The following is a 144,179-nucleotide window of genomic DNA, read 5'->3' as shown; positions in this document are numbered from 1 at the left end:
AATTATACAAAGAAGCATTCTTTCTATATCAAACATCTTGTGTCTCAAAGAAAATTTTCTACTATACAAGCTCCATACTTATGATTTTGTGAGAAATGGCTCAAGGGCCAAGTGCAAACATACCTCATACACTCGAGGACTGCCGTCGACGATCGACATATTTGAGTAATCTAAACTCAAATTCATAAGACCTCAAAGAGGCACCCCTCGATCTATAGGCCAAGGCCATCATTCTCGGGTAATAACACTTCGAACAAGTTCGAAGTGTTAAAGGGAAATAAGCCCAAGAGGCATACCCGAAGGCTACGGCCAAATTACAGCAAATCGAAGACGTCTGAATCCCGCAATAAAAATAGGCCTTCGAATTCTTTGAAAAATCGGTTAAAAGGGGCTACACTCGGCAAGTAATCAAAAGGACTTCGATAAAATCAGCCCTCAAAAAACCTTAAGAGGTATCAAATTATCTTAACACAAACGTACTAAGGCACAAAGAACAAAGAGATTTCAATCGACATCGAACCCTCAAAAACCCCAATGGGTAAAGAATACGTGTTAAGGCATAAAGAATTTTTTTACTAAGTCTTCTAAGCAAAAAAAGGGAAAAAATATCCATCTTTTAGAGGCCATATCGGCCCAATCTAAAGAGCCTAAGGGCCAATACACTTAGAGTTTGAGATTTTGTTCTTACTCAATTCGGACCTAAGGGTCCCAATATTCCGAGCTCAAATAAAACTGACTTAAATATAGCTCGAGGATTCACCATTATTTGATATAAAACCTTAAGGGGTATGTTACTGTGAGTTCGACAATTATGGCTTCGATCAAGCCATCCAAAATCAAAATCCTGAACATATTGTTGTGCTCGGGGACTCGTCCTCGTTTAACTAAAGTATTGTTGTACTTTGAGTTCGAGCTATTGCTAACTCGATTATAGAGGCTACAATAACCCGATTGCAATAAAGTTTTCACAAGGAAAAGGCAAAACATAATTTATCATAAATCAGAAATCGGAGACGAAATGGAAAGAAAAGGAATCTTTCATATATGCAAAATATTTACAAAGACCACACATGGTCTTATACAAAAAACAAAAGGAGAAAAAAATCCTAAGTGCCTAGTCCGCCTTGGGAGCCGCATCTTCGGGAGCTTTATCTTCATCTCCTCCGATTTCGGATCCACTCGCAGAGTCTTCATCATCAGAAAGCAAAGCTCTGACCTCATCCTCCAAAAACTTCGCACTCTCGATATCAGTCGTGAGGTCGAAGCCACGAACATGTACCTCATCAAGAGTCTCTCTTCGAGACCGGCGCCTAGTATGCTCAGCAACAGAGACAATCTAACCTCAGCAACGTCAGAAATTTCCTTTCCCGAGTGTTAGCGGCTTCAACGTCGGCTCGGTAAGAGGCCACAAGCGCCTCTGCCTCGGATGTGGCCCTTGCAAGCTCAGCGGCCAATCGAGTCTCAAGCTCTTCAACCTTCTAGGCTCGGGCCAAGTTCTCCAGAAAGCAAAGCTCTGACCTCATCCTCCAAAAACTTCGCACTCTCGATATTAGTCGTGAGGTCGAAGCCACGAACATGTACCTCATCAAGAGTCTCTCTTCGAGACCGGCGCCTAGTATGCTCAGCAACAGAGACAATCTAACCTCAGCAACGTCAGAAATTTCCTTTCCCGAGTGTTAGCGGCTTCAACGTCGGCTCGGTAAGAGGCCACAAGCGCCTCTGCCTCGGATGTGGCCCTTGCAAGCTCAGCGGCCAATCGAGTCTCAAGCTCTTCAACCTTCTAGGCTCGGGCCAAGTTCTCCAGCCCCCCCTTCATACTTTGGAGTTGACGCCCAACTGAAGACAGTTGGGCCCGAACCGCATCTTTCTCCGAGGCGAGACGGTTCATGCTATGCTTCCACCCCAAAGTTTCTGCCTCTTTCATCTCGGCCTCCTCACGAAGCTGCTCAACTAATTCAGCCTTCTGCTGAACCTGCAGGATCAAAGTGTTAGTCGCCAATATCAAGTTAATACATAATAACCTCCCAAAAATTTACATTACTCTTTCAATGAGCTCGGTCTGATCTTGATGAGCTCTTGTCAACTTGGCTCGAATGCTCATGATTTCCTCTTCTTTTTTCACATAGAGGAGTTTGAAGGCATCTCTCTCCACTGTAAGCTTTTTGAGATCAGCCTCACATTGGGCAAGCTCAGCTCGGTATTTGGAGGACGCTTCTCAATGGAGCGTCGTAGCCTGTACAGAAAGGAAGGAAATCAGACATAGAGAAATAAGAACAAATGCAAGCATGGTAACATGGGCAAAAACTCACTTGGTTCAGAAGCCGCTGAGCCTCATAAAAAATGAGTGATGTGTCCAGGTCGGGAACATTATCGATCCCCGTGAAGCAGCCGCAAAATATATCATCCCCTCCGGGGGTCATCCCCACATCGGGGGTCCCTATAGACCAGGCATCCCGAAACTGCCTCTCAGAGAACGTGGGGCCGGGCGGTGAATCATCAATGTTAATTGCCCCGAGCAAGTCACTCGGGACATTCTCTTCTCTTTGAAGGGCCTCAGAACTAGACCCTTCGGGCACACCTGTCGATTGCTCATCACGGCAGGAGGCATCATCAACACCCGATGACTCGGGTACTTTGCTCGGACCTTCCTCCGAGATCACCTCGGTCTGCGACTGAACCTCCTCGACCGTCACTGGCTCAGCAGTTCACGAAGCGTCGATGCCTCCCCTCTTCCAAGCCACCAGCAGGCAGTCGGCATCTTCTCTCTCCTCGTCTTCATCTCGTAGCGTTTGGACTACATCGGCAGACAGAAAGGCGGGATCAGTCTTCGACTTTCGAGCCCTACTTTTCCTGGGCTTTGAGGTATCTGGAGGCGAGGCCCTTCTCCTTTTCTTGTCTTTGGTAGGCTTCGGGACCTCCTCTTCCCCGAGGGGAAGCGGCCTCATGACGACGTTATCTCCAAGGCTTGTATGAGAAGAAATCAAGTTAAAAAGAAGTATTTCACAGGAAAGCATCAAACACAGACAAGGGAACTTACCATGATTTTTGGCCTCCCATCGACCCTTGGCCAAATCGCGCCACGAGCGCTCAGCATACGAAGAGGTTGAAACCAGTTGTCGAACCCAACCTGCAAGGTCCGAGACTACACCAGGAAACCAGGAGGAAGCTGCACCATAAAGAAGAATATAGATGAGAAAGGGTAAAGGAAACATAATAAGTAATCAAACGATATTAGGGAGGTTCTACTTATGCTTCATGTTCCATTCTTCGGGGAATGGCATCTTCTCGGTGGGGATTAAGTCGGAGGTCCTAACTCGGACAAACCGGCCCATCCATCCTCGGTCCTTGTCCTCGTCTATGCTCGAGAACAGCACCTTCGTGGCCCGACACTAAAGCCTTATCAGTCCACCCTGATAAAGACGGGGGTTGTATAGCCTAATGAGATGATCGAGGATGAAAGACATCCCCTCGACCTTGCTCGAGAAGAATCTGAGCAAAATGACAATGCGCCAAAAAGAGGGGTAGATCTGGCCTAGGATTACCCGGTATTGGCGGCAGAAGACGATTATGACAGAATCGACAGAACCCAGTGTGAAAGGGTAAGTATACACACATACGAACCCTTTCACATGAGTGGTGATGTCCTCCTCGGGGGTAGGAATCACCACCTCTTTATTCTCCCAGTGGCAGTCTTTTTTCACATGCTCGAGATCGCTTTCAGATATCGAACACATATATCTATACATGGGCTCGCATCGGCCAGGAACCGAAGAGGGTTTTTCGACTTTAAAGTCGGAAGTAAGTTCACATGGCCCGGGGATGCACTCTTCGATACGTGGCTCCACCGGTGTTTTGTCACCTGCCGGCCATGATGAGGAGACATTTTCTTCTTGAGGAACGGTCTTTGATATTTTTGCCATTGCTATATAAGGTTTAAGGAAGAAGAAGGCGAAATTTGTGTTTTAATAAGAGCTTGGCAAATGGAAACCAGCAAAGTTGATGAACTTGAAAAGAATAGAAGAGCTTTTGAAGATTAGAAGAAGTTTGAAAGTAAAGTTTGAGAAGATTATGAAGGTGGTCTATTTATAATATCCACTTTGATGATTTGAAAGCTCTGGTGGCCGACCATCAACTGGCGTTAATTAATGACCTTGGGAACTGTGCAGAAGCGACGCTTTAATCGCTTCTGTCGCTTACGTCATGATGTTGACGTCATAATTGATCGAGGTATTAAATCAAAGTCTCAAATTCGTTTTTTCTCGTTACACTCCAAAAAATGAGGGGACTATCTGTATACGGTCGAAATCGGGCATACCCGATTTCGTTGGCAGGGGAGTTGCCTCGAGGGTAACCTCATAATAGATCGGGCTCGAGTTCGAAGAAAGAACATCATGCCTGGAGATCGAAGTGTTCACTGAGATCGAGGCCAGCAACAATCGAGATCAAACATGACTGACTTTGAGTAAGGCGTAATAACGGAATGGCGAGATATCAGTAACCGGTCGAAGATCACTGCAAAAATTCCGGAACAGATCAAATCAAAGCGGTTATTAGTGTCAATCATGGGATCTACTTCCGTTATTATAGTTGTACCTTATTTAGGATTCTTCTATTATATAAAGAGGGATCTCATTCACTTGTAAAAAAATAATAATTATCCATTGATAAGAATACACACACGCTGCCTTCTTAGTTTTACTTACTGTTCATCGTTGTCTGTTCCATCCTCTACTATTCTTATTAACTAACCTCGAGACTATCTCGAATCAAGGTCGAGGCATTGTTTGAAGACCAGTTTGATTTATTTTATTGTTCAATTTATCTATTTAATTCATTGTTTATCAATTGGTACTAGTTTAAATCACATATTCTTAAAACCACAATATAAGTTTAATTGTTACTCAATTTTTAGGGTAAACACACATGGCATATATTTTTATGACAAATATAGTTATTATTAAACTAGTCTTTGGGTACGCGTGTTGCGCGTGTACCCCATTTATGTATATTTGTGAATTTGTATTTAAACTATTTTGACTCTTAATATCCTACTATAAGCGACTTTTTCCTATTATTTTTTTTCACCGCTAGTGCTATTCTTTTGGGGACATATTTATATATCTTGAGAGTTGTGTTAACTTAAAAATAAATTTACTTATATGATAAATTTCAAAAATAATTAAATTGGATTCTTTTGCCTATTGCGTAATTAAAATGCTTAATTATTTATTTTCAAAATTAAAGGAAATTGTTGATTTTGAATATATATATATATATATATATATATATATATATATATATATATATATATATATGTCTATTCAAAATTTTAAATATTTAGCTGCAATTATAATTATAATTTTAAAAGGTAAAATATTGATGAGTGTTTTAGTTTTGAATCTTTGTGTCTACTGGACTATTAGTATATTTAACTTTTGCCAACTACTTCTCTATTTTATATTGTTATATATTTTTGTTGTTTGTTCTAAATGTTTGATGTAATTTTCAAATATTAAGCAAAACTTGATGAAGACAAAAAATATTATTTTAGTAGGTTATGTTCAAAAATAACAGGAATGGAATTATAAAAAGTTAATTGCCAGCTTAAAATTCAATCATCCTAGCAAAGGTAATGCCAATTAGTGAACGTAGAACATAAAACAAAATTACGCAATAAATATTATTAGATTATAAATAAATAAAATCATTCAAAATTCTGCTTGATTATTGTATATGGTCGAAATAGATTTCGGCATTTGTACGATTAATCGAGTTCGAAACATAATCGATCGAAATAAGACTTCGAGGTGGGTTCCGAAGATGGTACAAACAAGCTTCGAGTCCGAGGGCCCGATCAATGTCGAGCTCGATATTATTATCAAGCTCGAATCCAAATCGAACTATGATGCAAAGTAAAGTTGTCGAGCTTATGATCCAGAGACCGACCAACATTGACCCCGAATCAATTCAAGGGTCCGAGTCAGAATCGAGCTCAAGCCAAGATCGAGAGCTCGAATCAAGACGGAAAACTCGAGTCGATATAGAGCTTATAGACAAGAGCCGTTGGAATCCCACTAGAGTAGAGAAACTTGGCAGGAATTGTGAAAAAGCTGATTTATCATGGGTCTCCCACTACGTATTTTTAATTATATCTAAAGTAAGATCCCTCTACTATAAAGGGGATGGTTAACATTTCTCTAGAGGGCAAGTTTTTGCTAACATTGTAATTCAAGTACCATATTCTCCTGTAGTGAAGAGTTGTTCTTTCAAGCTTCTTAATTTGATTTCACTTGTTTAGTCCTAAAATTCATCTTCTTTACAACCTTGTCTATTTTGCATTCTTTACAATTCATACTTGATATTTCTATTTACCCTTACGATTTGTATTAAGCTACACCACATATCCTTAGAACTACGTACAAATTCAATTTTATCCGTTTTTCAGGTAAACAGTTTGGCGCCCACCGTGGGGCTAAGGATAACAGTGGTTATTTGATACGAATCTGTAAAAATACACCGTTTTGTATTTTTTCCGAAAGTATCTTGAATTTCGGACTAGCAACGACTAACTACCAATCAAATGGCCTCACCTATCGACAACGAATCTGGTCTTCAAGATGAGAACAACAACTTGACACCCAGTACCGAAAGACCACTTGTCAAAATCGTTGGAGCTCGAATCGAAGTGCCGATAGATATCAATTCGCATGTGGCCATTGAGGCGAACCTACATTCTGAACCTGAAAATAGCATTCACGGTGTCACTCGGTCTGCAGCTCGAGATACCCATCACGTTGAGAAAAACGGCATCAGCTTGCGTATGATTTTCGAAATGTTGCAAGCTCAACAGGCAGCAATATCTCAGTTGCAGAGCCAAACCCAGCTACCGAGCATGCTGAAACCCAGTCCACCTCGAGAAATTTCACACATAACGGAGCCAGCCATAGTGAGGTCAAATGAGCAAGAGTCGGGGACTACTCCCAAAATTGCTAAAATACTCGAGGAGCTCACAAAGTGAGTCGTAGCCAACAATAAAAAAGTAGAAATACTCCAGGGTTGATCAGATCCCGGGGGTACCACCGATACTGAAGGACTTAGCTCCCAAAAAATTTACACAAAAGCCTTTCCCCCCAAGCGTGGCTCCTAAATCGATCCCAAAGAAGTTTTGCATGCCCGATATTCCTAAATATAATGGAAAGACCGATCCCAACGAACATGTCACCTCTTACATATGTGCCATCAAAGGGAACGATCTAGAGGACGATGAAATCGAATCTGTATTATTGAAAAAATTCGGTGAAACCCTGACAAAGGGAGCAATGATATGGTATCATAATTTACCGTCTAACTCTATCGATTCTTTTGCTTTGCTTGCAGATTCTTTCGTAAAAGCACATGTTGGGGCCATCAAGGTCGAGACCAGGAAGTCGGACCTATTCAAGGTAAGACAAAAGGATAACGAGACACTAAGAGAATTCGTATCTCGTTTCCAAATGGAACGAATGGATCTACCACCAGTCACAGACGATTGGGTTGTTCAAGCTTTCACTCAAGGTCTAAACGAACGAAGCTCGATGGCTTCACAGCGGCTGAAGCATAACCTAATCGAGTACCCAGCTATTACTTGGGTCGATGCGCATAGTCGGTATCAATCTAAAATAAGAATCAAAGACGACTAGTTGGGTTCTGGGTCCGTTATTAAAAGGGCTGCCAACTGAGAACAGAGATCGATCAAAGATCGATACCGGCCCTATAATGGAAATCCTATGAGCTTGGTGTGATAAACGGCTAAAACGATACTACTGCTAACGATACTACTGCTAAGGTACGACACCCCCTCCCCCGTTCAATTATATTTCAAAACTAACCCTTGCAGGTGTTCGACCAAAGACGAGGATTAATAAATTCGATCAGGAACAAAGATGGATTATTCAACACGAAACCTTAGGTCTGAAAGCACGCGTTGCACTCTTTTTTCCTTAGACCGGTTTTGTCCCAAATGGGTTTTTCGGCAAGATATTTTAATGAGGCAACCATTGATCGTGCTAACTCGGAACAATTCAACAGTATTCGAAGCCTCCTTACAATCAACCTCGAATACTGGGGGGCATACCATCTTCATCGAACATATCAACGATGATTATCAAGTACGATGCAAAGGAAGTTACTTCGTTATTTCATAACAACAGGGTTCCAATAGGAAAAGTTGTATAAGCCAAATGGTCAAAACGAACCATGCTCATGTAGTTGGCCCGAGCCCTGACACAAAACATGAACACGTATAATGACTTACAGAGAAATATTTCTTCTTTACCGATATATTATATCCAAGAAAAATTCCTCTATTTCATGATCTATTATGCAAAAAAGCTTAAGGGCCGACCATTACCCCATAAATCGGGGATTGCCAACCAAAAAATCAACGAGTTCGAGCAACACTACACTGACTCGAGTTCAAGCAACCATTTTCACTCGGGGACTATCTACGAAACCCACGGGCTAACTTATTTCGAGTTCGAAATCACTCACTCGACTATTAAGCCTACGGGCTACACCACTTCGAGTTCGAAATCATTCACTCGACTACTAAGCCTACGGGTTACTTCTATTTCGAGTAGCACTCACTTGACTACTACGCCCACCGGCTACATTACTTCGAGTTCGAAATCACTCACTCGACTATTAAGCCTATGGGCTACATTATTTCGAGTTCAAAATTATTCACTCGACCATTAAGCCTATGGGCTACATTACTTCGAGTTCGAAATCATTCACTCGACCATTAAGCCTATGGGCTACATTACTTCGAGTTCAAAATCACTCACTCGACAATTAAGCCTACGGGCTACTTTACTTCGAGTTCGGAATCACTCACTCGACTATTAAGCCTACGGGCTACATCACTTCGAGTTCGAAATCATTCACTCGACTACTAATCCTACGAGCTACTTCTATTTTGAGTTTGAGCAAGCACTCACTCGACTACTACGCCCACGGGCTACATTACTTCGAGTTCGAAATCATTCACTCGACTATTAAGCCTACTGGCTACATTACTTCATGTTCGAAATCATTCACTCGACTACTAAGCCTACGAGCTACTTCTATTTCGAGTTCGAGCAAGCACTCATTCGACTACCACGCCTATGAGCTACTTCTATTTCGAGTTCGAGCAAGCACTCACTCGACTACCACGCCTACGGGCAATATTACTTCAAATTTGAATCACTCACTCAGCTAATAAGCCTAAGGGCTACTCACTCGGTTATAAAGACTACGAAGTCCAAATTCGATCAAATTGCCTAAATCCTTATGAAAACATTCATAAGTCATGAATAAAATCTTCACAAGGCAGGAAACAAAATAGAAGCAATTCGGTAAAATAAAAATATATTTATATATACAAGATTGTTTACATGATTGATTGCAACATAGAAACTAGGGGCTAAGTTTCTTGGCTATCTTCGGGAGCGGTCTCTTCTCCACCGGAATCCCCTCCCCCCATTCTTGGACCCGCTCTTACTCTCATCATCATTATCATTATCATCATCGTCGTCATCGGAAGCCAAGGCTTCAGCATCGGTTCCGAGTTCTTTGGCCCTTTAAACTCTTCAGCGAGGTCGAAACCTCGAGCATGGATCTACTCGAGGGTCTCCCTCCAAGATCGACACTTAGCAAGTTCAGCGACCCAATGTGCTCGAGTATCGGCGGTCTCGACTGCCTCGCTTTCTTGGACCTGGACAGCTTCAGCATCGGCCCGATAGATGCCCACGAGTGCATCTGTATCGGCCTTTGCCTTTTCGGCGTCAGATTCGGCCTTGGCAAGTTCAGAGGCCGACCGAGCCTCGAGCTCCTCTATTCTTCTTGCTTGGACCGAGCCTTTATCATTCATTTTTTGGAGTTGGTTTTTGGCCGATGATAATTGGGCTCGAGCAGCTGCTTTCTCTGCAGCAAAGCAGTCCATTCCTTCTTTCTACTTCAAAGACTCCGCTTTTATCACATCGACTTCTTCATGGAGTTTTCCTATCATCTCAATTTTCTGGTGCAGCTATGAGACCGAAAAATTAGCCATCATTCTGGTATCGAGCCCATAGGCTTTTAAAAGTATTATTACCTGCTCGGACAGATCGATCTGATCTTGGTGAGCCTTGGTCAACTCAGCTCGGAGGTCTTTTATTTCCTCTCCCCTTTAGACGCAGCGCGGACCCATCATTTTCTTCTTCGTCATCGTCTTCATCCCTTAGACGCAAAACTGATTCTACGGTCAAAGGAATGGTATTCTTGTTCGGCTTACGAGCCGTCCTCTTCTTCGATTTTGGATCTTCGGGAACGGAGGCTCTTTTCCTCTTATTATCTTTCACCGGCTTTGGGATAGAGGCCGAAGCCTCTTCCTCGATGGACGAGGGCCTCAAAACCACATCTTTGCCTACACCTACATATGGGAAATTTTATTAAAGTATATGAAAAGCATCTCGTTCGAACTACCAAAAAGTACGAGAAAGGGGCTTACCATGATTTTTGGCCTCCCACCGGCCCTTTGACAAATCACGCCATGAGCGCTGGCGTATGTGGAGGTCGAAGCCAGAGCTCGTACCCAATTCTTGAGATCGGAAACTGCTCCGGGTATCCAGGGAACCGCTGCATCACAAAAAGAGGAATAAGGTGAGAAAAGAAGTGAAAGGGAAAAATAGAAGGAAGTAACAACATAATTACACTTACGTTTCATATTCTACTCCTCGGAAAAAAGCATCTTTTCAGTCGGAATTAGGTCCGAAGTCCTTACTCGAACGAACCTTCCCATCCAACCTCGATCCATGTCCTCGTCAATGCTCGAGAACAAAACCTTGGTAGCCCGGCGCTGAAGTTTTATTAATACTCCTCGAAAAAGGCGAGGACGGTACAATCGGATGAGATGATCAATTGTGAAAGGCATCCCCTCGATTTTGTTCACGAAGTGTCGGATCAAAATAACGATCCGCCAAGAAGAAGGGTGAATCTGGCCTAGGGTTATTAAGTATTTACGACAAAAATCTATGATAACAATGTCGAGGGGACCTAACGTGAAAGGGTAAGTGTACCCACTTAAAAACCCTTTCACGTGGGTAGTAATATCCTCTTCGGGAGACGGTACTACCACTTCTTTGTTCCCCCAGTTACAATCTTTTTTTATCTGCTCGATATACCCCCCTCCCCGGTTATCGAACAAATATATCTCGATACGGGCTCACATCAGCCGGAAATCGTCGAACCTTTATCGAGTTTGAAATCGGAGGTAAGAACATACGCCGTCGGAACGCACTCCTCAGGTTGTGGATCCACCGGTGCTTTATCGGCGGCGGATTGGGAAGAAGAAGCTTTTTCTTTTTTGGGGACGTTTTTAGATGTCTTCACCATTTGGGATTTAAAGAAGGTGACAAAGATTTGGTAATTTGGAAGAAGAATTTTGCAAAGAGGAATCACAGATTTGCGAATAAACTCAGAGAATACGAAAAAGAAATTGGGAAATTTGGAATATTGAAGATGTAAAAGTGATAAATGATAAAAGGAAGGGTTATTTATAGGTTTAAGCAATGGCGGTTCAGTATCAGCGGTGGCCGACCACCGTATGACATGCATTAAATACTTTGAAAGACTAAATCGACGGGACAACTATCACGTGTGTCATGGTCGAGCCCAATGTAAACGTCAGCTTATAATCCGATCGATCCGTTGAAAAATCATATCGTTTCTCACCACATTCTTACTGAGAAACGAGGGGACTATCTGTATACGGTCGAAATAGATTTCGGCCTTCGTACGGTTGATCGAGTTTGAGACATAATCGATCGAAGTGGGTTCCGAAGATGGTACAAACAAGCTTCGAGTCCGAGGGGCCGATCAATGTCGAGCTCGATATTATTATCAAGCTCGAATCCAAATCGAACTATGATGCAAAGTAAAGTTGTCGAGCTTATGATCCAGAGACCGACCAACATTGACCCCGAATCAATTCAAGGGTCCGAGTCAGAATCGAGCTCAAGCCAAGATCGAGAGCTCGAGTCAAGACGGAAAACTCGAGTCGATATCGAGCTTATAGACAAGAGCCGTTGCAATCCCACTAGAGGAGAGAATCTTGGCAGGAATTGTGAAAAAGCTGATTTGTCGTGGGTCTCCCACTACGTGTTTTTAATTATATCTAAAGTAAGACCCCTCTACTATAAAGGGGATGGTTAACATTTCTGTAGAGGGCAAGTTTTTGCTAACATTGTAATTCAAGTACCATATTCTCCTGTAGTGAAAAGTTATTCTTTCAAGCTTCTTAATTTGATTCCACTTGTTTAGTCCTAAAATTCATCTTCTTTACAACCATGTCTATTTTGCATTCTTTGCAATTCATACTTGATATTTCTAATTATCCTTACGATTTGTATTAAGCTACACCACATCTCTTTAGAACTACGAACAAATTCAACTTTATCCGGTTTTCGGGTAAACAATTATATCAAATCCTATTTGTATAACATCAAAAGATGCAGGAAGTAAATTATTCTGTATCAAGGCTATTTAAATTGTAGCTTAAAGTGAGTGCCATTTAAAAAGAGAAAAAAAAAATTGAAAAAAGAGAGATGACCTTCTTTGACTCCAATTCATACTCCTTAAATCTCTGGATTTTATTACCATGAACCTTTTAAGGGAAACGTCCAAATTTGAATATGAACCGATGATATTATAGTTATGTAACATAGTTTAAATAAAGAATCACTTGTAAAATTTTAATCAGTAATAAGTCCTAAATATTAGGATTTTCTATATAATTCAAATAAGAAAAAGATTTACTGACAAAAATTTAAATTTTTTATAGAGCCCTAAATATTAGAAAAATAATTTAAATTATAATTTTGTCCAATGTAAAATAAAAAAATTTAAAGTGTAAAAAAGACGAACGACATTTCGCTAAGGGTTTCGTGCTTTTAATATAGTATAGATATAGATATAGATATAGATATAGATAGATAGATAGATAGATAGATATAGATTATAGTTAATTAATATACTTTAATATATCACTTAATCGTGATAATTTAGTATAATTTAATGTAAATAATTATGCAGATAAATTTTTACTGAACGGCTGAAAGGAGAGAGAGAAGAGAGTGAAAGGCCATTTTTAAAGTCGCTTCACTATTTTGAGCAGTAATCAGACCAACACTTTAGCTTCATAAATAATATTGCGCCAATGTTGTAGATATAGAATCTATTTTTCCATATTTAATACGAATATTAAATTGATCTAATCATTTTATGTAAATTCAAATATTGGTTTCTTGCTTTATCGCATCAGAATGTGCATTTTTAGAAACTACAAAGAAATAAACGTCCGGCAAACCATAGAATAAGTGAAACATGACAATTTCTTTGAACTCTTTTTTTATATATTCGGTTTCTGATATCCATATTAAACTTTGGCTAATTAGGATTCACATTCCGTAAAACTCATAAATAGAGAAAACACTTTTTTATCGAAAAAGTTCTCTACTCAAAGGTTGAACAAGAAACCCTTAATTTAATATGAATAAATTGTATCTATCCTGCCACAATTCTTGACAATTTATTTGGACTCTTGCTAGTTAAATCATAAGAACCAATCAAATGTTGGAAGCAATTATGCCAAAGTCCAAAGGAGGAAAGAGAAATAAGAGAAGAAAATCATGGAAAAATTAAATAATACTATAAAAAAAGTTATGATATCTTATGCCATATATGATTAGTTGTTTGGTTCAGTTTCCGTTTAACCTTTTTGCTTTTGTTTAAAATCAGACTAAATTAATTCTTAACAATTTCTAAATTTAATACCAAATGATCTATAGGAAATAACTTTTTCACCTCTTCCAGGATAGGAGTAAGGAACTAATGATGCGGATATCTTACTCTGTCCAAACCGTATTTATAGGAATTTACACGTCGATTTTAGTTACTTTATTTGGTTTGGTATTTTGATTTTTTTAAACCTCTTTATTTATCGGGCCAAAGATTTAAAACAAGAGAAGAATGACAAATAAACGAAGGGCACAAAAAAAAAATCCTATTTTGGCCTACTGAATCAAATATTTATATTTCTGGTATTCACTTAGCTGGAATCAGCATTAAGAAATTTCTATCTTAGAAGATTTACCATAATTAAAATATTAAAGATGAACAAAATTCATAAATTATTTAGAGGAGACAAAAATATTAGCCGATTTCATTAATTTCAATCATTTATATTTTGATAGACAGAATTATCCGATATTTATACTAGTATAAAATAACAAATATTTTGTAAAATTAGTCGAAATGAGTATAAATTGAGTCGAATGCTAGGATTATAATAAGAAGTTCATACACTACATATCGTTCACTAAACAACAGAAAAAGGTGAACCTCAAAAGGATATGAGTGCGCCTCTTATAAATAAATATAGACTGAGTTCGTTTTTACCGCGCGTGAGTCTTAGCCGGTCAGTGCCATGTTGGCCCCTAAGGCACTATTCGTACACCCCAAAAGTTGACTAGTGCTAATCGAGAAGAATTTATAAAATTAATTAATTCTTACTGTATTATTCGTGCACTTCAAAAGTTGACTAGTGCTGAGCGAGGAGAATTTATAAAATTAATTAAATTTCATAATGAAAGTTTTTTTTCCACACGTGCACACATAAAGCTGTCCACTCATTATCCAATTTGCATGCCTTTTATAAAGTGGGATCCCTCACTGTCATTTTCCCACTTTGCTTTTTATTTACCCCCAACCTCACCGAATAATTTATTACTCATCAATTATGTTGAGTAAGGGAAGATAAATATATTAGATAATTTAAGAAATTAATTAATTAAATATCTTTTCTATTTTTAAAAAAAAAAATTAATACCGAAACAAACCAAGTAAGGATAATTTATTACTTTGCTTTTTATTTACCCCCAACCTCACCGAATAATTTATTACTCATCAATTATGTTGAGTAAGGGAAGATAAATATATTAGATAATTTAAGAAGTTAAGAATTCACATATCCAAAAGATGATAGTAGCAGAAATGAGGATGTTGAAGTGGATGTGTGGACACACTAGGATGGATAAGATTAGGAATGAAAATATTCGGGAGAGGTGGTCGTAACTGCCATTGATGACAAAATGCGGGAAACGATGCTCAAATGGTTCGGGCACGTACAAAGGAGAAGCTTGGATGCCTCGGTAAGGAGGTGCGAGCGGTTGGCGTTGGTGGGTACGAGTAGAGGTAGAGGGCGGCCGAAGAAGTATTGGAGAGAGGTGATCAAGCGGGATATGGCGATGCTTCAGATTTTCGAGGACATGGCACTTGATAGGAAGTGGTGGATGTCGATCATTAGGGGTGTAGGTTAGGAGGTAGTTGAGCATATTTAGTCTACCGGTGTGAAGCTAGGCTAATAGGGTTTAGTCTTAGACTACTAGCAGTCAATGTTGTGTTTATACTACTCTTCTATTTTCATAGTGTCAGACCTTATTTACTAGTTATTATTTCTGCTTTCCATCTATTTACTGGTTCTTGTGATGTTGTTATTACTTCAATGGTTTTTTGTTGATAGTACTGATATATTGTCTCTTTTCGTTCTCTTAAGCCGAGAGTCTATCGAAAACATCTCTAGCCCCCGGGATAGAGGTAAGGTATGCGTACACACTACTCTCCCCAGATACCACTTGTGAGATTTTACTGGGTTGTCGTTGTTGTTAATTTAAGAAGTTAATTAATTAAATATCTTTTCTGGTTTTAAAAAAAAAATTAATACCCAAACAAACCAAGTGAAAGAAGATGTCTTCATTCTTTTCCTAACTTGGTTTCAATTTTAATTTGTTTTTGTTTTTGTTTTTGTTTTTTTTTGTTAGAATAGGACTCTTATTATGTTATGCCATTTACATACAGATTTATACGATCAGTATTTTGTTGTAGTTTTGTAGTAAAAGTACAAAATTAGCAGCCAAAGAAAAACCCAAATAAAATAAAGCCATCAAAAAACTTGCAGTCGTCGCCGTTCATTTTCCTTTCAAACTCGCCAGCGACCGGAACCCTCGAATTTTTAGGTATTAATTTCCTATACCCTTTTCTTCATCTTCATTAAATTTCGTTGAAATAATCCGAAATTTTTAGGTATCTAATTTGTTATTCAACAAAATATATTTGATGCGAGCTAGGAATTATGATGTTTCCATGCATTACTGTAGCTTTATTCTTTTAAAAAAAAAAAAATTAATTTTGAGTTGTTAGTCTTATTTAATTTGAGCAGCTAAATTGGTTTCCGATTATCTGATTATCTCTTTATGCTGTTGGATTGAAATTTGAAAGTTTTAATCTTGACTTTATAGTCTAAAATTCTGCGAACTTTTTTATTCAGTTTATTTGGTTGTGGCATTGAAGTAAAGGCAGAAGCTTTAGGTTGTTGTAATTTCTCTTCTGCTAAATGAACTTTGATATCAACTTCATACCAAACAAAAAGCAACAGATGAAGAAAGGTGGCTGGCAGGGGCGGAGCTATCTTGTGCTGAGGGGTTTCAGTTGAATCCCCTTTGCTAAGAAATTATATAGCGTAAATAGGGAAAAACAAATTTCTTGATTATATATAAACTGTTGAATCCCCTTTGACATAAGGTAAGATTCTATCTTAGTGGTAAAGGGGGTTCAAAAATATCTTTAGGTCACTGGTCTGAACCTTAGGTGTGACAGTTTAGTATTTTTCTTGAATCCCCTTGTAGGAATTTATGGCTCTGCCACTGGTTCCCCGTCCTGAATAGACATGTTTTATGAAGGAACTGGGGCTTTTTCCTTGTACTGTGTGATTTAGTCAATCTCTTATCAAGTTGTAGGAGGACTAGATGAATGTTTGCATAAGTCTTTTTTCTACCAAACCACAAGCTCTACGAATGCTTCGAGTTGAATCGGTCTTCTTTTTCTAACCTTCCTATGAATGGCTATGCACCTGCATGGTTCAAAACAGTCCTATATTATAGAAGGATTAGTGTCAACATACAATTCATAATTCATAGTACTTCTTTTCTGTTGGCATTCCTGTGGCAGATCATTGTATCAGCGATGATGCTGCAGTTCATTGTTATTTTTCGAGACACGCTATGTCTTAAAAATTATGACAGTAATGGGTTTCTCTTGGGTGGTTAGAAACCTAAAATGAAAACAAGCATCAAGTTTCATAAAGAGTATCATACTCACAGAATGACTATAGCTATATAAGATATTCTACATGTTGGTGCCAGCTGTTTAGCAATATATTATGCTCGATTTCGCTTGTTAAATGTTTGAAAACTGTAACTATCTTTTTGGTTTTAGCCTGTAGCTATCATGCAACCATTTGCTCAATGTTTCCTACTGATGAACTACTTTTCACCGTCAAATTTGATTCTAGTGGGGGAACACTGATCTTCTCCTGTACCATTTTTTTTCAGTTTTAGTAATTTGTTTTCATGCATTTTAATTCAGATCTATCATCTGTTCGGTTTTTCCAATCTTTAGAATAATAACAATACCTTTTACCTTATGGATTTAGTCTAGTTCTAACTTCTAAGTACCATGGTCAACAATCTTTGAGGAAACTTGTTAGCATGCTGCTTCGTTTTGTGCTTATTAGCTCTCTAAGTTTTCCATTTCCTTTCTTTTGATGCAGGGATCAGCCTTTTCCGTAAGTGACAGAGATGCTAGAAGATTCTCTTTAAGGTGAATTTAGTTGTGTTTGGTATTCTTTAAAAAGGTTATGGAGGCACGTCCTACTTTATCCGTCCAGAGGGCGGGTGCACATCAACTCAGTAATTTTGGAGCATCAGGACCTCATTCTTCATTACCTATGCTTCCAGCAAACTTGGAGGACAAATATCCTATGTTGCCGAGGGCTGTCCTTTCTTCATTGCCTTCAAACAGTGGGCTGGTCGGTCATTTGTTGTCCTCATCTTCAGGATTCTCCACCAATCTTCACTTTTCATCTGTTCTGCCTCATGAAGAGCATTCTGCACCTATACCTTTTATTTCTCAGTCAACAAATAATGAGGCATTAATCCCATTAGCTAATTCCGGAGTTCTTCAATCTGCAGCATCAAGCCAGTATCTTAATGAAAATAATGAACCCTGGTGTACAGCGCCATTGCCTGATTACCTCAATTACTCGATAAACACCCCCGTCCACAACACTCAACTAGATTGTAGCAATACAGGTGATTGTCGCATCCCATCTGAGGATCTTAGTAAACAAAGTGATTGGCCGGAATGGGCTGACCTTGTAATGAATGATGATGATGCTCTGACTTCTAACTGGAACGACATCATGGTAGATGCTAGCATTGCTGATGCCGAGCCAAAGGTCAGTTTTGTTCTATACCAACTGCTGGATTTTTATTCATCTTAATTTGCTTTTTGTTTTCTTACTCTCCTTTCAATAATTAAAAGGAGACGGCTCTTACATTTCTTTGTTGTGTGATTAAAGATGCAATATCAGGAACAAAAACAACCTTCAAATTTCCCAGTACACCAAGGCCAACCATTGCAACAAATTCCTACTGCATCTGTAGAAACATCTGCCATTGTTCCTGCATCATCCACTGCAAGTGGTGCTTCATCGAAGCAACGAATGCGTTGGACACCAGAACTTCATGAAGCATTTGTGGAAGCAGTCAACAAACTTGGTGGAAGTGAAAGTACTTTGCTCTCCTTACTTTGCATCTTAAATAAGTATTGGAGTGTTGTCTAGCTCGATAATTCTACTTTGAAATACAGGAGCTACTCCCAAGGGTGTGCTGAAGTTAATGAAAGTTGAAGGTTTGACCATCTATCACATAAAAAGCCATTTGCAGGTTAGTTCTGCTCTTTGCATTTTCAAAGTTGGCAAAATGGCTTCGTAGCCACTTAAACTTGCACCGATTTGCCATCCCAGTATATAAACTTAGGATTGTCCCATTTTAACACCTTAACTCTATAAAATGAATACTAATAAACACCTCTAACTATTGACCAAGCTTATGTGGCAATGACATAACTGACGTGGCAAAAGTGCGTGCCTAACACCGTAAATAAGCGCGTGAATGTGATGGTTTTGATTTAAAAAATAATAATTAAAGCAAAAATAATTTAATAATAAGTTATTAATGAAAAAGGAAAAAGTTAAAAAGAAAAAACCATCCCCAATTCCCCTCCACTCCACTCTTTCTTCTTCCTAACACCCCCTCCCCCGACGCCCCAACCCCACCCCTTTTCTTTCACAATATTCCCAGCACAAATTTGTCATCACCCCCTCTTCCCAATCTTCTACTTCAAACCTCGCCGGCTGGGAAAGTGGAGTAGTTGGAGGTTTGAGTCTTTGAGATTGATGGATTTTATTTTCCTTATTTAATTTGGGATCTTTCAGAGAAGGCATGGGTATAAAATAATGGATACTTATAGTCACACCCTCTAGCTATTTATGGCGTTTTTCTTTCTGGCTGCAATTTCAGATTTACGATTTATAGCCATGGCGATATCCCTTTTTTATTTGATTTGTGCAAATCATGCCCACAACTTTTATGAGACTATTAATTTTTTGAAAGAGAATCTTGATATTGTTTAAGCAAAAGAAAAATGGTTGTAGATGTGTTATGGTGAGCCTCTCAATTCTGCCTAGCGCAGTTTATGGCGGGGAAAGTGAAAGAAATCGGAATATTAGAGAGGACGAAGAAGGGGGTGACAGAAGCCGAGGAGGAAGGGGGTTGATTTTGGAGTTCTTTTAAATAAAAATTAAGAATAAATGACATTTATGTGATGTGTATGACACATCAGCGCAATTGAGCAACACGCATCAATAGAATGTTTATTACTACTCACTTTATTGAGTTAAAGTGTTAAAATGGAAAACTCCTAAGTTCATATACCGGGATGGCAAATCGGTACTAGTTTAAGTGGTTACGAGGCCATTTTGCCTTCAAAGTTAGATACTTTCACATATAGACATGCTGATTATTGAACTGATGGAGTTTTGATACAATTTCTTATAATGCAGAAATATCGAACAGCTAGATATAAACCAGAAGCATCAGAGGGTATGCAGCTATTTCTTTTTCCCTTGTGTTTTTTTTTTACATGTGTCTTAATTTTGTCTCTGTTATCAATAGTCGTTAAAAAAATTGAGTTTTAGGGCCTGCGTATTTGTTACTCGAGCCAGTAGATGTCTAATTTTTGTTTTGTTTTTGTAATTAAAAAATTTAGTTTCTTTTCTTATAAGTGAAAAAAGTTGTGTTTTTTTCGTGTGTGTGTATGTGTGCATTATTTTTTATGTTATGTGGAGTTATTGGTTTTTTTTTGTGCTATTTCATATATCATCACTGAATCACAAGAGGTTAATAAAAGTATATGTTGAATACACCGAGACTCCTCAATCTTGTTTTTTTGCATAGTAGCAGATGATGAAGATAAGATTTTAGATAGTAAAGATCAACAATTTATCATTTGTATGGTGATTGCCTTTTGTGTAAATAGGAGTCATTTTTGTTTTGTTTTTAGTTCATGCTAAATATGCAAGCTATGGTTCACAGAATCTCACCGTATGAAACCTATGTTAGGTTTATGTTACTTGAACAAGAAAGCCACACTGACAATATTGACCTTCTTGCTCTCTCCCCCCGTCCCTCCGTCCCCCCTCCTGAAATGGAGCTGAGATTTCGGGATTTATATTTAGTGCTTTCTTTGTATAATATGCTTATAGCTTTGACTAAATGTTTCTTAATTTGTGCCTTTCTCCTATAAACAAATAAAGGAAAAAGAAACATGAAATTTTGCTCTGTAACTTTAATATGACACGGCATTTTCCCATATCTTAGGAAATTATTTTTTTGAGACGTGTCAAGGACGTGAAATAATACGTGTGAAAGGTGTAACATAGCAAACTGGTAAAAATTTGGCACTTTAACTGGTATTATTAACTTCATATATGATTGCCAAGATAATAAGAAACTAGTCAAAGTTTGCACTATTTAACTGGAACAAGTAAACTTCAAACACAACTGCCGAAATCTCCCAAGTTTTTGTTTGTCTTCTTCTAAAAAGCCAAATGGATTTGTCCCTAACATATTAACGTTCTCTTTTGGTGATCAGAGATTATTGATGCTTGGAGAATGCTAATAATCCTCTATATTTGTCAGGCTTTTATATTTCCTTTCACTCAAATTATTGTTTGCTGAAGCCCCTTTATTTTTCCCCTTCTCATAACAGGGTCCTCTGAGAAGAAAGAGTCATCCATTGGCGATTTGTCAGCTCTGGACTTAAAAACGTTAGTAGTTGGGTCCATTGCCTCCGTTTTCTGGCTTAATGATATGCATCATTTGGAATTTGGATAAGATTTGATATTCTCTTGTGCACAAGCTAATGAGTGTATTACCTACTTCCAATGGCATATATTTGGGGCATAATATGCTTAATTGATGTTGCTTATAATGGACTTTGTTGATAGTTTGGTGCTTTTGCCATATGGCTGTAGACGGAAAACATAAACCACATATTGAGATATAGTGGCTTCAATATTTTTATTATCTAGATTGGTACAACCTTGCATGAACCTATTCGGAGAAATAGATATTCCATTTGGTCTGGTATATGTATAAGGTAATTCCAAAAAGAAAAAGGGTGAAAATGATGGTGATATGAAATTTTATTGAAGGATCTACTTGTTAAAAGTAGGATTTTATTCAAGTTGTCAACAAAATTGGAAGATAAGGGAAAGGAGAATATTGGAATAGTTAAGTTAGGGCTCTGATAAATGGAGGTAAGACAGCTGGAATAGTTCTATGTGCACATGTAATGTAGAACAGGTCCTTTAAGTAGAATGGCATGGTGGCTTAAAGGGCTCTATTTGAATCGCTATGAAGTTTTCCCCTCATAAGTAACCGTAATCTGTACTCTTGTGTTGTCTTTGTTATATGATGTGTTTGGGTATCGATGCAGGGGTATTGAGATCACTGAAGCATTGCGGTTACAGATGGAAGTTCAGAAACAGCTGCATGAACAACTTGAGGTATAAATTCTTGCCTTAGCAACATGATCTTGTGCAGGGGTGTTTCTAGGTGATGAGGTATGGTTTCACGTGAACCCATGCTCCTCTCCATTGACCATATATAGCAAATTCTATGTCTCTTCAAAACTACTTGAATATACATGTGTACACCCAAGCTCTAAGTGTCCTATGGTGCAATGAATAGTGCACCTCTACAAGTGAAATCGGTGGTTCAAATCTCACTCCAATCGCCCTTGTTTCGACACGGAGTATAAATACCTATATGTGAAACTCATCAAAATTGCAAAAAGAATATAATGTTGAACCTATAATTTCAAATGTGTAATGGGCTTCATGGTAAGGGCCTAACATCAAATCCGTCAAATAGAAATTCTAGATCTAGTTCTTCATAATAGTGTGCCCGTCCTCTTGAGTTCCTGAATCCGCCTCTTGTGGTTCTAGTTTCAGTTTGATCGGTCATCACCGTTTGCATCATCCGCAAGAAATTGCGTCCATAATATGAGCATATAGACTCCTTGTCATGCATTATTTTGTTGGAGATTGCTTCTAACTGTTGTCTTTTTGGTATAAAATAGTTGCATGGCTTTTCTTTTGCCCTTTCTGAAGTTAAAGGTGAAGCTTTTGGAATATCTCTATATGATTCCTGTATAATTCACAACAGACGTAGTTCCATAACAACAACAACAAATCCAGTGCAATCCCACAAGTGGGGTCTGGGGAAGCTAGTGTGTACGCAGCCTTACCCCTACCTTGTGAAGGTAGAGAGATTGTTTCCGATAGAGAAGTAGTTCCTTAAAAAATAAAAAATAAAAAGAACAACAACAAACCCAGTATAATCCCACAAGTGGGGTCTGGGGAGAGTAGTGTGTACGCAGACCTTACCCCTACCTTGAGGGTAGAGACGATGTTTCCGATAGATGATCCCCTAAAATAAATAAAAAATAAAAAAATTAACAACAGAAGTAGTTGATCTGTGCTTCTCTTCTTTGATTATTGTTGAAATAATTGATCTTGACTGTTTAATTTTAGCTCGGAATCAACTCTTTCATGGTCAAGAACGCTATACCTCTATGATGCTGATAGATGATTCTATGTGTCTCTTAAGATAGAACTCGTTATCTCTGTCATGGGCGGCTTTCCAGCCATGCCCCATGACCCCTTGGACGTGCCCCGTGGCGTCCTGGCCAGCAACGCCCGTCGCCACGGTCGGCCCCGTGGTCTCGGCAGATCCAAGTGACAAGCGCGCAGGTGCCTCTGTCGCCCCACCGATAGCCATCGCCAGCGCCCAGCCACAGGCAAAAGCCAACAGCGCCGCGCGCGCAGACAATGCCGCGCGCGCAGACCCTGATGCTAAAGACAAAGTTGCTGCCAACGGACTTGCTGCTGCTTTGTAGAAGACTAAGTCCTTTTCAATGTAAATATAGAGTAGTTTTGCTGCATTTTCTTTAAGTGTGATTTTACAGCTTTCATAGGTCTAGTCATGTAACTTTGGTTTATTTTTTTTAAGCATTATTAAGGGGGACCAAGCAATCAAAACTTTCAAGCAAGCAAACAATTCTCTGTACTGGTGTCTCTTCCCCCCCGACACCGTCTTGTTTTTCTGTAATAGCTTTCATTCAATGCAATCAAGCTTTCTTTCATTCTCAATTCTCTTTTCTGCTCTCTTTCAATTGCTCATGACATTGGTTTTCCCGTACGACACTGACAATCTAGTCTAGCTTACGGAGGGGACCTCAGTTGGAGGACAGCAACCGTACTGACATCGGTTGCTTAGCCTTACGTCGCCCTTCCAAGGAACTTCAGGAAGGCGCCGCGTAACAGTTGGTATCAGAGCCTAGGCTCGACATCGGACGAGGGATTACATTGCAATTACCACCATTTCTGACCATGGTGAATTATGGGGATCGCATCGCGACCCTTGAGGGAACGGTTGACGCATTACGGCCCATCGTGGAAATGGTGCCCGATCTAAAGACCAGCCTAGTGCAAAGGTTGGACGACCTGGACCGCAGACTCATCCAGGCCGAAGTTGACATAGAAAACATCAGCCGCGACTCTGAAGGAGACCGGCAAACAGCAGCCACAGAGGCAGCTGAAATTTTTGGTAAATTTGAGGTCCTCCAGCAGGAGCGTGCCGAGGATTTAGCCAACAGGGAACAAGAGGCAGACAGGGTGACTGCCATGCAACAAACCATAGACAACTTGACAGGTCAGCTCAATGTTGTCAATGCTGCTTTACAAGGCCTACTTCGAGGAGGCGGAAACCAATTTGGGGGTGGTGTGAACCTCGCCCCCATGGCACAAAAGCTGAAAATTCCTGAGCCAAAGCCATACAGTGGAGCTCGGAATGCCAAAGAAGTGGAAAATTTCATTTTCGACATCGAGCAGTACTTCGATGCCGTGGGAAACCTAGAAGAAGCTAAGAAGGTAGCAACTGCTGCCATGTATCTTCAGGGTGATGCCAAACTCTGGTGGCGGGTGAAGTACGAAGCCATCAAGGCCGGTGAAGATGCCCTCGAGACATGGGCGGAACTGAAGGCAGCCATACGCCTACAGTTCTTCCCCGAAAATGTTGAGTAAATGCCAGGAGAAAGTTGCGGGAGCTCCGCCAGACCAAATCAGTGCGAGATTACGTGCGGGAATTCTCCGCGCTCATGCTTAACATCCGTGACATGGGGGACAAAGACAAACTCTTCACCTTCCTGGAAGGGTTGAAACCTTATGCCCGGATGGAGTTGTAGAGACAAAGGGTAGACACGTTGCCTAAGGCAATCCAAGCAGCAGAGTGCCTTGGGGATTACCAAGTGGAAGCCCGGAAGGATAGGCCTCAACAGCCTGTCCGAGGAGGATACAAAGGGGGCCAACCAAACACTAGTGGCCCTAGCAGAAGTGGAGGAGACCGGAGTGCACCCAAATCCAAGGCTCCCTCTTCCGGCAGTACTAGTGCTGCATCTAACAACAATGATCGGGGGAGGAAGCCCCCCTCAGGATGTCGCCATTGCGGCGGACCACATTGGAATAATGAATGTCCACATGCACAGATGAACGCCCATCAAGCTTTTGAGGATGGGACGGATGACGACGCCGATGATGCGGACCAGACCGAGCCAGTAGGTGCATTCAATGCAATTGTTGGCTCCATTTCTGAGCCCTTAGCGGGAACCAGTGCCGGTATCCGCAAGAAGAAGGACCCCTGTCAAATTGCCAGGAAAGGAAATAAGAAGGCGAATTTGAGGACTCCTCCTCATCAAGAGAGGACCCTAATGTTCGTTGACATGAAGGTAAATGGCAAGCCCATTCGGGCAATGATAGACACGGGTGCCACCCACAACTACTTAGCCTCGACTCAGGTGGAGCGTCTTGGACTAGTTGTAGGAAAGGGCAAAGGTCGTGTGAAGGCTATCAACTCACCACCTCAACCAGTGGGTGGAATAGCCAAAGAAGTACCAGTGAAGCTTGGCCCTTATGAAGGAAAGTTCAACCTGCGCGTAGTGATCATAGATGACTTTGAGTTAATCGTGGGGTTGGAATTCCTGAGACAGACCAATACCATGCCCGCACCGTATGCAGACATGCTACTGATGATGGGGGCAAATGGGGCCAAGCCCTGCATTATTCCGTGCATTTCCATGAAGATGGCAGCCAAGAACATCTCGGCCTTGCAGTTGAAGAAGGGGGTAAAAAGACATGAACCCACGTTCCTGGCTACCCTCTGCATGGAAGATATAGAACGTTCCTCGGGTCCCATTCCTGCACCCGTGAAGGAGTTACTTCTGGAATTTGAAGACATCATGCCACAAGACATGCCAAAGCGTCTTCCGCCTAGGCAAACTGTGGACCATGAGATTGAGTTGGTGCCGTGTGCGAAGCCACCTGCCCGGGCGCCATACAGAATGTCACAACCCGAACTCGCCGAGCTTCGGAGACAATTGACGGAAATGCTAGACACAGGGATCATTGTGCCCTCCAAGTCCCCATACGGGTCCCCTGTGCTGTTCCAAAAGAAACATGATGGTAGTTTACGACTCTGCGTGGATTACCGGGCTCTAAACAAAATCACCGTGAAAAACAAGTACCCTATTCCGCTAATGGCAGACTTGTTTGATAGACTGGGTGGTGCGACGGTATTCACCAAAATAGACCTGAGGACAGGTTATTGGCAAGTTCGGATTGCAGATGGTGATGAGCACAAGACGACCTGTGTGACAAGATATGGGTCGTACGACTTCCTGGTTATGCCCTTTGGCTTGACTAACGCGCCAGCCACATTTTGCACCTTGATGAACCAAGTCTTCCGAGAATACATTGATGAATTCGTCGTGGTTTATTTGGATGACATTGTGGTATATAGCCAGACGCTAGAAGAACACCTGGAGCATTTGCGGAAGTTCCTAGCCCGATTGCGGGAGCACGAATTATATGCGAAGCTATCCAAGTGCTTCTTTGCTCAGAAACAAATTGACTTCCTCGGACATGTCATCGAGGAAGGGAGGATCAAGATGGACCAGCAGAAGATTCAGGCCATTACAGAATGGCCGCCTCCTAAGGATATACATGCCTTGAGGTCGTTCCTTGGCCTATGCAACTTCTATCGGCGGTTTGTGAAAAGTTACTCCCTCATTGCAGTGCCGCTGACAGAACTTCTCAAGAAGGCCACCCCGTGGGATTGGGGCCCCAAGCGGGCAGAGGCCTTTGACGCATTGAAGATGGCTATGTCTAGTAGCCCAGTCTTGGCCCTCCCTGACTTGGCCAAGCCATTCGAAGTGCAAACGGATGCCTCCGACTATGCACTTGGTGGAGTATTGCTACAAGAAGGGCATCCCGTAGCGTACGAGAGCCGGAAACTGAAGGATGCAGAGCGGCGCTATGCCGCCTATGAGAAAGAATTATTGGCTGTCGTTCATTGCTTACGCCTTTGGAGGCATTATCTACTGGGAGCCCCGTTCGTGGTCAAGACAGACAATACAGCCGTTAGCCATTTCATGACCCAGCCAAAGCTGAATGGACGACAGGCTAGGTGGCAGGAACTCCTAGCGGAATTTCAGTTCAACCTGGAGTACCGAAGTGGAAAGACCAATCATGTTGCTGATGCACTCAGTCGAAGAGCTGATCTAGCATCGATGTGTGTACTCGCCGCCCTAAAGGGGAGCGAAGTAACCACCACCATAAAAGACCAGATACAGGATCTACTCATCAAGGATCCTGCAGCACAATATTTGGTTGATTTGGTAGGACAGGGCAAGACTCGCCAGTTCTACACCGAAGATGGGTTCCTGAAGGTGAAAGGGAACCGACTTTATGTTCCTAAAGGAGGAGATCTGCGACGGACTCTTCTTGCAGAATGCCACGATACTTTGTGGGCCGGTCATCCCGGCGAAGAACGCACCATGGCATTACTTCGCCGTGCATATTATTGGCCTCAAATGGTCGATGACGTCGCTCAGTATGTGAAGACTTGTCTAGTATGCCAGAAAGATAAGTCAGACCGCTTGACGCAGGCAGGGCTCTTGGAACCACTAGCTGTACCAAAAAGACCTTGGGAAAGTGTTTCCCTGGACTTCATCACCGGATTGCCCAAGGTCGGAGATCTCACAACTATCTTGGTTGTGGTGGATCGGTTTTCCAAGTATGTTACCTTTATAGCAGCCCCACAATATATATCAGCAGAAGATACAGCTCGTCTATTCTTCTCTCATGTCGTCAAATATTGGGGCTTACCTAAAGACATTGTTAGTGATCGCGACTCACGCTTCACTAGCAATTTTTGGACCCAACTCTTTAAGTGCCTCGGGTCAAAATTGAGTCATAGCTCAAGTTTTCATCCGCAATCTGATGGCCAGACGGAGCGATTCAATGGCATGCCAGAGGAATATCTCCGGCACTTTGTGACCGGATCGCAGAAGAATTGGGTGAAGCTTCTGGATGCTGCTCAACTGTGTTTCAATTCACAAAAGAGCTCAAGTACCAACAAAAGCGCTTTTGAAATTGTTACCGGACAGCAACCGCTACTCCCACACACAGTGAACGCACCAAACATGTCAAAAATCTCCTCGGGCTGCTAGCTTCTCAAAAGAATGGAAGCAAAATTTGGAGATAGTGCGGAGCTATCTTGTCAAAGCCCAAAAGCGGATGAAGAGGCATGCTGATCAGAATCGCCGCTTTGTGGAATACCAGGTGGGAGACAAAGTGATGGTCAAAATCCCAAAGCGGTACTTGTTTGCAGGGGTCCATGACCCTCGCCTATTGCAAAAATATATTGGACCCTTGTCCATTGAAAGGCGCATTGGGAAAGTTGCATACCGGGTGGATACCCCAGCTTGGTGGAAAATCCATCCTGTTTTCCATGTCAGTCTCCTGAAACCTTTTCGGGAAGATATGGAGGATCCTTCACGAAGCCAACTCACAATACCAAGTATTCGAGGCCCCAATTCAACCGGGAAAAGGCGTGGTGAAGCTATTCTTGATGATCGAGTGATTCACGCCTCAAGAAAAGATCACCAGGAGTTCTTGGTGAAATGGCAGGGATGTGATGCAGAGGAGAATACTTGGGAGAGGGGAACAAACCTCAAAGCCTACAAGAGCCTGATTGATGATTACCTGGCAAGGAAGGCGCCGAGGACGTCGCCAACTCAGGTGGGGGAGAATGTCATGGGCGGCTTTCCAGCCATGCCCCATGACCCCTTGGATGTGCCCCGTGGCGTCTTGGCCAGCCTCCCAACGCCCGTCGCCACAGTCGGCCCCGTGGTCTCGGCAGATCCAAGTGACAAGCGCGCAGGTGCCTCTGTCGCCCCACCGATAGCCATCGCCAGCGCCCAGCCACATGCAAAAGCCAACAGCGTCGCGCGCGCAGACCCTGATGCTAAAGACAAAGTTGCTGCCAACGGACTTGCTGTTGCTTTGTAGAAGACTAAGTCCTTTTCAATGTAAATATAGAGTAGTTTTGCTGCATTTTCTTTAAGTGTGATTTTACAGCTTTCATAGGTCTAGTCATGTAACTTTGGTTTATTTTTTTTAAGCATTATTAAAGGGGACCAAGCAATCAAAACTTTCAAGCAAGCAAACAATTCTCTGTACTGGTGTCTCTCCCCCCCGACACCGTCTTGTTTTTCTGTAATAGCTTTCATTCAATGCAATCAAGCTTTCTTTCATTCTCAATTCTCTTTTCTGCTCTCTTTCAATTGCTCATGACATTGGTTTTCCCGTACGGCACTGACAATCTAGTCTAGCATACGGAGGGGACCTCAGTTGGCGGACAGCAACCGTACTGACATCGGTTGCTTAGCCTTTCGCCCTTGTGAAGGTAGAGAGATTGTTTCCGATAGAGAAGTAGTTCCTTAAAAAATAAAAAATAAAAAGAACAACAACAAACCCAGTATAATCACACAAGTGGGGTCTGGGGAGAGTAGTGTGTACGCAGACCTTACCCCTACCTTGAGGGTAGAGACGATGTTTCCGATAGATGATCCCCTAAAATAAATAAAAAATAAAAAAATTAACAACAGAAGTAGTTGATCTGTGCTTCTCTTCTTTGATTATTGTTGAAATAATTGATCTTGACTGTTTAATTTTAGCTCGGAATCAACTCTTTCATGGTCAAGAACTCTATACCTCTATGATGCTGATAGATGAATGAATTGCCCGGTCATTGAATCTAAGGAAACTTACGTGGTATCATATGTGATGCGTGTTTTTATTGTCACAAACTTTTACAGATTCAAAGAAATCTGCAGCTGCGTATAGAAGAACAAGGGCGATATCTCCAGGAGATGTTTGAAAAGCAATGCAAGTCGATTCCGAGTATTGACTTGGTAAAGGCCTCATCATCCATAGCTGAGGATGCCTCTGCACAGTCGACAGATGCAGTTCAACGCTCCTCAAACAAAAATGATCCAGGAGTGCCACCAAGCAATCCTCAAGAAGCAGGAGATTATATAGCTCAAAAGGTGGGGGAGAAGCAGAAAGAGCAAGAAAGAGAAGATCTTGAAAATCCTGAGACAAATATTTCAAGCTCATCAAATACACCACCAACGAAGCGTGCTAAACTGGATGAATAATCTTATGCAGTTCACAAACCTTTTGGTAGGATATTAAGCTCTCTATTTGATGTTTGGAACATCAAATTCTTGAGTAAACCAGCTTTAACATTTTCGGTATCCCTCCCATAGATTATTCAGATGGGCCTGGTTTGTCCTCTGCTTCAACATCCATGATAAAGAAATATCAGGATTTTCCTTTTGTATTGTTAATATATGGTGTTTTTAAGAGTTATTCTTGGAAGAAATGAGGACCTATAGATGGACTTTAAAGCTGCCTTTGTAGCACTCCTGATGTCTAAACCTCTGTTAATTAGCATTTGAGCTACTAACATTATGCGCCCGCATCTAATGTATATATTGTTGGGTAATGCTAACATCCTGCCTATGGCAAGTCCAAGGTGAAGGGATTGCCGAGGTCAAGGTCATGGTTGAATATGGTGCCTGCTGTGCTTGGTAGGCTTTGTTAAAAAATAAAGGTGTCCCTTTGTATGATGGTAAGCATTTGATCATAACTTTAAGAAAAAAGTAAGGAAGACTTTCGAATCTTGTGGTATTAAATTAAAGATGTATGTAATGTATCAAAATGTTTTCAAATTGTGTTATTATATATGTTATGGGTTGGTGGAATTAAAGAGTTAGGCCATATTGAATTTGACGTTCTTTTTAAATGGACTAACAAGAATCTTCCATTCCAAATTTGGAATGATGTGATTCGAAGTACGAGAATCAATTATAACAATTAAAATAATATAAAAACTACCACCATCTATGAACAATAAGAGTCGTTCTTTTGAGATGGTGAACAATATCTTTCTTTTTCTTTTTTCCAAAAGATATAAAGAAAAAGAAAACATTGTATGCGCGAGGGATTGACATGATACATAAGCGATCTCTAACTTGGAGCCTTTCAGTGATCACATGAAAAGCCTTGGGACTACCAAACTGCATACAATCCTACAACAAAAGCTTGGAAGTTGGCAACTTACTTGGCATTTATCAACAGTGGTTGGCATATCCAAGAAACAAGAATTGTATATGGATCATGTCGATCTCTCTCATTTATACTATTATCATGCCTTTTATGTAGTCTTGAGCTTATTTTTCTTTTGTTCCTCTAGCAACATTCTATTTATAACAAAGTTACCTAGTACCTATGTTGGCAAAAGGTAGCAAGTATCCTCAAGAATTAGCGGAGGTACTAACAAGCTAGAAAGAACACCACAATTACAAATAAAGAGTTGCAGAAGACGTTGGAATCTGCTTAGCTGACCAAGTCTACAACCAAAGAAGAAAAGGCATTAGTTGGCTAAGGAAACTTATAACTCTCCTAGTACTCCATTTCATCTCTTGGAAGTAAAACCTTTCCCTTTAAGATTCAGTATATTGCTCAGTTGTAGAAAAATGTATAACAGCCCCATACAAACAACAAGACAGTTTACTCTCATCTGTCAAATGAATAAAGTTACTTTGCGGGATCTTCCTAAACATAAACTAGTGCTCACTGTTATATTGAAACTTGCAATGCTATATCAGCAGAAAGGTTCTAATTTACATGCAGCAATAGACTGCAGGATCCATGTATGCTGAATGACCTGACAACCAATTTGCTTGGCCAAATCTTCAGCCTCAGCTTGTCTGTGCAGCAAAACATTGCTATCTTCGCCAGACATGCAACCGCGTGGAGGATCAAGATTATAAACAACTAGACAAGATGAGTTAGTTGCTTTCATAGAACCTATCTGGTAAATCAGCTGTTCCTTACTGTGAATGATGGAACCTCCACCCTTTTCGACTAGATCTAATAGGTCCTTTTTGTAAGCTGCTACATAATCTCCGCTCAGATAAAACTTGAAACCATCAAAAAGTTTAGGTGCCTGCATAAGAAACAAGGAATCTTTTTACTGTGCCATAATTTTATTATGAGCCTTGTTACTAAGAAAATCAGCAGAGATGTTTCGAGGAAATGACAAAAATGATTCCTTATGTTTGGGGGTACATTCAAAGTAGTCCCTTAAGTATGCACCGAACATTTTTGGTCCTTTAAGTTTGTCAAAAATTAACATGTTTGGTCTCCTTCAAATATTTAACAATTTATATTTGTCAGATTTGATGGAACTGTAGAGAAAAAAATTACATCAAGAAAATCCCATCAAATCCTAAAAAAATACAGCACAAATTGCACTAGCCACCAGAAATTTTCAAAAGTAGCAAAAATTATACCTAAAAAAATGCACTATACTCTAGAAATAGATATTTAAAAAAAGAAGCAAAAACTACAAAAATTATAACTATAAATGTGAGTTCCCGCTAATTTTCTTTTTTCACAATTTCCATCAGATCTAACAATCAAAGCTCATTAAATATTTAATGCATACTTAAGGGACTACTATAAACCTACCTTCAAGCATAAGGGACCATTTTAGCCATAAAGCATATTCACAAGCAGCATTGTAAATGCATTTCTTATTACAGCAGAAATATAAATGCTTACATCATTTTTTATCCCTATAGGAGAAAAATGAATACTTACATTGGATGAAGCCTTAAGTCTACCAGCTTTAGGGCCACCAAAACAGCCATGATTGTCCAGGCTAACTTCATAAGGTTCTTCAATCACAGGACAATTTGCTCCGATGCAGGCTTTTATCCCTGGAAATAAGCAAAGTTGTATTAGCATCATTTAAACTGAGCTAATAGGTCAATTGTTTGAAGTATATTGTCCTAGTCTTGTCTCTATTCATGGGGGATGATTCATTTATAAAGGCATGTTCTTCACAGTAAGAGAAAATTATAGAACTACTTAAGCTTATTATTTATCTTGCTAAATATGATAGGACACAGAATCTACAGAAAAAATAATCACTTCACTTTTGCGAGTTATAGTATTGCTCCAAACCAAGCAGCATAGTTCCAATAAAGTGCCATGCTCATACTATAGACTATAGAGCACCATTTAGATATCTTAATTCTCTTACGAGTCTTTGGAATGTGCATAACTCCAACATATACCATACAGAGGCGAAGTTTTGGATTTCAAACGACAATTTTCAGTACCAATAATTGGGTTCTAAATTTAATATTTATACATATTTAATGAATTTCTCAACACAAATACATTGTTTGAGCAAAAGCTACTAGATTCAAACGAACATGTACCCAAGCTCCTAGCTCCAATCTTGATACCATAGCATTCCTCTCTCCTCCTCTCTAATCCTCCAAGTACCAGATACTCTTGTTCTTATGTTGTCGTGCGAAATTTATTTATTTACATGCCTATAAAAATATACTAGCTTAGTTTACTTAATTGCAAACTTAATTTACTTAATTGCATAGCCTACTTCTTAGGCAATTTTACATGCCTCTCCCATAATGGAGAACCAAATGAACAAATAGGCTAACTTAACCATGTAAGACAAAAAGAAGAAAGAGCTTACAATCAATTGTTAGGATCCATTTTCCACCCAAAATTGCCATGAGAACTTTCAGTGTTCTGGTGCATGCACCCTTTTCATCTGTTGCTGCAATGACATGGGTGACATTTGGGTTCCAAGTCTTGCACACAGTTGCGCCGCAAATGTTAGCAAACTTGACCATCATATACTGAAATAAGATCAGAAGAACCAATTACGATTAACCGATATTGATGGAAGTACAACAATTCAACCAACAAATTCACAAACTAAAAGAGCTACACTTATTGGATTAATTTACTCCACCAAAATGCAACAAGTAGACAAAATAAATAGCTAATTCAGCTGTGGAGGTGTGAAAGTTAACAGACAACAGAAGAATAAACTAACACTGACAGAAATAAAGTCAAACTATTTGGGGAATAAACAAACTAAGTTGTCTGCTTATATGTACAAATGACAAAGAGCTAAATAGATAAGTTGGTTTTGCTTGGTAACTTGCTACTGGCGACAATGGCCTATAAAATGACATTGTGCTGGTGATTTGATCCATGATATTTAAAAACTGATCAAGCAGTCATAAAATATATGCATTGTACTGTGCATGCATATGAAAGAAACTAGCAGAATACATTCTTACTATAGGAAGGAGACCAACCTTCTCTTCTGAGGATAGAGCAGATCCACATAGAACCCATTCTTTGGGTCCATCTGATGATGTTGCCCAAAAATTCAATTGCTCAGATGTTCTGCATACAAATTTAACATTCCAAATGAGGAAAAATCATGTGTTTATCTTACAAGCTTTAAACCATGGGGCCTGGGACAGGGAGGGAATTGTGTATTCTATGTCATTTGAAATAGAGATTTTAATATGATTCAAGAGGATCTTTTATCATTGTTTAAAGTGCCTTCATTTAAGCTAAGTGATAATAGGCTATAATTACATATTTTAGTCACTTATTACACTCTAATTTACTGCACCTTAATTGAGTTTGAGCTTTAATCGATAGTGTTTTACACTAATTGTGTGTTTTGTGCCTTGTAGGAGTGATTCCGAGCTATGTAGATGTTATGGAATGAATTCAAGTGATTTGGAGCTTTGAAGTCTGAGTAAAAGCCCAAGGAATTAAGCCGGGATCGTGTTCGGCGATCAACGGATGATAGTTAAGAACGAGCGAAGAATCGAGTAGGCATATTACGCACTGTCTAGTAAAATGTACATAACTTTTCGCTCAGAACTCCATTTGAGCTCCACAATATATGGTTGGAAAGCTAATTCAAAGGGCTACAACTTTCATGTTTTACGTTTTTCCAATTCTAAACGAAACAGAGTGAAAAATGCGCAACAAGCGCACTGGCCGCGGATGTGAGTCAGAAACTAGCCAAAATCCGCAGCCAAATCCGCAGTTGAATCCGCAGCCGCGGACGTCCTGACTTGAAAAAGTGTCCTTTTTTGTGTAGGAGAAGGTATAATTATTTGGGCCCGACCCTACTTGGTATATATACATGGAAAAACGGTATTTTGAGTACTTTTGACATACTTTTGACACACTTTAGACCTAAGGAGGCAAGAACACACTAGGAGCAAGACGGAGAATTCTTCTACGAGTTTTTCACTTCCTTCTTCCTATTTCCATTATTGCTTATGAATTCTAGTATTGTAGTTATGCATACTATTATGAATAGCTAATTTGTTATCTAGAGTTTTGATGGAACCTCTTGGAGGATGAATTCTTGTTATGTTTTAATATAATTTAACCTTTGAATTTGTCTATTTGTTCTACTACGTGCTTATTTCAGTTGATTGAATGGCCATCGATTGACTGTGCCTATTTATTATATGTTGCTTGAGAAAGAATACATATTTAGGTGATTGTTGAACAATGTCATTCCTAACGTATGTGAGAAATCAATACAACGGGTTTAAAGGTAGGTTTAAAAATAACAAAGACTTAACATGGTCATAATGAGCGGTTAGATAAAGCCAACTAGCGTAGTTCGAGAGAATATGTCTAGTAAATTATTGTAGTTGCTCGAGAGAGAATTACGGCACCTAAAATGCTCACGATCAGTAAAGAATACATAGGCAAAATTGTAGGGAACATAGCGGGAAGGATTCCAACATTTGGGAAAATCATAACTCTAGACTTCCTATATTTAATCTCCAACCCTTAGTATCTATAGTTAATTTGCTACTTTAGTTTCATAGTTAATTATTTAAATATAAGAATCTTAATCTTTATAACTTAGAAATTTATTCAAGCTTGTCTTCTTAGACATATTGAACAATTATGGCAAAACATTAGTTCTATGTGGGATTCGACTCTAAACTCTTAGACCGGATTATATTTGCAGCGACCACTTATCCTTTTTAGGACTAGAGTTGGACGTGATCACTAAGTGATAAAAAATACTTACTTAGTTTCAATTTGTGTCTTAGTTTGACTGGACATGAAATTAAGAAAAGGAAGACTTTTAAATCATGTGATCTTTAAGTAAAGATGTGTATAATGTACCTAGGGGTGGCAAACAGAATGGTCGGGTCGGATATGAGTGGGTCAAATGGGTATTTCAAAAAACGGACCCGTATTTGAGACAGATAAATACAAGTTATCCGGCGGATAATATGAATATCTATATTATCCATAGCTTTTTGAATATAATCACTTTTTGAAGAATTACTAATCTTCCAAACTTGAGGAACCCCTAATTTGAGGCTTTACAAATGTAAAAGTTAAACACGTTAATTATCCATTAGTTATCCATTTGATTAATAATTTTCTAAATAGATAATATGATTCTTATCCATATTCGACCCATTTTTAAAAAAATCATTATCCAACCCAATTTTTAATGGATAATATGAGTGGATAATTATTTTCTTTTAACCATTTTGCCACCTCTAAATGTACCTAAATGTCCTTGAATCTTGTAGTCTTAAATATGCCGTGTGGAATGTTGGAGTTAAAGAGTTACTAAATATAAAAAGAGTCATTTTTTTAAAGACTAAAAATGGAAAGAAAGACACAAATTGAAATGCAGGGAGTAATATGGGACTTCCATAACATATAGTTCTTACATGGGAGCAGATTCTTGACATGCTTCCATACTGGCGCGCTTCCTAGACTTTGACTTCTCACTTGGAAATTTAACAGATTTATGACTCGGGCAGAGCATTACAAAGTTGTCCTGCAATTAAAGATGCAGACATTGTGGGAGAGAAGGAAAAGAACAATCTTTATAGATCTCAGATTGGTAAAATCATTGACTGGGAGCATTATATTGCTCTACTTACACAATCCCATCGGCAGTCTTGGATTTCAAATGCACAAGGCATATGATAACTCCTGCGGCATGACTTCATGAGGCAGCCAAGTGCTGCACCCTTTAGGCCGCAGCCACTACACTTGAGTTTTGCAGCTCTTGCCAACTCAGCCTCCAAATTTCTCAAGGTATCTCCATCATAATATACTTGAGGTGCCCTACAAAATGGAATTAAATAGTAAATGGACTAGTTAAATACTGCAGAACCCCAAATAATAATAAATAAAAATGTTGCTAGCTGTAAAAGAAGGCAATACAATTAGGGCAGAACTACGTAAATGTGGAAGAGCTCAGGTGAACACTAACAATAAATCTAGTATAATGTCAAATATACAGATGTTGCCTACTTGGTTCCAAATAAGCATGAACCCAAACCTTTGGATTATTTGAGTTCTACTTTCACTTAAAAGACAAGAGTGGGTTGCTCTAGCGGTGAGCACCCTCCACTTCCAACCAAGAGGTTGTGAGTTCGAGTCACCCCAAGAGCAAGGTGGGGAGTTCTTGGAGGGAAGGAGCCGAGGATCTATCGAAAACAGCCTCTACCCTAGGGTAGGGGTAAGATCTGTGTACACACTACCCTTCCCAGACCCCACTAGTGAGATTATACTGGGTTATTATTGTTGTTGTTGTTGTACTTTCACTTAAAAGAACTAGCCCCATAAGCAAAAGAGAGATTCAGTCATTACAAATAGAGGGCAATATATTTCCAAGTTCTAACTCAACAGTTTCAAGCTGGCAAGTATAAAACTTCCCCAGCTCAATGTAAATAACCATCAATAAGGCTAGAAAAAAACAAGAATGGTTCTGAAGTCGTTTACCATTAGTATGTCATCCAACACAAATGATAAAACAAAACATAATCTAACACATTAGAGCTTTCTTTATGAGCTTGTTATTAAAAGTTACTGATATCGGAATATCCAAGCTAAATTGTGGAATTGCATACCAGTCAATACATTTCATGTGCACAGGTATGGCTTTTGAAAGTGAAGTAACATCTCCCACCACCTCCCTTCCATTTGCATAGTGCAGCATTGGTCCAGTTCCCTGCAAGTATTAATCACAGCCAAATATGAAATGATTATATTAATAGAATAAACATGTCTAACTATGTTCAAATTTGTCCTTTAAAATAGTATGAAGCAGATAACTGACCTCTGTTATCTTAGATGTGTGGCAGAAAGCACAAACACTTCCTTTCGGAAGATGTTGATCTGAAACTGCTTTTGGCTGAGCAACCAAAGAAGATTCACTCAATTTGCATGCCAAAGAGCAGTCAGAGTTGGTAATAGCATGACTTTGCAAGACCGTCTCTGACAATTCATAGCTTAATTTCTTTTGTCTCTTCAAGTCTCTTTCCTCAAACACATGTTCATGCTTAATTGTGTGGTGCACTAGACCTTCAACCACGTGTGAGCTATCTTCTACAGACATCTTCGCAGTATGGCTTTTTATATCCTGAAAACAAGCAAATATATTCAAAAAAATTATTTCTTTTGTTGCGTATAATCATGGAAACAGTACACATCCATCTCGATAGTCTGCCACCATGATATCATAGATAACTAGCTACTATACTTCCTGGACTTATTCAAGCATAAATATTGCTATATAGCTGGAGAAATTGTTCATATGATTAGGTACTTTAATTGGAAGGATGTGCTTCTTTTATACAGGAAATTATTTCTAATTTAAGGCTAATCTCTGGCAAGTAATGGGCAACCCCAAAAATAGTAAAAAAATTAGTTAGCACTTAGCAGGCACTTACTGTTCCATTTGCAAAGAATGATGCCAATGACATGACAAGGTGAAAACAACTCGATATTACTATACTTTTCGAGAAATATAATACTATATTATAGTAGCAAATTATGAAACTTACATTATTTCTTACTCTCAGTTCACTTGTCTCTTTAACTATATCTTTGTTATTATCGGATGAATGAGAGCTGTCTGGCGATTGTTGTTGCACTTGATTCAAATCTATTTCCTCTGCATCATTCCTTTCATTTTTTAAGTCTGCCTTTCTGTCAGAAGAAGGCAAGAGACTCAAATTATTCACGCCATTCCAAGGAATTCCATGTCCATTCCGCCTATTAATTTCCTTGTTTGGATCATTGCTGCTTACTATGGCCTTGACAGATTGCTCATTTCTTGATTTATCATCAAGACTAACAGAAATAGGATATTGTTCCGATGACCATCCAGCATCTGGTGCATTAAACCAATTTTTTGGTGTGAGTAGTACTGTACTTTACTAGCAAGAAAAAAGAACAGAAAATTTGATATACAGGTTAAGATATATTTACCAGGAGATTTGAATTGAAAGACTTTAGCATTGAAAGTAGCATCTAAGCTTCTAAATATGGCTATCATACTCTCCATATGAGGCACTGCCCTTATTTCTGCACCATTCCAGTAAAGGCAAAACATCAATTATTTCCCTCACAAAATCTAAGACACATTATAAACAGAAAAGATCTTATCTTTTCATATTGTAAAATCATGATTCATTCAACAAATATTGCACCTCAGTCCCAAATAAGTGAGGTAGATAATATGAATACTCACTTCTTTCATTAAGCTCAACTCATAATATATATATATATATATATGAATAACCTCATCTAAAGCTTAAGGAACTAATGTGTATCTCCCTACATATATTTACTTATGGACTGCTACCATTTAAGCAGTAACATTTGAGGGAATTAATGTTCTTTCTAATGTGTATCTCCCTACAAACAAATTAGTTTTGCGGCCAACTTCAGAATTTGTTTATTAAACAGCAAAAACAATGTATTAAAACCATGTAATAGTACCTTGATTAACATATTGATGTTTGCATACAGGGCATTCACATTGAACTTGGGTAGACCTTGGAACACAAAGGCTGCACAAAAAGATTAAATTTTTAAAAAGAATCTTTGGATAACAATATTCAAAGCCTAAAGTAAGCATACAAGCAAATATCACAGAGAAACCAATTTCAAAGATACCCAAAATGATAACTTACTTGCAGAAAATATGATCGCATGGAAGCAACATAGGTTTATTCAGCAAGTTTAAGCTGCAAAATCATAAGAAACTATGTGTAAATATTCTACATAAATATTTACAAGTATTAAATTCGAACTTAATAACACAAATGGTCCAATCCCTTAAAGTATATCCAAGATTTAAACTCTATGGATTCAACATTTAAGGCTTTTAATATTGAAATCATTGTATAATTTAAAAGTATAAGTTCGTACCTACTTATTTGTTATCATTTTAATGAACTTTTATACATAAATATATATTCCACAACTAAAGTACTAAGTTAAGTTGAACCTAGTACCAAAGGGTCGGATCCGCCCCATGCTTAAAATTCAAATCCTATATCCAACTCTATGAATCTTTTGCGCCCATTTCCTCCATTGAGTCCATTTTATTCGATAAAATATTTGATATTTTACAGTTGGGGTAATTTTATTCCATAAAAAATTATCTTTTGAGTAAACTAAGATTTTTTTCTAATCTTACAAATACCATACAATGCAATATGAATCTCTAACCAGGAAACGCCCTAATGCAAACTAGTTGAGACCAACTATCTGAATCTTCTAATTCCATTTCCTCTATAGGGTATATTTTATTCAGTAAAAAATTTAGTCCTTTAAAGTTGGGTCCTTCTAATTCGATAAAAATTATCTTTTAAACAAATTAGAGGTTCACTAAAACTAAAATTCTCTCTTATATTGCTTCTCATACAATGACATGTGAATCTCTAACCAAAAAGAAATCCTCTATTGAGTCCATTTTATTTCCATAATTTTTTTTAATCTTTTTAGATAAACTAATTCTTTAAAACTAAAGGATCTACAAGTCTCTAACAAAACAAAAAAAAAACCAAATCAAATTAAAGAATATTGAGTTAAGGAGAAAAAGAAAAATTACCAAAGAGGGCATTTGAGTTCAAGACCCAATTTCTGAATATGAAATGCCAATGGGTTTAGTAACCGAGAAATGCTTTGAGTCTCCGCTGCCATTCTTGAAATTCACTCAAAGCTTCAGTCTGCAAATCTTTTTCTGCTGAGTAAAGAACTGAAAATGAGAATTTCGCGGGAAATAAATAACCTAGCTTTTTTTTGTGTGTGTGTGTGTGTGTGTTACTATATATACAGACGGTGCTGAGTAAAGAATTTGGCGGTATAAAGTTCGAATTTTGGCGCTCAGTGATATTGAGGAAATTGTCTCCCGCTTTTTTAACAAACCCGTTGCTGATATGGGCTGTTTTAGGCTGGCCCAATTAATACAACTTCTGATCGAGAAATTTGCACAGATAGCCACTTTGAGGGGCTGATTTGGACAAATAGTCTGTTTTCGTGCCGGTACTTAAAAATTGTCCTCATTTTTTTACAATTGTTCGTAAATGGTCACCTCTAATGATATTGTCCGTTTAATGAATTGTTTGTTAACAAAAATACCCTTCAACCTAAAGTACCAGCTCTAAATACACGATTGCATTTTTCTTGAATAAAAACGAAGAATTGCAAATACGAACACGAATGGAAAGCAATCGAACATAAAACTTAAATTTAATTATGAAATCTGGATTTAGTATGTTGATAGAAAAAGATTACGAATAGGACTACTTCAGAAAATTATAACGGTGCAATAAGTAAATAGTCTTTAATCATCCAAAAAATGAAGAAGTTGGAATTTGAGAATTCTAAAGCTATCAATATTATATTATAGGCTTATATTATATATTCAACGGATGTATACAACTTGCATAAACCCAATAATTTTCAACTTTAAGAACTGTGCTTAATAATATTAATATACTTAAGAAAAATATGTTGTCACGTGACCAGGCGGTCACGGGTTCAAGTCGTGAAAACAGATTATTGCAAAAATGTAGAGTAAGCTGTGAACAATAGACCCTTGTGGTCTGACCCTTCCCCGAACCTCGCGCATAGCGGGAGCTTAGTGAATCGGGTTGTCCTTTTATACTTAAGAAAAAAATGTATTTTAGACGTTAAAAAAAATAGCCGATAATATATATATTTTGTATATATATGTATTAAACACATATTATATATATTATATATGGCAGAATAGCCTAATAAACACTTCTACTTGACCCATTTTATTATTCTGGTCCTGATACTCTACTTAGTTTCATCCAAACACTCCTAGTTGTTAAAACACACTACTTTAAATCTCTTTGACCGTTGACCAAACATTAGTGGCAACTTAATGACAAGTTGGACTTCACGCGTACAACAACAAGTGTAAACATTAAAACTTAGACTAAAAATAATTAAAATAAGTAGAAAAAATAAAAAGGAAAAGTAAAAGACAAAAAATAATTTTAAAAAAATAAAATGGGTCTCCACTTTCTTCTTTTGCCCACCCCTCCTCCATTTCTTTTCTCTTTCTCCCTTATGCCTTCCTCGTTCACCCCACCCCCCACAAACTTTTCAATCAATTTTTGAGAAAAAATATTAAGAACCCTTTTCTGAAGAGCAACCATCATTGGTGTTTCTCAGATGATTTAGATCTATGGCCATTGCAATGTTGAATCTGTTTTGGGCAACAATCGTTTCAGGGCTAATACATTTTTAAGTGGTGGACCATATATAATGGTGAATTTTTATTTGATGGAGAGAAGCTGAAGAACAATTTTTTGGGGCAGTTTACCGTGGAGATGCGGTGATTTTGGAGGGTGAAAAGTAGTTGATGAAGGTCTTTTGGGGTTAGGTAGGTGTACAGTGTAAAAATGTGTGGACATACGAGGATATTGAAGAATTTCAGTGGTGGTGCATTGGCATATATCAATGGAGGAAAGGAGTTCAAGGTGGTTCATATGATAAATTTGAAGTAGTGGGTGGCGGCGTTGGACAAAAATCTTTGAAAGCGAGATGTGGGCGATGAAAAGTTGGAGAACGGTGATTTTTAGTTGTCCATGGCGATTATATCATTGGTAAAGGCAAAAAAATCATGTTGTTTCTACTGAAAAAATGAAGGTAAGTGGTCAGGATGGGGAAGAATATTGAAAAAAGAGAACGAAAATTTAAATTGTTGAAATTAAAGTGAAAATAATAATAATTGTCATAAAAAAATATGATGTGGATGATGATGTGTCATCCACTTCGTGCGTTTGAAGTACACGCGAGGCTAGAGGGGTTTAAAGTAGTGTGTTTGTAACAACAAATTTTTGCGTCGAGACAAATAAATAATGAAGACTGAAAAAATTGTGTAACAAATATAGTATTTGATTTCAATAAATAATGAGTGTCACAACCTCTATAGTACTCCTCTGATTTTTCAAGAATATAAACTATCTTGATGAGCTTGATTTTGATTTTGATTCAAAGGTTTGTAAAGCTTGGTCTCGAATCTCCTTCTTGAACTTGAATTTGGATTTGATCACGAACAAGTAATTTGATCTTGAACGCCTTGGTATTTAATTTGTCTTCGTTCTCAATCTTGAACTTGAACTTGTAGCTTTAGTGTTTGAGTGCTTGAACTTGTAGCTTGTAGAGAAATCTGCGATGTTTGATCCACGAGCTCTCTGCTTGCTTCTTGTTATCACTTATGGTGTCTTCTAGCTTTATGAAGACCTCTATTTATAGTTGTAGGGAGTGGTGTGGCTCCGCGATTCGATTGGTTCATTTGAACTGACCAATACCATCTAGACAATTTTGCATAACACTACTGGTTGTTGATTTGACTTGGTATGCCACCCTTTCCTGACACATGGCATGAATTCATTGGCTCATTTATTTGGCTTGGATTGCCATACTGTTTAACACGTGGCATGATTTTATTGGCTCGTTCTTTTGACTTGGATGGCCACATCACTTGACACGTAGCATGAGATTGGGTTTTAAGAGAGGCTAATAGCCATTTGGACCTTGGGTTAATGAAGTGGGCTTATCATTTAATTTGTAGTGTAATTAAATAGACTAGCTCAATACATATATAATTAACCCAATTTACTAGTCATAATATTTGTTCGGACTAATGTCTTGAATTTAATATAGTCCAAACTATTTTATGTATTTAAATTCGATAAAATTTAAATGCTTACAATGCCCAATCTTCAAGACTTGTTGGATGTAGATTTCTTGAACCCTCGAAACAAGGCTTGAAGTATGCATTTTAATAGGATTTTATCTCGGTCCAACAAGCAAATTAATATAATTTTTCTTGAACACCTCCAATAGTTAAAGATTAATTTTTCACCTAGTAGGAAGACTAGTACGATTCCAAATAAAAATTAGAACTCACATTTGGAATTCTTTTAGTCTAGGTTATGGATACTCGCGTCCTTAATACAGACTTAAGTTGGACCTTCATTTTTTTTTGTTTGAGTTATCCCCTTTGAATATTCCATAAAGAAGCTGAAACCTGCTTAGTAATTCAAAATATTTCTTGTGCAAATCTACTCCCTCATTCCAAGGAAGTTAATTTATTTGGGAGAGTTATTTTATCCAATTTCCTTGAGTTCAACTAGAACGAGAAGACTTGCTTCCTTATGCCTGTAAAAGAAGTACTGCAGATGCATTGAGTTACTGTACATCTAATACTTTGGAGAAATCAGCATATTGGGCATACTACGAGTATTTATTTTCAGTAACTACATTGTAAAATTTATTTTCGTTGTACCATAACATAAAGTATTTACTTTGACGATATCACGCTAAAGAATTCTTGTGTTTTTCATCACATGCTTTATCACCAACTTTAGCTTTGACATGGCAAGAGTTGAGTCACAAATTGTGACTTCATAAAGTTTCTCTCGAGAGAGAGACAGAGAGATCTCCTTTAGATATCATCAGAAAGTTTCATGTCCCAGTCCCTTTAGATATTATACCTTTAAAATTTGATCTAATGGATAAGGCAATTCTCTGGGACGCATATTGCAAACACTTTTAATGTAGTATTTCATCTTTATTTACGTCAAATAGTGGAGCTTCATGATTTTTTTTTTCTGATTATATGCTTGGCTTTGATACTCTAGTAATATTTTAAAAGTCAACTCAATGTATTTTGAAAATTCCCTCAAGTTCCTGCATGAGTAGCTTTAGGAATTGGAGCATAATACTTGTATTTAGTTTCTTCTGAACCTTTCAAGTATTTTCACTTTAAATAAGCTTTAAGAAAAAGGAATTCATGAAAATATTGGTGCTTACCATCATAATTCTATAGGGATACATGTAAGCATTCATTGCCATGAAATTTTATAAGCTCCGATCTTAAAGTGTTGACATATGAAGTACTACAATCTTCAAATATTACAGTAATCATGCCAATCAAATTATATGATCATATTTATGACTAATAAATCCAATGTACACTTTAGTCTTGATATACTCTGGACAGTTAGTCACATCATTTTTGATTGCGTATCAACACGTCAATTTTTCGAAAGTTTGTACTATCCTCCAAGCAAGATATTTTTGAGAATCTTGGTTATCTAATGTTCTTGATTCTTTGTAGGTAATAAGAATCGAGAAAAAGATACCCAGGGGCAATGTTAGTCTTCTCTCTCTGAAATTTGACACGTAATTTATCTTCTTCCATGGTCTTTGATGATTTTTTCATGCTCGTAAAGTTCGAGAGAATAGAAAATCTAAAACGATTAAAATTTATCCACTAAAATTTTACTCATGCTAGTTGTTTATCCGAAAAATTAGATAACGTTAAATTTGTGTATGGTTCTAAGGATATGCGATACAATTTGATACAAATCGTATAGAGAAATAGAAATATGAGTGTTTTTGGCTATGAGAATAGGAATAGTGAGCAAAAGAATGAATAAGGTAAAAATAAACAAGCATGAGGAGATATCTTTCAATATGAGAAGTGATCTTTTGTTACGATGTATTCTCTCTTGTCTGCTGCTTACAAGGATCCCCATTTATAATAGAGGGATCCTACTTCATTTATAATAAAATAAAGCATATAGTGGAGGACCCATGATGAATTGTCTCTTCATCGATTCCTGCCAAGATTCTCTCTCTTAGTGTGGTTGTAACGGCTCTTGTCGTGAGCCCGACACTGGTTCGGACTTGTTATTGGGTCGAACCCTCGATTTTGGCTTGAGTTCGACCTCCGGGGTGGGCGTAGCACATTTCTGACCTCGAAGCAATGCCTTGCGGATCGATTTGGTCACGGGCTCGATAAAAGTATCGAATCGACTCCTCGACCAGCCTTCGGACTCGAGGCTCGTTTGTACTGCCTTCGGAACTCATCCCAAAATCTCACTCCGGTTGTTTACCATTCGAACTCGATCGAGCGTAGGAAGGCCGAAATCTATTTCGACCGTATACAGATAGTCCCCTCGTTTCTCAGGAAGGATGTGTTTAGAATCGATATGATCTTTGACGGTTCGATCGGGTTATAAGCTGACGTTTTCACATAGCTCGATCATGGCGTATGTGATAGCTGCCCCATCGATTTAGTCTTTTCAAGGTATTTAATGCATGTCAGACGATGGTCGGCCACCTCTGATATTGAACTGTCACGATGCAAGCCTATAGATAACCCATCCATCTAACATTTGCCACTTTTACATCTTTCACTCTTCCAAATTTTCTTACCCTTTCTCTCTATTCCGCCGTTTGCAGAGCCATCAACATCATTTTTTCATCTTCCTTTGCCTTTCTTTCTCTTATATCAATGGCCAAAACTTCGAAAACTGACCTCAGAAGGAGAAAGCTTCTTCTTCACGGTCGTCCGGCGACATGGCGCCGGTGGAGCCGCCTACCTATGAGTATGTTCCCGGCCCATGTACTCTGAATATCAATTTTAAGGTTGAGAATCCTTCATCTGTTCCGAGTCGATGTGAGCATGTGTCGATGTACATGTGCTCGATAATGGAGGTTCATCTCGAGGGTGTGAGGAAAGACTACAACTGGGGTTCCGAGGTTGTGTTGCAAATTCCCTCCCTCGAAGAGAGTGTCATCACCCATGTGGAAGATTTTTTAAGTGTTTACACTTACCCCTTCACGTTGGGTCCTGTCGACCCAGTGATCATCGATTTTGCAAAAGATATTAGGTCACCCTTGATCAAATTCATCCATCTCTATGGCATATAGTAACCTTACTTCGCTTCTTCTCCAACAAGGTCAGGGGGCTGGAATTTTCCTTGAATTACCTCATACGACTGTATCGGCCTCAAATCTTCCGAGGACTAATCAGGCTTCATCGTCGGGCATCTAAGGCTTTGATGTCGAGCATCGACGAAGACATGGATTGGGGTTGGATTGTGTTATATCCGAGTGAGGACCCGTGACCTCATTCCGGAAGAGAAGATGTCGTTCCCCGAGGAATGAAATTTCGACCGTAAGTGGTTTTCATAAGATGTTGCTTTTCGTATCTTTTTCCGATTTTATCTGATGTCTTTCTCCGATATACAGCTGCCTCTTGGATTCCACAAGCAGTACCCAACCTCGAGGATTGGGTTCGGAAGTTAGCCTCGACTTCCTCTTATGTCGATCGCGCTTGGCGTGATTTGGCAAAAGGTAGATGGGAGGCCAAGAATCATGGTAAGGGTTACTTCTCGTGTTCTTTGAAATATTTTTTATGCTCCATTCGTCACCGATTTCCTTTCATGCAGGTGTAACCAAGGATGTCGTTTTGAGGCCTTCGAGTGGTGAAGAAGGAACCAAGTCCCCGGTCCCGGAACCAGGGAAAGATAAGAAGCGAAAAGCTGTCTCTCGACCAGAGGACCCCAAGCCCAAAACTCTAAGGGTGAGGAGGAAGGCAATCGCTCTTTCGATGAACTCGGTCCAATGACTGAGAGAAGAAGAAGAAGAAGAAGAAGAAGAAGAAGAAGAAGAAAAAGATGATGCCTCGACTTTGGTGATCCAATCTGCGAAAGTTATCGAGGTCGCCAGAGCTTCTGAGCCGATGGAGGCTGTACCGGTCGGGGTTGATTCTAGTACCCCAAGTCTCGATCAGAGCATACCGAGCGATTCGCTTGGGACCATGACAGTGGGTCATTTGCCTTCTCTTCCAACCTTTTCTGATGAGGCGTTAAAGGAGGCTCGAGAATTGAAGACCCCCGATATGGGCGGAGGTTCTAGTGTAGGGGACTCTTTTTGGGATTGCTTTACTGGATTCGATGATGCCTCCGACATTGGTGATGTTTCTCTTCTCCTAGAGGAGGCCCAACGTTTCATTTCTCGGGTAATGATTTTACTGTACTTGGTTTCTTCGTTATTTTCCAAACTTGACTTGTGTTCTTTCCCTACTGTGCGGGCCATTAGTAGGTTTCGAGTTGACCTCAGCCAGTGCGATGTCGATCTTCAGAAGGTCTCGGAGGAGAAAGATGCCTTGCGGCTTCTTTGCAGCCAAAAGGATGAGGCTATAAAGGACCTCCAAGCAGATTTGGCTAAGGCTCGTGAAGAAGAGGCCGAACTAGATAAGCAGGTGAGCCTCGTTCTGATAGAGTATGGGTTTGACTCAACTGTGGAAGTTAACCCTTCGTTATCTCAGCTGCAGCAAAAGGTTGAAAAGATCGGGTTACTTCGGGAAGAAGTCGATCAAATCAAGGCTGAATGTAATCGGTGGAAGGAGACTATCGACCGTCTGGCTGCGGAAAAAGAAACTATCTTGGCCAAATTATTATCGGCCTATGTTCAGCTTCGAAGCGTCAAGCAAAAGGGTTCGGCTCAGGCTAAGAGGATCGATGAGCTTGAAACACGGCTTGTTAAGGCCAAGGCAGAGGTTGAGTCGTTGAAAGTCATGACGGACAAGTCCATTACCGTGTACCGGGTTGATGTCGAGGCTGCTCGGATGGAGGCATAAGAGGCATCGGATACTACTGACACTCTAGCACATTGGATTGCCAAACTTGCTAAGTGTCGGTCTCGGAGGGAGACCCTTGAGGAGATACACACTCGAGGTTTAGACCTTGCCGAAGAGATAAAAAAGGCTAAAGAGCTCGAAGCTGAAGTCGAAGCCTTGGATTCTGATGGCGATAATGATGATGATGACGGGAGCAAGAGCAGATCCGAGAACGGGGGGGAGCCCGATAAAGAAGAGACCGCTCCTGAGGATGACCAAGAAGTTTAGTCCTTAGTTTTTACGTTGTAATCAACCATGTAGATAATTTTGTATATTGATAATTTTGCCGACTTACTTCTGTTTCGTGAAGATTTTATTCACGCCTTTATGAATGTTTTTACAAGGATCTAAACAACTTAATCGAATTTGGACTTCGTAATCTCTATGATTGATCGAGTGGTTTTTTCAGACTTGAAGTGATGTAGCCCTTAGGCTTATTAGTTGAGTCAATGATTCGAACTCGAAGAAATATAGCCCGTATGCGTAATGGTCGAGTGAGTGCTTGCTCGAACTCGAAATGAAAGTAACCCGTAGACTTATTAGTCGAGTGAACGATTCGAACTTGAATTAATGTAGCCCGTAAGCATAATGATCGGGTGAGTTCTTGCTCGAACTCGAAATAAAAGTAGCATGTAGGCTTGGTCGTCGAGTGAATGATTCGAACTTGAAGTAATGTAGCTTGTAGGCATAATGGTCAAGTGAATGCTTGCTCGAACTCGAAATAAAAGTAGTATGTAGGCTTAGTCGTCGAGTGAATGATTCGAACTCAAAGTAATGTAGCCAGTAGGCATAATGGTCGAGTGCTTGCTTGCTCGAACTCGAAATAAAAGTAGCCCGTAGGCTTAATCGCCAAGTGAATGATTCGAACTCGAAGTAATGTAGCCCATAGGTGTAATGGTCGAGTGAGTGCTTGCTCGAACTCGAAATAAAAGTAGCCCGTATGCTTAATGGTCGAGTGAGTGCTTGCTCGAACTCGAAATAAAAGTAGCCCGTAGGCTTATAAGTCGAGTGAATGATTCGAACTCGAATTAATGTAGCTCGTAGGTTTAATGGTCGAATTTATCTTAATTCTGTTTTCGTAATAAATCTCCAAATAGAGGAATTTTTCTTAGGTATAAGATGTCGGTAAAGAGTAGAACTTTCTTTACAAGTGTTCATGTTTCGCGCCTGGGTTCGGGCCAACTACATGAGCATGGTTCGTTTTGACCATTTGGCTCTTACAACTTTTCCTAATGGAACCCTGTTGTTGCGAAATAACTTTCTTGCATCTGAACTTGATACATTTGAGGGCCTAATGCCCCCCCAGTATTCGAGGTCGATTGTAAAGAGTCCTCGGATACTGTTGTAAGTGCAGCACGATCATTGGTTGCCTCGTTAAAAACCTTGCCGAAAAACCCATTTGGGATAAAACTGGTCTAAGGGGAAAAGAGTGCAACGCATGCTTTCAGATATATGGTTTCGTATCGAAGGATCCATCTTAGCTCCTGATCGGACTTCTGCAGAGGTCAGTTTTGAAATGTTGATGAATATGGAAGGGTCGTACCTTAGCAGTAGTATCATTTTAGACGTGACACATTCCAATTACTTCATAGTTGTTTGCCGTTTATAATACCGAGCTTGTATGATCCCTTTCCGACGTTCTCGAGAACCTGATATAGTCCTTCCCAGTTCGGTCCTAGTTATTGAGGGTGACTTTCCTTAGCACTAAGTCCCAGGGCTTGAAATGGTGGAGATTGTGTCACGCCCCAAATTTGGGGAGCACGACCGGCGCTCAACCGATTGAACCCGGCCGATCAAGCCTATTAGACTTTCTTCTACCCAAACTCATCCATTAATCAATCACTGAAAATATTTTATTAACCACTTCCTTTTCATTCCCATTAGCAGCTTCATTCATAATTTTCAAAACATTACTAGTTTATAGAATTAATGAAAAACATAATTTCCAAGTACCAATATTTCTAGTTCAATTCCCAACATCAACCATAACCCACAACCTGTCTACGGAGCCTCTAAGTACAATAGAAGAGTAATATAGAAATGCCGGCAACAAGGCCCCGGCTATACCTCAAAACACAGTACATGAGAAACAAAAGATACATGACCCCGAAATGAAGTGGGGCTCACCAAATCAGCTGAAAAGAGTGTACTGCTATCACTGATTAATGTCGCCTGCTGAAGAACCACCTGCATATATTAAAGATGCAGCACCCCCGGCAAAAGGAACGTTAGTATGGTCGAATAACACTAGTATATATAGCTAAAATTCCTCTTTCAAAATATAATTCCCATATAAAAAAAGGAAACACATAGAAACAACAAGTCACAATCAACAATATCCAAACGTCCAATTAAAACATAATAATTTTCAAAATGCGAACTTCATATATAATTTTGGTTGGGAGATCATTAGCACCGATATACCACCGTATTTGTTAGCACGGAGTCCGATCACGCCGGTTAGGCCATCTCCCCACGAACAATGTGGTTTGACATGTGATGCGAAAGAAAGTTGTTATCAAGAGTAGTACCACCATATGCGCAATATGGCATCTGATCTCCACCCGATCAGCTAGGTCGCCTTCCCACATATGCCATGTGGGTTGACTTTTCTAATCCACAAAGGTTCCAGTTTCATCCCAATTAAGGGGAATAATATCACAATTTCTAAAGGTTCCAATTTCATCCCAAAATAAGGGGAATAATCCCAATTTACCCCTACACCGGCACATGTAGTTTCAGGTGTGGGCCTTATGACCCATCCTTCCTCGGTATTGCTAATGATGCTCCCAAAATATTTTTGATTTGATTTGCAAATAGAAATATCATAAATATAGTTGTACTCACCTCAACATCTTTCACATTGTATAAATTCTCATCAGTATTTCCAGTCATTCACAACGACAATATTTCCTTGGCTCATTAGGCCATTCACAAGATTCTTTATTCCTGGCACGATGACCATATTTCATATTCCACACTTTCACCTCTTTCAATTTCAAAGATCACCATCAAGTATCAACATATAGGATATTTCAGAAATCATATACTTCAAATCCATTTGAAATGGAAACTTCAAACACAAATGGTTTCTTCCCAAAGAATGAGGCATACCAACCAACAATAGAAACACACATGAAAAATTATAAACAGTCAATACACCATTTACTCTTGCAATACTCTTCCCCAAAAATGACAATGTACAATTTCAACACATGAGTATATAGAACTCGAATCACACTGGATATATTTATAAATCAAAGCATTAGTTAAAGCAGCCACTAATGAGAATGAATTTAGTACAAAAGCTTTTAGACAATTCTATCTTCGAAGTCATTTTTAAACAATTGAGTCGAGGCTCATTTCACATTCTTTATCGCATCTTCTCAAATTATTTGCACTACTAGACACAATCATAACTTAAATTCTTGGCACATTGGCCACACTTTATATCCCCAGTTAACTTATTTCACTTCCAACCATCTTTATAGATTATCAACAATAAGACATTTCCAACCCATATGAGCAATTAAGAGTCTTAAGAATATTGAGATTTTCTCACACAATTTGGCATACTATCTTTCATTGAAACATGACTCAAAGACATAACCTTTTAATATGCAACCCATACTTTGAAACTTACGGAAACATTATGAAATTCAATTCCAAGAGAGAAAGTTTAGCCAACATACCTAAATCGAGCTTCCTTAACTCTAGAAGGATCCGGAATTCTTAGCAATCCCGATCTATTTTGAGACATAACAAAATTGAACCATAATTAGGAAGATATTCAATTGAACCAAAATTGAACAAAGTTATGATACTAATATTGTCTCCCTTTTTGTCCCTTGTGTCTTTTTGCTTTTTGAGCCGAGGGTCTTTCGGACACAGCCTCTCTACTCCTTCGGGATAGGGGTAAGGTCTGCGTACACACTACCCTCCCCATACCCCATTAGTGGGATTTTACTGGGTTGTTGTTGTTGTATTCGTGGTCTCATCGCATTTGAGCATTTTATTAGACACTATGTGTGCAAATTTAACCACAAGGTTCTTCTACAAGATTTTTTTCACTCCACAACCCAATCCTTACTTATTTTAGCTCAACAATCTTCCCACAAATTCTTATTGGTACATGCATGTATGAATAATCATCTCATACCCATGAATCATACTCATAATCAACCATCTTCTACCCAAATTCGAAATTGAAAACTAGGGTATGGAACCTTACCTCTTAGATGAAGAACTTGTGGGTTTTCTTTATTAATCTTCCAAGATTTGAGCAAGACTTGATGAATAATTAGCCTAGGGTTTTCTTCTCTCTCTAAAACACTCTCCCTTCTCTCTAAAACATCAGATTTTTTGCTCAAAAATGACCCAAATCGTGTATTTAACGAAGTAGGGTCGGGTTTTAAAAATCCCAAAAATAGAGCTCCGAAACAGGTTCTGCGGTTGTATATGCGACCGCATAATAGATATGCGGATCGCATATCGGTTGCATAATTACAGACCAAAATGATCAAAAATTTATCCGTGTATGCGGTCACTATGCGGTCCGCATAACTGTTATGCGATCGCATAATGCACCGCATAACTGTTATGCGGTCGCATAGCCGACCACATAATTTCCCCCAGACTGACCCTTCTCATGCTCACTTCTGCGGCCATTATGCGGTCCGCAGAGTGATTATGAGGTCACATAATGGACCGCATAAATGCGCTTTTCCGCCAAATATTTTCCTATACTTTCCGGTGCATTGTTCAAACACGTAAGCCTACTCCGGCACCATGAAACCTTGAATTCACTTGCGAAATTTACGAGGCTTTACATTGAAATACTTTAAAAAATTTCGGGGTGTTACAGCTTGGTTCTTCAATTATAATATCTTTCGATTCGTTGCTTTTGGGCGGCCAATTGAAAGAGAGAAGCTTCTCGTCTTTTTTTCAATAATTCGAGGCTAGTGTTCATAGCCTCGTTATTTGATTCTTCTGTTGTGTATCAAAATCTGGCACTGGGTTCGCCGACTTCGACTGGTATCAATGCTTTAAACCCTCGTTACTGGATTTTGACATCGTTCGATATGCCCAAATGACTTCTAGTAGGATTTCTCTCCACATTCCTTTAGCGTCGTTCAACTTCTTCTTTAGGTTCTGAATGATGGTTTTATTCGTTGACTCGGCATGTCCGTTCCCACTAGGGTGATACAGTGTTGATAATATCCTTCTTATTTTGTGATCCTCAAAGAATTTCGTCACTTTGCTGCCCACAAATTATTTCCCATTGTCACTTACTATTTCGGCGGGTATCCCGAATCGACATACGATATGAACCCAGATGAAGTCTATAACTTCTCTTTCTCTTAATTTCTTGAACGCCTGTGCTTTGACTCATTTAGAGAAATAGTCAGTCATAAATAAAATGAATTTAGCTTTACCTGGTGTCGATGGAAGAGGGCCGATGATATCCATTCCCATTTCATGAATGGCCATGGGGATATGACTAAGTGAAGTTTCTCTCCGGGTTGATGGATCATTGGTGCAAACCTTTGACATTTGTCACATTTTCGAACAAATTCCTTCGCATCTTTGCCTATATCGATCCAATAATACCCTACTCTGATTATTTTTTGGACTAATGGATCAGCACCGGAGTGATTCCCACAAGTGCCCTCGTGCACCTCACGTAAGATGTAATCGGTATCTCCTGGACCCAAGCATACTGCTAATGGTCCATCGAATGACCTTCGATATAGCATTCCATCTGAAGCCAGCGTGAATCGAGCAGCTTTAGTCCGTAGGGCCCTTGACTCTTTATGGTCCGATGGGAGCTTTCCGCTTTTTAAGTATTCAATATACTTTCTCCAATCCCAAGTTAAGCTCGTAGAATTTATCTCGGTGTGACCTTCTTCGGTCACGGATCTCGAGAGTTGAACGACAATCTACGAGCTCAAGTCACCTTCCTCGACCGATGATCCCAAATTTGCAAGTGCATCAGCCTCACTGTTTTGCTCTCGTGGAACGTGCTGTAAAGTCCATTGTTTGAAATGGTGCAAAGTGACATGTAGTTTGTCCAAATACCTTTGCATTCTATCTTCTCTAACTTCGAAGGTTTTGTTTACTTGACTTACCACCAATAGAGAGTCACATTTGGCTTCGATGACTTCTGCTCCCAAGTTTTTGGCTAGCTCGAGGCATGCAATCATGGCCTCATACTCGACCTCGTTGTTAGTCAACCTGGTAGTTTTAATAGATTGCCTAATAGTGTTACATGTGGGTGGCTTTAAAACTATGCCCAAACCGGACCCTTTTACGTTCGAGGCCCCATCCGTAAAAAGGGTCCATACCCTCGAGGACGTACCCGACTTCAACAGGAGTTCTTTTTCGACTTCGGGTACGAGGGTTGGCGTGAAATCGACCACGAAGTCTGCTAAAATTTGAGACTTGATGGTCGTACGGGGTTGATATTCGATATCATACCCACTGAGTTCGACGGTCTATTTAGCCAATCGGCCCGATAGTTCGGGCTTGTGCAAAATATTACGAAATGGGCAAGTTGTTAATACACATATGGGGTGACATTGAAAGTATGGTCGTAAGTTTCTAGAGGCGCTTATCAGTGCAAGTGCCAATATTTCTAAGTGTGGATATCTAGCTTCTGCTTCTCCTAAGGTTCGACTTATATAATAAATGGGAAATTGCATACCTTGCTCTTCCCGAACTAGGACACTGTTTACTGTGATTTCTGATACTGCCAGGTATAAGAAAAGTTTTTCGTCTGCTTTCAGAGTGTGAAGTAGTGGTGGGCTCGACATATATTATTTCAATTCCTTCAGTGCCTGTTGGCATTCCGGGGACCAAGCGAAATCGCTCTTCTTTTTGAATAGGGAGAAAAATTTGTGACTTCGATCTGATGATCTCGAAATGAATCGGCCTAGGGCCGCAATTCGTCATGTTAGCCTTTGTAAAGCTTTTACAGTGTTCACGATGGTGATGTCTTCGATTGCCTTGATTTTATCGGGGTTAATCTCGATTCCCTGATTTGACACCATGAAACCGAGGAACTTGCCCGAACCGACCCCAAAAGCACATTTTTAGGGGTTGAGCTTCATGTTGTACTTCCTCAAAATCTCGAACGTTTCCTGCAAATAGGTCAGATGGTCCTCTGCGCGCAGGGACTTAACTAGCATAGCATCAATATAAACTTCTATTGATTTACCTATTTATTCTTCGAACATTTTATTTACTAAGCGTTGGTAGGTAGCCCCCGTATTTTTAACCCGAAGGACATCACATTATAACAATATGTTCCATATTTGGTGACAAATTAAGTCTTTTCCTAGTCCTCTAGGTTCATCCAGATTTGATTATACCTGGAATAGGCATCGAAAAAAGTGAGGATCTCGTGCCCGGTCGTGGCATCGATCATGCGATCGATGTTGGGTAGTGGAAAAGAATCTTTGGGGCATGTTTTGGTTAAATCCTTATAGTCTACGCACATTCTAAGTTTGTTTCCTTTTTTAGGCACTACAACTATATTGGCTAACCATTCGGGATATTTCACCTCCCGAATGGACCCTATCTTGAGAAGTTTGGTTACCTCGTCTTTTACGCGTGTTTTACCTCAGACTGGGGTCTTCTCTTTTTCTTTACCGGTATGAACTTAGGGTCCAAGCTTAGCCGATGCGTCGTTATGTATGGTGGAATCCCTGTTATATCTAAATGGGACCAGGCAAAATAACCAATGTTGTTGATAAGAAATTGAACAAGTTTCTTCCTGAGTTCGGGGCTCAGCCCCGATCATAGGTATACCTTTCGTTCGGGCCAGTGCTCGATTAGTGTGACTTGCTCCAATTCCTCAATTGTTGATTTGGTGGCGTCGGAGTCATCGGGAATCACGAAGGATCGAGGGACCCTCTGATCATTATGTTCTTCGATCATCTGGTTATCTGGTTAGGTTGAAGCTGATATCTGTGATTGCTATTTGGTGTCTCGTTCTCCTACGAGGCCGATCCCTTTACTGACGAAGGCGAGGATATTGGTTTGGCTTCCTCGACGACGAACATTTCTTTTGCGGCTGGTTGTTCTTTGTACACTGTTTTGACTCCTCTCGATGTTGGGAATTTGAGGACCTAGTGTAGGGTCGAAGGTACAACTCTCATATTGTGGATCCATGGCCTTCTGAAAAGGTCGTTGTACCTCATGTCGCCTTCGATCACATGAAACTTCATTTCCAGGATGGTTCCAGTCAAGTTTATTGGTAGAATTATATTGCCTTTGGTGGTTTCACATGCCATATTGAATCCGTTTAGAACCAAGGTTGCGGGTACGATCTGGCCCCGAAGGCCAAGCTGCTCTACGACCTTCAATCTGATGATGTTGGCCGAGCTACCTGGATCAATCAACACACGCTTAATTTTAGTTTTATTCATGAGCACGGATATTACCAGTGCATCGTTATGAAGTTTTACGACCCCTTCTGCATCTTCATTATTGAAGGACAAGGTTCATATGGGTGTGTAATCCTGAGTTGGAGATCGTTTTTCTTTCACAATCGATGTTTTAGTGCGTTTAAGAACTGGTCCCTGAGGGGTATCGGCACCGCCGATGATCGTGTGAATGACGTGTTGCAGCTCTTCCTGCTCATTTTGCTTGTCGAAATCCCTGTTTTTAAAATGGTTCCTCGCTCTATCGCTCAAAAATTCCCGAAGGTGGCCTTTGTTGAATAACCGGGCTACTTCCTCTCTTAGTTGCCTGTAATCTTCCGTTATGTGGCCATGGGTACCATGATATTCACACATTTGATTGGGATTCCTTTGGGCAAGATCAGTCTGCATTGTTCGAGGCCATCTAGTGTCTTTGATGCGTTCGATAGTAGACACGATGGCGGATGCATCAACGCTAAAGTTATATTCCGATAACTGAGGTGCTTCTATAGGATCGACGTATTTATCAAAGCCGCTCTTGCTCATAAGTCCTCGAGAATTTTTCCCTCGATCAATCCTTCAATTGTTCCGGGCGGTGTTGCGTGTCAAATCGTTGTTCATCCGATCTGCGACGTACGGTTGATATCGGTTTCTATTCGACCGATGTTCTCTATCGATCTCCCTTTGGTTTTTAGCAGTTGTCATGTTCTGATGCATGGATCCAGACGGAGCTCCCAACTGGTCATCTTCGACCCTAATTTTTGACTAATATCAGTTGTGTATATCTGCCCAAGTTATTGCAGGATACTCGATCAAATTTTGCTTCAGTCGACGCGATGCTATCGAACTTTGCTCGTTCAACCCTTGGGTGAAAGCTTGGACGGCCTAATCGTCTGTGACCGGTGGCAATTCCATGCGTTCCATTTGAAATCGGGATACGAATTCCCTTAGTATTTCATTACCCCTTTGCTTTACTTTGAAGTGGTCTGATTTCTTTGTTGCAAACTTTATGGCTCTAGCATGTGCCTTTATGAACGAATCTGCTAACATGGCCGAAGAATCGAAGGAATTTGGCGACAGATTGTGATACCAAATCATTGCTCCCTTCGAGAATGTCTCCCCGAACTTTTTCAACAACACAGATTCGATCTCATCGTCCTCCAAATCATTACCCTTGATGGCACATGTGTAAGAGGTGACGTGTTCGTTAGGATCGATCGTACCGTTATATTTGGGAATTTCGGGCATACGAAATTTTTTGGGGATAGGTTTTGGGGCCGCACTCGAGGGAAAAGGCTTTTGTATGAATTTTTTGAAGCCAACCCTTTTATCATTGGCGGAGCTCCTGGGATCTGATCGACCCTGGCATTGTATTTTTCCACTCTCTTGCCTTTGGCTTCGACTCATTTTGTGAGTTCCTCGAGCAATTTAGTAATTCTGGGAGTGGTCCCCGATTCTTGCTCGTTTGATTTTACTATGGCGAGCTCTGTTCTGGGGGTGATTTCTCGAAGCGGATTGGGATCCGGTCTGCCTTCTATATGAGTTTGGCTCTGCAACTGAGCTATCACTACTTGTTGGGCTTGTAAGATCTCGAAGATCATGCGCAAGCTGACTCTGATTTCCCCCACGTTATGGGTGTCTCGAGCTACAGATCGAGTACCACCTTGAATGTTTTTTTACGGTTCGGAACGTTGGTTTGCCTCAAGAGCCACTTGCGAATTGACATCTAACGGTGTTTCAGTTCAAATTTCTGGTACTTCGATTCGAGCCTCAGTGCCATCGTCAAGTGGCCTTCCGGCCCTGGGTACCAAGTTGTTGGTTTCATCTCGAAGGCCGACTTCGCGGTCGATAGGTAAAGCTATCGCTGATTCGAAGTTGTAAACTGGTGTGTACTGTAGATTTATATCAAACAACTACTGTTATCCTTATCCCCACGGTGGGCGCCAAACTGTTTGCTCGAAAAATCATATAACATTAAATTTTTGTATGGTCTAAGGATATGCGATACAATTTGATACAAATCGTATAGATAATTAGAAATATGAGTGTTCTTGACTATGAGAATGGGAATAGTGAGAGAAAATGAATAAGGTAAAAATAAACAAGCACCCGGAGATATCTTTCAATATGAGAAGTGATCTTTTGTTACAGTATATTCTCTCTCGTCTGCTGCATACAAGGATCCCCCCTCCCCCTTTATAATAGATGGATCCTACTTCATTTATAATAAAATAAAGCATATAGTGGAGGACCCATGATAAATTGTCTGTTATCGATTCCCACCAGGATTCTCTCTCTTAGTGCGGTTGTAACGACTCTCGTCTGTGAGCCCGACACTGGCTCAGACTCGTTATTGGGTCGAACCCTCGATTTTGGCTTGAGTTCGACCTCCGGGGTGGGCGTAGCACATTTCTAACCTCAAAGCAATGCCTTGCGGATCGATTTGGTCACGGGCTCGATAAAAGTATCGAACTGATTCCTCGATCAGCCTTCGAACTCGAGGCACGTTTGTACTGCCTTCGGAACTCATCCCAAAATCTCACTCCGGTTGCTTACAATTCGAACTCGATCAAACGTAGAAAGGACAAAATCTATTTCGACCGTATACACTAGCAAAAAATTACTTTATACAAAACCATGGAATTATTTTGAACAAGGCGAAGACTTTACATCATCTCAAGTATAAGTTTATTTTTTAGGAGAAGACGATTACACCGTCTAAGCAAAAGATTTTACTTAATCTGAGGCAAAGACCATTACACCATCTGAACAAAAGATTTATTTTATCTAAAGCGAAGACCATTACACCATCTTAGCCAAAGACTTTACTTTATGTGAGGCAAAAAATATTACACTGTCTAAACCAAAGATCTTTTTTTTAGGCGAAGACAATTACACTATCTAAGCCGAAATTTTACTTTATCTGAGGCGAAGATTATTACACTGTCTAAGACAAAGATCTTTATTTTTGTTTGAAGATTTGACTTTACTTTATCTAAGGCGAAGACCACTACACCATCTGAGCCAAAGATTTTACTTTGTCTAAAGCAAAGACCATTACACGATCTAAGCCGAAGACTTCATTTTGTTAGAAGATTTGACTTCACTTTATCTGAGGCATAGACCATTATACCGTTTAATCCAAAGATTCTTTTTTTTTAGGTGAAGACCATTACACCGCCTGAGCCACAGTTTTTACGTTGTTTGAAGCAAAAGCCATTACACCGTCTAAGCCAAAGACTTTATTTTTCTTGAAGATTTGACTTCATTTTATCTAAGGCATAGACTACTACATCGTCTAAGCCAAATATGTTTTGCTTTATTTGAGGCGAAAATCATTACACTGTCTAAGCCAAGAATTTTATTTTTTCTGAGACAAAGATTACTACACCGTCTAAGCCAAAGATTTTACTTTGTGTGAGGTAAAGACCATCAAAGACAATAAGTCTAACTTGTAGATTTTACTTTACTGCCAAAATATTTGACCTTATGGTGCAAAGGAACGGAAACTTGTTCTCATTTCGAGTTACGCATATAAGAGATTGTATAAAGCATAATTCTTTTTCAACAAGCTGACCACCAAGAATATCTCTTAAATTATAATCTTCACAAGTAATTTTACTATCTCATTTATATAGTTATTCTTTCTCCCTTCTCTTTTGCAAGTAGAAGAAGAAATCAATTCAAACCACACCGCTTTAGCAAAGAAAACCTCACAATCGAAGAATCTTTTTTCTCTGACATAAATCAAGTCATGCAAGCCAACGCTTTAAATACTTTCACTTGAAGATTTGAAGATCTATTAAAACTTTCCTTCAAAGAATTCAAGATATAAATATTTAAAGATGGTGTAGACTATATCAAAGGTTTCTACGATACACTTAGAGATATGCTGAAGCTTCCAACTAAAGAATTGAAGGCTATATCAATTTAAAGACTTCAAGACTATTATGTGGCGGCTTCTGAGTGGCTTTCAATTGAAATTTTGGTGCTTAAAAGAATTTAACTTGCAGATTTCAACTTGAAGACATGACAGACTTGAAGGCTTCTACTTAAAGACTTGACCAATTTGAAGACTTCGACTTGAACACTTAGTGGATTTGAAGAGTTTAACTTGATGATTCAACTTGAAAATTTTCCACAATTGAAGACTTCAACTTTTGGTGAATTCGAAGGCCTTAACTTGACTTGGCGATTTTGAAGACTTTAAGTTAATGATTCAATTTGAAGACTTCCCAGAATTGAAAACTTCAACTTGAAGATTTGGCAAATTCTATGGTCTCAACTTCACTTAGTAGATTTGAAGAATTCAACTTGAAGACTTCAGCTTCAAGGCCTAGCGGCTTGAATATTTCAAATTGATGATGTAAAAGACTTGGCAAAATGAACTTGACTTAGAATTGGAAACTTCAACTTGAATATTTAGCCTCTTATTAAAGAAACTACAATCATTCCATCAAAAACCTCAATTTGACATGGAGGGCTTGCCCCCATCGACCCATCAAGACAAGACAGAGAGTTAAGCGAAAGAATACACGTACACCTAATTTTCAAGTGTCAATCAAATGAATTATATTCCATCATACTTCATTCGAATAATGCCTTGGGTAATACGTATTTTTGAACTCATATGACCGAACTTAGAATGAAACTCTAAGTTGCCTGCGTACCTAGATGAAGAGGATCAAGTCATACCGTAGTTCTAAATGGGTGAGTGTTTTTTTTTTAAATGTCCTAACTTTTGCCTAGGCTGCCTCTTTCGAGGTTTTGGGGCCGTGCACAGTTTATACTCTTGCGGGCCACGAGTAACATGCAGTTTACACTCGTGTGTTGAGGAGCGTATTTGTTTTCTTCAAGGATAGTATCTCTTCATGAATTTTTCATTGATAGGGACAATCCGCAAACCTTCTGAGTCAACTATCTTGTAAGTGTCACTTGAGTATACCCCTTGTACACCATATGGCCCATCCCACTTAGCAAAGAATTTACCTCTAGATCGACGAGGGGTGATAATAGGCCTTTTTACCTCAAGAACTTGGTCACCCACTTGGAAAGATCCAAGGCGCACACTTTTGTTAAAAGATCGAGACAAACGAGCTTGATAACATTCAAGGCTTTGTTGAGATTCTAGACTATTTTCATCAAGAGCTTCCAATTTTTCAAGGAATAAGCGAGCATTTTCTTCATCAGTGAATGGCAAGCCACAGCGATAGGATTTGACGCTAAAGTGGGAGGACTACTTCAACTCCATAAACAAGTGAATATGGAGTCGGTTTCGTTGGTGTGTGATATGTGGTCCTGTATTCCCAAAGAGCTCCTTCCATTGTCTCATGCCAATCTCTCTTATACTTAGAGACAACCTTTTTTAACAAGTTGAAGAGCATCTTGTTAAACGCTTTAGCAAGTCCATTGGCAGCAGCATAATACATAGAGGAATTGCGTTGCTTGAAACCAAAAAGATCACATATTTTATTCATCAGCTTGTTATCAAATGACTTACCATTGTCCGTCAATATATATCGAGGAATGCCGAAACGATAGATAATATTGACTCGGATGAAGTTGGCCACATTTTCCTTCTTTACTTTCTTAAGAGAAACAACTTCATCCCACTTCGAGAAGTAATCAGTTGTGGCCAAAATGTATAGATGTACACCAGAAGACTTTAGCAATGGACCAACAATATCCAAACCTCAAGCATCAAATGTCCAAGAAGCAACAATTGGGTGTAATACTTCAGGTGGCTAATGTATGAAGTTAGCATGGAATTGGCAAGCTTTACACCTTCGAGCGTAATCTAAATAATCTTTAACCATGGTTGGCCAATAATACCCCAATCTTTTGATGTGGAAATGAAGTTTTGGCCCAAATTGATGCACTCCACATACTCCAGAATGTGCTTCTTGCAGGGCTTGAAGGGAACAATCAACCCCCAAACAACGTAAGAGCACTCCATTAAATGATCGTCTATAGAGTGAATTTTTATGATAAAGAAAGCGAGGGGCTCTCCTTCGTATTTCTGTCTTCCTTTGGGGATTTCTAGCAATATCCCATAACAAAGATAATCGATTAATGGTTGTCGCTAATCTTTAATTTCAACCTCAAAAATGACAGTACGATGCTCGACTTCGCTTTAGATAGGATTTAAGGCTTTCAAAAGCATTCCTACAAGCTTGGTCCCATTCAAAAGGAACTCCTTTCTTCATGAGGCGACTAAACGGTTGGCATCTTCCAACCAGATTCAAAATAAATCTTCTAAGATACGCCCACTTACCTTGTAAGCTTTTGAATTCATGAATATCCTTAGGCTCGGGCATTTTCAAGATAACATCCACCTTAGCTTGATCAATTTCGATACCTCGATGTCGAATAATAAAACTGAGGAACTTTCCAGAAGTAACCCTAAAGGCGCACTTCAACGGATTCATTATGAGTTGGTATCTCTGAAGTCGTTAGAATACCACCCTCAAATCTGGTAAGTGATCATCTCACTTTCTTGACTTTACCACCAAGTCATCAACATAACACTCCACGTTTTTGTAAAGCATGTCATCAAAAATGTTTTGCATGGCACATTGATATGTAGCAACAATATTTTTCAAACCAAAAGGCATTACCTTGTTGCAGTATATACCTTTAGGGGTTCGAAAGGCGGTAAATTATTCATATTTTGGTGCCATGCGAATTTGATTATATCCAGATGATCCATCCATGAAAGACATCGCCTCATATCCAGTCCTGGCTTCGGGATAGGAAGAGGAAATTCATCCTTATGACAAGCATTATTTAGGTCCCTAAAGTCAACACAAACCCGGATTTGGTCATTCTTCTTTCTTACATGGACGATGCTTGAAATCCATGTAGGATATTTAACTTCACGAACAAAACCATCCTTAATAAGCTTGTTAACTTCGGTTTCAATCAAGGGAACTAGTTCAGGTCTGAAGCGACATTGTGATTGCTTCACGGGACGAGTACATCGTTTAACAACAAGATGATGAACAACCACCTTGGGGTCTAAACCTGGCATTTCTTTGTAGATACAAGAAAATACATCTTGAACTCCTTAAGTAGCTCAATATATTTGCTCTCTTCATCACCAATTAGAGAGGCACTTACATTTGTGGGCTTTGGATCTTCAATAGCTCCGAGATTGACTTATTTTAGTGCATCAACCGTTCTCTTCACCCCTTCTTCAAGCTCAGGTGGTGCATTTTTAACGTCTTCTTCCTCTTGAGGATCACCATCGTGGAAAGATATGTGATGACATACATGAATATGAAGGCACTTTTCCTCGACATCCATATAAGATGAGGCATTTTGTTCGTCATGAATGGTGATATGATATGATATGATGACCCCACACTTTCTTCATCTTCCTCTCGTTCTTTAGTGTGGACTATAGTATGAGCCTTTGCTTTGAGGACCTCTCCGCACAAAACTAAAAGTTTGGTCTCTCGACGCATTCTAGAAGAAATCATACTTGGGCAGTATGTGGTCAAAATCTCCTTTTTTAGCGAAGATAGGTGCTCCAATCCTTCTATTAATTACATGACGCTTGTGTTTCTTCTTCAATGGTACCAACCTATCAAAGACTGAGGTCCTTGGTTACGTAAGTCGATCAAATACAGAAAGCTTCTCATTAAATGTCGTAGACTCCTCGTTAGTAGTAATGTAGTTACAACTTGCCCTTTTTTTGGAGATACGGATTGGCGCGGATTGTTTATAGCCCAAACATTCATGTGATTGCTTCAGGTGGTACTCTTTATTCATCATCATCTTTTGAGTAGGGTTTGAAGCTTCATGTGAGAGCTTTCCCAACTTGGATGATTCATTGGGATCATATTCAGCTTTTGTTAACAACTTGTAGGCATTTGGGTCAAAGCCCTCATCCGTACGCTCTGCAAGAAGTGCTAGATTTAGAAGCGAATTGGGGTTTGATGATTTGGCAAACCCTTTAAGCAACTTTATGGACGACTTAATTGCATCAATTCACTTGACATGAAGGGTCAAGCCTCCTAACACATTACCTTGCAGTTCAGAAGATGGATCTTCAACCTTCGTTGCCTTTGGGACATAGCGAAGAACGTGAGTCACTTTCTTACTTGAAGATGCCCTATTTATCTTGTTTCTATCATAAAGCACTTGATCCTTTTCAACTGTAACCTTTGCCTTGCCAGTTGCGACATCAACCTTCTTTGCAACATTTTTGGTCGGCGTCATGTCATCAACCTTAACCTCCTTTGAGACATAATTCTTTAAGTAGAATTTTGCATCGACAAAGTATGATTCAGCCTCGGTAAAGGGCTTATCATCAACAACTATCTTTTTTCGACCCCATCTTCACAATACTTCAAGCATTGATGGTAGATGGATAAAGCCATTTTGTTCTTGTATATCCATGGTCTTCCTAATAAGATATTATATGAGGTATTTGCATCGATCACGTGCATCCATTCACTCGAATGCAAATCTCCAATATTTATTTCTAATTTGATAGCATCTATAGATCTTTGCCCCCCTTGATTGAACCCTTGAATCATCAATTAGAATGTTGACAGTACGAATTGAGAGAATGTTGACGCTTGATCCATCATCAATTAGAATTCTACTTATCCTCCACTCATGCACAAATCCAAACATAAACATGGGATGATTGTGGCGTGTTTCACCAAGCAAGAGATCATCATTAGTAAATGTTATTTTTGCATCACAAGTGTCCACTTCTTCGGGGAGATGCTCATTGAGTTTTTCAGACAAGGGAGGTGACATCAATGATGTATCTTCCTTCTTTGTTTCTTCATCTACCTTACAGCATGAGGTCTTGATATATAAAGGAAGCTTGCGGGCATAACCAGCTTGGAAAGAATTCATCCAATGTCACTCGACGACGTAGCCTTTGATAGTAATTCTTCTCCATTTTTGCTTTATTCTAATTATTCTTTATCATTATCTTCTCGGGTCTTTTCACCATTTCCCCCTAGTCAATTGCTTATTTGACTCCCTTTGTGAATTAGTCTTGCAACGTCTCTGCCGGGTCATAAGAATTCAACCTTCATCATCAGTTTGACCATCACGTGATTCACTTTCCTATTGAGATCTTTCCTCCACTGTTACTTCATTCACTATACATAGAAGCAATGGTTTGCTCACATTAATAGGTTCAAAGTCACCAAATTTAATCATATTCGGTGATGATGCAGTTTGGATGCCACCACATTCGTGTACTTCTACAAAATTGTAAAGGACAATGGGATCAAGTGAACCAAACACGACAGAGACTTGATTCGAACTTTTCTTCTCATCCTCAAGCAAGATTTTTCCTTCAGCGGCCAAATCCATGACTTTCTCCTTGAAGATAAAGCACTTTTCAATAGGGTGGCCAGTCAACTGATGGTACTTGCAATAATTTGGATCATTAGTCCTTCCAGCTTAGTCTGGCCGCTTCATTTTAGGTAACTCAATGAGTTTCAACTCAAGGAGTTCTTCAAAAATTGCTAGAACATCATAGTCCAAGAATGGATATTCTTTCGCTTGCATTTCCTTCAAAGTTAATTTTCGGCCAACTTTGTCGTGTAAGGACGTTGTCTTCACACTTTGCTTCTTACTCACTTTTGTAGTTACCTTTAATGGCAAGACATTAACATTCATTGATTCTTTTCTCTCATACTTTGAAAAAAACTTGCCTCCTTTCTTTATTTCTTGTTTATCCTTCACTTTGCGAGGTTCATAAACAGGTGGCCCTTAATTTCCACTTGAAGACATGCTTAACAGTTAACTCCATATCATGAGCACATGTAGACAATTCTTCAAAGGACAAGGCTTGATACCCTGTAGGATGTAGCAAAGTCCCCCATGCATTCCTTGGATACACATTTCTATCCCAGAACCTTCAATAAGTCTGTCTTTGCAGTTGAGGCTTGCATTCCTCCATCCATTTATGAAATCAACGACTGGTTCATCCTTCTATTGACACGTGTTTGTGAGTTCAACCATACTTACAGTACGCCTTGTGCTATAGAAGCGATTGAGAAATTCATGTTCAACTTACTCACAATTGTCGATGAAATCGTCCTAGAGGTCAGTGTACCAATCAAAAGCATTTCCTTTTAAGGAATGAACAAACTGCTTGGTAAGATAATCTCCATAGGTTCCAGCATTATTACAAGTTTCGACGAAGTGTGCAATGCATTGTTTTGGATTTCCTTTACCATCACATTGTTGAAATTTTGGGGGTTGATAACCTGCATGCATCTTCAAACTATCAATTCTCGCAGTGTATGGCTTTACATATGAGAGAGAAGACCTGACAACAACATCGTACTTATCTTTAATGGTTACCATGATGGAGTATGTCAATTGGTCAATGGGAATAATCCCGTCAGATGAAATCTAAAGTTCTTTAGGAGTCGTTGTCTGCCTTGCAGATGAGTCTCTTTTATCTTGCATCATAGGGAGCTTTCCAGGGGCATGAATTGAATCTCCCTCCATCATGCTTTCAACTCTATCTGTCAACTTCACAATTTGATTATCTTGATCTTGCATATTCTTCGTTAACCCCTCAATTGCCTTTGTTAAATTTGCAAGTTGTTCTTCAACAATTGAAATGTTAGTCACCATTTCTTAGATAACCGTCGTGGATGGCAGAGCAAAGCATGAATTTTCTCTTACACCATACTTTGAGTGGAACAACTCTCATGGAGTGATTGCAGCAGATACAGTGATCAAGACATCATCATCATCATCATCTTGTGTGATGAGTTTCTTAGATCTAGACGGGCTAAGTAGAACCAATGTCTTTTCAACAATTTCAGCAATGTTCGCTCCTTCTTCCAATTCAGTTGAAAATGATCTTGCCCTCTTTGATGATCAAAAATCAAAGATAGGAACTAATGCAGATGGCATTTGAAATTCTTGTCATCCCTGCAAGTTTACTTTGTTCCTCGTGACGGGTCCTACGCTTTTCATAGTAGCATCCAACAAGTTTTCAACATCAGAGAAAAACTTAGAATCCGTAGTAGTAATGAGTTTGAAGTTGATCTTCGTAGGATCCATTTCTATATTCTTGAAATTTGGTAATTGAAGAGATGAGAGGTAGAGATGGTCCACTGGGCGTGCCAGAAATTTGTAACAACAAATTTTCGCGTCTTGATAAATAAATAATCAAGGCTGAAAAATTGTGTAACAAATATAGTATTTGATTTCAATAATAATGAGTGTTACAATCTTTATGGTATTCATATGATCCTTCGAGAATATAAACTATCTTGATGAGCTTGATTTTGATTTTGATTAAAGGGTTTATAAAGCTTGGTCTTGAATCTTCTTCTTGAACTTGAATTTGGATTTGATCACAAACAAGTAATTTGATCTTGAACGCCTTGGTATTTGATTTGGCTTCGTTCTTGATCTTGAACTTGTAGCTTGTAGAGAAATCTGCGGTATTTGATCCACGAGTTCTCTGCTAGCTTCTTGTTATCACTTCTGGTATCTTCTAACTTTATGAAGACCTCTATTTATAGTTGTAGGGAGTGGTGTGGCTCCGCGATTCGATTGGTCCATTTGCAATGACCAATACCATCTAGACACTTGGCATGACTCTACTGGTTGTTGTTTTGACTTAGTATGCCACCCTTTCTTGACACATGGCATGAATTCATTGGCTCATATATTTGGCTTGGATTGCCGCATCATTTGACACGTGGCATGATTTTATTGGCTTGTTCTTTTGACTTGGATAGCCACATCACTTGATACGTGGCATGAGCATGGGCTTTAAGATAGGCTAATAGCCATTTGGACCTCGGGTTTATCATTTAATTTGTAGTCTAATTAAATGAACTAGCCCAACACATATATAATTAACCCAACTTACTAGTCGCAATATTTGTTCGGACTAATGTCTTGAATTTAATATGGTCCAAATTATTTTATGTATTTAAATCCGATAAAATTTAAATGCTTACAGTGCTTTAACAACTATAAGTGTTTGAATGAAACTCCATAGAATATCGGGATCGGGATGACAAAACGGGGCAAGTAAAAGTATTTATTAGGCTATACTGCCTATATTATATTTAAGAAAACCAATATTTATTAACATACACATTTTGGTTCTTTTCTTTCTTTTCTTTCCTTTCCTCATTTGGGTGAGTTGATATTTTGTTGATTACAAATGAATCTGCAATTAAATCATGTTACCTCACCACTTGGAAAGTAATTTTATATGACAATGAAAAAACAATTGATTTCCTTTTCTCACACCATCTCGAATAACTCACTTGCCAATATTCTCATTCATTTCAAATTGCATTAATCTTAACTTAAAAATCAAGAATGATTTTTGAAACTATATATAACTCAACAAATTGGGATATGTATTTTTACAAAGAGATACAACTTGTTAAGATTTGTTTGCAAACTTAGCAACTTTATAAAGCACACTTTTCAGCCATGGCAACGAGGAAGGCTTCTTTCACTTTCTTGGTTTGTCTGGTTCTCATCACAATTGGTTTCTCTCTTCTCACTACAAAATTCTTAATTTTTTTTCTTCTATTATATTTTAATATTTTACACTTATCTTATAGCAAATGTAAAACTTAATGTATATTCGGGGGCATATGTAGTTTAATATTATATGATCATCTAAACTCAGTAGTTTTGGTTTAATTGTTTTTGCAAGTATTAAAAGTTCAATCAATAAAAGTTGAACCCAATAAATCAATGGATTGTGATATTTTGTTGAACTTGAATCCATAATTAATTACATCCATTTGTCAAATATACAAGAAACATACACTGATTATATATAAAATATATGTATTATATATTAATAAATAAAAAAATATTTTTTGTCAGCTAGTATTATTTTTTTGGAACGGCTATACAATATATAGCATACTGTTTGTGGCGACATTGCACATGCGTTAGCGGCTTCCCACCGCGTGGCCGAAAGGCTATTATAAATCCTCCAGCAAAAGCATAAGATTATATGTTCTATCCATGTTTCCTTTGATTTTCATATGAAATAAAATGCATTTCAGCTAGTCATTTGACCTTTTATTCAGCATTATAATAATGACATTAATGCAAGTCACTTTTCTTTTTCCGATTCTATCTTTAGACGGTACGAATTAACTTTTTAAATTATATAAATTAAATGACAGTTCGGTATAAGGAGTATTCTAGTAAGGAGTATTCTATATTCATGCAGGATCCGGGAAAAAGACATATCCTAAAAGAGTATGATATAGACCGCCTACCTTAATTCAAGAATCAATGGCTAATTTCATGGATCGAACTCGTAACCTATATCATAATTTAAGTCGTCTTATCACAACCATTTTTTACTCTATCATACGTTAATAACATGAATATACGGACCACCAAATTCAAAGAAGTATCTTGGCAAACACGTATGACGTATTGAATATACAGACCACCAACTGGTTTGATTTTCATATGAAATAATGATTTCGACTAGTGATTTGACCCTTTATCAGCATTATAATAATGGCATTAATATAAGTCGCTTTTTCCCCATCCTTTTCGGTTCTATTTTTAGACGGTTAAACTTGTTAAATTATATAAATTAAAGGGCAGCTTGACCCACAAATCATTCTGCATTCACCCAGGATTCAGGGAGGATCGCATCTCAAGAGGATATTATGTAGGCAATCTACACTGATACAAACATTAGTGACTGATTTATAGAAGAGTGGTGAGCTAGTGCAAGCTGTGGCGGTAGAATACTATTATATTAAGCGGTATTATTTGTATAGTTAGTTAATTAGTTAGGATGTTAATACTGTAGAAATGCGGTTAACTCTACTGTAGGTGTTACTGTATAAATAGCTCTTGTACAGATACGTTTCATTTTTTAGAAGAAGATAATGGAAGTTCTTCACTTCTAATCATAATTTCTCTCTCTAAACTCATCTCGTCTTCTTTCCCATTCATTCTCACAATTGAAACTTCCATATTTGGATGTTATCATGGTATCGGAGCCTGCGTCGTGAGTCTCCGGCCACTGAATACTTTCATATCCTCTCAACTTTGGAATTAAATCATCTCCACTTGCGTTGGGTTTAAAACTAGGGTTTTGTAATTTGAACTAATTCTCTATAAAACAGAGTAATTGTGCAATATCTCTGAGCTTATCTACAATTTCCATGGCAATTGGCGAGGAAACCAATACCACACCAATCAGACCTACCACAAGAACCTCTCACGATACAGTTGTTCCCATTCGTGGCAATGTCTTCCCTACAATTGATCATAACCATCCTATATACCTACAACCAATTGACACTCCAGGTAGCTCCTTAATCTCTCTTCAGTTAACTGGATCTGAGAACTATGACATTTGGAGTAGATCTATCAAAATTGGATTGTTAGATAAGAGCAAACTAGGTTTTGTTGATGGTAGATTCCCTAAGTTTATGGTTGAGCCGGAATTACATGATCAATGGGGAAAGGTAAATGTTGTAGTGTTGTCCTGGATCGTGAATGCCGTAAGACCAAGATTGTTAAGCAGTGTAGTGTATGATTCAAATGCATACAAAGTATGGGAGGACTTGAAAGAAAGATTTGATAAAGTGAATGGTGCTAGGGTGAAATACCTGCATAAAGAGATTCACTCTCCTACTCAAGGCACAATGACTGTTACAGACTACTTCTCTAAACTCAGAGACCTTTAGGATGAGTTTGATGCTATAATGCCACGTCCCAACTGTCCATGTCCTGAGTCAAGGAAGTATCTTGAGCACTTTGAGTACCAAAGATTTTTACAGTTCCTAACAGGTTTAAATGAGTCTTACAGCCATACAAGGAGTCATATCACAATGATGTATCCCACTCTATCTGTAAACAAGGCATACTCCATGATCATAGATCAAGAGAGCCAAAGAAACCTTGCTAATTTCACACAAGTCTCACAAGTCACCAAGTTAATAGAAAGCACTGCCTTGTTCAGCAATATGGGAGGAAACTATGTTGTCACCAATTTCAAACCTGGACCAAAAAGAAACATACTTGTGTGTGAGTAATGTCATTTGAGGAGCCATACTAAGGAAAATTGCTATAGGCTAGTTGGATATCCACCATATTTCAAGTCCAAAATGAGAGGAGGAGCAACTGGAACTGGCAACTCCTATGAAAACCAAGTTGGCTAGATGACACCTCTTACAGGAGATGCAGCATGTGGAGTAAATGGTGCAGCCAACAATGTTGGAAAACTTGGGCAACAACCACATGTCAAGGGAGGTTTCACATCTATGGCATCACCAGCAGCTCAATAACAAGATCCTGCAGCCTTCTTCACACCAGAGCAGTATCAGCAGATCATTCAAATGCTCAATAAGGGATCAGATGAAGGATCCTCAACCAATTCAGCAGCTGCAAGTACAGAAACAGATCTTATGTCTATCTATAGTGATAGAGAATGGATTGTGGATACAAGTGCATCCAACCACATGGCCTCAAATGCTAAAGGCATACAGATTAGTACCAAAACCAGACAGGAGCAATGTGCATCTACCTACAGGAGGTGTAGTATCAGTTACACACACATGATCTGCCTCTGTGTTTAAGAACCAAGACATAACTAATGTGTTGTACATACCTGAGTTTAAGTTCAATCTTCTCTCAGTATCCAAACTCACTAAAGAACTGAAATGCTTGGTAATGTTCTTCCCTGACTTCTGCATCTTCCAGGACATCTTCAATGGACAGGTGAAGAGGATTGGTAGGGAGAAACATGTACTATACGTGTTGAAGGAGAAGCAAGTGAAGACCTCATGCCAGGATTCTAGACAACAAGTGAAAAATAACACCATCACATGTTCTATGAATAAGGTTAGTCATGCTTACATGTCTGCAATATCAGATTCTAGTAGCCTATGACATAAGAGGCTAGGTCATGCACCATTAGAAGTAATAAATAAGCATGGGTTGCTTAGACATTTGAAATCTGATACTCATCAACATTGTACTGTCTGTCCCCTTGCAAAAAAAACAAAGTTTCCTTTTCAGCTGAGTAATACTGTGTTTGCCATTGATTTTGATTTACTGCATTGTGATATTTAGGGACCTGTAGAGTTCCTACCTATGATGGCAAAAGATTTTTTTTCACTATAGTATATGACTATACTAGGTTCACTTGGATATTTCTCCTTCACTCAAAGTCTAATACTATAGTAGTTCTTAGGGATTTTTTTGCTAAGATTAAAAACATTTTCAGTGTTTCTGTTAAGATACTCAGAACAGACAATGGCAGTGAGTTCTTTAGCACTGACTTCAAGAAATTCCTATTTATTCATGGGATTGAACATCAAAGTACATGCGAGTACACTCCCTAGTAGAATGGAGTAGCAGAAAGGAAACACAGAACTGTCCTTGAAATAGCCAGAGCATTGAGGTTCCAGGCAGACATCCCTCTTAGATTTTGGGGTGAATGTGTCAACACTGCTGTCTATCTACTGAACAGGCTGCCATCAAGAGTCATCAACTTCAAATCCCCATTTGAGATGATATATTTGCATGCTCCCTCTTTGAGTCATCTCAAAGTATTTGGTTATCTGTGCTATGCTGTTGTCCCTAAGTACATGGATAAATTTGTTTCTAAAGCCATCCCATAAGTACTTTTGGGATATTCTTGTACACAAAATGGATACAGACCATATGATCTATAGAACAAGACTCTCTTAGTAAGCATAAATATGGTGTTCAAAAAAGGATGTCTTTCCCTTCAAACATTTGAAGTCTGCAGGTACTCATATATTTCCAATTTTGGACCTGCTACCATTAGCTGAATCTACTGTAGAGATGTCTCAAACTCTCACAAATCAGCCCAGTCATATAAATAATTCAACTGAGGGGGAGGTTTCATCATATCCTCATGTTCCTGAATAAGCTCATGCAGAAATCATATCACATTCATATGCAGATGTCAGTCCTTTACTTGAACCATCCAAATCTATGGAGCTCAAAAGATCTAGCAGACCAAGCAAGCAAACCACGAGTGTGGTTGCAGGATTATGTCACTAAACCAATGGGCAACTCTTGTGCATATCCTATTCCTTCCTATGTTACTTACTCACACCTGAAGCCATCTTATCAGCATATATTGGCTCTTCACTCAGTTGTATTTGAACCTAAGACCTTCAAAGATGTTGTTTTTTATCCTCAATGGGTGCAGGCAATGAAGCAGGAAGTTGCAGCACTTGAAGATAATAAAACTTGGTCTATTGTAGACTTGCCACCTGGCAAGACTCCCAATGGATGCAAGTGGATATTCAAATTTAAATATAGAGCTTTATGAGAGATTAAAAGATACAAAGCCAGGCTAGTGGCCAAAGGATACATCCAGAGAGAGGGTCTATATTACACTGAGACCTTCTCCCGTGTGGCTAAGATGGTGATTATTAGGTCCATCATTGCTTTGGCTGCCTCTAAACACAGGTTGATCTACCAAATGGATGTCCACAATGCATTCCTAAATGGTGATCTCCCTAAAGAGGTGTGCATGCATATTCCTAAAGGTTTTTACATGCAGGGGGAGACAAAGAAGGTCTGCAAATTGTACAAATCATTATATGACCTTAAGCAGACTCCAAGACAGTGGAACATGAAACTAACTGAAGCCCTGGTGAAGATGAGATTCAAGCAGATCACTTTGACTATTCTCTATTCACTAAAAGAACAAATGATAACATTGTGGTTGTCCTAGTGTATGTAGATGATTTACTCATCACTGGTACCAATCCCAATCAACTAAATGAGACAATAAATGATCTGCAGACCAGGTTCAAGATGAAAGATCTTGGTGAGTTGAAGTTCTTCATGGGGATTGAATTTTCCAAGTCTAAGGAAGGCATAGTGATGAATCAGATGAAGTACGCCATGGAATTAATCTCTGAATCTGGCCTAGGTGGAGCAAAACCTACTGGAAGCCCACTTGAAATGAATAAGAAACTAACTTCTGCAGAGTATGACAGCTGGATGGAAACCAATGCTGAGGATGAGATGTTAAGGGGTCCTAGTAGCTTCCAGAGGTTAGTTGGAAGACTATTATATCTCACCATGACCAGACCTGACTTATCTTTTGTAGTGCAAGTTTTCAGTCAATTAATGCATTGTCCAAAGGTGTCACACGTGGAAGTTGCTCTTAAAGTGGTAAGGTACATCAAAGTTGAACCTGGACTTGGCCTGTTTATGCATGCTGACAACACAAATAAACTTACAGCCTATTGTGACTCGGACTGGGGAGCGTGCCTACAAACAGGAAGATCAGCTGGCTACTTAGTCAAGTTTGGGAATACCCTTGTATCATGGAAGTCTAAGAAACAAGACATTGTCTCTAGGAGCTCAGCAAAAGCTGAATTCAGAAGCATGGCTACATATGCAGCTGAAGTGACCTGGTTGATAGGGCTGTTTGAAGAACTTGGTGTAAAGTTAGAACTACTCGTTGTTATCTTATGTGACATCAAGACAGCTATTCAGATTGCTACCAATCCAATCTTTCACGAGAGGAATAAACACATGGACATAGACTGTCATTTTGTGAGGGAAAATATCTTACAAGAAGTGATGAAAACTGAGCATCTACCTACCAAAGAGAAACTAGCTGATCTAAGTTTGGGTAAGGTGCAACATGATTATCTACGAGGGAATCTTAGGCTGAAGAACTTGTCCAAGCTATCAGCTCGAGCGGGAGTGTAGAAGAGTGGTGAGCTAGTACAAGTTGTGGCTGTAGAATATTGTTATATTAAGATGTATTATTTGTATAGTTAGTTAATTAGTTAGGATGTTAACACTGTAGAAAGGCGGTTAACTTTACTGTAGGTGTTAGTGAATAAATAGCTCTTGTACATATATATTTCATTTTTTAGAAGAAGATAATGGAAGCTCTTCACTTTTCTCATAATTTCTCTCTCTAAACTCCTCTCGTGTTCGTCCCCATTTATTCTCATAGCTGAAGCTTCCAGCTATGGATGTTATCATGATTCCACGGCTAAAACTCGTGACATATATCATAATTTATGTCGTCTATCATAATCATTTTTTCAAACTCACAATTAAGTTAATGACTTGAATATATGGACGACCACAAAAAAAAAATCTTTTTTGGTTATTTGAACATTTATGTTAATAATCTTTCTTAAACTTTTATCGCGTCAAATTCTATCACATAAAGTGGAATAAAATATATAATTTGTACACGACGGAGCAACATTTTTTTAACGTAATAATATTACATATTAGATAACATTATAACAAAAGTAAGAAAAATAATTAAAATTCAACTAAAAGGAAAAGACATTTTTTTTGCCTAATGGCTAATATATAAATAAAATTCCAAAAATGGGTCCAATGCTTACAAGATGTCCAAACCAAAATAGAAGTTGCATGAAGCTACTAGCTATTAAAAAGATAGAAAAGCTAAAATCTAATGAACTAACTATTACAACATGATAAGTTGAATGCTTCCTTCTCCTATTAGTGTACGTGAATCCAATTGTCATTGTAAAATACCAAGCAACACCTATCAAGCTCTCACCAGGCGCCAGGGTATATTGTCCATAGGCTAAAATGAATTCCAAACATCTCCACCGCAGAGTTGAAGTCCGCATCGTCCTCCAAGTGTCGCTACTATATGATCTCCATATGCAGTGGACTGATTTTGTTCAAGTATTAATCATGTGCTCACTCACCAAGATTAATGTGTAGAAGAGGAGCCTGGCTTTAGGCAGGCTTTGCAAGGCAAAAGCCAGACTTGAGCTGGCTTTAGGAAGGCTTTACAAGGCAAAGGCCAGGCATACGTTGGCTTTAGGCAGGCTTTGCAAGGCAAAAGCCAAGCATGAGCTGGCTTTAGGCAGGCTTTGCAGGACAAAGGCCAGGCGTGAGCTGGCTTTACGCAGGCTTTACAAGGTAAAAGCCAGGCATGAGCTGGCTTTAGCCAGGCTTTACAAGGCAAAAGCCAGGCATGAGCTGGCTTTAAGAAGAATTTGCAAGGCAAAGACCAGCCTGTGCCTTTTTGTGATCTTGTAAGCTCAGATCCTTCCCTACTAGAACCTTTAATGTAGACATCATTCAAAACATTGCTAAACCATCCTCAGGCTGAGCTTGAAATCATGCTAATACCACTGAGAAATGATTCAACAATATTCAAAAATACCATATGATGGGTTCAACATCTTCCTTAGCATTTGGACATATTAGTTTGTTCAGAATCCAATCTTGTGAAGCCATCAGTCTGGGGTTCTTCTATTTGCTATCCTAATCCTAAGGTTAGGTGATTGAGATTTGTCTAGATTGATCAACCTCATCCCTGCACTAGGCAGTTTAGAGAATGAATGAAACTCAGATGTACCTGCAAAAGAGAACACAATGTTAGTTATATAATCCGCCACTGAGTTGCCTTCTCTGAACACATGTTGAAAGATCACATTGAAGTTGTCCTTCATCTCTATAATTTTCTTCACATACTGTGCAATTACCCAAGGAGGATCCCATTCCATTTCTATCGCCTTCTTCATCACCAATGAATCAGTCTCCAGTATGAGAGGGTGAAAATTACGCTCCACACAATATTCCAACCCTTGACGAATAGCCTTAGCTTCAGCCACCACATTAGTTGTAACTCCCAGGTCTACTGCTCCAGCATACACCACATCACCTTCATCATCCCTCACACAAAAGCCTAAGGAGCTAGGTCCAGGATTGCCCCTTTGAAGCTCCATCAGCATTACATTTGTACCAACCATGGCCAGGAAGCTGCCATGTTACTCTTGTAGTGATCAATATAGGTTTATATCCTTCAAAGTATTGAATCATGTCTGGCCATAACAATGGAATATTAGGTATCCAAGCATACCTCACCCTTGCCAGTTGATGCAATGTCCTATTTATCTCATGAATCACCCTATTTGTGGACATTGAACCACCATGTTTACCTGCATTTCTTCTCTTCCACAACTCCTAAGTGATGATAGTTGGTACTTCTTGAAATAGTGGCTTTAATTTCGGACAACACTGAGCATACCACCAATGCCTTGTAATCTTCTTCAATTGAATCAATTGCACAGAAATTCCAGCAGCCCCCATGAACAAGTTCCATACCTTACAGGCAGTAGGACTTGTGACAAATATATGCTCAATGGATTCCTCTTGGGGCTGCTGACAACACCAATACCTAGACATCACCATTTTTCCTTGCCTCCTCCACATGTCATCGGTGGCTATTTTCGGCCTCCACAATCTCCACAAGAAGAAAGATATCTTGAATGGCAAACCTTTAATCCACATTAACTTGAATTCCTGATTAGGATCTGCCCTATGCCTTAATATTTGCCAAGCACTGCTAACACTGAACTTTCCTGAAGGAGTTGGCATCCAGTGTGGCTTATCCCAATATCCCTCACTGCCTTCATAGTGTACATTTAGCTTTATATGTTCTGCAATTTCCTCATTGAAAGTTTGATCTAGCAGTTGGTCATCCCATGTTTCCCCTTGTCGCAGTTCTGCCACCTCCTGAAGACCTTCATTGATTGGAAAGTCTTCAGGCAATACATGATAAAGTGCACCCAATCTAGTCCAATTTTCATGTCAAATATTAGTTGTTCCACTCTTCAATTCCCATACGATCTCATGTTCTACTTCTTCCCTAGCATTCAACATTTGTCTCCAAACATGAGACCCTCCCCTGAAATGCACCACTGTTGGTGGCTCCTTCTTGCAATACTTATTCCACATGAAATTAGACCACAAAGATTTTGTGGTCCTAAACCTCCACCATACTTTAGAAAACAGTGCCCTTGAGACATCATTTAAGGACCTAAAACCTACCCCCCCCTTCCTCTTTAGGAAGGCAAAGATTTTGCCATGAAGCCCAGTGTCTGCTTCTACCTTCTTCCTTTGTGCTCCAAAAGAACCTAGCAAAGGTCTTATGTAGATGCCCCAGGATGCTGTTTGGTGGATCAAGGACTGAGAACATGTGAACTGGCATACTTTGCAACACATTAGAGATGAGTGTTGCCTTTCCTCCAAATGACAGCGGTTTTCCTTTCCATGAATGCAATTTAGCCTTCACCTTCTTGATAAGCTCTTCATAATAGTCCTTCCTCCTTCTAGTGTAAAAAATAGGACACCCTAGATATGTGAAGGGGAATTTACCTCTTGCAAATCCTGTAATAGCTCCAACTGCCTGAAACAATCCATTAGCAACCTTTGAATACATGTAGTATGAACTCTTATCTTTGTTGATCATCTGACCTGATATCTTCTCATAGTTCCCCAACACTGCCATAATCTTGCTCAAAGAGGGAGGATGAGCAGATGCAAAGATTATTGTATCATCAGCATACGCCAAGTGGTTTAAAAATCAGACCACTTAGGCATTCCAAATCCCACAAATGACTTGTCTTCAAAAAGCTTATTCAAAGACCTGGAAAGTACCTCAACTGACAGAATGAACAATGCTGGAGATAGGGGATCACCTTGTTTCACACCCCTTGTCGACTTAAAGAACCCTGAGTACTGCCCATTCACCAATACTGAATATCAGTTATTTGACATCAAGTTCCATACCATGTTGATGAAGTGTTCAGAAAATCCCATCTTCTTTAGCACATGCAATAAGTACTTCCATGAGACCCTATCATAGGCCTTAGCCATATCAAGCTTGATCACCACATTAGTTGGCTTTCCCCTTAACCTTATGTCAGTGACAATTTCTTGAGTCAATAAGATGTTCTCAAATATACTCCTACCCTTTACAAATCCGGATTGATTAGTAGCTATTAGAGATGGCAAAAAAATCTACAATCTGTCATGTAACACCCTAGACAAAACCTTGTTAATGAAGTTGCTCAAACTAGTAGGTCTTAAGTCAGAGAAGGTCTCGACTCTAGGTTTCTTGGGCAGCAACACTAGATTGGTGTGAGTGATGGATTTAGGCAATGTAGATCCTCCATAGAAGTGTAGTACCATGTTGTGGATATCAACACCAATAACATACCAACATGTTTGATAAAACAAGCCAGTGAATCCATCAGGGCCACTAGCACTCTCCCCACTAAGCTCAAAAATGTTGCCCTTACTTCTTCAATTATTGGCAATCTGCTAAGTTCCAAATTTTGATCCATAGTGACCATTGAAGGTACATTATTGAGCAAGGGAAATTCAGAAGCATCACCTTCATTTGTGAACTATTTTTGATAAAAGTTCACTGCAGCTGTAGCCAATTGCTCCTGGCCTTCAATCCATACCCCACTGTCACTTTTGATCCTCTTCAGTTGCAATTTCTTTCTTTTGCCATTGACATGGTTGTGAAAGAAACTTGTATTCCTATCTCCTTCAGCAAACCAATTCATCCCAGCTTTTTGCTTCCAATATTGCTCCTCAATATTCAAGTATTTCTTCAATTCAGATTGAGCCTTTTGAAGCACAATCCTATTCTCAGTTGTAGGTTCTTCTTCAAACAACATCTCTTTCACCCTAATAATGTCCTCCAAAATAGCCAATTGCTTGAAGATATCACCAAATGTTTCCCTATTCCATTTTGAGAGTGCTGCCTTCACCCTTTTGATATTCTGCTTGAACATCAAAAATTGATCCCCTATGAAATTAGTTTCCCAATTCTGCCTCACCACATCCATAAATGTAGCATGCTTTGTCCAAAAGTTCAAGAATATGAAAGGCTTGACAAACTTGGTTGTCTGCACCCCACATGTCATTAGCAATGTTGCATGATCTGATCCAGTTCTGATTAGATGCTCAACTTCAATAGTTGGCAACATGTTCTAAAATGGAAAATTCACAAAAATCCTATCCAATCTCTTGAATATACACTCAGCATTGGATCTCCCATTCCACCATGTGAATGGACTTCCTTTGTACCCTTGCTCAAACAAACCACAAGAGTTTACACAAAATGCAAAATCCTCATATTCAGGAGGGTGTACTGGAAGTCCCCCTATTTTCTCATCTTCATGCAATAACACATTGAAATCCCCTCCTACCAACCATGGTAATTCCATATCACTTGCTAAATAATACAAGTGATCCCACAAATCCAACCTCTCCATTGCTGAACATTTTGCATAAACAAATGTCATCATCATGTGCTGCCCCAGGTCATGGTGAAACACTCTCACCATCAAAATTACATCTTCTTTGTGACCAGAACTCCAACACTGCATCGAAGAACAACCATATTTGCCCATTAATATTTTGATCATCATCTAGATAGAGAAGCTGCCCTCTTGGGCATTATTCTTGAAAGTTGTGGTGGATCTTTACTCTGATTCTTCTTAGTTTTTTTTACCTCCTTTAGCACTAGTTGTGGGTGATAAATCCCCTTCCCTAGCCACTTGTTTGAAGTTTTCGGCAGTTGATTCATCATCTCCTTCATCCTCCATTGGATTTTGTCTCAATAAGTCTTCATCAATTGGTGTCACATTGTGTGTAACTAAATCATGTAAATGTTGTAGAGGAGTCTTAGTTAGAACATTAAGATGTAGTTGCATGGTTTGATCAGTGCCAGATTCCATAGGCACTTCCTCTATTTCCTCGGATGCTCTTGGAACAATTGCCCGCTCATCAACCTGTTCATACTCCTTGAATTATAGCTCATGGACATACGCCGGAACACCATCTACATAGGCCAAAATCTCTCCAGTGGCTCTAAGGTTGGGGCTTACTGTAGCTGTCTCATCAGGTGAACCTGGTTTTAGGCCTGGCATCGCCAGCCTATCGCCAGGTGAGCCTGGCTTTAGGCCTGGCGTCGCCAGCCTATCGCCCGGTGAGCCTGGCTTTAGGTCTGGAGTTGCCAGCCTATCGCAAGGTGAACTTGGATTGTTGTCCTTCTTCACCTTGTCTTCTATTGTCTTTGTTTTCCCCAGATGATCATTCTTAACCTCAACTGCATCTCTCCATAAGACCTTTGTAGAGTTTACCTCATCAAGATCCTCCATCCGCCCAGAATCTTTAAAAGTTTGAGATGGAATCGCATGACAAGATTGGTTTGTGGTCACATTGAGTTGTTTTAGTTCCTCTCTGCTAGTCCCAAACCTTCTATGAACCCAGTCGATTGTGGACTGAATCCTAGAAGAAGTAGGACCATCTTTAGAACTGAAGACTGGTTTCCCCCCACCAAAACCACTTGGTTGTTCTCGTTTATATCACTTTGTTACTCCTCTAATACTACAAATTTATTCCTTGTTTGAACCTTGTTTGTGTGATCTTCTTCGACCTCCATCATTGCAAAGTTATTGTGCACCTGCTGTACACCAACATTCACTGGCATGATTGCATTGCCAGTTTGCCCTTGTACCTGGGTTTTGTTATTTTTGTTGGTTCTCCGATTATCCCGAACTTCCTTCCACTGTGCACCTACGTTCCCGACTACTTTTCCACTTGTGAGAATCATTAAAGGGGTAATGTGATTTTTGATTTTTCCTTGTTCATCAGCAGCATAATTCCAGTTGTTCAACTCAGCAAGATCATTCCTTTTCTTGCTGCTTCGATTCTCAATAAGCTCGGGGTGCAAATGCCAACATTCAATTTCATCATGTCCTTGTAGTTTACACTCCTTACAATATTTTGGTAGCATGTCATACTGAATTCTCACCCATTCTGTTCGAACACCACCAGAAGCTTCATCATCAATATCCAATCGCACCTTTTTAGGTAGTTCGGCCAACAAATCGACAAGAACTTTTACTCTTGCGCAACTCGGCCTAGTTTTGTTTGTAGTTGCTGCGTCAAGACACACTGGCCTTCCCACAACTGTAGCCAAAGAAAACAGATTTTCTTTACAAAAAAGGTAGGCAACATCCCAGGAAAAGAAATCCACGCCATCGCCATCGGAGTTTCTTCACCTGCCCTAAATTTTGCATCGTAGATAAGAGTACGCAATTGGTATTCGTACCCATCTTTAGCTTTGATGTAGTACATACTCTTCGATGTGAAATCGAGAAAATCTTGCCATAGAGTTAATCTAATTAACACATGACGATCTCTAAGGAATCCGATATTAGACTCACCTTTGATACCACATTGAGTTGGAATTATTCGGCGAAGCTCGTGAATCTCCGGAGAACCATATGAAAGCTTGCCAACGACAGTATATTGGAGGCCTTCAATCATGTTCATTCTATCTACTTCTGCCTCTGTGAATTTAACCACTGGTTGGCCATTCAAATACACTGCTCGTCGTAGTGGAATGGGTTGAATTTAAGCTGGAGCTGTAGCCATCGCTGGAGGATTTAAAGAATTTGGTTTCAAAATCTTCGAGTAATCTAGAGGAGCTGAGTTGGAGTTAGTTATTGTATGTTGTTGTGCAACGCTAGGGGAGGGCAGGCCAGCCGGAAAAACTGGTTGGTCGCCGGCCATTGAAGCCTAAAGCTCCAGCTTTGTCCGCGATGAACAGTGACAATATTAGTTGGCACTGTTCACTGCTACAGTGACGACAGACACTTCTTTCAGGCAAATTCTTAGGGTTTAGTTACAGAGCAACATTTTGGATGTGTTTAGTATGGAGAAATATATTTTTCAAAATTTTTATTTTATTTTATAGTAATCAAACAAAATATAGCTTTCTTTGCTTATATAAACCAATTGAACTAATTTCTAAATTTTAAAAAATTGCTGAATAATGAGATAAAAGCTCATTTGAAAAGTATTTTCTTTAGTTTAACTTCATTATTATCATTTCTTTAAACCCACTATAAACCTTCCCCTTATCCCCTCTCTCTCCCCCACCACAATGATGGCTGGCACGGCAGCCGTTCCCTTCCCGTCGACCTCCGTATCTCTTGCCGGCAGCGAACTTTTCTTCACAACACCGAAACCCCGACCATCAAATCTCGTCGGCCGTCCGACATCCATCCGGGTCGGGGCTCCAAAGTCATGTCGGGTCAACACTATAACATGCAAAGCTAACCGGTCTGCATACTCGCCGTTGAACTCCGGGTCGAATTACTCCGGCGACCGCCCGCCTACTGAAATGGCTCCGCTTTTTCCCGGGTGTGATTATGAGCACTGGCTTATAGTTATGGATAAACCTGGAGGTGAAGGTGCTACTAAACAGCAGATGATTGATTGTTATATACAAACTTTGGCTAAAGTTGTTGGAAGGTAATCTTTGCTACTGGCTTCTAAATTTTATAGTTGAACTTTTTACAGCCGAGTCACATTAAGTCCAATTACAAAAATATAGGCAAAAATTGGAGAAGAAGAGTTTGTGATTACTTGAAAAGTTTTTGCTTAGAAATATGATTTTTTATTTTTTTTTACAATTTGTAGCGTTAGATAGGCAAATATGAAAAGTTTTTGTGTAGAAAGATTGGAGAAGAAAGAGAGTTTTTGGAGAGCGGGTGCAAAAGATGAAAAATTTCTTCTACAAATGTAATGTTAGGATTTTCAAGAAATTGATCCAACACAAAACTACTTCTAGTATTATATAGGCAAAGAAAGAATGGAAGTATAATTAGGTCCAGCAATAAAACCCTACCTGACACTATGAAATGAGTAGTTTTTGGTTCAAAGAGTAACAACAAGTTACTAATAAGTGGATGTTCCGGCACCTAAGTATGAGTCATACGCACTAGTTGACACATATAAGAGGTTTGAGTTCTAATACTTTTAATGAGGTTCAGTTCAAGGAACAAGTGTGTCAAATGTGATAAAGTCACTCGAAGAACTTCACCTATATGAACATAGAAGGGGTGTCGCTTCGATTGAGAGGTTGAGCTACTCTCATAAATGCTCATGAATCTTGGTAGCCCATGGGCATGATAAAAGTGCTAAGCATGTTTGATTGAAAAGCAGGAATGAAATATTTATGTGTATAGTGCCATCGATGTTATCAAAAGGAATAACATGTTCAAAGCTATTATACTAATGAGATTTCAATATCGCCTTGTGATATTATACTAAGGTAATGTTTAAATCGACATATACATTATTCTATGCATAAATATAACTTGATCTGTAAGTCTTAATTTATATTTACACAAGCGGGGGATTGTTAGAATTTGTATAAATAAAATTAAATATCTTAAAAAGAAAAGGTGTCTTTTAAATAAAATGTGTATTATTTCATTCTTTGCCTATATAACTACAAGTAGTTTTGTATTTGGATTCAACTTCTTGAAAATCCTAACGTTAATTTTGTAGAAGAGAGTTTACTTCTTTTGCATCCTTTGTCCAAAAACTCTCTTTCTTCTCCAATCTTTCTGCACAAAAGATCAAACTGTGAGGTCTTGCTTTCCTAATAGAATTTCTCCACCATTTGCTTAGTGTAGAAATTCAAAGGCTTGTCATATCCACTAAAGCTATTTGCATTAATCCCGTAGCAATTTTGGAGAGGAGAGAGAGTAAATATCGCTTTTAATAAAGCGTTCATACGTGTTTCAAGCCTATGTATTTTGTGTTCTTCTTCATATTTTTCCAGCAAGGGCAAAATCACATTTGGTCTATTGCACGCGGTTGTGCTTACATTAAGAGATTATTTTCACACATAGGAAAGTAGATGCATCACCCATCCATTGCATTCCAATTATATATATATAGTTGAAAGTTTTTTTAGTAATTAGTTCGTTAAAGGATATATAGAGGGCAGTGTCGAGAGGCCTACTGCATTTAGCTCGAGCTGTATATTTCTAAAAGTTGTTAAGAATATATGTTGGTATTGAGTTCACAGTTATGCCTACAGATAAATAGGCTCCTTGGGCTTTGGTCTAGTGGTAAGAGCGCATTACATAATGTGTGGGTTAGGCAAACAAAGGCTTGGTATTTAAGGGAGAAGAGTAGAGGGGCGGACCCATTATCCATTAAGTTTCAAACCCTGCACCATTGGTCCAAGGGGATTTCTCCGTTATAAAAAAATAGTGGTACTCCACTTGCTGGCTTAAACTGTTGGATTGGCATTGTAGTATTAATTTTAGCCGTGCTTTTTCAGATAGAAAGTAGTTTTGTAGACATTTCAAATGCTAAATTACCAGCTCTTGTTCTGAACTGTGATAACTAGTGAAGAAGAGGCCAAGAAGAGGATGTACAATGTTTCGTGCGGAAGATACTTCGGTTTTGGATGTGAGATTGATGAAGAGACATCGAATAAGCTCGAAGGTTAGTGGTTGGATCAATTTATTAATTCCAGAAGTGAGTAATCAAGTATGCTAGTCACAAACTCTCAATGTATGATCTATCTCAAAGTCTGTGTCCTTTGAAATCTGTCAGGTTTGCCTGGTGTTCTCTTTGTCCTACCAGATTCATATGTCGATCCAGAGAACAAGGATTATGGAGGTACATCTTTTTTCTTTTTAATTTGTTTTTGGTCTTTCTACTTCAGTGGTAACTGGTAACACCTGCTTGGCTAGATGCGCCTTTAGCCCTGCTTGCTATCTTGGATTCAAACTTACCCGTGATTGAGTTACTGTTTGATCGCAATTATTTGACATTGTTTTAAGATATTCCAATGGTTCCCACTCTGTCTCCAAGCTCTCTTGAAAATCATCGATTACTTGGCCAATGATAATAGTAGGCTGCTTAATGATGTACTGTGTTTTTGCAATTAAAAATTAGCTCAGAAGCCTCAAATTTGATCACCAGAGAGGAGAAGAAATCCCTCAGCATTTAGTAGTTATTAAATGTTTATCCACACATAGACTCCTCTCCAGAGGCATCATGGTGATGAACCTTATATAGGATGGAACTATTTTGGTCATTAGTGGTTTATAGTGTTAATAGGAAAGAAGTTTGAACCACTTTGATCTGGTTGGCTTATCCCCATCCTTGCATGTGTTGCACGTGTAAACCTCTTTAGCCTGTTTCTTTTGATTACACTCTACTGTCAAGCGTCAATAACATCTTCATCGACCTTTACATAGAAAGTTCTTGCATCTCATTCCTTTATTTTTCTTCATTTCAGTTCTCAATTGTTCTGAATTATTGATCTATGAATAAAAAGGCTGAAAAGAAACAAACTTCTTTTGGTATTATGTTAGCAATCATGATTGCCTGTCCCTATCTCCTCGTCACATCTTTGTGTTTAGAAGATCCTTTTGTCTATGATTGATCAATCAATCAATCAACTTTGCCTCAATCCTTTTGTGTATGCTAGGAAGTAGATATCCCGCTGCTTCTTATATTTTATGCTCAAACATTTGTAGCACCTTTGGTTCTTCCTGAGTATTTAGGCCTAGGGCCCGACAATGAAGAGTACTAGACATGGTTTATGGCAAATTGAAACAAGGACTTTGAAAATAGTAATAATATGTTCTGAGGTTTGCATCCCTAACGTTTTATCTAATCTGATGACTGTCAGCTGAGCTATTTGTGAATGGAGAGATAGTTCAAAGGTCACCTGAAAGACAAAGGAGAGTTGAGCCAGTGCCCCAGAGAGCTCAAGACAGACCCAGATATAATGACCGAACACGTTATGTGAGGCGTCGTGAAAACATGCGGTGAAGATTGATCTGTGTGATAGTACAACAACTACTACTGCTGCGCCTCAATCCCAAGCAAGTTGGGGCTCAGTGTGATAGTTGTCCAACTTTTTTATCCTCGTTAGGGAAAAAAGATTATATCATGGAAAGAGAATGTATTAGTTGTTCTTGTTTTCTATTGGTCTGAGCTAATGGAACATTTGATGATTTAGTTGGAACTCTTAAAAAAGTAGGCATTTAATAGTCAGTATGGCTCATAAAGGTCATTCATCTGTAAAGTCATTAGTCTTGTTTGTTTGCATTCTGATATTGTTTATCTTAAAGATTCTCCTCTCTTCTTCTGTGCCAAATTGTCCAGTTGCATATGTCCAAAATGGGAATAGCCGACGTCTATTAAGTATAAACAGCTTCTTTTCTCTTCCCCATGAGAATATAGCTCCAGCATAAGGGTATTAAGAAAAGGGATTTTCCAAGGATCTAAAACCGCAACGCCAAGAATGAGAAGAAGCCCTAAAGTTAATGAGTCTGGTGTGTATGCAATAATTCTTGATAATGCGACACAAACTGTAGTATGCTGTATTCAGGAGTACTATTTAGAAAGGGTACATACCCTGTCAATTCTTGCTCTACGAAATCCTCAATGAATGCATTGGCAGGTGAAGGTGTTTTTAGTTTGGCTGTTGTCGAGATGATTGTGGACTTGCTGTTAAGAAAAGATTTAACTTCTAACTTTACACTATCGATGTATAGTAGTGCACATAAGAGTTAAACTCGTTAAGAAATGTCCCATCAGGTGAAAACCATGAAAGATCAATGTTCATATTCAGGCCCAAAAACAAAAAAAATAAAAATATTTAGGTTATATCTCAATAGTTGGTGTGCAGAATAACCCAATAGTTGTGCTGTTAGATATTATCAGGTAGCAAGTGAAATAGTCGGATGCGCACAAGGTGCTGTCATACTACTGATGGTTTCTTTCATAATTGTACTTGGACCATCATGCCCTTCCTCCCTGAAATTTTTAGCTACACATAATAGCCAGATAACACAACTAGTGTATTTGTTAAGTTAGGTCTTACAAAATACATTACACAAGATGGATACAAAGACAAGGTTAACTGATTCCTTAAGCTGAGTATTGCAAGATGTTGTATGGATAAACTTGTTTATGTAATATGTATCATTCTTGTGAGTTTCAGAACCACCTGTACATCCAAAGGCAAGAAAGTTTTGTAGAATACCATGTGCTATAGGAAGTAAGAGCCTACCATTTTGAACTCTATACTCCTCTCTTATCAGATCTAAAGAATGAACTTGCTCTTTTGACAAAAAATCTCTCCATTATGAATCATTTGGAAGCATCCCAACTTAAACTTCAAAATCGTTAAATCTTTCCCTCGAGATCTTAGCTCCAAGAGATGAATATGATCGTTGCAGCAAGGTTGCAACTTGAACAATCTGTTAAAAAGTATGTACAAAAGAGTAGTCATCTGAACGGTTCAATTGGCTCAGTCTCTTGCAGAAGTATAGCTGCTTGAAAGCACTCGGCTGCTTCCATTGATGCACCTTCCTCTTTGTAAACCAGGCCAAGATTATGCCATGCAGAAGCACTCGTCCGATCAAGTCGTAGTGCTTCCATCAGAAAACTTTTAACAATCCCAGGAGAATGGTCACCTATCTGCCTAAGTACCACTGCGGTTGATATTAGACTTGGAACATGGCACGGATCAATAGCTAGAGCTTTCGTGTAATCTCTTAGTGCAGCTTTATAAAGGCCCTTCGACTGCTGAAGCAAACCTGCATAATATACTTCATCATCAATAACCTTTTTGCTTGCTTTCTCACGAATATAAGATCAATAAAAATGTAACATCTGAGATACATGAAAATGATTTAGCATAGTAAGCACTAAGCAATGCATGAGGAGAAAATGAGTGAAACATATCTACCAGAAATATACAATCTAGAAGCGGAATAACAACTAATGGCCTCGGATTTGGAAAGACAGATCTCTGCATCTTGCCACTGAGATGATTTAATGTAGATGGAAGCAAGATCATGCCACATTTCCAGCTCCACAGTTCTATTGCGGTTTCCTTCCTCCTGTTACATAAATGAACATCAAACATTATAACTTCTTCCTTTTAACAAAAAATCATAATAATAATAATTTCCTGAGGGGTTAGAAAGGGGCAGCAAGCAAGACAATAGAAAGGGATTCGTAAAAAGAAGGTAGTTGAGTCAAAGCTGCAAGCCTTGGTTGCACATTAAAAGAGCAAAAAAAAGATGAAGATGAAAGCAGAGGATTAAGATCTGCTTAATTAAAAATTAAAACTCATGTTTGACAGGGCACGGAGTTTAAAAAAGAACAGAAAATTTTGAAACTTGTGGTCTAAAACAATCCATAGATATTTGTGTGGCTATAAATCATCTCATTACGGGTAAAATGGGGAGTTTGGCTTTTCAGGTAGCATGGTATCAATCAATGTCGCAAATCTCATCGTCAATGAATGAGTTAATAAATTCTATAGAACTTCATGATGGTGGATGAAATAACTTGCAAGCCAGAGCTAATAACTCGAATGTTCAAGTTAATGTACCAACTTCAATGAAACTTCATAGTATAATTTTTTTACCTTGAAACAAAACTCTATTCTAGGGAAAGAATCTACGCCACTTAAGATAATTTCTCCTACTACCAGCTCTCTAAGAAACTAAAGACTTAATTTTAATCCTTCCATAATCATGAAATATTGTCAGCCACACGTGGAGAATATAGCCAAAATATAAAAAAATGCCTCCTACTTGTAAAAGACCCAAAGAAACTTATAAATCCAACCTATCCCCACCTTCCTCCCCCAACTCCCCAAAAGTGAACATTTTATTTGTACCATATTGAAAATGTAGACAGTTAGGCAATTCATAACAATGACAATGAACAGACTTCTCTGGCTTCAACAGAGAAGAAAGGTCAGGCTTCAGAAACTCCCCCCAACACACACACAGAATCAAAATGTTTGCAAGAACAAAATTATTTCAATGTAGACTTTAATCTTGAATTCATCTCAAGGAAACATGTTTTTTTCTTTTCGATAACCAATAATCCCCGAGGGCTAGAGGCACACGGTTCGAGGCTAGGTGGACAATCCCCCCCACCCACTTAAATACCAGGCTTTTGTCTACAACAGGATTCGAAACCATGATTTGCGCCTAACCCACACATCTCAAGGAAACATGTTCTTGGAAGCTATAAGGCATGTATATATGTTCAGCTACAGCTCAGTTCTCTAGAACAAATCCATTGCATATATCCAAATCTTCCCCTCAATCAGGGAGCCTTATACACGCATTTACTCATTTAGGCTTTATCAACTATATGGGACTATTAATCTCTGCATTAAGGTTAACTCTATAGCTTTTCCATAGCCATATTTTTTTGTATTAACCGACACCATCCCGGACACATTTCTAGCTTGACAGCTGCCTCATCAACAAATGCTCCATAAGAAGCAGCTCAAATTCTACTCAGTTAGTCTAACATAGACTGTATAGTTATTTCATTTGCAACCAACATAGAGGATGGTGAAGCTTTCTAGAAGATAGTCCACTTCATAAGGGCAATCGACTTACCTTGAGATTTTCCGCCAATCTAAAGCTTTTTCTCTGGATCTGAAGAACAGCAAGAAGCTGACGATATGTTTCTATTGCATTTTTCACTTGGCTTTGTGCAATTTGGAGCTTAGCTTTGGTTCTCAACAGTTCTCCCTGATCCCACTTTCCGCTCTGATCTAGAGCTGCATCAATGATAGTTTCGGCTTCCGGAAACTGCTTTTGAGCTGATAACACCCGAGCCAACAGCATCCACCCTTTCAGAGTAGACCCACCTTCCAATTTAAGCAAGCACTTAGCATAATGGAGTGCAGTTTCCAACTTCCTTTGCTCGGCATTTTCTACACAAAGATGGTAAATGACGTTGGAGTCATTCATCGTTGTCAGTTTTCCAGCGGATTCCAAGGATTGAAGTGCCTCTGATTGCATCTTAACCCTCTCAGAATCTTTCAAAACCGCTCTAGACTGTGTTGAAAGTGAAAGACCTAAGACATAGTTTGCAACACCAATCAGCCGATCACATCTTCCTTGCAATCTTTCGATAGCTCGGCGAGCAAAATTTATGCCATCTCCTGCATACTCTAAGCTTTCAGCACAGATTTTTGAAGCCAGCAATAAACCTGGAACACAAGTGGGATCCTCGGCACTACTCAATAGTTTCCGCAACAAGTTCAAGGCGGTAAAGTTATCTCCTCCTCCGTAATAACAGAGAGCTAAGATATGATACCGTTCACGTTGATCTATATTCCTAGGAAGCAACTCTTCTACTTGGTTAGCCAGAGCCGTTAGGCCATCTGAGATAGATAATGCATATGAGAGATGGTCAAGAATCGAAGGATCCCACTCTATACTTTGTAGAGTAACCTTTCTCAATAAAATCATTAAGAGAAGAATGGCCTCTTCAATATTAGTTCTGGGAACAAATGAACTGTCCATTTGGAATCTGAGACTAGGGGGAATGTATTCACTTCCACTATATAGAAGAAAAATGGAAAACTCTTTTTGAATCTTTGCATTAGTTTGGACATCAAGATTCCACTGATGAAGAAGAGCTCGGCGGTATGATATAATTGCTTCCCGTGGAGAATCTGCGAGTATCCATAATTGGGGAAGCAGCTCAACAGTGTTGCTGAGAGTTTCCTGTAATTTACAGTCAGCACCAAAGTTTTCAGGCAAGCCTTCTGGTAATGAAGATTCAACAATGTCCAGAATAACAGTGCACGATTGAGCAGCTTCTGCAAAAATATTTGGGGAATGCATCAGATAAAGATAAAACCCGCAGTTTCTAGGCTTTCAGGTTCACATAATTCCTTATCATATTGTGTGCACAATCACATGTAGACATGGCAGAATAAAAATGAACAAACGCTGCCTCAGGAGGCAGATAGAGATGTGCACATGTAGGGTAGCTCAGAAGCAAGGAAAAGCGTTTCTCATACTACCCCAAAAGTGAAAAATCTAACTAAAAAGCCAAATTATGAAATTTACCAGGTCATCTCGAAAATTAACACTCGTGATTTAAAAGAAAAAGTAAGACCAAACAATGAACTTAACAAGCACTAGCAATCAACAAAAACAGAAAATAATTTGCATTGTTCAATGGAAGGCCCAGAGGATGGATACAGTACTGCAAGAGAGGTAGTGCAAATTTTAACAGAGTTGAACAGAACTCGTACACATAAAAACGTTTGCAAAGACACCTGATGAATAGCATAACACACTAATTTCAGCATACTGACCAAAGTTGTCGTAACTGAAAATGACTGTCAAATTGAAACACCTAAACAAAGATATTATAACAACTACTATGCAACAATGGCAAGCTTGTTGGGGTCGGCTATATGAATTGTCATAATTCATTTCCTCTATTTGGACCTATGCAAGCAAATATATCGATTACGAAAAATGAACTGAAAGACTACTACGTATAGTCTAACCTTTACACCTCCCAAGAACCTGCAACGATTTTGCTTTAAGAAAGACTGCTTCCAGGAGCAAACTCACAGCATGTATTGACATTGGTGATTTATCATACTTCTGTGAACGTCTCTTTTTAGTTCGAGCTCTTATGGCAAGGGTGACTTTGATTTTAGTAGTCACTGAGGCAATATCTATTCCTTCAAACACATGTAGAGCAGCCTCTATATTTCCCTTTTGGTACTCATATCTTCCAAGCAATGCCCTTGCTTCCTAGAAAGTAGATAATAGGTTAACTGTCACAGATGAATAATTCCAATACAGTCAAATCTCTTTGTCCGGACATTTTTTGGCTGCTATAGCGAAATGCTGATATAAAGAATATATATAATATAACATAAAATAAAAAATTGGTTCCAAAGAAAACTTGGTTAGAGTAAAATGTTGTTATAGAGGATGACTGTTATAAAGAGGTCTGACTGTACATGCCAATCAAAACGTGAAATAATTTAGGATGAGATGCTACACAAAAGGCAAACTTAACATGGCAATATTGTAGGGAGAGAGAGAGAGAGAGAGAGAGAGAGAGAGAAATACGAGCAAACTTTTGTGATTGGTACCTCATAATTCAAAGCACCACTCTCGCGCAAAGATGATTCAGCTTCTTCAATATCACCAATATCTGGCTTTTGTTCAGCTTCTCTGGCTCTTGATGAACAGAGACGTGCTGTGTAATCCTCAGTCGCAAGGGATTCATCCCTGTCATCTATCTGTAATTGTTCCCCCGAGCAGAAACACTTCATTATCTTCCTCAACTTCAAACTTCTGCGAGCCTTCCCCGGATTATTATCATTCTTCATATAACGAGCCCTCTCAGAATGCTTTAAAACAATCAGCAACACCAACAACAATGAATTTAACTCGTTTGCCCCAAAAATACAAAAAGTTACAGTTCTCTTGAATTGTGACATTTCATATGATTCATAATCATGGATAATCAATCTAAAAGGATAACTAAATTCATATGAAGAACATCATTGTTTACAAAACTCCACATGTTTACTAGTAGATTTTAGCCAAGTGTCGAAATTTCTTTCGAAACCAAGAACTAGTCCGGAACAACTCAACTTCATAAGCGCCCCCTTATCCCCTCCCCCCCCCCCCCAAAAAAAAAAGGAAAAAGGGAGCTTTCGGCCAAAAATAGTAAAGCTTCAACCCCCAATGACACACAATTCTATATTAGCTCTATATACAAGAACCCCTACTCATACTCTTTCTCTGTCCCTTAATGCTCTAATAATCAATGAAATTAGAGTTCCACTTTAAATTACAAAAAAGGAAAAGAAACAAAGAAAAAATAGCTTTTCAATATCCATATTAACTAGCTGAGTTGGGCCCAGTTCAGATATTACTAGTAGCTATCCGGTGTAATAATCGAGCTGCATGCAAGATGACTCAACCATACAGTTATCATACAAAAATTACCACCATCATATTAACAAAACAGAATTCCAAACAACACAGTAATGATGATGGTTAAAGGAACTCATAACTAAAAGGATTAAAGTAGAACCAACTATTAAGCAATAATTAGAAGCATAAAATAAAGGATGAACAAATTCAGGACCCATCAATTTACACCAACTACCATTTGACAAAAGGGGTTGCTCTGATGGTAAGCAACCTCCACTTACAACCAAGAGGTTGTGAGTTCCCCACAGCAAGGTGGGGAGTTCTTGGAGGGAAGGATGTCGAGGGTCTACTGGAAACAGTCTCTCTACCTCATGGTAGGTGTAAGTCTGCGTACACACTACCCTCCCCAGACCCCACTAGTAGGATTATACTGAGTTGTTGTTGTTGTTGTACCATTTGACAAGTAGAGATAGATAGAGAGAGGGGTTAAAGAATCATACTTTTCATTATTTGTAGAATAACAGAACAAAGCCCTGCCCATCTTTTTCTATTTGCAAATCAAAACTCCAATAACAAAACCCCTCCTTTTATCTTCTCTCTTTTTCAATTCTTTTGTAAATTCACAGAAGTCTCTGAATTGAATTGTGATCAACGAAAATTTCAACAAAACATCAAACCAAACACCCTTTTTTCAATTTTCTCTCGCTTTCTTCTCTTTTAATAAAGTTCTCAACTTTGTAAAAATTCACAGTCTTTGAAAACCCAATGATTTGCGTCTGTGTTAAAAAGCTTAAAAATGGGTTTTTGAATCAAAATCAGAATCCCCCCAAAAAATAACTTGAAAATATTCTTGCCTTTTTTGGGAAATTTCTCTGCTTTGTATATAATTGTAATTTGGTTTTTTTATGGGGTTTTGCGTGGAATCAAAACAAAAGAACTGGAAAAACGCTGGTGGCAATGAAAGCGTGAAGGAGAAGATTTGTTATATTATTTACTACTGTGAGGAAGGATATGGAGGGATTGAAAATAGAATAAAGTAAAAAGTAGTGGTGGGATTTGGAAAAGAAGACTTGTATGTGGGACCAATATGGAATTTAATAAACTTTCCGTAAGGCCAAGTTTCTGCCACATGGAAGTTGGAGCAGTGGAATTACATTTTCCATGCAGTTATTTGTACGTAAGAAAACAATACTTTTTAAATATTTCAGACTGACAAAATATCTTTTTAAGATGAAGTAGTAACTGACAAATTTGGAATGATTTTATAGAATAAAAAATAATTTACGTTCAGATATGAGTCACAATTTAAAATTTTAATGTCTTCGACATTTAATTTATACCTACATCTAGGGCGATGAAATTCTAAGATTTTTACTTCCTATTTTAAATTGATAATTACTTTAGATTAATTGACATATGTATATTTAATTAATCTTTTCCGCTAAGCCATGCTGGTGTCTCCGCCACTCCACTATGTCCAATTAACGAGACAACATTATTATTCTTTCATCTGGTTGAACAACAATTACTATTATTACTTCTTAGTCCTAGATAAACTGAGATCGGCGTTATAAATTTTTACTGTTTCATTTAAACTCAATTTATGTCTTCATCATACAAAATAAAAAATAAATTGTATAGTAATAATAATAATAATAATAATGAACAGTATTAATATTAATAATAATAAAAGATCTCTAAAATGTCTAAAATGTATTTTCAGTAGTACATATCGCCTAAATGGATCATAGAGCTGCTAATAGGGTTATGGCCTCAGCAAAGGTATATGGTTAAAAAAGATGGATTTCTTTTTCTATGATGTCCTAACTTTAGCTAAGTCTACATTGATTTTAAAGATTTTTAGGTCTTTTGAGACAACTTCCTTTCATATGATTTAAAATCTATCACATCACGTTTTAACACATTCACTCACTATAATTTTACACCTACATATCAGTGCATTTGTAAGTCGATGCATGACATGACCAAACCATCTCAAGCGACACTATCTTATATATATGTTTTCACCCTGCATACTGGTGTAGACCCACTTGCCGCTGTTATGCGCATCAATATCACAACACAATAACAACTCGCACCACAAGTGCCCCGGGCAAACCATCTCTTGCCAAAATCAACAATACCAAAGTTACCGCAACATATAGCCCACGTGGGCACACAATGTGAACATGAACCTCAATAATAAGAAAATGAATGAGAGTTACTCAACAAGGAAAGATATTTCAATAATCAACAACTTCAACCTCAATGTGATAATGACTTTCATAACTTCAACTTCAATAACTCAAAATGAAGATATTCCCACGAAAAGACAACTTCCAATTCAATTGCATGACATTTTAACAACGAAAAAGAAAGTGTGGAATAGTAGCTACATCAAAATACATGAGAATAATTCAACTCGAAGTGACATCATGGAATAATAACTTCAAATGAAAATAACTATCCACAATTAAAAGGCACATGACAATAAGAGAGATAACAACATCAATTGAGGCATATAAAAGCATGTTTGACAATAAAAGATAGAGCATGTGATAACAACATCAAGTAAAGCATGTAAGAGCAATTTAACAATGAAAAATATAACATGATATTACAATTTCTAATTAAATGCATGGAAGAACCTAAGAATATAATCCCGTCAAAATACCACACATAAATACGTGTACACACTAGTGATCTTGTGTACACATCTTTCACATAATTCAAATAACACAAATCAACTCAAATCTGACTAGTGTAGACCCACTTGCCACTGTTACGAGAAACTCGTACGTATCTTCTTTTACTATTTTCATGCTAGTGACTAATTCATATATATCTTTTATGATATTTATATATTTAATATAAATTTCTTTCTTTCCCATCATCCACCAAAGGACCTTTCGTGGTGGAACCTCAAGGTTAGTATATTAAACTATTCGGTGAAAAGAAAGAGAAAATATACCTTTGTCAATGCATTTGGTGAGAGATGTTCGGATAGATACTTCGTACTAAACAAAGTACTGGGCCTCAAAGAAAAAATGTCAGAAAGGTTTGGTATTTTTATTCACATTTGATGTTGTGACTTATGGGCTAACTTGTCACAATTTGGTCAAGTATCCTACGATGAGACTCCCGAGAGTCATAAGTATGAACACTTAATTTTTGATTATATTTGAATTTTTATCACCTTCTACTATTTAAATATTTTTAGAATTTAATATATTTTTTTATTTTGTTTTGTTACACTTATACATATATATATATATATATATATAGAAAAAATTATTAATAATTTAAAAGGTCAATTATTATTATTAGTATTATTTTTATTATTATTTTTATCTTTATTTTTAAATAAAAAGAATTAAAAACCGAAAATAAATAAAAATTAATTATTATTATTTAAAATTAATTATTTTTTTAAAAAATAAATTTCGGATGGGAATTAAAAAATAGGAAAAGTAGAAATATAAAATTAAAAAGTAAAAGTAAAAATAGGTAGAAATTATTTAATAAAAAAAGTAAAAGAAAGTGGAAAATTAAAAAAATAAAAGTAAAAGAATGTGAAAATTTAAAAAATAAAAAGTAAAATAAAGTTGAAATTAAAAAATAAAAGTAAGGGTATCTGATTTTTTTTTTTAAAAGTAAAATTAAGTGGGAAATAAAAAAAAAGTAAAATAAGTGGGAAATAAAAAAAGAAAATTAAAAAAGTGGGATTTTAAATATATTAAAAGTAAAAAAAAGTGAGAAATTAAAAAATAAAAGTAAAGAAAAGTGGGGAATTATTATTTTTTAAAAAATAAGAAAAATGGGAAGTGAAAATTCTTTTTAATTAAAAATAAATAAATAAATAAAAAATAAAATTCTGAAAATTCCGAATTTTTTTTCTATAAATAGAAGAGAAATGTGATGAAAAAGAGAGAGAGAGAGAGAGAAAGGAATTGAGAAAATTTTATTTTTCTTCTTCTAGGATAAGGAAATTTCTACTCGTTTCATTCTTTCTTCGGCTTTCTTTCAAAAAATTCAGCAGCTTCACCACCCCAAAACCACCAGCCCTTGACCACTTTTGAGCCATAATTAACCTCCCGCCCCAAAAAAAAAAAAATAAAGCTCCAAAAATAGCCACTAAATCGTCAATTTTGCAAGGTCGATTGAGGTTGCAAGTTGAGATTTGCCGCTCGAGTTTTCCGTGGTCCGAAGGGTCCAGTTGAGAGCTATCCGATCATTAAGTGATTGTAATTTAAATCCACAATCATCAATACAAAGGTTCACTTCTCTTTCTATTTTTTTTCTCATTAATGTTTTGGGTCACTTTGTTTTAATTTAACTTTGAGTATGATATGATCGAGTCGCATCTGAGTGTGCTAAGATTAATTTATTCTCATGTTGAGTATTTGTTAAGATTAATTTATTGTCCTTTTTAGTAGTTCATACGGTTAATTTTATCGATGAATATGTATTAATTCGTTACTTTTCTTGTTTATTCAATAAAGTAATGGCTTTCCATTTTAGCATGCTTTCGTTTCATTTTGATCTCCTATCTTAGTGACTAAATTGATTCTGCCTGTATTTATCTTTTCCTGCCATAAATTTAGTCTAATTTCAAATATTGGTTAGCAGTAAAATTATAAGAGATTAGGTTGGGCCATGATTGGTGTAACACTTTAATTGAACTTCCCTAACGTATTTATAGGCTAATTATTGCACATGACCAAAAACAAATAAACATTCACAAGCTAGCCAACTTTTTCCATAATTAATTTACTTAATTTCCTCCATAACAATATACATACCTCATGACCTTACAATAATGTCAAAATTAGTAATTAAATAATATTCTAACACCGTAGCTTGATTTAGGCACAATTAATAATAAATCATCGTGACTATGGGTACGGTTCCTGTGGCATAATCATGATACGTAAACCCCAATTCAAGTGCGCGTTTCACGCGACTTGACCATAACTTCAAATAATAATAAAAATAAACATGTTATAAATTGCGGGTGCGTTTCACGTGGCGTGGTTTGCAATGTGTACCAAAACGACAAGTGTGTGACATCGCGACTTGTTCAAATAAATTCCATAAATATTAAAAAACGGTAAAAGACAAAAATGCACAATGGGTTTAAACACATGTAATAAATCAGATAATTACGCAAAGTATTAATTGTTAAGCGACTGTGCTAAAACCACAGAACTCGGGAGTGCCTCACACCTTCTCCCAGGTTAACAGAATTCCTTACCCGGTCTTCTGTGTTCGCAGACCAAAAATAAGAGTCAAATTTCTTCGATTTGGGATTCTAAAATAAATCGGTGACTTGGGACACCATAAATTATTTCAAGTGGCGACTCTGAATAAATAAATAATCTCATTTCGAATAATGTCACTTAAATTGGAAAATATCCCTTATCCCCTCGGGAAAAAGGAGGTGTGACAGCTCTGGTGACTCTGCTGGGGAATAAGAACCCAGAATCTCTGGTTCAGGGTTCAGAATTCGAGCTTATAATAGCTGTTATACTTGACTTTTATTTATTATCTGATTTTTACGTGTTTGAGCCTAATGTGTTAAATGCCGCTTTTTACCGCTTTGATATTGCTTGAACTGTATATAAACTGTTACGAAACCCTTTTCTCTATGAGTCTTCTAAATCTTTTGGGAAGTGTGCGCTTCGCGTGGCTTCTTTTCTGTTAGAGTCATACCCTAATTTTAGAACGAGGTTCGGACAAGTTGCAAAGCCGGTGGAGCTTCTGTATTCCCGGTACGCTCCCTCCCCCCCTCCGGCTCGAGTTGTCTGCTCGGGTAAGCCAGGTCTAGAACAACACACCTAGGATCTAAACCTAGAATAACATAACCTCATGCCGAATCCCTAGTAGGAATGTTTATTTGCATCACATGCATTTGACTTTGGGGACTCAACATAGGGGTTGGGTCCGTCTAGGACAGGTGTACCCAATATATTGGACCATCTTGATGCATTTTACGTGCTATTTGTGCATATGTTTGTTTCGGCTTGCATGTTGACCGGCTTCTAGAATAGGAAAATGGAACAAAAAAAAAAATAAAGAGTGAGGTAAAGAAAAAAAAAATTACCCGGTTTTGAAAATTCAGGTATTTGAAAAATACTGAAACTCTGGAAAAAAAAGAAGTCATTTTCAAAATAAGTCGTGTTTTCCTATTGCTCCAAAACTTACCGAACTACGCGGGTCTGATTCTCACAAGATGTGAGATACGTAGGCAAACCTCATCGGTTCCGGCCCCAATTTTTAAAAATTTAAAAAATATTTTCCTTTAATTCCTTCTTTATAAGTTTTTCTTTGACACATAAAATCCAAAAAATTTCCTTCTTTTATAGAAGTTTTTCTTTTGGAATTTATTTTTTATAAAAAAAGTCAAAATCCAAAAATATTTTTCTTTAATTCATTCTTTAGAAGTTTTTCCTTAGAAAATTTCAAATAAATAAAAATTTAAAACCAAAAAAAAAAATCCTTATAGAAGTCTTTCATATGAAAAAGAAACAAATCAATTCAAAATTCAAAAATATTCTCTACCTTTTTTTTAGAAGTCTTTCTCCCAAAATATTTTTTTTAAAAAATTCAAAATAATATTTTCTTTCTTTTCAAAAATTCTCAAAAACAAAAAAAATCGAAATCAAAAAAAAATTCTTTCTTCTTTATAAGTCTTTCAAAAAAAAAAAATTCAAAATCCAGAAAAAAAGAGTTAGTTTATTTACTTTATTCCTAATCTTCCCGAACTACGCAAAATCTGATTCATGCGGCGTCATGATACATAGGCAATCCCCATCGGATTCGATCATTGAAATCAAATAAACAAAGAGAAGAAAGAAAAAGAAAAAAAGAGTGACAAAAATAACGAAAACAAAAAAAAGAGCGAAAAAAACTAAAAGAAAGAAAGAAAAAAAGCAAGTGTAAAAATTCAAAAAGAGAACTTTGTGTCCAGATTGACAAAGAAAATCGCGGAATATTTTTGTGAATATGCTGTCATATGGCGCCGAGCAAGCCGCTAGGGGAAAGCCTCAAATGGATGAAACAAAAATGGTTACGGTCTTCCTACAGGTCAAAGAGGCGAACTACTTCCAAAACATGATGTCTGCTATGGGTAATCCGTTCGCCGAGGCTATCAAAATTGGGGAGATGGTCGAAAATAATTTTAAAACATGCCAAATCTTGAGTCATGCTGCCTTTAAGGCCACATCACAAGTCGTTCAGAGTGGTTCAGAGGGTTTGATGAACAGAAATTGGAGAGATGAGGAATTTGATACGGCACTGAAGGCCCTTACAACCCTTGCCGAGACAGAGGAAATGCCAAAAATGGTCGCCAAGCCTGAAAGTTCCCTATTAGACGGGAGTCTTAGTAGCCAGTCTTGTTATCCTTTCTGTGTCCGGATTATCTCAGGGTATGATCCGGATGTTTTACTTTATTGTCTTACTTTCCGGTGTAAACCCTTCTATCTTTAAAATTCAAAAAAAAAATGAAATAAAAAAAAAGAACAAAAATTAAATGAAATTAATATTTCATTGTCTAGGAATGTCTATTTTTTTTAATCTTGTCACTTTTCTTATTCTCTTTTCAGTTTTGATTCATGCAGATTTTAATAACATGACATGCTTGCGGACTTCATGACTAGACCCTAAAACTCTATCTGACTTTGAAATAATGAATCAAAAAGCAGAATGCAATGAAAATGAGGTTAAGGAAATAAAATAAAAAATCAGAACAGTATGAGAATAAGCCTATGCCAAGCCCGATTGAAACCTGCAGAAGTTGAAATTCCCTCTCTCCGGGTCAATGTCGAAGCCGAGATTGAGGATAAAGATTGGGTCACGAACCGATTGGAACAATTGACACTAATTGATAAAAAACGATTGGCCACAATTTGCCACAGGCAGTTGTACCAACAAAGAATAGCCCGTGTCTATAACAAGAAAGTGCGGCCCATGAAATTTAAAATAGAACAACTCATTATGAGACGTATCCTCCCACCTCATGAAGAAGCTACAGGAAAATTGGCTCCAAATTGAAAGGATCCATACATTGTAACGAGAGTATTGCAAAAGAGAGTGTTGTACCTGGGATGCAACAAAGGAAATGTTCCTGAAACAACTGTCAACGCGGATGTAGTCAAAAGGTACTATGTTTGACCCTCTATGTGGTATTAATATTCTTTGATTGGGATGAAGAAGGCTTTCATTATCGCTATCCAAACATCATTAACCCTTTTGCTAACCATTTTGAGTCGGTTATCTTTCTTTGATTACCCTATTTGGAACCTGAAGATGTTATTAAAAAACAAAACAAAAAAAGAAACAAGAAAGAAAAAAGAGAAGAAAAACAAAACAAAGATGAAAAAAAGAGAAAGAAGAAGAAAAAGAAAACAAAACAAAAATCCAAATAAGTTCATGTTCCTTGAACTACGTTCGACTTGATTCCTAAAGGATACGTAGGCAGCCTCTCTCTGGGGTTCAGTTACACTAAAACAAAAATCTAAATTTCCTCAAAAGTGAAACTGGGGCAGATGTTATAATGGGTTGGCGATGGTTTTGTCTGAAAAGTTCTAAAGTTATAATTCAATCCAAATCTTTTTTACCCAAATCCTTTTCAAGTCCTTCCGATCAATCGGCAAAGAGATTCAAAATGGGAGGATACAGTTACTCGGATCTGATACAACATAATGAGAGAAATAAAATGAGAGAGTCTTATTGTTGAAAACCTCACGGGCACCATAAGGCGATGGTAAGCAGAGAAATTCGAAAATGAGAGAGTCTTGTTAGTGAAAACTCACAAAGAGCATTATAAGGCGATGGTGATAAGAGAAATGAGAGAGGCCAGCTGGTGAAAACCCGTAAAGGGCGCCACTGATCGAAAATAGGATCCTCACAGTCACTGGCATCGACACAGTCCTGGGCAAAGTTTCTCAGTCTCAAAGCAAGAGTTGTGATGAATTTCTGAGAGTTTGACGGTTTACACAGATCAGGCATCTAGTCCAAGAGGCATGTCATGTTCATTGAAGTCTGTATACACTCCAGATAAGTCCTTCTTTCTTTTCCCCGAAAGGGATACCTCTTGTCTAAATTCATTTGTCCATTCCATTGTTTGCTTTTCTTTGAATCCTTTTCGGTTTAACTCTGTTCTGAAACTAAGAAAAAGAAGGGAAAGCAGGACTGATTTACAGGGTTCTCACTTGATACAAGCCAATATGCAAAAGAAAAGGCACCCAATCTCGGCAAAGTCTTCAAGTTGACTCCAACTAGCCATGTTGGCCGATGTTTCGAAATCAAAAACTGTTGAAAGAGGAAATTCAAAGTTAAATGCCCACAAGGGAAAAATAAAAGTTGAAAAGGTTAAGTCCCACGTGACTAACCATCATGGCAAAGTCCGGAAAATCCAGAGGTTCTCCGAGGTTAGAAATGCAATCGATATTCAGGAAATAACCAGTTGCAACTGAAAGAACCGAGACCAAGTGATTGAAACAATCAAGGCCACAAAACCAACCACCGTTTCAAACTAAAAAATTGTTCTTTGTTTGAAAAAAAAAATTAGGGAAACAAGTGCAATCCAAAAGCAACCTTGCAAGAAGCAGGTGCAACCAAAATGAAATTACGCAAAGGCTAGAAATAGTTTTGCAGCAACTACTGCAAAAGGAAAGTCTTCTCCAAACTCTTTCCCGCATTTTACTCATTATCTTAAAAAATATATATATGAAATTAAAAAGAAATAAAAAAAAATCATGGTAGTATAGGGTCTCCAATCCTTAGCTGCGTTTTCCAACATAGGGTCTCCACTCCCTAGTTGATTTTATTTTAGACACAGGGTCTCCACTCCCTAGTCGCTTTTCCAACATAGGGTATCCACTCCCTAGTTGATGATTATTTTAGACATAGGGTCTCCACTCCCTAGTCTGCTTTTCCAACATAGGGTCTCCAATCTTTAGTTGATTTTATTTTAGACATAGGGTCTCCGCTCCCTAGTCTCTTTTCCAACATAGGGTCTCCACTCCCTAGTCGCCTTTGTAACATAGGGTCTCCACTCCCTAGTCGCCTTTTCCAACATAGGGTATCCACTCCCTAGTTGATGATATTTTAGACATAGGGTCTCCACTCCCTAGTCTCTTTTCCAACATAGGGTCTCCACTCCCTAGTTGATGATTTTCCAATATAGGGTCTCCACTCCCTAGTTGATGATTTTTAGACATAGGGTCTCCACTCCCTAGTCTCTTTTCCAACATAGGGTCTCTACTCCCTAGTTGATGTTTTTAAACATATGGTCTCCACTCCCTAGTCGCTTTTGCAACATAGGGTAGGGTCTCCACTCCCTAGTCTGCTTTTCCAACATAGGGTCTTCACTCCCTAGTTGATTTTATTTTAGACATAGGGTCTCCACTCCCTAGTTGCCTTTTCCAACATAGGGTCTCCATTCCCTAGTTGATTTTATTTTAGACATAGGGTCTCCACTCCCTAGTCTCTTTTCCAATATAGGGGCTTCACTCCCTAGTTGATGTTTCAAACATAGGGTCTTCACTCCATAGTTGATGATTATTTTAGACATAGGGTCTCCACTCCCTAGTCTGCTTTTCCAACATAGGGTCTCCACTCCCTAGTTGATTTTATTTTAGACATAGGGTCTCCACTCCCTAGTTGATTTTCCAACATAGGGTCTCCACTCCCTAGTTGATTTTATTTTTAGACATAGGGTCCCCACTCCCTAGTTTGTTTTTCTGACATAGGATCTCCACTCCCTAGTTGATGATTATTTTAGACATAGGGTCTCCACTCCCTAGTCTGCTTTTCCAACATAGGGTCTCCACTCCCTAGTTGATTTTATTTTAGACATAGGGTCTCCACTCCCTAGTTGATTTTATTTTAGACATAGGGTCTCCACTCCCTAGTTGATTGATATTTTAGACATAGGGTCTCCACTCCCTAGTCTCTTTTCCAACATAGGGTCTCCACTCCCTAGTTGATGATTTTCCAACATAGGGTATCCACTCCCTAGTTGATGATATTTTAGACATAGGGTCTCCACTCCCTAGTCTCTTTTCAAACATAGGGTCTCCACTCCCTAGTTGATGATTTTCCAACATAGAGTCTCCACTCCCTAGTTGATGTTTTTAGACATAGGGTCTCCACTCCCTAGTCGCTTTTGCAACATAGGGTCTCCACTCCCTAGTTGATGTTATTGTAGACATAGGGGCTCCACTCCCTAGTCATTTTTTTTAATATAGGGTCTCCACTCCCTAGTTGATTTTATTTTTGACATAGGGTCTCTACTACCTAGTCGCTTTTTCCAACATAGGGTCTCCACTCCCTAGTTGATTTGATCTTAAATGCAGGGTACACCATTCCCTGATATCTTTGCCAATATAGGGTATCCCATTCCCTGGCCATATTTTCCCAACATAAGGTACACCAATCCTTAGTTGAGACATCTTTTTGACAATAAAAGAACACAATCCCCCCCAAAAAAAAACACATGATATTTTCAGGGTACACCACTCCCGACCTTTTATTGCTTTCAATAAAGAAGTAGTTTAGAATTTTGTTACAATAACTCACAAAATTTTCCTAGTGCAAACTGGGGCAGAAAAATTTCGTTCGATTGTTTGTTTTGGTGTCTGAGTAGGTTTTACCTCGAGGCACAGGGTTCGAGATGACCAAAAGAAGAAGTCTCAATTCAGAATAAAAGAAAAGAAAAAAATAAGTGAATCCAAAATGCAAAAGCAATTGAAAAGATGTGGAATGATCAAGACATGACTGAAGCCACGAGCATTGGAGTCCCGTTTTGATTAGAAGAAGCTATAGAACAATGAACTAGAACCTACAACTAGCGAGCATCAAGGTTTAGATCAGAGTCTGCATGAAGAACCAGTCAAGACTCAAGATCAAGTTTCTAAAGACTCATAGATAGGAATCTTGTAACTCATAATTGATAGGCTTGTTTAGTTTTTATTTATTTATTTTGATATAATAGCAGGACCGCGGACCGGAGCCTCGACGGAACCTCACTCGACTCCTCAACTCATCATTCTACCATTCTCCTTGAACTACACGCGACCTGATTTCCCTATAACCCGGGATATGTAGGCTGTCCAAAATCAGGACTCGGTTGCACCCTATCTTTTATTTCTTTTCCTTTTGAATAATGGTTTGGTCAAAAATTAGTCACATGGCTCACCTAATCTTTGCCTGAAAACTCTTCATGTTTCCAAGCAAAGAGAGGCAGCTATGAGCACCCAAATTTTGACTATATTTGAAATTTTTATCACCTTCTACTATGTAAATATTTTCAGAATTTAATATATATATTTTTTAGCTTTGTTACACTTATACATATATATATATATAGAAAAAATTATTAATAATTTAAAAGGTCAATTATTACTATTAGTATTATTTTTATTATTATTTTTATATTTAAATAAAATGAATTAAAAATCGAAAATAAATAAAAATTAATTATTATTATTATTATTATTATTATTATTTTTAAAAATATAAAATAAATTTCGGATGGAAATTAAAAAATAGGAAAAGTAGAAATATAAAATTTAAAAGTAAAAGTAAAAGTAGGTAGAAATTGTTTAATAAAAAAATTAAAAGAAAGTGGAAAATTAAAAAAATAAAAGTAAAAGAATGTAGAAATTTAAAAAATGAAAAGTAAAATAAAGTTGGAATTAAAAAATAAAAGTAAGGGTATCTGATTTTTTTTAAAAAAGTAAAAGTAAGTGGGAAATAAAAAAAAAGTAAAAAAGTGAGAAATTAAAAAATAAAAGTAAAGAAAAGTGGAGATTTTTTTTATTATTTAAAATAAGAAAAATGGGAAGTGGAAATTCTTTTTAATTAAAAAATAAAAAATAAATAATAAATAAAAAATAAAATTCTGAAAATTTCGAATTGTTTTTTTCTATAAATAGAAGAGAAATGTGATGAAAAAGAGAGAGAGAGAGAGAAAGGAAAAAATAGGGAGGAAGGAATTGAGAAAAAAATATTTTTCTTCTTCTAGGATAAGGAAATTTCTATTCGTGTCATTCTTTTTTCGGCTTTCTTTCGAAAAATCCAGCAGCTTCACCACCCCAAAACCACTTTTGAGCCATCATTAACCCCTCCCCCCCCCCCCCAAAATAATAATAAAAAATAGCCACTAAATCGTTAGTTTTGCAAGGTCGATTGAGGTTGCAAGTTGAGATTTGCCGCTCGAGTTTTTCGTGGTCCGAAGGGTCCAGCTGAGAGCTATCCAATCATTGAGTGGTTGTAATTTAAATCCACAATCATCAATACAAAGGTTCACTTCTCTTTCTATTTTTTTTCATTTCTCATTAATGTTTTGGGTCACTTTGTTTTAATTTAATTTTGAGTATGATATGATCGAGTTCGCATCTGAGTGTCCTAAGATTAATTTGTTCTCATGTTGAATATTTGTTAAGATTAATTTATTGTCCTTTTTAGTAGTTCATACGGTTAATTTTATTGATGAATATGTATTAATTCATTACTTTTCTTGTTTATTCAATGAAGTAATGACTTTCCATTTTAGCATGCTTTAGTTTCATTTTGATCTCCTATCTTAGTGACTAAATTGATCCTGCATGTATCTATCTTTTCCTGCCATAAATTTAGTCTAATTTCAAATATTGGTTAGCAGTAAAATTATAAGAGATTAGGTTGGGCCATGATTGGTGTAACACTTTAATTGAACTTCCCTAGCGTATTTATGGGCTAATTGTTGCACATGACCAAAAACAAATAAACATTCACAAGCTAGCCAACTTTTTCCATAATTAATTTACTTAATTTCCTCCATAACAATATACATACCTCATGACCTTACAATAATGTCAAAATTAATAATTGAATAATATTCTAACACCGTAGCTTGATTTAGGCGCGATTAATAATAAATCATCGTGACTATGGGTACGGTTCATGTGGCATAGTCATGATACGTAAACCCCAATTCAAGTGCGCGTTTCACGCGACTTGACCATAACTTCAAATAATAATAAAAATAAACATGTTATAAATCGCGGGTGCGTTTCACGTGGTGCGGTTTGCAATATGTACCAAAACGACAAGTGTGCGACATCGCGACTTGTTCAAGTAAATTTCATAAATATTAAAAAGCGGTAAAAGACAAAAATGCACAATGAGTTTAAAACATGTAATAAATCAGATAATTACGCCAAGTATTAATTGTTAAGCGACTGTGCTAAAATCACAGAACTCGGGAGTGCCTCACACCTTCTCCTAGGTTAACAGAATTCCTTACCCGGTCTTCTGTGTTCGCAGACCAAAAATAAGAGTCAAATTTCCTCGATTTGAGATTCTAAAATAAATTGGTGACTTGGGACATCATAAATTATTCCAAGTGGCGACTCTGAATAAATAAATAATCTCATTTTAAATTATGTCACTTAAATTAAAAAAATTCTCATATCCCTTATTCTCTCGGGAAAAAGGACGTGTGACAATAAGTATTAAAGAAATAGCCATAGAAATGAACGCATCATGACATTGGTATCCTACAAAGAGACCCCGAGAGGCGGAAGTATTAAAGAAATAGTCATAGAAATGAGCGCATCGTGACATCGATTGTCAATTTTAACACATGAATGATTGAATTTGTCAGCAGACACCCTCTTTGGATAGGTACATTAAGGTCTTGAATCAGCCTCTTCATTTAAGGTGGATACAGGGCAAAAACATAATTTAGTGGTTAATGAGATCAAAAATATTTATAAGGTAATTGGTTCAATTTTTATTACCTACAATTTTTTTTAATTTTTTTTAAAACCCCTTAGCAGAAATCATGCGTGCGCCACTGCAGGGCAATGATGTGCTCTCGGAGCAAGGGCGAATTTAGAGCGTCGTTTACAGATTCACAGTAGTTTTTGTATCCAGAACTGCAGATACTATATATAGTATGTATTAAGGAATTCGCTAAACGTATATAAATATTTAACTCTGAAATAAGTTATTTTTGTAAATTTAACTCGAGGTCGTTGCAGGAATTCATAAACTTCAAATTCTGGATACATCGCTATCTCAAGGAGACAAGAAGAACCATTCATGCGAGGCTTTGGAAAAAGAATGTCTACGAAAATGGGAAATGAATCTACATAATGAACATGGTATCAAAAAGTTAGATTATACACATACTCTACAATTTTGAATGAAAACTTTTGTGGTTTCAAAATAATTGTGATATTCACTAAACTGCCAAAAAAAATAAAAACTTTTCAAATACATTCTTGTTTTTTTCACTCCTCTTGTTTTTCTTTAGAAATTCCACTACTCTCCCTTTCCTGTCCAGGACCTGAATCTGTAGTTTGTGCTGTACTAGAAGAAATGCCTTTGTATCTTGATGGTCGAGTCGAGCCAGAGGCCGAACCATCCTCCTTGGACTTCTTTCGTCGCGATTTTTTGGGGATATCGGGGTGGTTTTTAGCTGAAGATTCACTCGATTTGTGACCATCAGACGTTGTTTCCTTGTTATGGTGTCGCCTGGAACTCCTGGATTTGGTGCCAGGTTCTTTGTTTGTAGAATCATGAGTGCCATTTTCTGTAGTAGAATGTCTCCTGGATGTTCTTGGCTTTTCTGGTTTAATGTCTTTGGTTGGAGAAGAACTATTTGCATTTCTGGACCTTCTGTTTGAATCTGCAATTCCATTGACATATTGTACAAAAGAATGAAAAAAATAACACATCATCAATCCTCTAATAATAATAGGCGAATCTAAGATTTAAAGTTCGCACTAGTATAGTAAAAAATATACACAATCAGGTTGCTCAAAACCAAATTACAAGTGACTTTCTAATTGAAATCACGGATTGGTAACCTATAGGAAATATTTACTGACTTGGTACAAGTTACAACCAACAAAAATATAATGATCGTGTAAGAATTTCTTTTTATACTATCAGTGTATGTAAGTTCTCTTTTAATAACATGCGGACTACAATGAATGTGTAAGAATTACTTTTTATACTGTCAGTGTATATAAATTAAATCTTAGTATATAGATTGCTTTAACATTGTCTAGATTCGTAGATGTCTCAATCTCGGATATGAAATCATCACCCCCCTCCCCTTCCCGTGACCACTGTTCTAGCCTTGCCGACTTGTATAAGGCCAGATATAAACAGATACTTTCTCCAGTCTCATTTTGTATGACACTATTTAATTAGTTAAACGAATCTAAATTCTTGACATCTGTGAAAATTGGAACAGCGAGGCCGTAGATGAGCCAAATTTCTAACGGAGGCCAAAGTTGTTAGTATTTCGCAGAGTACAAGGGCAAATTTTTATTTTATTTTTTTCCCTCATAGGTATAATAGTGTCAAACTTTTTGAACATTGAAACATTTTAAAATGAAAAAATATCACATAAATATTATAAAAGTTTTTAGTATAAGAAAAAAGATCAACGTGTAATGATGATTACCAAAAATTTAAAGGACAAAGGTAAAAAGGTAACACACCTTCAGAAACCCATTTAATATCAGGATTTTCTTTAAGATCTCCAGGAGGAGGAACCAAAGGAGCTGATTGAAATGCTCCTGGTGATTTGAATTCTTTCATCTGCCAAAAACATTTAATTGAAAATATTGAAAATCGGATTTATTCATTAAAAAAGAATCGATTCAATACATTTCTTGTATTGATTATGATGAACGAAGTAGTTCAATAAGAGATGAATAACCAACAAGGGTTGTGGCGGAGTAGTAAGTACCCCTTCATCCTTAACCAGAGATCTCGGGTTCGACTCCTGGATATGGAATAGACTTTGTTAGGGAGTGTTTGCGAATCCGAATTTAGTCGGACACCAATATGACTACCGGACACCGAGTGAAAATAAAAAAAGAATAGGAGACGAATAATTAACATAAGAAATACAACAAGTAAAAGAAGTAAAATAATTATTACCCAGCTTGGATTATCAACTGATGGACCATCCCATCCTATATGTGCAACATGCTTTACATCTGTAGGAAAACCAATTTGCATTTCTTTTTCTTTATCCTCATCTGCGACATAAAACAAAACAGATATAAATGATTCATATAGTATCTCAACTGATTTAGAATTGAGTCTTACTTAATTGCAGATCGTTTGACTTTGTGACATTTTCTTCCAATCATTTTCAAGAAAACCAAAAATACCCACAAAGGAAAATGTGAAATAATATTGAAAATTTGTATAATTAAAGATCATTTACTCACCAAAAACTTGAGAAATGTACCTAAGGCCTTTAAGAAGGCCTTTCACCTTTGTGGTCATCTCGACTTAGGTGCAAATATTTATTTCTTCTTCCAAAGGCTTTTCAAGAAGATGATAATTCACCTAAAATCAATCATTTGCTTTTGTTGTATGGAGCAATACATAAAAAAATTTGTTGAATTTGGAAACAGAAACTCAAAATGGACTCAAACCCTAAAAGAAATTTAGGTTTGACTCTTCTCTAATCATAATAAAGAAAAATGATGTTAAAGCAACATTTTCAGTCATTCAATGGCAATGCATTGCAGGTTATTCCTAACCAGAAAGCCTAGCATAATTTTAGGAATTAGGAATGGGAATTCATTTTTTACTTATTTTTAGTCTATTACTTATTATTTTAATGAGAGTCTTTTATATATTTGTCCTTAATTAGAATCTCTGTCTTCTGACTTTTTCATAGTTGACAACTTTTTGAAGCCTAAACATGGTAGCCACTAAAATGTAATGATGACACTTTCTTATTTGTGGATATTTTTTATGGGTGCAAATGGATAAAAAAAAAATCATCTTTAAAATTATCATATAACGTTCGCCACAATTATTAACAGCTTGTTTGGATGGTCGTTACATGTCGTTTCATAATATATATTATATTGTACTGTATTGTATTGTATTGTATTGTTTAATGAATACAATGTTTGAATAGATTGTATCGTTTACCATCGTTTTATGATGCAACGCACTAACAATATGAAGAATAAGTTTGCATTTACCAAGAAAAAATAGAATACAAAGTAAAATTATTGTATTAAAAAAAAGATAAAGAATAAAATATAATTATTTAATAATAAGGAAGGACAAGATGAGAGGAAAAAAATGAGGTAACGACGTCACCACACCAAATTCGTCGTTTCATAAAATAATATTTTTCGTCATTAAGTAACGGCGCATTTAACGATACGATACAATAAAATTTATTAACAATCAAAATAAATATTATATTTAAAGTAATAATACGATACAATACAATGAGTAACAACCATCCAAAGAATGACTAATACACATCAATCTCAAACTAGTCAAGATAGATTGTACAAATTCTTAATACATAGTTCGCTTCATCCTTGCTAACTCAACTCATTCCAAATTCAATACTTATTTCGGTATAATTTTCACAAATGTACATATTTCTAAACATACTAGAAAGCAATGGCGGAGCCACCTTAAAGAAAGGGGTGTCAAATTGATACCCCTTCGCGAGAAAAGTACTCTGTGTAGCTAGGTAAAATATAAATTATATGTATATATATTATGCATTGACTTCCCTTAATTTTCTGATATGTTTATTTTTATATATTTTGACACCCCTTTACGAAAATTATGACTTCCTAGAAAGATTCCTAGCAAGCGTGGAACCTAGTGTACACGTACAATCATGACTAAACTGTAATTCCAACTAGTTGGTACCACATGTTTAATTTGCTTTAATTGTGTTATACTTTCACTAATAAGTCTGCATTATTACAAGAGATTATAAGAGATTTTAAGTCTTTCGAGACAACTTAGTTCTCTTTTTAAATCGCAAACCAATTCTGCATGCATTTTGAAAGAATAAACAAGATTCTCTCTTGATCTTTTAAATTTTTCAATGATATAGTAATACATGCATTTTTTTTAAAAAGGAAAAAAGTCCAACTATATCCCTAACATTTGTAATTTGTCTTACCTATCGGTCCACGAAGTAGGGCTGCTTATCGGGCGGATTGGGCGGTTAATTACTCTTAACGGTTTGGCTTAACGGTTATCGGCTTTTAAATGTATTAACCCGCTAGCCACCCGATAAGATATCGGGCGGATTGGTAACGGTTTAGCTCTTATCGGGCGGTTATTGGGCGGTTTATCGGCCTAATTCAATCTATATTGCGTTCATTAATTATTTGTTGACCGCCTAACATATAAATTCAGAATAGGAAATTACACATTGAATCCATACATACATGTCTGTTAACGCCTACATAAGAATGATGTAGTGTGTCATGTATTGTAGAGTGAAAAAAGTTGTGGCACAACACTATTGTTCTTCTATTAATCATAGACAACATGCATTAGTTTTAAAAAAACAAAAGCAGAGGTGAACCATAGACATCAGCTTAAACAATCTTGTTGTAAGGTGGGAGAATAAGCTAAGCTAAGCCAAGCCTGAGATCTTCTGATGCATAGTACGTAAAGGTTCTGATTATTTAGGAATAAGGCGTTAGAACTTAGAGATGGAGTACTGGAAGAAGTGGAAGGGTTTTTGATATTTAATATATATATATATGGATTATTTAGGAATTAGGTGTTAGAACTTAGAGATAGAGTACTGGAAGAAGTGGAAGGGTTTTTGATATTTAATATATATATATATATATATATATATATATATATATATATATATTCTTAACGGGTTAACGGATTATCCGTTAAGAAAATTGAATAATCCGCCACCAAACCGATAAGCCGTTAATAAAAAAATTTCAATCCGTTCCCCGTCCGTTAAGCCGTTAACCCGATACCAATAAGCCATTAAGCTTCGGTTTCGGTTCGGTTTTCGGTTTCGGTTCGGTTTTGAACACCCCTACCACGAAGGCCTCCTACGTTACCTCTTGTCTCAAAGATGCCCCTTTCACTAACGGTTTTCAACCGCATTGGGAAAGATTTGAACTTTTTTCAATTGTTTTAGGAGTATATTTGAACATTTGCAATTGTTGAGGGGCATGCTTCAAATTATTGCAGATGAGTGGCTCCACCTTCGCAAATGTCAGAACCAAGATGGACATCACTTAGAGGGCAGCGCGATGTACTAAACTCCCGCTATGCGCGGGGTTCGGGAAAGGATCGGACCACAAGGATCTATTGTACGCAGTCTTACCCTGCATTTCTGATTTCATGCTCCTATATTCTCAGATTCAGGAATGTGATTCAAATATTTCAACCACCAAAAATACATCATGTACATTTCATATCAAAACTATTTTACACAAGCTCCTTTCTTTGTAGAAAGAGAAACTGCACACCAAGTGCAAGAAGAGACACCACTCATCAATAAAAGAGGGAGAAATCACTCCCACCAGAAAAAAATGGAAATATAATTTTTTTTTTAAAATACAACAAAACTTTGACCAAAGGGGGTGCTCGCTGCAGTGAGGAATAGCAACTCCAACTAGGATCTTTTGACCTGCATTAAGTATAGTATGAGACAACTAAAATGTTGATATCAATGTTCATGTACCAGATTGAAGGAGCGGAGGGACGAATTTTTTTTTGAGTTTAACTTTTATACACTGACAGTGGAGAAGAACTTTTACACTATCAAGTTATCTAAAAGATAACTACATGTAATTGTCCAAAACAATTTGGATTAGTAACCTAAAAAATAAGACAAATAACCTACTACAATTGGTTAAAAAACATTTGCTAGTGTAAAAATTCTATACCTGTCAGAGTATATAACTTAAATCCTTTCTTCTTTTTCCTTTTTTCTTTGAGGTGTGTGTGTGTGTTTGTGCAGAGAACGGTGAATAAAGAAACTTGCCTTGTTCAAGTACTTCTTATGAACCTTCAGAGCCTTATTTAGTGCTTTCTTTGCATCCAAATTCCCAGTTATCTCACCCACAATCTGGAAAAGATGTCACTGTCAGGACCAAAGAGATACAATAATGTGGATTACACGGACAAGGGGAGAGATTGAAACGAGACCTGGACAACATCATCTAGGCCCTTTGCCTCTTTCATTAGCTGCTTTTTCTTCGTCTCAAGAACACTTGCAACTAGGAAAATGGCAAGGGCATCATTCTGTTTTATTGCACCAGTTCTCACTTTTTTCCTCTCAAATTTGCCATACTGCTTTAGCTGCTTATCATTTACTTTACCATCATATACTAGCTCGGGAAGTTGTTCCCGTGTGTTGTCATACAATGAATATCTCTTTGGGTTGTACTCCATGGCCCACATCACCTGAATGAAGTATGTACAAAAGTAATATCAGTTAGAAAACTAAAATAATTCCAACCTACAATTGCTCATCACTCGTCCTGTTTCACAGTTGAAGATACAAATACCCTCGTCCTTTATGTCAAACTAATTTATGTGATACTCTTCTAAAACACAAAAAGCACAGATTGCCAAGTTGAGTAACTTTTATTGTGAGAAGTTAAGAATTTGCCAAGTAAAACAATGGAACAAAATTACTCATACCCAGTGTTTAACCAAACTGTATCAGTTTATTATGGTTAGTCATAAAATTGAGATGAGAATGTGTATTAAATTAACTATGATTAAGTGATAACATTATATGCAAATACACATGTCATATGTTTATTGGATTTGTGTAAACACGAGTAGGGGTATGCTTTTTCTCTAAAACAATCATGTCTCTTAAACGCAAAGCAAAGAATAGAGTCTCACTTCAGTCAGTTACACCAAAGACCAGGCCAAACTATTTTGCAATATTTTTGTCTGTCTACCAAACAATAATGTGAAAAGAAGTTTGCTCCTCACCTCCCAAAGATAGAGTGCATCGATAAATGAGAGCTCTCTGCGGAAAAGTACCATCAGCATGCGTAACGCAAATAGATATTCTCCACCATCTAACTCCGCTGCCAATTACAATTGAAGTCGGTGAGTGAGAGAAAGAGAGTTAGCTCTATTTTAGACTTTCTCCTCCCTATTTTAGACTCTGGTCAAGATTGCAGTTTGTGATTTTAACAATTTAGATTGCCAAGATATTTCCATGAATATTTTGCACTATCCCCAATGTCCCAAACAACATATATGAGGGCTGTTTTTAACATGGAAAATCCATTCTTTACAATGATTAACGTTATGATATGCGAGTTTGGCCCCAACTTAATAAACAGTACAGACATTCAAATTATCCATCAGAATCTGCAAAAGGACTGCTAGATGATTTAATTTAATTAATTTTTTGATAGGTGCTAAACAACGTGTTTATATTGCCTGCATCACTTCAAGTACAATATGTACGTCTTGCGGTAGTCAATAACAAACTTGGACTGCATGCATTAAGAGCTTAACAAGATAAATCACGATTTTATAGAACATATCATCAGAATACATCGCGGGCTAGGATCAAGTCACATAATGTGAAGAAGGGGAGCCAATTAAACTACCGTGGAATGAGACAGGATAAAAGCACAAGCTGAAGCATACATATAAACCACGTTGTGCAACCTATAACAGAAATAAGTTAAGTTTCTCTACAATACAAAGTACTCTAACTCACAAAAAGCCCAAACTTTTTTACTAAGACCTATATTAGATATTAGTTTATCTATCTAATACCGAGAACTATATGATATGGCATGCTAGGTAAATTAACAGCGTTGACAAGACATTGTGTTCTCTACTTCTTACATGGGAATAGCTACTGAAAATATATAAAGAAAAGCAACCTCTTACCAAGGTGTTGATGAAGCTTCGGATCAACAGTTTTAACAATTTGTGCAAGGGTACTTAGTTGAGATTGCACTCCTATCGAATTTGTGGTGCACTTGAAATTTTCTCGCTGTTGATGAAGCAGACATGGACTTGTTATATGTTCAGTAATGGCAGAAACATAGGAAATAATTAGCAAAAACATTGAACAAGTTTTTAGAAAGAGTTACTAAAGCACATAAATATATGTGCAAGTTTATTGGGGCCATATTTATCCATTTTAGGTTTGCAACACGTCCTCTCACATTTTTCTCTCGAGCCAAGCACATCAAAGTTCTTTATTTTATAGCGAGCGGCAGTGAGACTTGAACTTAAGACTTCAACTTTTCTCTGATGACATTTTGAATTTTGTGACAATCTCATCTAAAATCTTAAGATGTTAGAGAAAGAACGCATTTATTTGTTTATTTATTTATTTTAGGTTGGTAACAACCATGAATAGAAACAATAAAGGCATACCAATCTACGCATTGCACGTTCGAAGCACCAGAATGCATCTGCTTCATTCTCAAGTAGAATAACCATTGGGGAGCAAATGTCTGTCATTCCTGTGCAGATAAAAAGGTTTTATGAATGGCTTTGATATTATTAACAATTAGTTTCTAAAATACTGTTATAATACCTTGAACATAACCAATATCTTTATCCATCCATGCATAGACAGCAAGCACGTCCCAGAGTTTTGCCTGATTAGCTTGATTCTCATAAAATACAAGAGCACGATCAGTGCGAACAACATCCAGACCTAAAGCAACATCACAAGCCATTACAGTTTTAGATATTGTCAGGAAAATCAGTCTACAATTGATGAACTGGCTTCCTTACCAAAGCCAAACAATAGTGCACTAAGCAATAACATCTATTCCACAAGGAGATTGCAATTTCACTTTTTTCGCCACTTATTATCTCTCTAAGTGACATGTTCCCTCTTTAACTCAGCATCTAGAGTACACCAACTAGCAATGAAGTAAAAGATGTCATTGTCTCATCATTTGTTGAACATAGCACATCTCTCTAACCAAAACATTTTATGGCCTTTCATCTGTATTTTGTAGCAGCTCGTAGTGATAAATGACCAGCTCCAAAGAAATGTCAAAAGGTTGAGTCGCTCATTCTAAATCTAAACGCTCCTCCAACATTCAATTCTTCCTCCCCCGCATCTGAATTTCATTGAACTACACAATGACTAATTGACACAATTTTTTCACACATAATTACTGTATTGGAATAGCAATATTGCATGTATCAATCCCTTCATCTCAATTACCATATCCAATGGGGGTGGGTGGGGGTAGGGAGCAAACATGTTTAGAATAATAAATTTGGTTATATTCTGCACAACTAGGAACTACGTCAAAGTAATCGTTATGTTGACTATTTAAGTTTAGTCGTAAAAGCATAATTCATGAAGAGCAAAGTGGGATAACAGTCGATTATTGGGAATTAAATGTTCAAACTGGAAAGCATTTGAGGACATGAACGAAAAATATTAACAGATGAACTGGAAAGAGAATGTACAATTGACATTCAAGTTTTTCTGAGAGACAGACAGAGATACAGCTAGAGAAATAGATATAGGGACCTCCACAGGAATTATAGAATGTATAAAGTTAGCATATTAAAACTAGAGAATACTAGTGGCACGAGTACTAACCAATTTGGGACAAGTTAAGCTTCCACTGAATTACTTTCTTGTCACAAACGCCATTATTGACTGGCAGGGCACTGTTAGTATCTTGTACATCACTGGAAGTGTTCGCATGCTCTTTAGGTTGGCCATCATCAGTGATTATAGCATTTGTGGTAAATTTTCCACTGCCAATTAAAGGTACAATCTTTTGGCATTCAGATTTCCATGCAGCATACTGCTCTCTGAGGATACAAATTCAGATTTTTAGGCCACTCATAAATAGGTTGTAAGAAATTTACCAAAGGAAAAAAACCGCTATGAGGAGGAAAAAGAAGGCACGGGTGTGTTTTCCGCTGATAGTGACAGTATCCTGTTATAAATTTTGTTTTCCAGGCAATAACATATTTTTACTTCACTCTTCTTATTTCCCTTGGGAGTCAGGTCTAATAATATTTAATACACATTTAACTGTTTCGCAACACCCATTTTCAATCTAATGTCAAGACTCAAGAATCGAGATATTGGAGAATTTAATGATCAAGGGGTTAATTTCCACTAGCAACCTGTAGCGAAGGGTCCTTTTAATAAGAACAACTACTAAACCGAGCTAAAACTAAGGCACTTGGCTCAAGCTTGGATTTGACCTTATGGAGAACTTTGGTTAAACAAGAATCTCAAGCCGAGTCCAAGTTGGTTCACCTCGATGCCCTGACCTAACTAGATGATAAGGTTGACCTTTGATAGGAATAGCTATAGAGCGTGAGAAATTTGTTGCATACTCCCTCCGTCCCAATTTTATGTGACACTTTTTCCTTTTAGCCGGTCCTAAAAAGAATGACACCGTTCTATATTTAGTAACAATTTAACTTTAAAATGCTCATTTCTGATTTCACCCTTAGTGAGATGATTTATAGTCACACAAATATTATGGCTCATTTTAGACCACAAGTTCTAAAAATTTGTCTTTCTTCCTTAAACTTTGTGCTCAATCAAACATCGTTACATAAATTGGGACGGAGGGAGTAATTTAAACCGAGGGCCCTTTGACAGTTACATGGATTCATGCATCAAAGTGAACAAAATTCAATGCATAACCCCTATAATTTTGATTGCTGATTTTACTTCTATTATTTGTTGTCTATATTAGACCAGTTTAACTCTTTGGCTATAGCTGAAATGACTTGGATTACCTTTGCCGTTGTCTAAGCTCATTTCTTTCCTCAAATGTGCTATTGGGATCAAAACAACCCAGCAAGAACTCCCAGGCAGCCCCTTTTATTGATGGATGAATCCCCTATCATTCACAGAATAATAAAATAAGCGTCAAACTTCTTAAGACATAAGTTTCCATCTAAACAGCAATAAGCAGATTGAGTATTGGTGAATGGTGATAGACAATGATTCTATATAATGAACCCAATGGACGTGCTAATGGTGGATCAGATTATCCGCCTAATATAGAAGCCTAACCAATGCTACACTGAAATGTTATTCCAGTCCATGAATAAGTTTACCAGATAAGTGTTGGTATAATTTAAGACTTTTCTAAACTGTCCAATTCAAACCAACAAGCGATTGTAGCGTAGGTAAAACAATTGTTGCCCGGGAATAAGAGAACTGGTTGTTTCCCCTTTATTATTGTTTGCAGAGCAGTTAAAACTTCTTATATCATCATAAATTTCTACCATTAACACAAAAAGATCCTTAAACATTTTTCCTATTAAGGCTCCCAATGAAGATGTCATTGCTGGAAAATCATCAACAGACTGATCCTTCTATTTTTGTTATGGGTAACGGAATAATCCTTTTATAAGTGAAAATGAACTTGGTTTTCCGTACCTTCAGCAGTTCATCACTTGCACAAAATGAGGGTCTATTATACACCAAAAGTCTGGCAATTGAATGGCAATTGAAGATTACAAGATGAATGTACAGTATGTAATGGAATCTGGTTCAAGTTAAAATCTCACTTGGGGGCAAAAAAGATTAATAAAAAAATATGAACTGTTTGCATTCACCCAAAAACAAAAACAGAAAAAGCAGATTAATTTGTGCTTAATGACAAGTAGTATGAGGGTCAGTGTTGTTCAACTAGGCCAAAGTCATGAAAAGGACTAACTAGGAGAAAGAGACCAAAAGTAGAATGCATATCATCTTAGAAAATTGCTATCAAAAGCTAAAGTTGGAGTTACCAAGAAGGAATCGACAACATGAACTAGCACGAAATGACAATGTGGCATACTAGATTTATTTAGAATATGCATTGTACAAGAGAGAAAAAAAAGATGTACCCTCGTTGGATTAGGAAATGCTATCTAAAGCTAATAAAGCTGGAGTTACCAAGAAGGAATTGACAGCATGAACTAGTGCAAAATCCAGGAAAAAAAGGGCTACCTACTATCAGAATGAAGTACCAAAGTGGAGCAGTCATATAAGCAAGGTGGTCCATTAATAGGTGTCCGATGTCACAAATTGAGAGATTACAAGATAGAATGAAGAATAAACAACTGAAATTGGATTCTCTACCAAGTAGCAATTAATTTTCAAAGGAACCACACAAACAGATGTAACCAGGTTGTTTCGGCCGAAAAAACCACCATCAATTTGTAGAATCTTTTAGGTTTTAGAGCAATCCATTTGACATGATCATGTATCCGTTCATAGGCAAATGACAATGCGCCATAGTGAATTTATTTAGAGTACACATTGTACAAGAGAGAGAGAAAAAAAGGTATACCCCCCGTTGGATTCGTCTAAGAACACCTGCTATATCCAAATAACCCTCTTGAGAGAATGCAGCATTCCATCTTCTTTCACTGAGAGTTCTTCCTACCTAACAAACACTTCCCCACAAAAAAAGAAAGTGCACAAAGGTAACATAGTGAATAAATCTATCATGAGCATTTAATAAATAATTATAAATCATTTCTTCAGGTATTCAAGCATGTACTGTAGTTTCTTTTGCAATTATTCAGGTATTGACCTAATAGATAAATTATAGATTTATATTTCTCCCAACCAAAGGGGAGAAAAGTGAAAACTAAAATCAAACAATCAAAGAAAAGACTGAAGTAGTTGATTTTAAAGAGTATTTTAACGCTGACCGTCAACCTACCATAACCAGATGCAGCCTTGTTTACAGGGTTCAACTGAATAGACTATAGAGTAATTAGTAAAATTTCAACAAATATTAAATTTTGAGCCCACAATTTCAAAAGTGTAATGAATTCAATTGTAAGAACTTAAAAGGCTTAACTCATCAAATTTAAATTCTAGATCTTCCTCTAACCAGAATCTCCTCTTTTTATCTGGAATTGTGCATATAAACTTATTCTTAGATTGGTTTTACTACATAGCGTATAATTGTTCGATAGCATTAGTATTAGTATGTTGTCTTTTATTCTTAGATTGTCATTACTAACTAGCGTATAATTGTTCTTTTGGCTTCAGTTTTCTTCTTTTCTCTTGTTGTTGTTAATACTTACTGCCTTCACTTCCCTTCATCCTTTCTTTAGCCGAGGGTCTATCGAAAACAGTCTTTCCACCCTTCCATCCCCAGACCCCACTTGTGGGAATTCACTTGATTTTTTATTTTTTTTGTTGTTGTTGTTGTGCATATAAGCAAAATATACGTGATAAATTAGTAAAATATCAACAAATAATAAATTTTGAGCCATAATTTCGAAAGTGTAACGAATTCAATGCTACAAAACTTAAAAGGTTTAACTTGAAACGAATTCATCAAATCTAAAATTTGGATCGGCTTCTAAGCACAACCTCCTCTTTTTATCTAGAGTTTTGCATATGAGTAAAATATATGTGGTAAATTAGTAAAATTTCAACAAATATTAAATTTTGAGCCCATCAATTTGAGAGTATAATGAATTCAGTGCTACGAAACTTAAAAGGTTTAACTCATCAAATCTAAATTTTGGATCCATTTCTAACCACAACCTCCTTTTTCATCTAGAGTTGTGTATCTAAGCAAAATATATGTGGTAAATTAGTAAAATTTTAACAAATATTAAATTGTGAACCCTTAATGTTAAAACTTAAAAGCACAATGAATTCAATGCTGCGAAACTTAAAAGGTTTAACTCATAAAATCTAAATTCTAGATCCGCCTCTAACTTCAACCTCCTCTTTTTACCCGGAGTTATGTATATAAGCAAACCATATGTGGTAAATTAGTAAAACTTCAACAAATATTTAAATTTTGAACCCATAATTTCAAAAGTGCAATGAAGTCAATGCTACGAAAAGGTTTAACTCATTAAATCTAAATTCTAGATCCGCCCCTAACAACATCCTCCTCTGTTTATCTAGAATTGTGCATATAAGCAAAATATAGAATAAATGAATAACAAAACCATAAAAAAATGATAAGTTTCAACACACCTTCGGTCTGAAAAGAGTCTTGGGGACATCAGCTTGACATTCTGTTTTAACAGGAAAATAAGAGTCTAGCTCCTCCAATGAAGAATCCCCTGTTATTAAAACATAAAACCCAAATTGTCCATTACAATTACAAGCAAAAATAAAGAAAACCTAAACATAAGAAAGATAAAAATTATACTCCTTACAATTACCATTCTTGCAGGCAACTATCATAGAGTTTCCCATCTTGGTGTTCTTTAAAAATTGCTCAAAAATTGCAAATTGGAGGATATAATGAGAAATTTACAACATAAAAAAGATTATATGTACATATTTAACGATTTAATTAGCACCTTGTAGCAAAAGATACTGCTTTGTTTTTAGGATTGATTTGTAGAAAGCAAATGTTGGGGAAAAGAGGTGAAGTACTCATGAATAAGAAATTATTAGAAGAATGCTTACTGGGCACCAACGAGGAGAATCTTGTGCTTTTGTGTGTGTGTGTGTGTGTGTGTGTGTGTGTGTATATATATATATATATATATATATATATATATATATATATATATATATATATATATATATATATATATATATATATCTACAAAGGGCCAAGTATACACGTTTAGTTTCGAAAATGGTTTAAGAATAACACTCGTTATACTATTGGGTTATCTATACACCTACAGTTATACTTTGAGTTCAAATATAATTCTCATTTAAACGGAGGAACACGTATCATCGTCCTGTTGATCAATTCTAAATATCTCCTAATTAATTAAAAAGACACATTATCCATACCCGAAAAATAATTTTTTTTTGTAAAAACTCGAAAAAACTAAAAAAAGAATTTTACTAAAAACTGAAAAAATAATTTTTTTAAACTAAAAACTGAAAAAAAGAATATATTTATTATTTCAGTTTTTGCAAAAATATTATTTTAGGAAATATTTTTTAGCTTTTTTTAAAGCAGTTTTTTTGTAAAAAGTAGAAAAACAATAATTTCGTTTTTTTCAGCTTTTAATAAAAAAACATTCAGATATTTCCATTTTTACAAAAAATATTGCTTTAGAAAATTGATTTTAGCTTTATTTTTTTTCATTTTTTTCAAAAATATTGTTTTAAAAAATATTTTTCAGTTTTTTCTAAAGCAGTGTTTTTGTAAAAACTGAAAAAAAAATATTTTTGTTTTTTTTAGTTTTTAGTAAAAACATTTTTTAATTTTTTCTAGTTTTTACAAAAAGAAAAAAAAATCGGGTATGGATAATGGGTTTTTTTAATTAATTAGGATATATTTAGAATTGACCAACAGGACGATGACATGTGTCCCTCCGTTTAAATGAGGGTTATATTTGAACCCAAAGTATGACTGCAGGGGTATAAGTAATTCAATAGTATAACGAGAAGTATTCTTAGACCATTTTCGAAAGTAGAGGAGTATATTTGGCCATTTGCTGTTAAATATATCTACTACGTACCCCTGTTATTTAGGGCGTAGTAAGAAATTGCCAAGTACTTACTATTTACATTTCAGTTTTGTACAAGTGCAGTACATTCAAGGACTCATGCCATATAGGTGCCATTTGGCATATATTAATGCCATGTAGAAGTTTACATAGGAGAAAGGCTATCATTTGTGAGAAGATTCTAGAGAAGTATGGACATCTCTTTTGGAAGAACCTAGATCCCTATGGATTTGCTAGTAAAGTCCTTGAAATCTTCTAGGCTTGTAGAGAATTCTAAAGAAAGCCTTTATCTTGTAAATATTAAGGACTTGTATAACAATTAATATTTACACACTAGCCCCTAGGAGAGTAGTATATAAAGGGGGTCATTCATTTGTATTTCACCAAGCAAACAATTCAAGTTCTCTCTAATACAAAACTCTCTTTAACAATTCTCTTGTGTTCTTTCTACCATTCTCTTAGCGATCTTGAGTGTAGTAAGGCTGACTTGGCATAGCAAGAACGTGAGCAAGTTGTACAAGATCATGAGCGAGTTATCAAGTGTCGCACGTGTACGTAATCAACGACTAAGGACGTGACAACGTGATATCAGAGCAAAGGTTGCAACTAAGGGAATGACGAACGACGGAGACATTAACGCTGCCAACACCCAAGCCAACGCCATCCAAGATGTTGCTGGCAAGAGTGGCCGTAACAAAAAGAGGAATGCCACCAACAAGAGCCAGGAGGTGCCACCCAAGGTTGTGTCAAATGAAGGGCTTACACCCCAAGAACCATCTGCCACTGAGGCGAGTGAGGATGAAGTGGAGATCCTTCCCGAGGACGTCTCGCTCGGTAAAGAGTGGGTGATGAAGATGAACGCGGGGATGGACGCCGTGGAGATCTTTGGACAACGTTTGGGGAAGGTGGAAGGCACCTTTAGTGTTCTTGAGGGGCTTACTCTTGAAGAGATTGAGAGTATCTGAAATGACTTGGAGGGGCATACACAGACCAAGATGGAGCTAAGGCAAACCATCACTGCCTTAGAGTGCAGACTCATGGAGGCTTTGAATACTATCGATGCTATGAAGGAAAAGATAGAGTCACTCGAGGAGCATGTTAGTGCTGGCGTGACCGAGGCAGCCATCAATGTTGTGGTGACGAGGGAGGCCAAGATTGAGGCTCCCAAACTCCCGGTGTTTAAAAGTGTTCGTGATGCACAAGAAGTGGAAAACTTCCTTTGGCACTTGGAGAACTACTTCAGGCACGACAAAGTGAGGGACGACGAGGCCATGATCAACACTACAGTGTTGTACCTCTCAGAGACTGCCATGCTATGGTGGAAAAAGAAAATGGCCGACGTGGATAAAGGTCAATATACTATTAGCACGTGGGATCAGTTCAAAGCCGAGTTCAAGTGACAGTTCTTTCCAAACAATGTCTTGTACGAGGCAAGGCGTAACCTTAGGGAGTTGAAGCAAACATGGAGCATACGTGTCTATGTCAAGGTGTTCACTACCCTTATGCTTCAAAATCCCCAACCTGACCAATGATGACTTGTTGTTCCACTTCATGGACGGATTGCAAAATTGGGCTAAACAGGAGTTGCAACGTCGGCAAGTCGTAGATATAGACCAAGCCATAGTGGAGGCCGAATCATTGATGGATTTCAGGCATGACAAGCACGACAAAGGCAAAGTCAAATAATCAAAGGTTAACAATGTCAAATGTGGGGGAGACCGTGGCAAAGGCAAGGAGATACTACAACAATACTACAAGACTCAAGATTCCAAAAAGTCGAATGGCCATCAGGGCTACGCCGAGAACAAGGCACAGGCCGAGAAGAAGGGATGTTACATATGCGGAGGGTCGCACAACTTCACGAATTGTCCCGACCTAAAAATCCTTAGTGCCATTTTTCGTGAACGGAATGAGCAGCTGCAAGGAGAGAGTTTGGGAACCGCACAGTTGGGTATGATCGAATTATGCAGTGCTGTCATAAAGCAATCTATCCAACCTACCGATAATGGCAATCAGCACGTGAATCTCACCATAAACAACAAGCCTGCTTGTGCAATCGTGGATACTAGAGCAACTCATAATTTCGTGACTGAGGCTGCCTCAAAGAGACTAGAATTGAAGCTTGCTCCAACCAACTCTCGCGTCAAGACCGTGAATGCCGAGGTACAGAATGCTCGTAGGGTAGCTAATGGAGTTGGTGTCAAATTGGGAACTTGGAAAGGTATGAAAAACTTTACCTTAACCATTATGGAAATCTTTGACATCATATTGGGGCAAAAGTTCTTTAGACATTGTCATACTTTGATCGACCCCTACCTCCAACGTCTGTTGGCTATGGAGAGAGAAGGATTTTGCATGGTACCTATAGTGACTATGCCACACGGATAGAGTCAAGAACAACTTTTAGCTATGCAGGTTTTCAAGGGGATCAAGAAGGGGGAGCCGACGTTCGTGGAAACCATCGCAAGTCTGGAGGAAGACAAGAGCTTTCAAGAGACACTGCCACCTTGCATAAAGAAGTTGCTTGAGGAAAACAAAGATGCCATGCCCGAGGAGTTGCTTAAGCCTTTGCCGCCTAGGCGAGAGGTGTATCACAAGATTGAGTTGGAGCTAGGGGCTAAGCCACCCGCATTTGCCGCATATCGTATAGCACCGCCCAAGCTAGAGGAGATCAGGAAACAATTGAAAGAGCTACTAGATGTTGGTCGCGTTCGCCCATCAAAGGCACCTTTCGGCGCACCAGTATTGTTCCAGAAGAAGAAGGATGGATTAAGGCGCTTGTGCATATACTACCGAGCACTTAATAAGGTCACAGTGAAGAATAAGTACCCGACCCCGCTCATTGCTGACTTGTTCAATAGACTTTGGGTAAGCCAAGTACTTTACCAAGGTGGATCTTCGCAAGGTCTACTGCCAGGTTCGCATTGTAAAAGGGGATGAGCTGAAGACAACATGTGTGACGAGATATGGAGCCTTTGAGTGGTTGGTGATGCCCTTCGGCTTAACCAATTCACCGGCCACATTTTGCACCCTTATGAACAAGATTTTTCATCCTTACCTTGATCGGTTTGTGGTAGTCTACATAGACGACATAGTCATCTACAACAACACCTTGGAGGAGCACATGGAGCACTTAAGGAAGGTTTTCCAAGTCTTGTGAGAGAACGGTCTATACATAAAGAGGGAGAAATGCGAGTTGGCACAATCAAAGGTGAACTTCTTAGGCCATGCCATTAGCAATGGCAAGCTACGCATGGACGAGGCTAAGGTACGTGTTATCCAGGAGTGGGAGGCACCTATAAAGGTAACTGAGTTGAGATCCTTCCTTGGCCTTGTTAACTACTATCGTCGGTTCATCAGTGGCTACTCAGCAAAGGCCGCACCATTGACTGAGTTGCTAAAGAAGAACAAGCCATGAGTTTGGACGGAGCATTGTCAAAGGGCGTTTGAAGGCCTTAAGGTAGTTGTAACAGAGGAGCCAGTCTTGGCATTACCTGACTTTGCCAAAACATTTTAGGTGCATACAGATGCCTCAGATTTTGCCATTGGGGGTGTCTTGATGCAGGATAAGCATTCCATAGCATTTGAGAGCCGCAAATTAAATGAGACAGAGCGGCATTACACGGTGCAAGAGAAGGATATAACCACCATTATGCATTGCCTTCGTACATGGTGACATTATTTGCTCGGGTCGAAGTTCGTGATCAAGACCGACAATGTAGCTACTAGCTACTTTCAGACGCAAAAGAAGCTCACACCAAAACAGGCTAGGTGTCAGGATTTTGTAACGACCCGACCGGTCGTTTTGCGAATTTAAATGTCGTCCGGCGGCATAAGGCCCTGAGCAAATTCTTATTATATGCCTTGACTTGCGTGCGTGGTTGAATTCAATTATCGGGTGATTCGAAGTGATTTGGGACACTTAATCCCTAAATGAGAGCTTAAGTTTTAGAATTTGGACTGTAGTCGGAACTGTATGAAGACGGATCCGTAATGAAATTCTGTCAACTCCGTAAGCTCTGTTGAGTGATTTTGAGCTTGGTAGCTCGTCCGGAATGTGTTTAGGAGGTCTGTAGTAGATTTAGACTTGAATTGGTGAAAGTTAGATTTTCGACGATTTCTGCCGATAGTGAAAATTTTTGATATCGAGATCGGAATGGATTTACGAAAGTGTCTGTAGGTTCATAGTGTCATTTGTGACTTGCGTAAAAAATTTGAGGTCATTCGGACGTGGTTTGATAGGTTTCGGCATCGGTTGTAGAAATTTGAAGTTTCAAGTTCTTTAAGTTTGAATTGGAAGGTGCTTCATGATTTTAGCGTTAGTTGATGTAATTTAAGGGCTCGACTAAGTTCGTATGGTTTTTTAGGATTGGTTGGTATAATTGGTTGAGGTCATGGGGGGCTCGGGTGAGTTTCAAGTTCTTAACGGATCAAAAGTTGGATTTGTGTTGCTGCTGAAGTCTTCAGGCATCTGTCATTTTTGCACCTGCGGTGGAGAGACCGCAGTTGCGTGATCTTACATGCAGAGAGGCAAGTACAGAAGTGGATCGGGGGTGTGTGGTCAGGGGTCACAGGTGCGAAGGGAAATACCGCATCTGCGATGCCCGCAGATGCACTAAAGGACACGCAGGTGCGGAGGAGATCGTTGAAGCGGACAATAGTCCGCAGGCGCGCACTCGTAGGTGAGGCCCTTTTTCTGCAGAAGCGAACCCAACCCTCTTAAGTCGTTTCCGCACCTGCGAAGGAAATTCCACAGGTGCGACCCAAGGTCCGCAGATGCGGAATAACTGGGCAGAAAAGGGGCAGATTCGAGGATTTGAAGTTCACTTCACAAATTTGATTGAGAGCTCGGTAGAAGGCGGAATTTGGAGAGATTTTCGGAGAAAGTTTTTGGGTAATGATCCCTAACTCCCTTATGGTTATATTTCACTAATCTATGCTCAAATTCATCGTTTAAATTCGAATTTGGTGTGAAAATTGAGAAAAGTTCTTAGGTCGAATTTTCGAGGTTTGATTGAGATTTTGGTGTCGGATTTTAGTAAATTTGATATGGTTAGACTCGTGAGTGAATGAGATTTCGTATTTTACAACTTTGATCCGATTTCGATAAGTGGGCCCTACGGGCAATTTTGAGTTAATTTCAGAATTTTTGTTAAAATATTGATTTCGTTCATTAGACGGGTCTATTATTGTTGTAATTATGATATGTAATTTCTTTTTGGCTAGATTTGGGCCATTCAGAGCCAGATATTCGTGGAAAGGACATTCTTACGGATTGATTGAGCTTGACTCGAGGTAAGTATATTGCCTAACCTTGTGGGGGGAACTACCCCTTAGGATTTGAGTCATCTATGTGATTGTAGTCTGTGTACGTGAGGTAACGAGTGCGTGCTCGGACTTATTTGTGAAAAGTTGACCTTTTAGGGTTCTTATGTCCTTATATTCACCGTGTATGATGTTGTTTTTGATACGTTTCAATTCATATTTGCTAGTTTCACCTCTACATGCTTTGATTAGAGATAATTGCTTTAGGATTCACTCTTATTATCTATTTGACCCTTATTCAACTTAACCAAAGATTTTACCTCTTCTATCGTCGTGCTATATTTTTCATAACTGCTTATCTTTAATTGAAATTATTATTTTCTCATCCTAAAATTGTTTAGTCTTAATTGGAGTTATGATTATCTTCCGCTGCTTATCCTTACTTGAATTGTTGAATATTCCTCGTAATTTCTCAACCTCAAAATGAGTTTAGATAACCTATATCTTAGTTGACTTGCCATTATTTGGAACTGTCTGACTCGTGTTGGCTTCTTATTGTTGACTCGAATATTGTGAAATTGTTGCTACATTTTTTTTTGTTTTCCCTTGTTAAGTTGTTCTCCTTGTGCCTAGCATTCTTTACTGTGGTTATTCCTTGTGAATGAGTTCTACCGTTCTTGTGATTTAAATTCTTGAGCTGATTTGCTTGTCTTACTTTGCATTTATGTCATTGTTGCTTCTGTACTCGTTGTGGTGATGTACGAGGTTTCTGTCGTGTTATAGTTGTTATCTCTCTTGTTTGCGCTGCATATTTAAATTGGGACTACGGACGTATTCCGGGAGATCCCCCAGCACTGTATATTTATTTTGGGACTACGGACGTATTTCGGGAGATCCAGCTCTGCATATTTATTTTGGGACTACGGACGTATTCCGGGAGATCCCCCAGCACTGCATATTTACTTTGGGACTACGGACGTATTCCGGAAGATCCCCCCAGTACTGCATATTTATTTTGGGACTACAGCCGTATTTTGGGAGATCCCCCCCCAGTACTGCATAATTGATTCGGGACTACGGGATGATATCCCGGTAGATTTTTCCTGTGGTTATATTTGTGTTCTGAACTGCTAATCTTCCATGCTTAGGTGTCACAGAGTGACTTTTACTCGAAGGATATTACTTGAAAAGTTTATATTTGAAAAGTATTTATCTTGAAGGAATTATGTTTGAAGATATCTGTTTGAAAGGGGTATACTTGAAAAGTATTTATCTTGAAAGAACTATGTTTGAAGTCTAATTATTTGAAAAGTTTATATTTGAAAGGTTTTATCTTGAAAGAACTATAATTGAAAGATATTTATTTGCAGGAAGTATATTTCAAAAATAATTTCTTATTAAAAAAGATTATATTCTAAAGACCTCAATTTAAAAACTTACGGGTAGAAGTTTACACTTGAAGGATTTGACTAATTTATTGGGGTTGTTGGCTGAGACCTGATGTAAAAACTATTACAGCTGCTGAGTTACTACTTGCCTTTACTGTATTGTGATTTGTTTTGAATTTGGGTTGTGTTTTAGTTCATTCTTCTGTGTCTTATTCTGGTGTTCCGCTGTTACTTGATGTTTTTTCCCTTCCTTATTGCAGTTGCTATGTCGTTAGCCATATCGCGGGGTCCTTAGATAGATGTCATGTTCTGTCATCCCTATACTTATGCTTGTTCGGTTTATTAGACCAGTGGGTATCTTGACTAGCCCTCGTCACTACTTCACTGAGGTTAGTCTTGATACTTACTGGGCACCGCTGTAGTGTGCTCATGCTACTCTTCTGCACATTTTTATTGTGCAGATCCAGGTACTTCCACTCAGTTCTATCATCCACCGTCGCTGCTGAGACTCAAGGTAAACCTTCCACTGCATTCGCAGGTTTCGAAGTCACCTTCAAGTTTTTGTTTTGCACTGTTTATTCTTATTTCTGGACAGTTGTATTTTGAAGTTTTCTAGCAAACACTCTGTAGAGTTTATGACTTGTACTACCGGTTTTGGGAATTGTAAGAGATTTCTATTTATTTTGTTAGATGTTAATTAAATAGTATTGTTTCAATTAATGTTACGCTTACCTAGTCCCTAAGACTAGGTACCATCACGATTCCGAACTGAGAAAAAAATTGGGTTGTGACAGATTTCTTGGCCGAATTCGATTATGTGTTGGAGTATAAGCCAGGCAAAGGTAATGTTGTAGCCGATGCCTTGAGCCAGAAAACCGAGCTTACTGCAATCATTTCAACAAGTTGGGACATTCGCGAGGCTATAAAAGAAGGCATGGAGCATGATCCAACAGTCAAACAACTTATCGAGTTAGCGAACCAGGGCAATACGAGACGTTTTTGGGTCGAAGACGGCCTACTGCTTACCACAGGTCGGCGAGTCTATGTGCCTAAGTTTGGGAACATTAGGCGGCATATCATAAGGGAGAGTCATGACACTATGCGGGATGATCATCTAGGCCAACGTCGCACTAGGGCCTTGGTTGAATGAGTCTACTATTGGCTACGCATGCGAGATGACATGGAGTGTTATGTGTAGACTTGTCTTGTCTGTCAACGGGACAAGGTTGAGCAACAACAACCCGGATGACTTCTAGAGCCACTATTAGTTGTAGAGTGTCCATGGGATAGCGTGACTATGGACTTTATTACTTGTCTACCGAAGTACGATAGTTATGGTACTATTATGGTGATCGTGGATAGATTTTCCAAATATGCCACCTTCATGACCGCCTCACTAGGTTGCACTGCCAAGGAAGCCGCCAAGCTATTCTTAAAGAATGTGGTGAAGTATTGGGGCTTACCAAGGTATATTATTAGTGATCGAGACCCCCGTTTTACTGGGAACATTTGGAGAGAGTTATTCGACATACTTGGCACGGAACTGCATTTTTCCATTAGTTTCCACCCATGGACAGATGGACAAACGGAACGGTCAATGCCTTACTAGAATGCTATTTGAGGCATTATGTAAGCGCGCGTCAGAAAGATTGGGCAAGGCTCTTAGACATTGCCCAATTCTCTTATAACTTGCAATGGAGTGAGTCCACGGGGCGGACACCATTTGAGCTAGCCACAGGCTAACAACCACAAAACCCACATTCATTACCAGCCGCATTCGAGGGAAAGAGTTTGGGGGCTTATCATATGGCCAAAGGATGGGAGGAGCAGCATAACACTGCTAAGTCCTACTTGGATAGGGCAACTAAGAAAATGAAGAAGTTTGCGGACTGTAAGCGGCGTCCCACGGACTATAGAGTTGGGTACATGGTAATGGTGAAGTTTAACCCAAGACAATTCAAGGCACTACGGGGCATGCATCAAAATATGATTCGTAAGTATGGGGGGCCATTTAAGATCGTCTCCAAGGTAGGCAAGATCTCATATAAGCTTGACATGCCATCGTATCTTAAGATCTATCCTTTCTTCCATGCCAGTATGCTTAAGCCATATCATGAAAACAAGGATGATCCGAGTAGGAGCCAATCAAGTCGAGCGCCTATTACTATCACCGCCTCACATGACCGGGAGATTGAGGCTGTTATTGATTACAAGGCCAGGCGAAAACAAAGGCATAAATCCACCACAATGTTCCTCGTCCATTGGAAGGGACAATCTCCGAAAGAGGTCACGTGGGAAAGATATGAAGACTTATGGCAATTCAAAGATAAGATCCGAGAGTTTATACAGCAACATTGTGCCGCGGTCGTCGCAATATTAGGTGGGGAGAGTGTGATGACCCGCCATGTCATCATGCCACATAGGCACCATTTGGAATATATTAATGCTATGTGGAAGCTTACATAGGAGGAAGGCTATCATTTGTAAGAAGATTCTAGAGAAGTATGGACATTTCCTTTGGAAGAACCTAGATCCCTATGGATTTGCTAGGAAAGTCCTTGAAATCTTCTAGGCTTGTAGAGAATTCTAAAGAAAGCCCTTATCTTATGAATATTAAGAACTTGTATAATAATTAATATTTACACACTAGCCCCTAGGAGAGTAGTATATATAGGGGGTCATTCATTTGTATTTCACCAAGCAAACACTTCAAGTTCTCTCTAATACAAAGCTCCCTTTAACAATTCTCTTGTGTTCTTTCTACCATTCTCTTAGCGATCTTGAGTGTAGTAAGGCTGACTTGGCATAGCAAGAACGTGAGCAAGTTGTACAAGATCATGAGCGAGTTATCAAGTGTCGCACGTGTACGTAATCAACGACTAAGGACGTGACAATATATAGCTAAATATATAAGAAAAATGATGATAATAGAAGTCCTCAATAATTTTAGACAACTTAAGAAAATGGCCTAAGGGCCACCTAAACTTGCACTCATTTATCATCCCGGTATATAAACTCACACATTTCTCATTTGAGCACCTTTACTTGATGAACTAAGTACTAATAAATACGTTTTACCGTTGACTATGCTTACATGGCGACATAATAGTTGACGTGGCCAAAATGGATGCAAATCACGTTAATTAGGCGCATGAATGAATTAATTTGATTAAAAAAATTATAAAATAAAAAAAGAAAGATAAAATCATGGGAAAAAATAAAGAAAAGAATGAAGAAACCCCTCCCCTGTTTAATTCTTCATTTTAGTTTCCGTTCCCAGCTTCCTCTCCTCTCCCTCCCTTCTGTTTTTCCATACCCTCAAACTTCTCCACAACTAGAAAATTAAATTGATCTGGTTATTGCTCGTCTCTTCTTTTTTCCTTTTTTTTTAAATTTTGGTGGCAAAGAATATTGAAATTGAAATGGTGGTGTTTCAGATGGGTTTGGTCTATTGTTAGTGAGCTTGTTGAAAAGCAGGTGACGAAGATAAAGTGGTAAGGAAGGTGTGAGGCCGGTGCCAAAAAGGTGAAGCAGTGACAGTTTTGTGTGATTCTTTGTATGGTTGCCATTTTTACCGGCGACAATCTCGCCGGTGTAATTTTGGGAGTCTTTTCTAGAGTGTTATAACCATTTTTAGATTTTTTTTTTACTGAGGTTTGATTAGAATCTAAAGGATCAAATTTGGATTCTTACGATTGAAAATGGTGGATTTACTATGAAAAATGGTGGCTCAATGTCGTCTTACATGTGGCAACTCGTAAGAGGATAAGTATGTGACATGTCATTTGTGTCATAGCGCTTGAAAACCACGCGCAGTCATATGTATTTATTAGTGTGCAAATATATGACTTAAGGTGCTAAAATGGGAAAAGTATAAGTTTATATACTGGGATGACAAACGGCTACAAGCTTAAGTGGTCCTTAGGCCATTTCGCCTAATTATATTACTCTAATTTTACAAGTTGTTGTGCTTACTTTCACCAAGAATACTGAGAATTTAAGAGTTCTCTTAAAAATATTTTTGAAAAGTATATATTCTAAGTTTTTTCTAGAAAATACAAATAGGGTTATTATCTAACTAATTTTTTTTTTTGCAAGCAAAATATAAATTATCTATTGCTTTAATCAATAAGAATACTATAAAAATTGTAAAATAACTCAAGAAAAAATAAATGAATTTTGAGAATTTGTCCAAACAAGCTCTATGTTGGAGAGATAAGGGGGTGTCGAACGTTATTGAGGAAGTCTTATATTTAGTGAAAAAATAAAAAATCATTAAGGTGCATATGTAGACCACATATTTTAGTTCCGTAGCAATTATTACTGAATATATATATTCCAAGATTATAAACTGTTAGTGATATTCATATTCCTAACATCTCCGACAATGAGGCCAATTTTATTTTCTCTGCAATATTTAGCCGTGCACACTGTCAATTGTATCTTGTTATATATGTCTATAGCAATTGGGTTTTCGTAAATCTTTAAGTCTTATATTTCTAATTTTATATAACTTTTTGTTCGTTAAATACAATTTTTTGGCAAAACAACAAATTACATATTCACATAAAATAGACATGCTAAACACTGTTTTTCTCATGTAATATACGAATAATATTTATAATATAAATATAATAGTTATAAAAAAAACTATAAGAACATTATTTAACTTGACTTGTAATTACGAACTTGAAAACCACAAGAACTTTTTTACTACAAAAACCTTGAATTTTTATTACTACCAAAACAATTTAAGAGTGAGAAATTTTACTCAAATTATTATTTTCCTTTTTAATTACAGAAAATTTGACCTATTTAGTAGGATAGTAACTGATCATCATATCATCATACTATATTATAAGCATAAAGATTTTAGAAGAAGTTATTTTACAAAAATATTCTTCAAAAGTTGAATGACCAAATTATCCTCTCTTTAATTATTAAAATTACCTCCCATTAAATAAAAAGTAAAATTAAAACACCTCCCATCAAATGGTTTATTTAAACTAAATAGCAGCCAAGGCTTATAGCTATGTTGGTTTCGCCGGATCAATACACTCAAATATTAAATTAGGATCTTATTAAATGTAAAAACATTAAAGAAATAATATCTTCTATGTCTCTCCACTTACCTATCATCATTGTATTCTTTGAAGCACTTAAATTGCAGAGTTAATCTCCGAAAATAATAATAATGTCATATGAATGTGAGCAATATGAAGAGACTCACTAAATAATATTGCATTTGGTGTTATTCTAATGGATATATGTAAAGCCTTAACGTTTTTTTGTCGCGATCCAAAATCCCACCTCAGGCGTCGTGACGACACTTAGTCTCTAAGACTAGACAAGGCGATTACAATTTAATTTGAAGCCTTTTTTCTTCAATAAATAATTTACAAGTGTCGAAACTTAAAGCAAAAACAAATACAACAACCTCCCAAGACTGGTAATACTGAGTCACGAACTCTAACTGAATACATGCAATGATCACAAGGATCGAATATACAATATTGTTCGAATAAGAGTTGACAATACAATAAAATAGAAAGGCTCCAAGGGACTGCGACGACCAAGCAACTCTACCATGAATCCTTGCGATCAACACACTAACTTTATCCGAGTCCGATATCTCCAATATATGGCTCTGCACAAAAATATACAGAAGTGTAGTATGAGTACACCACAGTCGGGACCCAATAAGTATCAAGACTAACCTCGATGGAGTAGTGACGAGGTACAGACAGGACACTCACTAGTCAAGTAATATGTGCAGTATATCATACAAAAATAATAGAAAGACAAATAACAGTGATAACAATAATAATCAACTAGTTGTATAAACAACAAGGCAGCAAGAACACCATAAATATTGCCCAAACGAATAATGAACACAAGCACAACCAATTAATCAAGTCCTTCAAAATATACATCTTTTATCTACAAGTTTTTCGAATAGAAGTTTTAGAATATAATCCTTTCAAATAAATATCTTGCGAATATAATTCTTTCAAATAAATATATTTCGAATATAATTCTTCAAATATAATTATTTCAGATAAACTCTTTCGAATATAATCCTTTCAAATAAAATATCTTTCGAATATAGTTCCTTCAAATAAATATCTTCTGAATATAATCCTTTCAAATAAAAATATCTTTCGAATATAATTCTTCAAATAAATATCTTCCGAATAAAATTCTTCAAATAAAATCTTTGGAATATAATTCTTTTTAAGTAAAAGTCACCATGTGACACCTCATTTCAAAATCATAAAAATTACGGGTCTCAGCCCACTTTCATATTTTCACGGCACCTCGTGCCCATATTTCTATCACAACTGCACGGACAACTCACGTGCCAATAATATCAATGTTTATAAGATCCACATGATCAATTTATTTCCACTAAAGTGAGTTTATAATTTTTAAATCAAGTAATATAATAATATAATAAAATGACTAAGAAGTGAACAATGAAAAATTACTGAAAGAAAATAACACAGCAAATAGAGGTAAACAATAAGGGCGCTCCCAAGGTACTACCTCGTAATCCCAACAGTAAATATGCAACAACAGGGGGGATCTCCTGAGGAATCGCCTCGTAGTCCCAAAAGTAAATATGTAATAGCAGGGGGATCTCTCGAGGAATCGCCTCATAGTCCCAAAAGTAAATATGCAATAGCAGGGGGATCTCCCGAGGAATCGCCTCGTAGTCCCAAAAGTAAATATGCAAACATGGGGATCTCCCAAGTAAATGCATCGTAGTCCAAAAAGTAAATATGTGACAAGGGGATCTCCCGAGGAACCGCCTCGTAGTCCCAAAAGTAAATGTGCAAAACAGGGGGATCTCCCGAGGAACCGTCTCGTTGTCCCAAAAATAAATATGCAACCGCAAATATGGAAGAATAATTCAGCAAGAACAACCTCTTCTTAAATTCAAATTTCTAATAAATATATTAACGTCTCAATTTAAACTTATTTAATTAATTATTTGAAGATGAAAAATCCATAATGTAATTATTTTGAGAAAATGTCAACTAAACAAGCACACAGAATTCACATAAAAATTAAAGTAGCAATCACACCAAATTATCATATAAAACAAATTCGACAAACAAAGAACGAGGCATGGCAAATAAGGATTTAATAAGTGCCAGCAATTTCCAATTTAATACTTAAAAATACCCATGATTTAAACCATAAAATTTACACATATAAGTCTGAGTACGTACTCATCACCTCGCGTACACGGCTTTCACATTATACAAATGACACATACGACTCAATGCCTAAGGAGTAGTTCCCCCACTCAAGGTTAGGCAAGATACTTACCTCAAACCAAAAATTGACTCAAAGCTCAACCACGACTTTGCCTTTCGAATTTGTCTCCAAACCAATCAAACCCAGTTCAAATTTGTGAAAACCCCCTCTGAAAATCGCCCAAGCTGAGCTCCCCAACTATATTTTTTGTTAAAAATGGCAAAACACCTGTTCATAGGGATTTATGTAGCGCCACAAGTGGCGTGGGGCGGTGCCTGTAGTGCCGTTTTCAAAATCCCAAAAATTCCCTACGCCAGGGCTAGCGTCCCACGCTACCCTGGACGTTGGCGGCGACGGGAAATCTTTCTCGATACAAAAATGGGCATAACTCTCTCATACGATGTCCGAATTCGACGATTCTTTTTGCTATGACTCCAAAATTTCAATACAGATCTAATTCTTTAATCAAAACTGAATTTGTAGCTCATTTACTTAATGTGATACCACTTATTATTGAAGAAACGACGTCGAAACATTCTAGATATATCCAAATTAAATTTCGTTAACCATCTGAAATCCACCCGAGACCCTCGGGACCTCAACCAAGTATACCAACAAGTCCTAAAACATCATACGAACTTAGTCGATGCTTCAAATCATATCAAACAATACTAAAAATATGAATCACACCCCATTCAAGATTAAATGAAGCTATCGAATTCCAACTTCTACATTCTATGTCAAAATCTATCAAATCAAGTGCGATTGACTTCAAATTTTGCACACAAGTCATAAAAGACATAACGGACCTATTCAAATTTTCAGAATCGGATTCCAACCCCGATATCAATAAAGTCAACTCCCAAAGAAACTTCCAAACCTTCCATTTCCAACTTTCGCCATTTCAAGCCAAAATCAACTACGGACTTTTAAATAAATATTCGGACACACTCCTAAGTCGAAAATTACCATACGGAGCTATTGAATCCATCAAAACTTCATTCAGGGGTGGTTTGCACAAAAGTCAAACTTCGATCAACTCTTTTCACTTAAGCTTCAAAAAATGAGAATTGTTCTTTCAATTTAATCTTGTATCATACGAAAACCAAACCCGACCATACACGCAAGTCATAATGCACATTATAAAGCTTCTCGGGACCTTAAGCTGCTGAAGGAGACATCAATTCTAAAAAAGACTAGTCAGGTCGTTACGTTTTTTGAGTTAACTCTTTATTACGATAACTTGGCTGTTTAAATTCCTAAATGCTTAGAAACATTACATACATGAGACCCAATGGTCTCAATTAGAACGTGCCATGTCAAAAAAGATGCTCCCCAGCATAAGAGTTTCTTGCTTACTATTATCCGTTAAATCTTAGTTATGCAGGATAAAAATTAATTGGAAGATGATATGTTTTTCTCAAGTTTGCTCAAAGAAAAAAAAAGGTACAACATTTAGTGTGCATATGAAAGCTATTCATGCAGATAAAGAAGCATATACACGATTTGATACTTGCTCGCTCTCCTTCATCCAAGGTTTATGTACTGGACATGATTCCAGATTTTGTATATAATGGAAAACTTATATCTTTGGCTTCTATTATCTCTTGATAATAGAAATTTGTTTCTGATTTTTATATATCAGGCTTTGGTTTGGATTAAGGGCATTGATGAAGGCAGGTTATGGAGTAGTATGGGACAAAAGATAGTACATGTTTTCGAGAAGGCAGTAAGAATTCAATCCAGAATATATACCGTTCAAATTGCATTGTCATTCTCCATATTTTTTGTTTTTTCTTTATCCTTTCTTTTGAAAACAGATACTCATGTTTTCTTCTTTAACTATTTTTATAGTGTCTATTGTTTGCTTTCCTTTGGAATCATATTACATTGCTATACTTACATTTTAGGCATGTACGATCTACTTTATCTTCTTTATTTCTTGAATTATTTTCAACATTAATTTTAAATCATAACCAAAAATTTAATAATTGCATATCCTTATTATAAGAAAAAAACACTAAACCTTACATTCAAATTCATTTATATGTTTTTGTTTATTTTTCTCCAACGACAAGTTTCATTTTCTTTGATCTTAGAAGAAATTACTTTAATTACATTACAAAAGTGGAAGCTACCTTTTGTCGTTATTGCTAAACATTGATCATTGAGATCGTATAAGCCTTGTTTTAAAATTTTAATGTGTTTAATTTATGTTTCCTACCAAGTTTATTTTTGGTTGAAATAAAAAAAGTTTCTTTTTCCTTGGTCGATAGAGAGGAATCCAGTGGCCTTGGATTTCAGCCGGTCAAGAGCCAAGAGTGCAGAAAGTATAGAAGAATGAGAGTTGAGAGAAAGGTAGTGGTAACAATAGTTAATGTAATGACCCGGCTGGTCGTTTTGAGTATTACTACCCTGTTTCCCCATTTACTGCTCAATTTATGCTTTACAGTTGTTATGTGACTCGCCGGGGTGATTGGTTCGGGTCCGGTGAGGTATTGGAATGAATTGGAACACTTAGTTCCAAGGTTTAAACCTTACGTTAAAATAGTGACCGGAAGTCAACTTATGTGTAAACGACCCCGGAATAGAGTTTTGATAATTTCAATAGCTACGTATGGTGATTTTGGACTTAGGAGCATGTCCGGAAAATTATTTGGAAGTCCGTAGTGGAATTTGGCTTGAAATGGCGAAAATCGATTTTCTGGGAAGTATAACCGGTGGTTGACTTTTGATATCGGGGTCGGAATCCGATTCTGAAAATTTGAATACCTCTGTTGTGTCATTTATGATTTGTTTGCAAAATTTGAGGTCAATCGGACGTGATTTGATAGGTTACGACGTCGTTTGTAGAAATTGGAAGTTTCAAAGTTCATTAGGCTTGAATCTATGTGTGATTCGTGTTTTTAGTATTGTTGGATGTGATTTGAAGACTCGACTAAGTTCGTATGATGTTTTAGGACTTGTTGGTATAATTGGTTGAGGTCCCGGGGGCCTCGGGTGAGTTTCAGATAGTTAACGGATCAAATTCAGACTTAAAACCACTGTTGGAATTTTTGCTTATGGTATTTTCGCACCTACGGAGGTTTGATCGCAGGTGCGAAGCCGCATGTGCGCACCAACCATCGTACAAGCTAGCTTTCCACAGAAGCAGAGCGAGCCTCGCAAATGCAAACCAGCAGAAGCGGCTCCAGTGGAGGCTTGGCGAAATCGCAGAAGCGGTTGAATTCTCGCACCTGCGAGACTGCATAAGCGGCTAAGTGAGTCGCAGGTGCGGAACCCCTGGACAATATACATTTCGAAGGGGTTCCGAGTTTTGCCATTTTTGGACCTTCAAGCACGGTTTTGGGGGAGATTTTCAGAGAGAATTCAAGGGAAACTTGAGGTATGTCACTTGTGATCATTTTTACTCCATAATATTGAATTATCATCGAATAATCCGACTAGATTACATGTTTTGGAGGTGTAAATCGGGGATTTGAACTTATTGATTTGGAAATAAGATTTGATGATTTGGAGGTCGAATTGAGATCGAATTTTAGTAAAATTAGTATGGTTAGACTCGTTGTTGAATGGGCTTTCGGATTTTATAACTTTTGTCGGGTTTCGAGACGTGGGCCCCACTGACAATTTTTGAGCTAATATCGAATTTTGTTGAAAAATTAGTGTTTTATTATGGGATTAATTTCAATAAATTTTATTGACTGAATCAAATTAACTGTGGCTAGATTCGAGGCGTTTGGAGACCAATTCACGAGGCAAAGGCATAGCGGAGTAAAGAATTACACGGTTTGAGATAAGTAATACTTCTAAACTTTGTTCTGAGGGTATGAATCCCCGAAATTTGGTATAATATAAATTATTTGGAGGTGACACACATGATATGTGACGAGTATGTAGACGTGCATCATAGAAATTGTGTCTTGAATAAATCATGTATAGTTGTAAAATTAATGAATCATGTTATTATCTGAACATGTTCTACGTGTTAGAGAAATTGAGCTGAAGCTCTTATTAAATATCATGTTTGGGATACGTGCCAATATTTTGGGACCCATGGGGTCGTGTTGCTGTTGAATTAATTATTTCAAAAATATTCATTTCACACTGAGTCATATTCGTCCATTGTGAGGATATTTATGGGATCGAGCTGCGCGCCGCAGTAGGCCATATTGGCTTTATATATGTTATCATTAAAGGGATCGGGGTTGCCCGCCTGCAGCATGCCAGGATGGCTTTATACATTACTATTATATGGATTGGGGTTGCCCGCCTGCAGCAGGCCTTATAGGCTTTACTATTTTATGGATCGGGGCTGCCCGCCTACAGTAGACCTTATAGGCTTTACTATTTTATGGATCGTGGCTTCCTGCCTGCAGCAGGCCTTACGGGCTTTACTATTTTATGGATCGGGGCTGCCCGCCTGCAACAGGCCTTATAGGATTTATTATTTTACGGATCGGGACTGTCCGCCTGCAATAGGCCATATAGGCTTTATATCACGCTTGGGCTGAAGGAGCCCCTCCGGAGTCTGTACACACCCCTAGTGAGCGTAGATGATTATGTATATTCGGGATGGATTTACTAGGGCATGGACTTGCCTTACTTATTTATATTGTATTGAGTTTAACTGGACCTGGATCTTGTCCGTATCATTTATATTTGGGGATAAATTACCACATGGCTGGATTGACCTTATACGGTACTGAGTGACTGACTATCAATCGATGTGTATATATATACGGGTTGGAATACCCCTGGGCTGGATTGGCCATAAACAGTACCGAGTGACCGGATAATTTGTGGCCAGTATTTACATGAGGTATTTCTACTGAGATGTCATATTCTTCATATCATGTAGTATTGATCTATTTCACTTGTACTGAGTTTAACTGTTAAACTTGAAAGCATGCCTACATTTTTGTACCATTATTTATACTGGACTGTACATGCGGAGCTCGTCATTACTTTCAGCCCAGAGGTTAGTCTTGTTACTTATTGAGTTAGTTGTACTCATACTACACTCTGCACTTCGTGTGTAGATCCAGGTGCTCCCGGATACGGCGGCTGCTATATTTCGAAGTTAATTCTGTTGGGGACTATCAAGGTAGCTGCTTGACGTCCGCAGACTTGATTTCTTTCCTGTTTAATTATTGTACTGTTCTATATTTTCAGACAATAATTTTTATCCGTCAGACTTTGTATTCATATTAGATGCTCATGTACTTAGTGACACCGGGTTTTGGGAGTGTTATATTTAAAATTGTGAGTTTCTTCAGCTGAATTTAATTATTATGTTTTCAAATTTAAAAGATATGGTGGTTTATTGAGATTTTCGGCTTTCCTAATATTGAGATAGGCGCCATCACGAGAGGTGACTATTTGGGCCGTGAAAAGTTGGTATCAGACCTTTAGGTTACATAGGTCTCACGAGTCATGTGCAGGTTTAGTAGAGTCTTGCGGATCGGTACGGAGACGTCTGTACTTATCTTCGAGAGGTTGCGAAACCCTTAGAAAAATTTCACTTTCTTGTATTCTACCGTGCGGAATTGATTCAGCTTGAAACATAACTCTTTGAATTCCTTCCACGCA

At 37.9% G+C, this 144,179-nt stretch overlaps 7 protein-coding genes across 8 annotated transcripts; 3 read left to right on the top strand and 4 right to left on the bottom strand.

Annotated features, from left to right (window-relative positions):
* The first annotated feature begins 15,919 nt into the window (after positions 1–15,919).
* LOC107812741 (protein PHOSPHATE STARVATION RESPONSE 1) lies at positions 15,920–30,389 on the top strand. Its single transcript, XM_016637902.2, has 8 exons — positions 15,920–16,073; positions 17,666–18,352; positions 18,476–18,686; positions 18,766–18,842; positions 20,021–20,060; positions 21,229–21,286; positions 21,958–22,027; positions 29,740–30,389. Exons 2-8 carry the CDS (start codon positions 17,753–17,755, stop codon positions 30,079–30,081), a joined length of 1,398 nt encoding a protein of 465 aa, XP_016493388.2. The 5' UTR covers positions 15,920–16,073; positions 17,666–17,752; the 3' UTR covers positions 30,082–30,389.
* A 1,035-nt stretch (positions 30,390–31,424) lies between these two features.
* LOC107812739 (BRCA1-associated RING domain protein 1) lies at positions 31,425–40,938 on the bottom strand. Its single transcript, XM_016637898.2, has 13 exons — positions 40,740–40,938; positions 39,817–39,870; positions 39,623–39,693; positions 39,110–39,205; positions 38,683–39,011; positions 37,956–38,258; positions 37,747–37,847; positions 36,772–36,958; positions 36,556–36,665; positions 34,132–34,222; positions 33,498–33,663; positions 32,594–32,712; positions 31,425–31,937 (listed from the first exon to the last, which is right to left on the bottom strand). Exons 1-13 carry the CDS (start codon positions 40,829–40,831, stop codon positions 31,593–31,595), a joined length of 2,064 nt encoding a protein of 687 aa, XP_016493384.2. The 5' UTR covers positions 40,832–40,938; the 3' UTR covers positions 31,425–31,592.
* A 30,303-nt stretch (positions 40,939–71,241) lies between these two features.
* LOC142171677 (uncharacterized) lies at positions 71,242–71,769 on the top strand. The gene has a single exon (XM_075235365.1). It carries the CDS (start codon positions 71,242–71,244, stop codon positions 71,767–71,769), a length of 528 nt encoding a protein of 175 aa, XP_075091466.1.
* An 11,995-nt stretch (positions 71,770–83,764) lies between these two features.
* LOC107812745 (multiple organellar RNA editing factor 2, chloroplastic-like) lies at positions 83,765–87,923 on the top strand. The gene is made up of 4 exons (XM_016637911.2): positions 83,765–84,208; positions 86,103–86,200; positions 86,312–86,377; positions 87,399–87,923. The coding sequence occupies exons 1-4, from the start codon at positions 83,838–83,840 to the stop codon at positions 87,539–87,541; spliced, it is 678 nt and encodes a 225-aa protein (XP_016493397.2). The 5' UTR covers positions 83,765–83,837; the 3' UTR covers positions 87,542–87,923.
* Positions 87,924–88,556: 633 nt separating this feature from the next.
* Positions 88,557–95,469, bottom strand: LOC107812740 (protein NPGR2-like). The gene is made up of 6 exons (XM_016637900.2): positions 94,959–95,469; positions 93,666–93,926; positions 93,066–93,318; positions 91,150–92,363; positions 89,469–89,622; positions 88,557–89,316 (listed from the first exon to the last, which is right to left on the bottom strand). The coding sequence occupies exons 2-6, from the start codon at positions 93,903–93,905 to the stop codon at positions 89,006–89,008; spliced, it is 2,172 nt and encodes a 723-aa protein (XP_016493386.2). The 5' UTR covers positions 93,906–93,926; positions 94,959–95,469; the 3' UTR covers positions 88,557–89,005.
* Positions 95,470–109,573: 14,104 nt separating this feature from the next.
* Positions 109,574–112,045, bottom strand: LOC107803322 (CRIB domain-containing protein RIC6-like). Its single transcript, XM_016627013.2, has 4 exons — positions 111,705–112,045; positions 111,409–111,509; positions 110,964–111,063; positions 109,574–110,140 (listed from the first exon to the last, which is right to left on the bottom strand). The coding sequence occupies exons 1-4, from the start codon at positions 111,760–111,762 to the stop codon at positions 109,743–109,745; spliced, it is 657 nt and encodes a 218-aa protein (XP_016482499.2). The 5' UTR covers positions 111,763–112,045; the 3' UTR covers positions 109,574–109,742.
* Positions 112,046–114,659: 2,614 nt separating this feature from the next.
* LOC107803323 (uncharacterized) lies at positions 114,660–123,696 on the bottom strand. Of its 2 annotated transcripts, none has more exons than XM_016627014.2 (12): positions 123,412–123,696; positions 123,227–123,315; positions 121,566–121,661; positions 120,019–120,122; positions 118,853–119,070; positions 117,821–117,943; positions 117,658–117,746; positions 117,163–117,268; positions 116,242–116,339; positions 115,441–115,698; positions 115,277–115,360; positions 114,660–114,919 (listed from the first exon to the last, which is right to left on the bottom strand). In XM_016627014.2, exons 1-12 carry the CDS (start codon positions 123,449–123,451, stop codon positions 114,905–114,907), a joined length of 1,320 nt encoding a protein of 439 aa, XP_016482500.2. In that variant the 5' UTR covers positions 123,452–123,696; the 3' UTR covers positions 114,660–114,904. The 2 variants fall into 2 exon arrangements, with proteins under 2 accessions (XP_016482500.2, XP_016482501.2); XM_016627015.2 differs by having other exon boundaries at positions 123,418–123,603.
* Positions 123,697–144,179: the final 20,483 nt, after the last annotated feature.

This window comes from Nicotiana tabacum, chromosome 17, assembly GCF_000715075.1.
Source record: "Nicotiana tabacum cultivar K326 chromosome 17, ASM71507v2, whole genome shotgun sequence".
Taxonomy (NCBI): domain Eukaryota; kingdom Viridiplantae; phylum Streptophyta; class Magnoliopsida; order Solanales; family Solanaceae; genus Nicotiana; species Nicotiana tabacum.
The sequence above is the reverse complement of the archived record's forward strand: the minus strand, read 5'-3'. Positions and strand labels throughout refer to the sequence as shown.

Excerpts from the sequence above, each read along its gene's own strand:
- LOC107812741 (XM_016637902.2), top strand. The coding sequence starts at position 17,753 with ATGGAGGCACGTCCTACTTTATCCGTCCAGAGGGCGGGTGCACATCAA. Across the intron at positions 20,061-21,228 it reads TAAACCAGAAGCATCAGAGG|GGTCCTCTGAGAAGAAAGAG; the intron begins GTATGCAGCTAT and ends TTCTCATAACAG. Across the intron at positions 22,028-29,739 it reads AGCTGCATGAACAACTTGAG|ATTCAAAGAAATCTGCAGCT; the intron begins GTATAAATTCTT and ends AAACTTTTACAG.
- LOC107812739 (XM_016637898.2), bottom strand. The coding sequence starts at position 40,831 with ATGGCAGCGGAGACTCAAAGCATTTCTCGGTTACTAAACCCATTGGCA. Across the intron at positions 39,206-39,622 it reads ACATCAATATGTTAATCAAG|AAATAAGGGCAGTGCCTCAT; the intron begins GTACTATTACAT and ends GGAATGGTGCAG. Across the intron at positions 36,666-36,771 it reads AAGACTGCCGATGGGATTGT|GACAACTTTGTAATGCTCTG; the intron begins GTAAGTAGAGCA and ends CTTTAATTGCAG.
- LOC142171677 (XM_075235365.1), top strand. The coding sequence starts at position 71,242 with ATGGCAATTGGCGAGGAAACCAATACCACACCAATCAGACCTACCACA.
- LOC107812745 (XM_016637911.2), top strand. The coding sequence starts at position 83,838 with ATGATGGCTGGCACGGCAGCCGTTCCCTTCCCGTCGACCTCCGTATCT. Across the intron at positions 86,201-86,311 it reads GACATCGAATAAGCTCGAAG|GTTTGCCTGGTGTTCTCTTT; the intron begins GTTAGTGGTTGG and ends GAAATCTGTCAG. Across the intron at positions 86,378-87,398 it reads AGAGAACAAGGATTATGGAG|CTGAGCTATTTGTGAATGGA; the intron begins GTACATCTTTTT and ends GATGACTGTCAG.
- LOC107812740 (XM_016637900.2), bottom strand. The coding sequence starts at position 93,905 with ATGAAGAATGATAATAATCCGGGGAAGGCTCGCAGAAGTTTGAAGTTG. Across the intron at positions 92,364-93,065 it reads GGTTCTTGGGAGGTGTAAAG|AAGCTGCTCAATCGTGCACT; the intron begins GTTAGACTATAC and ends ATATTTTTGCAG. Across the intron at positions 89,623-91,149 it reads GATTGGCGGAAAATCTCAAG|GAGGAAGGAAACCGCAATAG; the intron begins GTAAGTCGATTG and ends TTTATGTAACAG.
- LOC107803322 (XM_016627013.2), bottom strand. The coding sequence starts at position 111,762 with ATGACCACAAAGGTGAAAGGCCTTCTTAAAGGCCTTAGGTACATTTCT. Across the intron at positions 111,064-111,408 it reads CAGTTGATAATCCAAGCTGG|ATGAAAGAATTCAAATCACC; the intron begins GTAATAATTATT and ends TGTTTTTGGCAG. Across the intron at positions 110,141-110,963 it reads TATTAAATGGGTTTCTGAAG|ATTCAAACAGAAGGTCCAGA; the intron begins GTGTGTTACCTT and ends ATGGAATTGCAG.
- LOC107803323 (XM_016627014.2), bottom strand. The coding sequence starts at position 123,451 with ATGGGAAACTCTATGATAGTTGCCTGCAAGAATGGTAATT. Across the intron at positions 119,071-120,018 it reads GAGCTTAGACAACGGCAAAG|AGAGCAGTATGCTGCATGGA; the intron begins GTAATCCAAGTC and ends TTGTATCCTCAG. Across the intron at positions 117,269-117,657 it reads AACGTGCAATGCGTAGATTG|CGAGAAAATTTCAAGTGCAC; the intron begins GTATGCCTTTAT and ends CTTCATCAACAG.